We start from the raw sequence: 144179 nt of genomic DNA on the forward strand, positions 1-144179 counted from the left end.
ACAAACCTTTTGAAGTAGCTGCAGCTGGGACTCCCCCTTTCTCTTCCTGTTCTGGATCCTTTAACTTCCTGTACATCCCCAAGATTCCCCCTGAAACTGCCACTTCCTGTTCCGGTTCTTGTCTTCCAGGCGGCACGGCAGCCACTGGTTTCTTCCCCACCCCCTCATTTTGGGCACTCGAGCCGAAAAAGGTTTGCCTCCACTGGCTTAGAACTTGCGCTGCAACTCATGACAAAGCATTCAGTTAGCAGCACAATCCTATGCATATTTACTGAGAAATAAATCCCACTGAGTTCAAAGGGATTTACTCTCAAGTCTCAGATTCAAAGGTGTTCAGGTTCAAACAGGATCAAACCAAAAATGGGTCAGAAGAATTTTCAACTGAATTGCCTTAAAGAAAAACAAAGCAACTGTCTTTCCTGTTCACAGTTACATGGACTACAAATGTAAATTAAACACAGTGTGGAAGCCAAGGCACGTGTGGTGGACACAATGTGTGACTTTTGTGCTATATGTTATCTTGAATTAACAATCCCAAATGTCAAAAAGCTCAAGTTAAAAATTCAAATCATGAAGTTACTTTAGTAACTTGAGGGGTGAAAACAAGTGAGCTTCAGATCCTATGCACTCTAGTTTACTACCTAGTGAATTTTGTTGAACTCAAAAGATCTTACCTCTGAATAAACATGCATAAAATTACATTGCATATCTGGTGTCTGATAATAAGCCTCTGAGCTCCTGTTACTAAATGTTCAATCTTACCTAACAATAAGGGCTAGAATTACATTTCCCCCTGAAGTTAAACTGGGTGACATAAATGTTAACAAGGACTCAGTAAGCCACACACAAACTATTGTTTGGATCACTTTTTACCACACTTCTGCTGAAAATGCTCTCAGTGATACTACAGCTAGACGTAAACACATGCTTTTTTCAGGAATTTGTTCCTTTAGTTTCCATAGACAGCTCCACATTATGTTTTCTAAAACACTGATAAAAGATGCAATTATGTAAACAAGCCATTAATAGAAAAACAATTCCTATATGCACACACACACACAAACACACACATACACACATATTTGCATAGGATTTAGGTTTTGTTTACAATGCAGCAAATTCTTTTGAAAATCTTTGAGGTGAACTCTAAGCATGCAAACATCTATGTACGAACTTAACTTTATACATATTGCCCTACTGAATTCACAATAGGACCACTCAACCTTTTTTTTTGCAAGACCAGAGCAGATAAATTATGCTTCACAATTTACTATATTACCATTTAAGTGCATTGTTAAGAATCACATTTATGATTCCAAATACTTCATGACTGCAGGAAGAAATACCTTGTTGTAATAAAACACAGTGTTTAGATGTGAAGCACAGTGTTTGATAAAATATCCCTTTAGTCCTCCCAGTGCATGTGGTTCAGTCAGAACATACCCCGACATGAAAAGGGGCAAAATCTGAGAAGTATTGCATATAGATATGGAAATAAAGACAAGAAAACAAAATCTTGGTATTGCACAGTTGAATATGCAATAAAAGCTCGTTAATTCTTACTGAAATTGCTAAAGCAGGCTGCAAAGCATCTCCTAAAAGCACTCATTGCATTGTCCCAATACTTATGAAATGCAATTACAAGTGTACTAAACCATGCAGATGCTTTTTGTGGAATAGAATCCTCCAAATATTATGCTACAACTAGAAAGCAAATCGTCAAATCAATTACATATCACAACACTTATTTTTAAACCAATATAATAACAATAATACCAAATTCTCACTTAAGAGAAACTATTTTTTAAATCTAAAAACTAGTCATGAACATAGAAAATAAATATAAACATTTGTGAGTTTTTTTAAAAAAACTTTTACATGTGTTTCAAATAGTGACTGCTTGAGAAATAGCAAGCAAATCAATTTTTGAAGCTATTCAAAATCCCCAATATTCTTTCAAACAAGAAAAAAGAATATATCCAAAAGCTAGACAAGAAGAAATTATACTGTTCTTCATATCAGTTACCAAGCCCTTGCACTAGGTGAATTGTTGCATATATCTTATGCAAGTGCTTGTGCATCCATTCTACACACTGAATGTCTAGATATTTGGATGTGACTTTGTTATTCCTTATACAAGCTTCCTGCTCAAGAAAAAAAGCTTCTGCATCTGTGGAAGCAGATATTTTTCTTCCTTTCCAATATGTTTCAACCCTGGTAATCTTTCTAATGTATAGAAAATTCCAAAGAAAAGTGTAATTAAAGGCATGCACACAGGGCTCTAGTTGCTGGTAAATAACGACGTTCTGAAAGCTTATGCAGCTCACCATTCAAGGTAAAAAATCAATGGGACAAGAAGTGCAGGAAGGAGAACTTACTGGCTGAACAACCTTGGGGACTCTTGTGGGATGTAAAACAGCATTATTGCTTAGAGATGCTGCTTTTGAAATCAAAATAGCCACAACGATATCCAATCTCTAGGTAGGAAAGGATAAAAGAAGTTAGCTATGACAAATCCCAATTTCCACATGCAGAGTCTTCCACTGGAATACAGCATTTATGCAAGAATTTAAAGTAAGCGTTTGGGATAGCTTACCAGCAATGTACAAAAACTCTTCTAAAACACCCTCTTTTGAACTTTGATTCTGACTATGGGCACAGAAATATTTAACACCTACTGTTGTAGGAATGATATTGGAGTTATTTTTAAAAAGTGATACATGTTCGTGTTCAAAGGAACACACACCTTAGTAAGTTTACAGGCTGTCAAGTATGCGTTAGCAGAGTAAATCTCTCTGATTTCTCAGTCAGAGAACTGGAAGATGCTCTCAGGATTACTGCTGTCCATGGGATTTGCAGGCTGCTGGGTCTTTGTCGGGGTACTTTTACCATGAGAATGAGAGGAGGAAGAATGAGAACTTTCACTGGAACTGCTGCGAGTTTCTGTGCTTGTGCTTGTCTTTTTCATCTTCCTTCTTTTTGCAAGAGGTGCCTTGTCAACATTCTGCAGGCAAAATCCTTCTCTTTTGTACTTGTTAAAGGCCTATTTTAAAAGGCAAACATAATTTTGTGCATTCAAAACAGATTCAGTTCCTGCAGTTGTTTAGAAAAATAAAAGCACTGAAATACTTTCCATGAGTAATTTACATTACAAACAATTAAAAATGCTTTTAAAAGAGTAATGCATGGCTGCATTTCCAATAAAAAGCAATCATTTAACACTGCTGAAGAAGAGAACACAGGATTAACTGGAGGATATATTTATTTTCTTAGACTCTTTTCTTCTTGTGTCAAAATAGTGTAACCATAATTAACAGAATGGAGAGCAACAACTCCATGCCATATGCATCCAGCCCAGCCCATTACACTTTCGCCTCCAAAATGCTTCATCAGAATATAGCCTGGTTCAACGTTTAAATGGGTTCCCAGCGAAGAACACTCTGCAAATCCCAGTCCAGCAGCAGCATGATAATGGAGCTGCCATCCTAGAATGTTCCAGAATAAAGTTAAGTTGAGAACATTGTGAGAAATTAAAAAGATTTAAGTCCCTGACCAAGTTGCCAAGTACGGAAAATTGATTTTATGATGGAGAGGAATATCCAGAACAATCTTCAGTGGTGGGACCCTAGCAGTTGTGTCAGGATTTTGCCTGATACCAGCTGGAAAGTCCCAACCATCTGAAGACTAGACAAACTCAAACAGATATTAAGTTCCAGGTAAATTTTAACAATTTATCGCTTCTAAGAGGAGAATAAGATGGGGTACAGTAGCTACTTTCTTGGACATGAACTGACCATGGAAGGAATCTGGTATTTCTGTTTACTTCTTCGCATGCTCCCTTTAGCATATCTATGTCCTCTGCTTAATGTTGGCGCTAAACGCAGGAACAGAATGAGAGTAATTTCTCACATATTGGCCAGAATCCTGTTCATCCCAGCGTAACAAAGTTATGCTGACATAAATGTGCCAAGCATTATGCTTGGCAACAAGGAATTGCACAGTTTATCATACATCCCCAACATAGCTAACTGCACATTGTGCCAGTAAAAATGCTTCAGGGATAGCACCTCCACCTTGGGCATAGCACACCTATTACACAACCTTCAGTTATGCACATGAAGACTTTCGCCAGTGTTGTCTTTGATCTTTATAGGATTAAAATAATCTTATCATCCTACATAATGGACAGTCCCAGCTATGGTCAAAAGAGGAAGTGCAATTTTATAATTGGAAAACATTGTCCTAAAGACAGCCTTTTCTGGCAGAAAGCAGGGACATGGTAAACAAGATTTCTCTCCAATAACAGAGGCAGTAGCAGTGAAAATCCAGTGAAAATCTCCCATTTCTGTCCCCAACTGCTATTCCAATGCTTTAACAGAAAGTTTCATATTCAGCCCAGTGCAACTGTGAAGGAAGCCAGAGGTGCCTCACATAGGGTGCCAAGCTGAAATACACTAAACTTGAGATAACCTATTACGTACTTTTGAACAGATATGTACCTAAAATGCACATTAGGTAAAGGTAAAGGTTCCCCTTGACATTTCATCCAGTCATGTCCAACTCTAGGGTGCGGTGCTCATCCCCATTTCCAAGCCATAGATCCAACGTTTGTCCGTAGACAGTTTGCGTGGTCATGTGGCCAGCACAACTAGACACGGAATGCCATTACCTTCCCACTGTGGTGGTACCTATTTATCTACTTGAATTTGCATGCTCTCGAACTGTTATGTTGGCAGGAGCTGGGATAGCGACAGGAGCTCACTCCATCGTGTAGATTCGATCTTACGACTGCTGGTCTTCTGACCTTGCAGCACAGAAGCTTCTGCGGTTTAACCCGCAGCGCCACCATCTCACCCAAAATGCACATTACTTTATAATTAAAATGATAATTTGATGACTGCTGAGCTTACGTTAAATGTTGCTTTCACATAATTATGTACAGCAGCTCCTGAAGATCCTAAATTGTCTGGAGTCATTAATGGATTGGATGACAGTTGGCTACCATCTTGAAGCCATTCGTTGTATCTCAAACTGTTCATCTTTATTCTCTTATTTGGATCCACTGTAAGAAGTCCTAATAAGAATTCAACAGACATTTTTAAATCAATGAAACATTGTTTATCTTTATCAAAGTCCTTATTTAACATGTATTACAAGCAAAATTTTAAGTTTGTAATTTTATTTATGACTGTACAATGATACAGTTTATGAAGTTTTAAAGTTGTAGAAATGAACCTTAATAGAATGTTTGAATTACAGACTTTTATATGCTCAGAAGATCTACAATAAGGAACGGTTCACAGTTACTATTTATTTAGAAAAAATATACAGAATCATTTTATATTATCTAGAAAATGCTAGATTTATGACAACAACTATAATCCAGAACTGTGTGTACTTCAGAGGTTTCACAACTATTTCATCTTCAAAGTCTCTCTCACTGCCTTATTTAAGCTTTTTTTTAAAAAAAATCATTTTGAAACCCCAAGACTCAAATTAGTGACACCTACTGGAGTTACTGAGAAAGTAATAAAGAAGTTATTTATTAATACATACCTTGAATCAAATCTTTGGCTTCCTGAGAAACATTCTTCCAAGCATCTCCTTCAAAAGAAAACTCCCCTCTCTTTATATTCTTCATAATTTCCAGTGCATTTGTGCATGTTCTATTCTTATCTTGAGACTGGAACGGTACTTGTCCTGAGAGCATTGTATACTTTTCAAGGGGGGAAATATTAAATGAAAGTATTTTTATCTCTTCAAGTATGCTTTTCCTCAGCAATTGGCTGCTTAAAAGTTGGGCTGCTGGTTTTGTCTTGTTTTTCTCCTCCCCTACCCATTTTATATACTTTGTTTTTAACACTGTAAACTGCCTTGGGTCCTCTTGAGGAGAAGGGTGGTGTATAAATATTTTAAATAAATAAATAAATAAATAAATAATAAATAAATAAATAACATATAATAATATAATATTCACGCATACACTACATACACTTAACATGAAAAATGCTAGTAGCATTTTATATGCTTGGCTTATCAAATTACATAAAGAAAAGATGACAAGCGTTTATACATTTACATGATTGTTTCATCATCTCCATGCCAATTCACATGGGAGATAAACAAGAACATGAAAAATAAACAGCATGAATTTGAACTCTCAGCACAGAAAATCTAATATCATTTAACAAGCATTACTGAAGCCTTGTAGGATGAGACTCACAACTGGAATGTAATAACTGATGGGTATAACCTATTCAAAAGGGGAAAAAATTAAATAAGAAGGAAGAATTCCATTATTTTTAAAGATTGTGGATCCCTGGCAAGGAAATCCATGACTGGGAACATGGAAGAAGGTCTAGCATCATTTTATTTATTTATTTATTTATTTATTTATTTATTTATTTATTTATTTATTTATTTATTTATTTATTTATTTATTTATTTTAATTTATTTTAATTTATTTTAATTTATTTTAATTTAATTTAATTTAATTTATATGCCACCCACTCTACCCAAAGGTCTCTGGGCGGCTTACAACAATTAAAATTCAATACAATAAAATATAAAATGATTAAAATACAATTAAAATACAATTAAAATTGCCATCATAAAGACCCACAGTTAATGTCATTTCAATTAAAAGCCTCCTGGAACAGGAAGGTTTTGACCTGGCGCCGAAATATCATCAGTGTCGTCACCAGACGAATTTCAGTCGGGAGGGCGTTCCATAGTCTGGGGGCAGCTGCCGAGAAGGCCCTTTGTCTACAAGCCATCCCTCTTACCTCCTTGAGGGATGGCTCTTTCAAAAGTGCCTCCTGGCTAGATCTTAACAGCCGGGTAGGCTCATATGGAAGAGGCGGTCCTTCAAGTATCCAGGGCCCAAGCCGTTTAGGGCTTTATATGTCAAAACAAGCACTTTGAATTGGGCCCGGGCAGCAACTGGTAACCAATGTAAATTATACAGAATCGGCTTGATGTGCTCTCTAGCGGCCCCACTACTCACCAGCCACACAGCTCTATTCTGGACCAGTTGCAGTCGCCGGACCGTCTTCAAAGGCAGCCCAACGTAGGGTGCATTGCAATAATCAATACGAGTGTGTAACTGTCATGAGACTCCGCTCGTCCAGGTAGGGCCGTAGCTGGTATAATTTCCGCAGCTGAAGGAAGGCGCCTCTGACCACCGAGTCCACCTGGGCTTCCAGTGTTAGACTGGGGTCCAGGAGCACCCCCAAACTGCGGACCCTGTCCCTTAGGGGGAGTGTAACCCCATTCAGGGCAGGGAAATGGCCCTTCAACCTGTCCGGCGAAGCACCCACTAACAGCACTTCCGTCTTGCCTGGATTGAGTTTCAATTTATTAAATTTATTATCATGTGGGGAAAAAGTCTCCAGTGTCAGATGAACTATGTCCAAGGGTACTAAAGGAACCTATACTGTATATATAATCTCAGTTTTTGAGAGTTCTTAGAAAACAAGCAATTGGTGAACAGATGTTGTCTATATCTTCGAAAAGGATGAACCGGGTAGCTTGCAACTGATACTGGAAACGCATATTCCATTAGAGGCATAAGCAGCCAAAAAAAAAGAAAGAAAAGAAAAAGAAAATAAAACTGCCAGTAGCACCTTGCCTCAACATTAATCTGAACTGCAAAGAATACTATGGATAATTCTGTTCATCATACCTAAAAATAATTATTGTCAAGTTGGGAATGTTGTAAAAAAGGGAGAGCATGATGATTCAGGGACTGAAGCAAGTTCCCTGTGAGGAGAGGCTACAACACTGGCTTGTAAAAAAAGACAAGTGGAGGGATACATAATGAAGGTATATAAAATTATGTGTAAAAAGTGTGTGTGTGTGTGTGTGTGTGTGTGTGTGTGTGTGTGTGTGTGTGTGTGTGTGTGATGTGCCATCAAGTCAAAACCAATGTATTTCTGTTAAACTCTATATTTAATAGATGGTTTCCCAGTTCCACCACCATAACCCTCATTATTTTCTAGGGCTGATTAGAAACCTGAACCTGAGTCTCCTGAGTTCTAGTCTTGTCACTCCATCCAATACACCAGTGGTTCTAAACCTTGGTTCTCCAGACATTCTTGGACTGCAACTCTCCAAAGCCTTCACCACCAGCCGTACTGGCAAAGACTTCAGGAAGTTGCAGTCCAAAAACATTTGTGACCCGACATGGGAACTACTGCAATAAACTGTAGTAGAGTTCCAGATACCAGAGAAATTGAACAGCATGAAACTCTTCACCTTCTCTCACATCATCCACCGAAGGAGAATGATGGGAGACTCAGAACAAATAAAAGTATTTTGTCAAACAGGGTGTAGCTACCAAAAAGTATAGGGATGTTCACCAATCTGGCAATTTTAAAAGGGGATTTAGACAAATTAAGCTAGCAATGGCTGCAAATCAAGATGGATATACAACAATTCCTGGGGAGCCCAACTGGGAGGATGATCTTTCTCTCATGTCTTGCGTCTAGCCTTGTCCTAGGGAATTGGTTGATCAATACATGTAAACAGAATTTTGAACAATGCAGGCCATTGGTCTGATGCCAGCATGCCTAATTTGTTCAATTTTGCAGCACATCAGGACAACCTACAAGTCACTCATATTTTTTCACTGCTTCCTACATCTTTTTTCTTACCAGAACGATTCTGTTAAGGAAGGGACCACAGAATGGGTCAAATCCTGTTATGTATGTATGCCCATCCGTATAAGTCCATTAGTGTAAATCTCAGAGGTGAATTGCCACTAGTTAAGAAGCTGGAGTAGGCAATGCTGTTGCCCACCAGCCATGTGACCCAGTGCATGACCAAATGTCTATTTTGACTTTTTAACTTGCTTCAGTTTGCTAGTAAAATTTAAGCTGATGGCTTTACACTAGTTGAATTTTTCTGTTAGATCGTGCCTAACAGCTACATGTTAGTTTATGGCTGCCTGAGCTATGAAATCTCCATCTGGAACCATGCCAGATTTTTAAATTACCTATTATTTGAAATTGAATCCCAAAATCAAGGTAAACTGGATTATGATGAAAACTCCTACAATGCCAGGGCCCACTCACAATCTCCAAACTGTATTTAAGGCTGAGACAATACTATATCTGCAGTAGTCCAATATTGCACCTCTATTTTCTTCAAACTGTGCTTACGTTTTTAATTTATATGCACATAACTCTTTCATTTGATCAAGTTAACTGTAGAAAAATCAGCATTTAACTTACCAAAATGACTCCCAAACTCCACAGATCACAGGATTCATCATAACCATTATGATTTAAGAGCTCTGGAGCAGCATAATGAAGAGTAAAACATGGAGTCTTAAGAGGCTGATCGTCAGGTGGTTTTAACCGAGCAAATCCAAAATCTATTATTTTTATTTCTGAATTATCACTTTCATCTGTGAATAGTAAGTTCTGCAAAAAAAACTCTTAATGTTAGATTTAAAAACACTACTTTCAATTTAAAATTCCAGTTAGAACAACCAATAATACTGAAATGTGTGTGTGTGTGTGTATGTGTATATATATATATATATATATATATATATATATATATATATATATATACACACACACACACACACATATATACATGTATATGTATATATATACATATATATACATACATACATATATGTATATACATACATACATACATATATGTATATACATACATACATACATACATACATACATGCATGCATGCATGTATGTATGTATGTTGCTTATACAGTCATGCCCCGCTAGACGATTACCCTGCTCTACGACGAATCCACATTACGATGATGTTTTTGCGATCGCAAAAGCAATCGCAAAACGATGGTTTAAATGGGGGAATTTTGCTTAGCGATGATCGATTCCCTGCTTCGGGACCCGATTTTTCATTTTACGACGATCAGCAAACAGCTGATCGTCTGGTTTCAAAATGGCCGCCGGCTTTCAAAATGCCCCCCCTGCTGTTTTTCTAGGATGGATTCCTCATTTTACAGGCACAAAAAATGGCCGCCGCATGGAGGATCTTCACTGGACGGTGAGTTTTTCAGCCCATTGGAACACACTGAATGGGTTTTCAATGCGTTTCAATGGGATTTTTTCGTTTCGTTTGACGTTTTCACTCTGCAGCGATTTCGCTGGAACGAATTAACATCGCCAAGCGAGGCACCACTGTATTAGATTTTATGTCTGTTGTACACAGGAAAGATTTTTAAAAATACGCTATTGTCTTGTGTGTCCTATGAATTTAATTCTCATCAAGAAATTATGAGGGGGGGAAGCAAGCATAAACATAAAACACCTAAACTGTTAGACTTCGTAACATCCTCAAGTCACTTAGGTCATATATATATAGGAAAATCAAGATGTGAACATACAGTACTTGGTCATCAAACTAGAGCAAACACAATGCCTCACTGGAATTTATATAAATATTGACATTCAGCAACTAATTCCATGGATATACTCTAGATGGAATGTTCAACTGCATTAAGGCCTAAGTAGTCATCCTCCAGAAATCTCCAGATCCCAATCCTGTAAAAAGTACCGTATTTTTCGCACTATAAGACGCACTTTTTCCCACAAAACAGGGGGGTGGAAAGTCTGTGCGTCTTATGGAGCGAAGAAAACAGATTATTTTTTCCTGTTTTCTTCTCCTAAAAATTTGGTGCGTCTTATGGAGAGGTGCGTCTTATGGAGCGAAAAATACGGTAATCAGTGGTATAATAACACTTGAATCAATTGGGTTTTGATTAGGTTTAATGCAGGCACAGAAACACTCATATGTCTGATTCACAGAGTACATGAAGAGAAATTATGAGTATTAACAACAACAATCATATGGCTAAGGTGTTGTTTTTGTTTCCTTCCAATGTAACATGGATTACCACCTCATTGAAAGGTCTGCCTGTAAGATCTTCCCAGTGGGTAGAATCCAATGGTTGGAAGGGTGCCATTAGAGGGGCGTGCCTTCCAGTGATCTTCCTCCTTTTTGGCGGCTTCCATGTCCCCCACCCCCATTCCTCTAACTTAAAACTTATTATATACAGTCAACCCTCGACTTACGAACATCCCTAGATACGAACTTTTTGATTTACCGTTGGTAAAAATTGGCATTGACTTGCGAACGGAGCTCGACCTACGAATGAGGTCGAGGCTCCGTTCGCAAATCAATGCCAATTTTTGAGAACGGAGCCGTTCATAAATGGTTGCCTGCAAAAAGGCAGGGAGAAAGGGCTGGAAATTTGAATTTCCAGCCCTTTCTCTCTGCCTTTTTGCCTTTGGAGCTCTCAAAGGGCTTCCTCCGATGTTGGGGGGGGGGAACCCTTGGAGAGCTCCGAAGGCGCTGATCGCTGCGGCAGGGACCCCCAGGGAGGTCTCCCATGGTGGCGGGCAAGCCCTGGGAGACCTCCCTGGGGGTCCCCACCGCCGCGATCGGCACCTTTGGAAGTCTTAAAGGGCTTTCCCCCTGACATTGGAGGAAGCCACTTGAGACCTCCGAAGCCAAAAAGGCAGGGAGAAAGGATGGGAAATTGGAATTTCCAGCCCTTTCCCCCTGCCTTTTTGCCTTTTGAAATGCTGCAACGGATTAATTCTGTTCCCATGCATTTCAATGGGAAATGGTACTTTGACTTATGAACTTTTTGACTACGAACGTCGTTTCAAAATGGATTAAGTTCGTAAGTCTAGGTACCACTGTATTTGGAAAAGTTTCTAAAGTAAGCTGGGCTGCTAAAAGAACTGTAAGTAAAATTTAGCAGAAGAACCTAAACAAATCATGATAAACCCAAATATTCACACGGTCTGATGGCAATTTTAACTTTGTAGTGAAAACTCTAATTTTAATGAGACCACAAAGCAGTATTAGGGGGAGCCAGTGGCTAAAGTAATTATGCATGGAGAAGTAGTATAGAAAACTGTGTCTGAAATACCGTTACTCAGCTCCACATGTGCAAAAGGAATGATGCCACAAAATGGCTTTGAACCTGAAATCACCAAAGAAAACCTTTAGTCTGCAGCACTTTGCTGTTGCTGGTGACATCATTCCACTTCACATGTGGAGCTGTGAAAGATGATTTCAGCACACTGATTTTTCATTTCCATTAATGAATTACAATTTATAAACATCTTAATTAGAGGAATGCTGTGAAGGAGAGAAAGGGAGTGAGCCGTCCTCCTCTGTCAAAGGAGCAGAAGGAGGCACAGGATGTGGGGAGGGGATACTAGTAGAGGTGGAATCAGATGACCGGGAAGTGCATGAGCATAGAGAAGTGTGTTTGGCTGATGAGAGAGGGGAGGAACTTGATTTAACTGTATGGGAGGATATAAAAGGTGAAAAGGCGGTAAGTTTCAGAGTGGTGAAAAGTGAACCAGCCGATAAGAAAGATAGGTCAGCCCAGACGGAATAGAGCATGGGACATGAAAGCTTTCTGGAACTGCTCAAAGAGTTTCCAAATCTGCAGGTGGATGGAGGATTGTTGCCGGGACCTCCAGAGTTCGTCGTACGCAGTCAGGAGGTAGACCCCTTGGAATGGACTGTGGTGGTGTACCCACGCAATCAGTGTGGGGGGGAGGTGGGTGATCCGTCCCAGTCCCTCTTTGCTTCAGAGCCAGCACTGCTTTAACACATTAAAAACATTAATATTACAACTATTGGATTCTATCCATTGGGTGAATCTTAGAGAACTACCTCAGGAGTTTTTATTAATAATTCGTTTTATTCTTAGTATATATCAACACAACACATACAACTGGAACAAAGGGCCAAATTAAAGGGGTGACAAAGGAGAGAAGGGAGGGTGTGAGTTGGTGTCCACAGGTCTTGCTCATTTACTGAGACCTCACCTCTGGTTTTAAGTCTCTGTGGACTACGCCAACATCATGCATATGGCTCACCGCTGAAACAAGTCTGCGCATGATAGAACTAGCTTCGGTTTCACTGAAGTATTTCTTTTTCTGGATGCGTTCAAGTAATTCTCCCCCTTTCAGTAGTTCCATTACTAGAAATGTATGGAGCTAGAAACAACAAACTGGCATGAACATAATTATTTTAAGAAAATGTATTTCAAAATAAAGAGGATCAATAATTATTAACTGGACATAATATTCATCATTTTATGTACATATACTTCAAGATCTCCATAAAGTGGGAAACAGAAAAAAATACAACACATGACAAATACACCAGCGTATCTTCTAAATATGCTTCAATTATACACCTCAAGATATTTATTGCAAAAACTATTTGCCCTCAAAATCTCATTTTTTCCCTATTTTAAAAACAAGAGTCAGTCTTCTAGGTGCTCTTCTCTTCAGGGCAGGTTCTGCTTTATCTCTTATTATCCAAGCCACTCCAAATTACCCATACCCAGCAGAGGCACCTTGGAGGCAGGCAAAACCAGAGCAGGAAATAATTAAAATGTGCATTGTCAGAGATGGGGTGAGTAAATTCCTAGGAACCTTACATTTTAATTAAGTAATTTTTCACAGTACTGTACTTTTAACTGTCCCTCATATCCTACTCATGCCATTCAATGCACATTTTGGAAATTACTAGTTTAGGAACTTACTAGTTAATGGCCACAATCCTGCTGGTGATTTACTTGTGTAACATGCAATTGTGTGAGCTACCCACAGCAAATTGCCACTAAAAATGAGGTTGCACATGTTGCATTACTAGCATTCACCTTGTTGTGCAAAGGGAGATATGCTTTGTAACCTAACCTGTTCCTCACTCGTTAGCAGCAGTTTGCCCCAATCAATTATGTAATTTAACTTGTGCACGTGTAAATCACCAACAGAATTTATTTATTTATTTATTTATTTATTTATTTATTTATTTATTTATTTATTTATTTATTTATTGTCATTGTAAGTATACACGCAGTATACCGATACAATGAAATTCAGACACCCAGAGACCAGACACATGCACACACATAAAATTCCCCAAACACTCCCGACCCACTAAAAAATCCCCCAACACTCCCTACCCACTAAAAGTCCCCACTAAAAATACAAACATCTACACCGCAGGCCAAGTAACACAGTCCAACTAACTATTCACTATTGGTGGTCTTTAAGTTCTTTATTAAGTGCTATTATAGATCTGGGATAAAAACTATTCAGATAACGTGTGGTCCGAGTCTTAATTGTTCTATATCTTCTGCCAGACGGTAACAGTTCAAAAAAGTTATAAGCAGGATGGGAAGAGTCTCTCAGGATGCTGTGTAACTTCCTCAGACAGCGGGATGTGAAGATGTCATCCAGGGTTGGTAGATGGAGCCCGATGATATTCTGGGCAATTTTAATGGTTCTCTGTAGAGCTTTTTTGTCCACTACAGAGCTACTCCCAAACCATGCCAGAATGCCATAGGTTAGGACACTCTCAATGGTGCTACGATAGTATGACAGAAGTAAATGCTGAGATAAATTTAACTTGCCAAGCATTCTCAGGAAATACAGCCTCTTCTGTGCCTTCTTCACTAGCATGTTGCCATTTATATTCCATGAGAGGTCCTCTGAGATGTAAGTGCCCAGAAATTTAAAACTACCAACTCTATCAACTTCCTCGACATTTATGTACAGTGGTAAATGTACATTTCTCTTCCTCCTAAAATCAATTAGGAGGTTCTTTAGTTTTTTTGATGTTAAGTGTGAGATGATTTTCTTTACACCAAAATATCAACCCTTGTACTTCTTTTCTATAAGCAGACTCATTGTTCTTATTTATGAGCCCCACCACTGTCGTATCATCTGCAAATTTAATAATTGTGTTGGTGTTATACAGTGGGGTGCAATCATGTGTGTACAGGGAATAGAGGAAGGGACTTAGCACACAGCTCTGGGGAGCTCCTGTACTTAGTACCAGGGTAGAGGAATGGTGAGATCCCATCCTTACTGACTGTGGCCTATCTGTCAGAAAGTCCGTTATCCACACGCAGATCTTCTGAGGTAATCCCAGGTTGATCATTTTTTAAAACAACCTATTTGGTAGAATGGTATTAAAAGCAGAGCTATAATCCACAAACAACAGCCTTGCATAAGTTCCCTGATGTTCTAAGTCGCTCAATGCAGTATGGAGTACAATGGACACAGCATCATCAGTAGGTCTATTTTTCCTGTATGCAAATTGCCATGGGTCCAAAGAAGGTGGAAGTCTAGCTTTAATGTAATCCAGCACCAATCTCTCAAAACATTTTATAATAACAGATGTTAAAGCTAATGGTCTATAGTCATTGAGAGATACCACAGCTGACTGCTTGGGGACTGGCACTGTAATAGATGTCTTCAGGCAAGTGGGGACAGAACACTGCAACAAGGATAGATTGAAAATATCCGTAAAAACTCCAGCTAATTCTGCAGCACAGCCCCTAACAACTCGTCCCGTGATTCCATCTGGTCCAACTGCCTTTCGAACGTTAATATTCTGAAAAGCGCGTCTCACATCTGAAATCTGCAGCAGTAGTGGTTGTCTGTCGATGTTAGATTCTAGTGATGTATTATAGACAGTAGGTGCTGGAATAATGGTTGTTCCTGTTTCCACCTCAAAACGGCTGAAAAATTGATTTAACTGCTCAGCCAAAAAATCACTGCTGCTACACAGTTTTTGTTACTCTGCCCCATGATTTGTTGTAGGCCATGCCATACCCGACGAGTGTCAGAACTCTCAAGATATTGCTCAATTCTCTGGCTGTACATAGCTTCGGCATCCCTAATGCCCCTTTTCAGTTTATCTCTGGCCTCTCTATACTGTAGTTCATCACCAGAATGAAAAGCACCATTTCTGGCTTTTAGTAAAAGGCACACTTCTCTATTTAACCAAGGCTTGTTATTAGAAAACACTTGTACTTGTCTGGTGGTATTAACAACATCGATGCAGCTTTTGATATAAAACAGTACTGTTGAGGCATAAGTATCAACATTGTCCTCCTCAAACAGTGCCCAATCAGTGCTCCTAAAGCAATCTTGAAGTTGCTCAGATGCACCCACTGGCCACACTCGTATTTCTATAGTTGATGGTCTGATTCTGGCCAGTATGATGGAGAAAATGAACATAAGCTCTCATAGTCCAAAATTTTAGTAAGATTAGAATCATCTTATCCTCAGTTATCCAATCTGTTGGCACAACTCTTTCAATAAATTACTAAATTATTATTTTAAGAAATCTATTACAGTTGCTTAATAGAAAGGCTAAAATCTAGCAGTAAGTTGCAACTAGAGAAGGTCCAATGAATCAGTGGGAATTTGTTGAGTCAACACCTATGATTCAATTGCCGCATTCTAGTTGTGAATTACTAATGGAATTTAGACATCCTGCCATATTTGTGTGTGTGTGGGGGGGGGGTTGCTGTGTTTTTTTTTACACTTGTGGTATTTGACAAACATTAAAAGTAGTGCCAGTAGAAAGTATTTCTATGTTTCAAGTATATTCAATAGCATTACACATTAGGAATTAGTTTGTCTAACTCTTCAAATTAAAATTATTTCACAATGCCCCAAATCCTGTTGCTTTGTGTAGTAGAGTGCATTAAAACAGGTCAATTAAATAAATAATGATTTAAAATCAACTCCTCCAAAAGATCCAAATGGACCTACTCTTAAGTGCAACTTACTATGCTAAGTAAGAGGATTTTGGCCAACATATCTAAAATACACTTAATATGTAGGATATGTTTAGTCCTTCCATATGAAAAGCTGTTTTATAATATATAGTGTGTGTTATACCTGATCATGATGAACTTCATGCAGCTTCACAACATTGGGATGTCCTTCACAGAGTTTTAAAGCTGTTATTTCCCTCTGAGTATTGGCTTCCAGCCTAAAAATTAAAAAGACAGTGCTTAATAATTTAACAGAGATTTGCTGAACTGTAAGTGTTGTAATTCATTCTTACTGTTTTATTTGAGTTTTGAAATATTACTAACCAGCTTCCTTGGATACAGTATAAACAACTCTATATCTGTACCATTTAAGTACACCAATGGATATAAACAATTCTAACTCTGTACTGTTCATGTACACAGATGGTCAACTGCAGACCAATATATGGAATATTCTGAACAAGGTGAGAATTTCATTCAACCAAGCAGCATCTTTTAAAAAATATAATATAATATAATGTAATGTAATGTAATATACAATTCTACCATATTTATAATAATAATTATAATATATATTTTTCAGGATAAATGCTACAATACATTGCTATGCTTCTTTTAAGACAAACACTTCTGTGTTAAAATAATTATTAAATATAAAATATTTAGGAATCACAAACATTTCTATAGTCCCCTTATTTCAAGGTACCAAATATAACTGGATAAATTAACACAATCATAAATAAAATATTCATTTTCTTATAGTTTGTCAAGAATCCTTTCCAGGCAATGACTGCTTGAAGTCTGGAAATCATGGACATCACTAAAAGCTGGATTTTGTCCTTTGTGATGCTTTGCCAGGCCTTTACTGCAGCTATCTTTTGTTGTTTGTTCATGAGTCTTTCTGCCTTAAGTTTTGTCTATAGCAAGTGAAATGCATGCTTGATCAGGTTGAGATGAGGTGACTGACTTGGCCATTGCAAAACATTCCAATTCTTTGCCTTACAAACTCCTGGGTTGCTTTCGCAGTATGTTTTGGGTCACTGTCCATCTGTAAAGTGCCGTCCAATCAGCTTTGCTGAATTTGGCTGAATCTGAGCAGACAGTATATCCCTATACACTTCACAATTAATCCGGCTGCTTTTGTCTTGTCACATCATCAATTAACACTAGCAACCCAGTGTCACTGGAAGCCATGCATGCCCATACCATCACACTACCTCCAATGTGCTTTACATATGATGTATGTATGCTTTTAAGTATGCTTCGGACCATGAATTGTTTCAAGCCTTCTCCATCCTTTTTTCTTCCCATTATTCTGGTACAGGTTGATCTTGGGTTCATCTGTCCAAGGAATGCTGTTCCAAAACTGGGCTGGCTTTTTAAGACATTTTTTGGGAAATCTAATCTGGCCTTTCTATTCTTGAGGCTTATGAACGGTTTGGATCTTGTGGTGAACGTTCTGTATTTGCTCTCATGAAATATTTTCTTTATGGTAGATTTATGATAATGATATACCTTCTAGAGAGTGTTCTTCACTAGGCTGGGTGTTGTGAAGGGTTTTTTCTTTACTATGGATAGGATCCTATGATCATCCACCACTATCGTCTTTCACAGACATACAGGCCTTTTTGTGTTGCAGAGCTAAACCGTGCATTTTTTTTTCTCAGAATGTACCAAACTGTTGATTTCCCACTACAGTATCTCTCTGATGGGTTTCTCTTTTATTTGTAGCCTAAGGATGGCCTGTTTCACTTGCTTTGAGAGCTCCCTTTGAATGCATGTTATGTGATCACAACAATAGCTTCCAAATGTGAATGTCATACCTAGAATCAACTCCAGACCTTTTACCTGCTTAACTGATGATTAAAATAATGAAGGAATAGCCCATATCTGTCCATGAAACAGCTTTTGAGTCAACTGTCTAATTACTTTCTGTCCTTTGAAAAAGTGGGAGCTACATGTAAGAGTTGTAATGCCTAAACCTTTCCTTCAATTTGGATGTGAATACCCACAAAGTAACTTATATTTTGGTAAACAGCTGAAATAACAAAACTTGTGTCAGTGTCCAATTATTTCCGGACCTAACTGTAGGTGAAGACAAGAAAGGGGCCTTCTGAATTGTGGTTATCCACTTATGGAGATCCTCTTTTGCTATATTTTTAGCACCAGTAACTTTTGGTACACCTATACACTCTCATGTTTTTATGGTTAAATTCTGATGATTTTATTGCTTCCAATTTCTATCCACTGTTTAATCTTTAAGATTTTATAACTATATTGTATTTGTTATTGTTCTTTTATTTCTATAAGCCACCCTGGCAGTATTTCTAGTAAGAATTTTAAATTAATAAACTATATATTCATTATTCAATTTTTACAATAAAAAAAGAATGTATTTACTGTCTTTATGTTACGTTATGTTATCTTATGTTATGTGCCATCAAACTGAAACTGACTTATAGTGACCTTAACAGAGTTTCCAAGGTACGTGAGATATTTAAGGAGTGGTTTTACCAATTTGATACCCCAATGAGTTTCCATGGCTGAGTGGGAATTCAAACCCAGGCCTCCTGAGTCCTTTACACTACATCACACTAGGTATCTATCTTTATACCTTTTACTAATTATTTTTACTGCATATTCTTGGCTACTTTTTTTATGTGTGCATTTTCGACAGATGGAAAAACTTCCTTCTCCCAGTGGTTTCTCCTTCAGATCCAACTCATAGTGAAGATAAAATGCAGAATCCTGTGGAGGAAAAATGGCCATATTTAGCAGTGTTTATGAACTAAATCAGAAAAAAAATAACAATTGCCTGTAAGTTATGTTTTGGCCCTAAATCTTTATACTATACAGTAGGGCCCTCCCTATCCAAGGCATGACTATCTACTGATTCACTTATCCGCTGCCTGAAAACACTAAATAAAAACCCCTCAGAAATATGTATGTATACATATTTCCAGGATGTATTTACCAGAACTGGCCACTAGAGGGAGCTAGAGTGTTTGATACTTGTACAATGTATTGATACTTCCGCAGTTTTTTATATCCATGAAACTAAGCCCCTGTGGATACTGTGGTCCTACTGTAATTGCGTGATATTTTCTGGTGCACTTTTTTGCCTGAAAGAAATGAACACAAATTTGATTCACAAAGTACACAAACCTTTTAAAGTTTATCTGAAGTAACGGTTTTAGCTTAATGGGGTTCAGTCCTTGTTAAGCGTGTTGCATTACAGCCTAGTGTTCTTTCATTTACATAATTTATTTTAGAGTATCTTGAATGTAAATTGAAACCTATACCATCAGTTTAACAGTGTTGGTTATGATGCATATGAAAAGTTTAAAGGCTACACATTTTTAAGAAAATGAAGGGCAGGAAGAAGACCAATGATGAGAAGATAAATTATAAAGGTTTTGTCTGTTTGTTGTTTATTTTTGTTTTGATAAAAAGCTCTAAGACATTCCAAGATATGTTTTCTCAGTGGCAGCTAAAAGGGGTCTGGAGATTCCCTACAGGCTAGGAGGTGCACTGACAGTTCAGAGAGTAAAACCAAAGGATTTTTAGGCTCTGAAAAGTTCCGAGAGAGCTTTGTGCAGGCACAGAAAGAACCCACATAGGTGTCTCACAGAGACCACGAAGAAGAACCTCTGATCACATGTAGACAGTAGAGTAACCATGAGCAGGAAATTTCTGAATGACTGATACAGTATGCCGTCTACATAATTTGTACATAATTTCACTATAAGGTGAGCAGTTAAAAATACAGTCCTTGCATGCATGTCAGAAATTCTTCCAAGTCTCCCTCACAAACTCATGTTCTCAGATTGCACTCTAAAACAGGGAACACTGTATTCATTAGAACTTTTGATAGCCAGATAAGGTCTTAATACTACCTTCATCATAGCACTTCTAGCAATACTTGTAACACCAGGTCGGTCAACATCTGTCAAAAGCTGAACAGGATCCACAGTGGCTGCGTTGCGTTTGAATAAGATAGAAGGAGCAACAAAAGAATATCCCTAAAAAAGAACAACATCCATCATGTAAAGAGTTGACAGTTTTCAAATTTTGTCAGAATTTCATTGATTAAGGTACTTAAAATTCAGACAGAAAAAAAATCAATACATAAGGTAAACAAGAACCATTCCATTCAAGGAAATGATGGGACTCCAAATTATTTCAAAAGAATCAGCCTACCTGAAAGAATGATCTGGTCCAAAAATTATTAAAAATCAATAAAAATTAGATTGTAGAGAAAGGCTTTAAAAAACTGACTCACAGCTTTTTCACTGGTGACAAAGGTTCATACGTCAAACTGGCTAGCTTCTCAAGACACCTACAGTTAAGGTATCAAACAAGTTTATATTATGATTGGGCAAATGTCAAATATTTTTCACCTGGTTAAAAATGCTTCATAATCTGAAGTGTCAATGGAATTACCCTGAATTATCAGAGTCAAGGTAGTCGGATAACAGATTTTCCTGTTTTGGAGGAAACATTGATATAAACATTTTGCTAGCACATGAAAATATACACACACACTCAATTCAACAAAACTAGTTTGTGCATAGGAACACCTACCTATAAATATATATTATGTGGGGTTGGGCCTGAAATAGCATGTTAAAGATCAGCAACTAGTTATTTTTAAAGGTACTGGAACCAGGGAATGCAGTCAAGTGATGACAGCTCTCAAACCAGGTCCTTGTGGAAGGAAGATATCTCCTTGTACAGTAGTGGACAGATCCCATGCATAATGTTCATATTCATGTATTATAAAAGGACATATATTGTCAGGCATACATTGATGTATTTTCTTTAAACATCAATGTGTGCCTGATAAAAGTATTTTATCCAAATATGCATTTTATACATTTTTGACTAAAGAACTGCAGTGCTAAAGTCAGAGCACTGTGGAATCATAAAGATACTGATTTCTAAAGTAAGTATTAGACTAGGAGATATGAATCAAGTCAGTTTGTGCAGTTACTGTGAAAGAAAAATTCTTCAGACATCCCCAACTGAGGAGAATATGAAATATAACATCATGTACACAGGAGCTGCAAGCAAGGCGAGAGAATAGTGACAGAGATACCCAGGATGAGCAGGTGCCCTTCTATTCGCATAGGCTCTTCTGATTACTATATTATTCTGTTTAATGCTCACACATCGAAGACATCACTGCAAGATAAAATCTCTCTCTCAAAAACCAGCAAAGGAGATTCAAAACAGAATAGCACACAGATGTTTTATAAATAAGGAAAATCTATTCTCTGCCATATTTTAAAAAGCAAAAATCAAACCCACCTAAATTTTAACTACTTAATATAAGTACTTTGAAATATATTAAGAGAACTGCATTTTTACTTCAGAGATTTTCTGTCCTACATGGTCAATATCCTGTTGTTTAGTAGTAAACTGCAATAGAATAGATATATTCATAAACTGCAATAGAATAGATATATTCAATCAATTGGGATTTAGTGACTCAACTACATTGTAAAGACCATTTTTTTCGAATGTGCCCATTCTAACTATGACTTATTTTAGTAGTGGGCCTAGTCTTGTGCAATTTTCTATGCTAAGCAAGAGGATTTTGTACTATGAATATCAATCTTTTACAAAATTACAATCAAATGATTATCTAAATTTTTAGTAGGCATCCTTCAGTCTCCAGACTACGGTAACGTGCTCTGTATGGAGGTCTTGGAACAGTGTCTAGTGTGGCTGAGAAGGCCAATTCGAGAGCGACAATCCCTTCCACATTGAAGACAAATACAATCTGTTCCCTGTCCAGCTCCCTGGTTTTGCTGGTTTCGGGACTGCCTCTTTGCTTCAGCCTGCTGGACAAGTGTCTCTTCTAATTGGGAGAGGCCATGATGCACCGCCTGCCTCCAGGCTGAACGCTGAACTGAACCAGTTGAGCATTATCTAAATTATTAAATAGATGTGGCTGAAGCTTTTCCTGCTGGCCTATAATCCAGCAGTTTGTTAAACCAGTATTAAGTGAAACCACAACAACTGCAGCAGTAAATTGACACTACTTAACAAATAACTGCTTGTATCCTAATGGAATGCCATTCACATGAGTTGGTACATGACAAAAGATATAAGCAGCAATTCTTTAACTAATGGCAATATGCCACTGTAATTTATGCCATCATAACTAACCAACAGGATTTTGACTATGGTTTTATCCTGATGGGGACAAATCTCACTGTCTCCTGTCTTCACCTCTACTCTAAACTGTGGTTGTGAAGAAACTGGAAGATAGTGTTTATGTTTTAGATTAATCACAGATTAACATGTTGTTTGAACACTTCATTTTGTTTAAGCTCAACTGGTGTTTTCTGAAATAAGACAGCATCAACACTCAAGTTGGCACTTTAAACAAAACATAAATAATAATAACTGCTCTGAAGTCAATTATGACTTATGGTGACCCTCTCCAAGGGTTTTCTAGGTATGGCAGCATACTTAGAAGTGGTTTACCATTCCCTTCTTCTGAAGGGTGCCCTGGGACTGTGCAGCTTGCCCATGAGACACAATGAGGAATTGAACTCCCAACCTCTGGCTCCACAGCCAGATGTTTATCTAGCCAGCTAAACAAACCATAGTTACAATTATTATTATTCGTCATGTTCAGATAACACAATATAATTTGGCTAATCAAGATGTAAAGGAAATCCGTTCTGCAGGACAATGGTGGAGTACATAAGCCTAGGACAGTGGTGGGAACCTTTTTGGGCTTGCGTGCAATAGCGGCGGCAACGGACACGGAAGACCAGAACCGGAAGTGGCAGTTTAAGGGGGAATCATGGCAATGGACCCAGAGGACCCACAACCGGAAGTGACAGTTTAAGAGTGAATCATGCCGATGGACCCAGGGGACCCAGAAAGTGGTGACGGAAGGGGGAATCCTGGCTGCAGCTGCCTCATGAGGTTTGGCTGCGCACGGGGGTGGGGGAGTAGCGACCTATGGCTCGTGTGCCAGAAGAAAGAGTGTGTGCCATAGGTTCGCCATCACTGGCCTAGGAGATCGATGGGCAAGTGTGCCATAGGTTCGCCATCACTGGCGTAGGAGATGGGCAAGGCTTGTTCGCATCCTAATATACCATCGTTTATTGTAATATTTGAATACAGCCATTAAATTCTGTCTCTAAATTAAGTTACAATTTATAACTTGTTTGATCCAAAACAATATTGTAAAACATTAAAGCTATGATAGATTATTCTAATGTGCAACCTTAAGGCACAGAATGCTGGGCCGGGCAAACTTCCTGTCTCAAGCAGCATGGCTACTCTTACATCTGGATGTCTTAATCCCAAAAGAGCAAATTTAGGGCTGCAATTTGGGCAGCAAAACAGCCTAATAGTTGAGAAGAAAATCCTGCTAAAGTCAGAATATACCCCTGAGTAAACATGCATAGGACTGGTATGCATAAGTTCAGATAATTATATCTAGGAAAGTATTCAGTGGCAAAAGACTTCTGAATGCTATGTTTATCATATTGTATGTTCACCTACTTGCCTTTCCACTTATGCCTTCAATCAGACAACCAAAGGATTTAATTTCTGTTTTTCCCCACTATACCTTATATTTATACTTTTTCAACATACTAAAAATAGTTGGGGGGAACTGCATTAAGGAGTGGAACCCTCTTTGAATCACACATTGACATGAATTAAATCTTCCATGTGATTTGATAATAGGGCCACTTTGCATGATGAATTTTCAAATAGGCCAAAGCCTTTATTGTACCCCTGTCAATACTTAAACCATAGACTTTTAAAGAAGAACTAAAGCTATGTCTTGAACCTCTATACCACTTTAGAACAGTATCCAACTAGCTTTAGCAACATTTTCTTTTCCCTCACCTGTTAGCCCTCCTCCGTCTAAAAATACAGGGAAAGTAGCAAAAGCTCTTGTCTGTGGTAAAGTCCCTACCAAATGCAGTTCACAGATTCTTTTTTAACTGAACCAGGCTGTTCCAATTTTTCCCCAGATCCTGTAAACCTCTCTGAAGTAGCACCATGTTCTTCTTTTCATATACCTGTATGCCTTATCTGTCAAGACTACCTCTGACTTCCACCTCTTGCTGAGATATTTCAGTCTACTCTTCTCATAAAAGCACCAACACTGAAGAAGCCAATATTATTTCCCCTACCCCAAGAGGCTCTGCCTGGGAGACTGGATTTTTGAGTACTTGGTTTAACATCAAAATATTTCCTGTTTTCTATTTTTTCAACTTGTAAATTTGGAAGAAGGGGCAGAAGAAATAAAACATTCTTTTTTGTCAATTTCTTTTGAAAGGTACTCATTACAATATGTAGACTTTTTATTCAATACAGCTATAAAACATAATTTCCTAGGAAAACAGGGGTGGAAGAAGATGGAATATGGCCTTAATCACTGTGTTCAAGTACCTAATCTTTACTCACCTTTGTCCTTAAATACTTTGAAATCAGTATCATTTACCACAATTAGTTCACAGATCATGCTTGCGTAATCTTTTGACCAACCTGGTATCACCACTTGCCTTTTTGACATTATTTTGCAGATTTGTTGTTGTTGTTTAGTCATTCAGTCGTGTCTGACTCTTCATGACCCCATGGACCAGAGCACGCCAGGCCCTCCTATCCTCCACTGCCTCCCGGAGTTGGGCCAAATTCATGTTGGTCGTTCCGATGACACTGTCCAACCATCTCATCCTCTGTCGTCCCCTTCTCCTCCTACCTTCACACTTTCCTAACATCAGCGTCTGATGATGCAGACTAAGCATCATCAACTAAACAGAGTATGTCCCCCAAACATGTATTACTCTCCACTGATACCACAGAGGAAAATATTTTGAAGAATATTCAACCCATATTAAAATTTTCTGGTTGTTCTGGGTTTTTCGGGCTCTTAGAATTTTCTGTTTAAATATCTGCAAACTCTTATATCACTATAATCTACTTGTGAAATATCACAACAATTTACTTAATTTTTAAATAATCTCCCCACACTTTATTCATATAATATGGCAATTACCTGGAAAAGCTTGTCTGCAGCCTGTGGAGTAGTTGCAGGAGAATATGTTGGGTCCATCTCTGTAAACTCCTCCGCAAAGTTGCTAACATCCAATTCATCACGGATTACTGGTTTAAATGGAGCTGGCACTTTTTTGGCAGCCAAGTCATTCCAAATTATATTCTAAACCAACACATTAAATTATGTTAAAGACATAGTGAAATAAGAACTTGAGGGTACATGTTTCAACTGCCAATGTGAATTGTTCAAGAAAGCTTGAAAATTACTCATAGTGCAATTTTACTTAGAAATAATTTCCATTAAATCTAATGGGTCTTATTCTCAATCAAGTATTAAATGGAGAGAAAGCAAACAAGATTTTATGTCTGCACTGCAGAAACTATTACTATCTGTTCTTTAAATTTTAAACAATGTCAATTTTTAAATTACTGTATATCTCTGCTTTCTAAATTATACAGTATATTTGTGAGTACATCCACATATCCACATATAAACATGTTCCTTTTTAAAGTATCACTTTTTAAATTCGTTATGAATTATCATTCAAAAAAATGCTTAACATATGTCAAGAACAGGAACAACCTTACTGATTAGTATTACTCATGCACACTTCAAATTACTTTATTGTTGTGGGTTTTTCAGGCTCTTTGGCCGTGTTCTGAAGGTTGTTCTTCCTAACATTTTTCCAGTCTCTGTGGCTGTCATCTTCAGAGGACAGGAGTCAGAACTCTGTCTGTGCTCTGAAAGCCTTCAAGAATACATTATTTTATTGACCACATACTGGAGATAAAGTTTTCCAACCAAATGATTTTTCTAAGAGTTAGCAATGTTAATCTGTTTTAGCATATATGAAAAAAAAAGTTCTGTGGCACATTTAAAACTAATATGTATTTCTGTGTGTATATTTGTGGATGTGAACTGGCTTTCTCATACATTAAGGAAATACTATAATCTCATGAAGTTATACCAGTGTAAATGTGCTGGGCAACAAGTCCAGCAACAAGCTACTGCACTATGCAATTGTGTAATCAGCCACGGGTCCCTGGCATGGCTGATTGCACAATGTACTGGCAGAACTGCTTTACACATTGCACTTCCACCTTAGCGCTAGTGCAACTACAGTGGACCCTCGACTTACAGATGGCTCGACTTACAGACTTTTCGAGTTACAGACTTCTCTGGCCGCAAAATTTAGATTCGACTTGCAGCCGGAGAATCGACCTACAGACCAGAAAAAAACCAAAATGGAACAAAAATAGAACAAAAACGGCCGGTTATGGGATTAATCGGTTTTCAATGCATTGCAAGTCAATGGAGATTCGACTTACAGACTTTTCAGCTTGCACCCACTGTTCCAATACGGATTAATTCCGTAAGTAGAGGGTCCACTGTACCAGGAATGCAACCTCAAGTTGCATAACAGGATTTTGGCCAAGGTATTAAGAAAAAAAAACTATTACCAAAATCCTCTTGTATGGTTATGCTGGGGTAATGCAAAACAGCACAAGTTTTAGTACACTTATATACTCCAAAAGTTACACTGTTCAATACATCATAATTCTGGCAGCCATAAAATATTTTTATAGGCGAAGCAGTGTCATATAAGACCAATTAATTAAATTCCAATCACAGCATTTAAGAGTAATCAGAGTCTGTATAAATATAGGAAAAGAATGCCTTTCACATCTTTCCCCCAAGGCAGCATCCTGTCCTTTGAATACCACCACATAAAAAGCTCTACCTTTAACATTTATCAGATGTATTTATAAACAGAAATGTATAAGTGACCAAAAGCAATAGGAACAGAATTCATGTTTTCTTTCACCTGGAAGAAAGGATGTTGCTTGATTTCATCAGCACCACCTGGGCCACAACCCAGTCTTTTCTTTGGATCTTTCTTTAGAAGACACTGAATTATATTTTTTGCTAAAGTAGACATTTCCTGGGGATAAGGAGGTTCACTTTTTAATATTCTCCTGAAGAAAAGAGGAAATAGTAATATTTGCTTTAACACAATCTAGTGAAATAAGCAGCAAATAGTGTGACTGTATATAGAAATATGACCATAAAATGGTAAGAACAAAGTCAAACCACAAACTGCCAGACCAGAAGAAAAAAAAATGCAAATATGTGATAACAGTACATAAAATCTAACTGGCATCACTCTGAAGCTTGATTACTTGGGGTGGGATTGGGGAATAAAATTAAATAAATTATCTCCCTCAGTGATAAAAAGAGCAAAAGATAACATTGTCAGATAAATGTACTGCACAACTTGCTTAAAGTAAAATTTAAAATGTAGGAAAAAATCTATATATCTATATCCATCTATATATGGAAGAATGTACTTTGCTACAAGAAAATGTGAATAATACCAAATAACATTTTCAAGAAAAGTACAGTGAAGTTTTATTAAAGGGTATCAGTCAGTCTGAAGAGACTCTATAACTTACTTAGATATTTCAGCTTGTGAATTTCTCTCCCCATCAACTGTAAAAGGTGATGCTCCAGTTAATAATTCATACATGAGAACACCTAGACTCCACCAATCAACAGCCTATTAAATAATAACCAAACATGAACAAGATTAGAAAACGACTTGCAACTGATACACGTATGGGAAACTTAAAAAGTAGTAAATCAAGCAGCTGTTTGAAGAAGTGTAAACAACAACAGATTAATTTTAAAAACAGACATAAATTGTAATTAGATGCAAGTTTAATGTTAGATTGTGGCCTAGCCTACATTTCAATGTTTAAAACAGTTGTGAGACTGAAATTGCCTGCATTTTCTTATAACAATACAGTAGTGCCCCGCATGATGATGATAATCCGTTCTGTTAAAATCGCTGTACAGCAAAATTGTCGTCATGCGGAAAAAAATCCATTGGAATGCACTGAAAACCTGTAAATGCGTTCCAATGGGGGAAATACCAGATCGTCCTGCGAAGATCCTGCATAAGGCGGCCATTTTGCGATCGCTGTCTTGTGAAAATCGTTCCGGAAAACAGCATGGAGCCATTTTGCGAACTGCCGATCAGCTGTTTTAAATCGTTTTGCGAACAATCAGTTCATGAAGCACGGACCTAATCGTCGTTAAACAAAAATCCCCCATAGGAAACATCATTTTGCAATCGCTATAGTGATTGCAAAAAAGTCATCATCAAGCGATTTCGTTGTCGTGCAGGTAAGCGTCTAAGTGGGGCACCACTGTAGTCTGCCATGACAAGAATGACTCTGGACCAGCTTTAAGTTCAGATTCTCCAAGCTCTTCCATCAGTACATGCATGAGGAGATTAGAAGTATTTACTTACAATTTCAAAACAAACATGGTGCTAAATTCATTTAATGATAGTTAACCTTACCTATTACTTGAAACAAACCAGCTCCATACCATGCTCATGGGTGGCCTGATTCAATTAAATACAATAAATCCAACAACACCTTCCAATCCCAACCTTGTTGTTAGGCTGCTATGACATATGCCTGTTGAGCTGCTATGACAGCCTATGGCAATTTCCATCTACTCACTGCACGGCATCACAGTGTTAAATGATGGCTGCTGTCTTGACAAGGATTTGGAAGGCTGGTAAAGGATCCTAAAATGATATTACTGGATCCCATAGTACATGAGGACTATAAGGGACAGCGCCAGCATGCACCAATTACAACATAACAAGTCACTAATTGTGTTATTGCAGGCTAAGTTAATTAAAAGATTGGGCATTAAAAAAACACGGTCTGTAAGATTTCAAAATTTCTTTTAATTTGTAAATAAACCTATATTATCTTCCTTTAAATTTAACTTTAATTTTGGAAACTTCTAATCATTCTGCATACTTCAGAGCTGAGTTCATTTCCATGATAAATCTATCAGTTAAGTAAAAGCAAAATTGAAGACAAAACATACTTTATCATGTCCTGCCTCCCCTCCTTTGACAATATCTGGAGCCATATATTCTATAGTTCCACAGAAGGAATAAGCTCTCTCATTCTGAAAAATGAAGAGAAAGAACAAAAGTCAATTCACTTACAGGCATCAGTCAAGAGGGGCGGGGGAGAGAATAATATAAAAGCCAACTAACAGCGCCTTGCATTTAGATCATCAGTACCAAGTGACATCCTCTCAAAAAGGACCTTAAAAATGCTTGTTTTACATATGAAACATTTCATAAACTGTACCTGCATATGTTTATTGAAGAATTCTGTAGCAGCTAAACAAAACTCTTGCCAACACTTAAGGAAACAAATCAATCTCATTGAAATTAATGGGGCTTACTTCTGAGCAAGATGATTTTCAGCCTTACCACAGGAATGTCTTTGAACAAATGGACACAAAGAGACAAGCCACGGGTTGAGTGGGTGAGTTAAACAGAAAAAGAGGGGAGAAATGGAATGACGGAGAAACAGAAGCCATAGGAAGTGAGAGAGACCATAGAGAGTAAGAGTGGGGAGGGAAGGAGAGAAGCCACAGGGTGGGGTGGGGGAGACCCATTAAGAGAGAAGAAAGAGGAGGAGAGTCCACCTGGAGTGAAGAACTAGGAATACTCAACAAGAGTGAGGAGCTATGGAAAGAGCAGGAGAAGGGGAGTGGGAAGAGAGGAGTAGCCACAGATGAAGAGGAGAGAGAGGGAGAGATACCAACAACAGAGAAAAATACTCTGGAATATACTCCTCTGCCTTCATTTCATTCTTGCCTTCTCAGGTATTTAGACAGAGCAAGCCAGAATCCGAATACATTAAAGTAGGCCCTATGCAGCTGAATAGGGATATTCCCCCAAAATAATCTGGCTTGCAGTTGTGCACTTCCGAATTCAGTAGTAAATCTCTTTGAAATAAATGGGGCTTACTTCAGAACAAGAGGATTTATTAGGATTGCTACCTTACCATGGGAGTGTCATTGAACTTGGTCAGGCTTCCTTCCAAGTATACTGGCAGACATCACAAACAGACACCAACCAAGGGAACAAACCTGAAAAGGCCAGTTTATTATTGATCCATGATAGATAACCTGGGTGACTCAGCCACTGATTTAGTGATTACAAGCAGAGGTTTGATCACCCAGCATCTGACAATCGCTTGGATATCCATATGTCAGCACAGCATTTCTTTTAGGCATTCAGACCATTTTCTGCCCCAAGCAATAAATATCTAAAAAATTGTTGAAAAAATAGCTATGTCAATTGTTCTGTGTTTGGATGAGATGTAGTTAACTGATGAAAAAAGAGACCAGGTTCTTGGATTTTCCCTTGATTGGTATCCGTTTTTGAATTATGTTGGTGTTGTCAACATTCAGGTTGGCTTTTGTTATGTAAAAGTTTCCTTCTTTGTCAGGCTGGTATCACAGGACAATACAGCAAGGCAATGTTGGACTATGTCATCATCATCATCATCACCATAGAACTGCAGAGCTGGAAGGAATCCTATGGATCATCAAGTCCAGATCTTGTCAAGAAGGCTCAGTGGAGAATCAAACTCCCCACCTTTTCATCTGCAGCCAGATATTAGACCACTTGTGAAGAGGTCTGCTGCAATCGTTTTCCCAGCGATCACATGACACATGGGGGATTGCACTCCAGTCTGCTTCTGATCCATTTCTTGATGTTTTTCCCAAAGCCCCAATGAGTACAGGGACCACTAAAGTGTGTTTCATCCAAAAGTAAGATGTTTTGATGGCCAAGTCTCTGTTAGTTTTTCCAGTTCTTTATTTCCAAATCTGCAGTCCCCTGGAATTGCAATCTCAATGATCCAGACATTTCTTTGTTCAATTACTACTATGTCTGGTGTATTATGCTCAAGGTGTCTGTCGGTTTGTTGTTGTTGTTGTTGTTATTGTTGTTGTTGTTGTTGTTGTTGTTGTTGTTGTATTATTATTATTATTATTATTATTATTATTATTATTATTATTATTATTATTATTATTATTATTGTTATTGTTATTGTTATTGTTATTGTTATTATTGTTCTTCTTCTTCTGATGATGATGATGATGATGATGATGATGATGATGATGATGATGATGATGATGATGATGATGATGATGATGATGATGATGATGTAAAAAGGCTCAAATTCTGAAATGGCACAAAACACTCTTCCATATTGGGAACAGCTATAACTGGGGGAAGGGACTATTGTTATGTGGCAAGATAATGGCAATTTTTAGAGTATATATTTTTAACTGCATTTTAATTATTTTGCCCTTTTATTTTGCCTTTGATTGTATTTTAAATGTTGTAAGCCGCCCAGAGACCTCTGGGTAGTGTGGGCGGCATATAAGTTAAATAAATAAAGAAATAAATAAATATTCAGTAATTTTCCTGATGTTTAGAATTGTGGATACAGAAGCAATATCCCACACTCACAAACCAGAGGCTTTTGAAGGACTGCATTACAAGCGTACCTCGGTTTACGAATTTAATGTGTTCTCCGGGATGTTACGTAATGCGAAAAATTCATAAACCGAAACACAGACTGCCATAGGAACGGCACTATAACCCTCTAGGCAAAATGCTTTCTGGGGAAATTTGCTTCATACTGTGAAAAAAACGTATACCGGGGCATTATTTTCAATGGATTTTCCTTTGTAAATCAAAAATTACTGTACATTAACCGAGGCTTTCATAAACCAAGGTACCACTGTAGTTCTAAGACATTATGGATCGTTATTTTAATTGTCATTTGTACATTAATTAAAGGTGTGTAGTTTTTTGGTTTTGTTGTTGTTGTTGTTGTTGTTTTGGTAACAACTCTCAGAAGTCATTATCATGCTGCCCGGAGAATTCTAAGAGTTGTAGTTCTGAACATGAATCTGCACACCTCCAACAACAACAATAGAGTAGTAGACAATGGTAGCAAACTACTTTGGGAAAAATAATGAGAACGATAATTAGCAACTAATACGTTACTTTTTAAAATCCTTCCAAACTCTGAACACAACCTTCCACTTTATACTGAGGGTATTTATTGTAAAGCGTATTTTCCAGCAAAACTAGTTCAGAAGCAGAAATTGAGATGAAGCGAATTCTACACAAGCAAACTACTAATGGAGAGGGGGGTAAAGAGGATACCGTGAGAAGGCCGTAATTACTGAACAATCAGAAAACAGAAAACAATCTAAATGAACACAAGTATACAGCATTCTTCACAGGAAGAGTAAGGAACAAAAATGAGACAGAAAAAATTAGGAAGCTTATAGTCAGAAACAGACAAACTAGGACTTTATCTTTCTTCCTACATATGCACATCGTCCAGTTTCCCTCAAAACCTCCAAGATCATGTTCTGAAACATGATTTAAGCACATCTCTGGATACTTTTTATCACAGTTAACAGGAAAATATACGTAACAAGGGAAAGGTTGGGGCATGAGTGCGCATGTTTCAGTTAAGGACAACTAGGAAGCATACACTATGTTCACAATCTGTTTCTTTTGCCCCATGTTAAGATTGCATCTGCATCAGCACAGTGGGGCACCTTGTGGAAAGATTTCAATAACAAATACTTTAAATTGCATAAATTCTAGTCTCCTATATATGATAAGATATTTTTACAATATTTTTCAGGCAAAAGGAACCCTCTTCAAAGCATGTCCCAAAATCCAAACATAAACACTTTCAAAGTGAAACACACAAATAACATAATTAAAACCCACAACATAAATAAATATTGAGTTTAGTCCAGCAAGCCATACAACAAAAATATAATGTACAATACAAATTGTTAACATTTTGTGATAGAGTTGGAAAACACAACACCTGTCCCCCAGATGCTGCACTGCAATTTTTGTTACTCCTCAGCAGTGTTGATGCTGCCTAAGATTGGAAGGAATTGCTATGAAAATCTGGAGGGCCATACTTCTCAACTCCTGGTTTAAAATTACTGATCACTATTAGCAATTAAAGAAAACTGATGGGAAAAAGGTCTTAACAGTTTGTTTTTAAAGTTATGGAGAAGGACAAAATTATTTTTCATGGGAGTACGTTTCAGAGACAAAACCAACACTGAAAAAGTCTTGTTGACTGTGTCTGCCAATTGGTCTTAACAATGGGTATGGAAGTGAGGCCAATGTGGCTGATCTCAGCACAAGACCAGGTACATGCATGCACAGGCTTTCCCTTCAAATATCCTGGTCCCAAACCATACAGTCAATTGATATGCAGATACTCACCTCATCACTGACGAACTCCTTACTCAGGCCAAAGTCAGTCAAAACTACATGGCCATCAGAATCAAGAAGAATATTTTCAAGTTTTATATCACGATAGATGATTCCTAACTGGAAAAATAAATGTAAATCATGATATGCTAGTTAGCGCACTAAAATATCCTACTACATTTGCATGTAACATTTTCTTACAAATATTACTATATATTTCTGCAACAAAGTTAAAGTTCAAACTATTTGAAAGTAAAAATACATAGAGATTATTTTTCACATTAAAGAGCTAAAAGGGAAGAACTGTCCTACAGTGCAATCCAAAATGTTTCAACAGAAAAACAAATCGCAACACAGAAAGTCTCAATATATGCATATATTGGTTTCTGCAATTTACAAAGGAACTCTTTTACTCACACACATTACACTGAAAGTATTCTTCCCTTTTATGTCCTACTTAATAATACAACAGAATTGTTCAAGAAAATTGGAAAATAGGTTTACCTTGTGCAGGTGTTCCAGTGCCAACACAATCTCCCCAATGTATATTTTTACCTCATCTTCAGTAAATCGTTCTCTTTGTGAAAGATGGGTAAAAAGTTCTCCTCCACATATGTAATCTAGCATACAGGAAGTTAACACTAATAAGTATCATATGGCAATTTAAAAATTGTTAAAGTTATCCTAGAAAGAAATAACTTTCATGTTTATACTTTGGAAATAGTCACTGGAGTCCATTAATTATTGACTTGCACCAATGGTTTCAACTGTTCCAAGAAACACATTCCACAGCTCTCCACCCCCCTTCGTCAAATCTTATGTGACTCAAACACTTCCCCATTTGAATCCCTCCTTCTGTGAAGCAAAAAAACCTGCATGGGACAGCTTCCCAATTCTGAGGTGTGTTAATGGATATTTCATTCAGGGGTAAATAATGTATCAAGTCTGCATTTGATGGATTTCTACCAAAACATGGTAGTAATCTGGCAAGCAGGCACAGTGGAATAAAGGACGCTTCTGTTGAACTTAAGCACACTCCAGGCAACATTTGTTAAAGGTCCTGTAATGATTGCACCTTAACCTTCTCCAGTTAAGTTACAATAATCCATTCATTAATGCTATATGCTGAAGGAACTGTACTGAAACAAGTACTTATATGACATATACCAGAACTGCCCATTTATCTACCACTTCTGGATAGAGGGCTTCAACAAGACTGATCAAATTAAAGGTTTAAAAAAACTGAACTTTCCACCTTGCTGGGACTTTTGTCTCATTGTTAGTGTGAATTCAAATGTATTTATTCTTTTTTTATTATATGTATTACTTCATTTAACTTCCACCTTTTTTCCAATAAAAGGTGTATAATTCTTAAGGTCATCTACAAATATCTTCCTCCAACTGCCCCTTCAGTGAGAAGCTCCTTCTAGAGGGTTTTAGAAGAGGTAGCTGTATTAAGTCTGTGCTAGCTGTCCGGCAAAAGCAAAAGCAAAATAAAAAATAAAGACAAAAATGTGGCAGCTTAAAGACTAACTGCTATATTTTAATGTGAGTTTTGTGGACAAACCTGAGGAAGGTCTTAAGGAGTGGACTTGCCCACAAAAGCTCACATTAAAACATAGCAGTTAGTCTTTAAGGTACCACAATGTCCATGCCTGATCTAGACGATGACTACAAGAACCTTCTTGGTGATGATCCCCATTTATGGCGTGCTCTTCCAACTGTGAAATCTGAACTGGAGTATAGCAAAACTGAAGACAGAATGCTTACCTAATCTGCCATAGAATGCTGCTAACAGGCTGTTTGACAACTGAAGAAACATGTTTCACCTAACCACATTCTACTATATCTGCACTCTCTTACTACTCCTTAACACTTCACCCTTTATTGCCTCAGTGGTATGTAACATTATGAAACAGACATGCTCATGATAACTGCTATCTAAAATTCAAATAATTAATTACTGTTTTAGAAGAGGTAGTTGTATTAAGTCTGTGCTAGCTGTCAGGCAAAAGCAAAAGTAAAATAAAAAATAAAGACAAAAATGTGGCAGCTTAAAGACAAACTGCTATATTTTAATGTGAGCTAGCCTTCTCACAGCCTTCTCACAGCCATAAATACTCCACCCACTCTCAAGCCTACCCAGAGCACAGTTTGCTGTCCTCTGAAGATGCCAGCCACAGAGACTGGCGAAACGTTAGGAAGAACCACTTTCAGAACACAGCCAAGAAGCCTGAAAAACCCACAACAACCATTAGATCCCGGCCGTGAAAGCCTTCGCGAATACATTGAACGCCTCTACGGGGAGGAAACAGTCAGACAGACCCGGAGACTGGAAACACTCCGAAGGAAAAGAGCACACCTACTATGTTCCTTAACATTCCTACTACGCTGCAGAGACACAAAGACCATACCAGCGTTCCTCAGGACAAAAAGGACCATCCTTTCCCCACAGGCCAGCCGCATCTACGACCGTCTGGAACATGCCCTCCTACGGGAAAGAATCCACACAACCCGCAAAAAACTGGACTCCACAGACAAAGAACTACTAGGCCTACACATCACTATCAGCCAAAAAATGAGAAGTCAAGACTGGGACAAGATTGATGCCCTCTCTTACAATAAGATGGAAAAAGAAATGATGAACCACACAGACAGACAAAAACGGAAATTCAACAAATGGCAAACAAGCCAACAGAAACCTACACTAGATACCACGTACATCATCATCAACCTATCGGGACGCCAACTCTCCCCAGAAGAAACCTCAATCTTAAGCAAAGGAGGAAATTTTGCAATAACACCCAGCAAAATTCCTGTGGAAGATATAATTGCCAACGTGGAATCAGCATTATATCATCTTCCAGAAGAAAAAGCAGAGGAAATAAGAGGGGAAGTGACCAGGATCCTACGGAAAGCAAACCCCCCAAAAAGTAACATAACAAGAAAGGAGAGAAATGCCATCAAGTCCCTGAACTCAGACCCAAACATCATCATCCTACCAGCAGACAAAGGCAACGCTACAGTAATCATGGAAACAGAAGAATACAGGGACAAAATCAGAGAACTTCTAGACCCCATCACCTACAGAAAACTGAAACGGGACCCAACTAACAAAATCACAAAACAAACAAACATGCTGATCAGGAGTTCCTCCCTGCACCCCAACGTCCTCCAACGAATTTGCAAGACAGAAGCTCTCCCACCTAGACTATACGGACTCCCCAAAATCCACAAGGACTCTACCCCGCTCAGGCCCATTGTAAGTGCCATCGGCTCCCCAACATATGAATTAGCAAAACACCTAGCAACCCTTCTACAGACCCACATTGGACAAACCTCATCCTACATCAAGGACTCAGGGCATTTCATAAGCAAGATCAGCACCCTAAAACTCAACCCTGGGGACAGATTGGTCAGTTTTGATATAGTATCTCTGTTCACGAAGGTACCGGTAAAGGACACTCTGATACTCATCCAGCAGATATTCCCAGAAGACATCAAGGCCCTCTTCCAGCACTGCCTTAAAACCAGCTATTTCCAGTGGGATAATGAATTCTACGAACAGACAGATGGAGTGGCCATGGGCAGCCCTCTCAGCCCGGTTATAGCAAATTTCTACATGGAGTATTTTGAAAAACTTGCCCTGGCTTCAGCACCCCTCGCACCCACAGTCTGGTTCCGATATGTGGATGACACCCTTACAATCTGGAATCACGGTGATGAAAAATTGGAAGAATTTCTCAATCATCTCAACAGCATCCATCCAAATATACAATTCACCATGGAAAAAGAAACAGAGGGCCAACTCCCGTTCCTAGATGTCATGGTCCTACGCAAAACTGACCTCCGACTGGGACACAAGGTCTACAGAAAACTCACCCACACAGACAGGTACCTACACAAAAACTCCAACCACCACCCACGGCAAAAAAGAGGCACAATCCAAACACTGGTAGACCGTGCAAATCGGAACTGTGAAGCTCAGTTTCTCAACGCTGAACTCGGCCACCTAAATTGGGCCCTGCAGGCAAATGGCTACTCCAAAAAATGAAATCACAAGCGCCATCAAACCAAGAAAACAACACCGAACTGAAGAAGAAAAACAGCCACCCACAAACAAAGTATTCCTGCCATACATCAAAGGGGTCACAGACCGCATGGGGAAACTTCTGGAAAAACACAACTTACAAACAGTATTCAAGCCCACCACAAAAATACAACAAATGTTACGGTCAGCAAAGGACAGAAGGGACCCCCTCACCACTGCAGGAGTATACCGGATATCTTGCAGTTGTGGCCAGGTATACATTGGAACCACAAAACAAAGCATTCACACCAGAGTCAAAGAACATGAGAGACACTGCAGACTAAAACAACCAGAAAAATCTGCAGTAGCTGAACATGCCATAAAACAAACTGGACATGAAATTCTATTTCAAAATACTGAAATACTGGACAACACCAGCAATCATTACGTCAGACTGCACAGGGAAGCCATTGAAATCCACAAGCATCAACAAAACTTCAACCGGAAGGAGGAATGTCTGAAACTCAACAAAACCTTGCTCCCAGCTCTCAAAAACACTGAGTGCAAAAGGTCAAGGAACTCCTCCCAGCCACAAAGTCAAGGGATTACTGCACACAAAAAACCAGCTAATGACACCCATCAACCACAGGGATAGATAATCTCCCCTCCTTATCAAAACAATACAGCCACAACAAAACACACTAATCAACCATCTCCTGATCAGGACAATAGCCTATCTCACAAACTAGCCTTCTCACAGCCATAAATACTTCACCCACTCTCAAGCCTACCCAGAGCACAGTTTGCTGTCCTCTGAAGATGCCAGCCACAGAGACTGGCGAAACGTTAGGAAGAACCACTTTCAGAGCACGCCAAGAAGCCCGAAAAACCCACAACAACCAATTACTATTTTACTTTCCTTTAATGAAGAAACACTGTATTAAAAAAAAAACTTACCCAAAATGAGATGAAGCTTTGTTTCTGTTTGGAAAGCATAATGCAAAGTGACCAGAAAAGGAGACTGGCGAATGTGTTCTAGTACTTGTCGTTCAGTCTTTGTATGTTCAGCTGTTTTTGCTTTTTGAATTATTGTTGCTTTCTTCAGTACCTTCATGGCATACAATTTGCCAGCATCATGGCCACTTATTTTTCTCACCAGAAACACCTTTCCATAGGCTAAAACCAGATTTGAAATATAGTAATTTGTAAGATTAATTTGGGATCAGAGTACAGTATTAAATACCCAATATGACTTCCACCTCTACAAGAAAGTTAAGTATCTGCATAAAATTATTTCAAAGACATTGACAATTTTTGAAAACTATGGTTGACATCTTGTTGCTTACCATAGTAAGTAGCAATTAAAATCGGCTCACAGTATCAATAGAACCTATGGAGGAGCTGATTTACAAAAATCTCTACAGACTCAACGTTTATTCCAGTTGTGACCTACTACATTGAGCAACAGGATTTCAGCCAGTGAACCTCATCATATCCTCATCTTGTTGACCAAAATATATGTTTCAAAAACCTATTAGAAGCAGCACAATTCAGGGCTCTTCCAGATCACTCCTAACAACAAACTGAGGGAGAAAAAGTTGACAAAATTAGAGTCAAAATGTAAAACAAAGAAACAGGCAAATACAGTGGTGCCTCGCATAGCGAATGCCTCGCTTAGCGATGAATTCGCATAGCGATGGGGTTTTCCGGGGAAAATACTGCCTCGCATAGCGATGTTTCCTATGGAGGAAACTCGCATAGCGATGGTTGGGGCCATGCTTCGCATAGCGAATGCTGTCAATGGTCCCGTTTCGCTTAGCGATGTTTGCAAAAAGAGCGGGAAAACTGGCTGTGTTGCAATGCTAATTTCTTAGCGATGTTTGCAAAAAGAGCGGGAAAACTGGCTGTGTTGCAATGCTAATTTCTGATGTTTGCAAAAAGAGCGGGAAAACTGGCTGTGTTGCAATGCTAATTTCTTGTTTTCCTCAAATCCTAACTGCCAGTACCCAGGATGCATTGTGCCTGTGCGGGGAAGGTATAAAACCCCTTGCCCATGCATCCTTGGTTCACTCTCCCATGTGCGCTTCCAAGGTTGGCATTTGTCACTTTGGACTGTGTTTTGGGGGTGCATCCTGTGCTTGAGCAAGAGAAGGTAAGCTTGCATTTCTGAAATGCTACATGTTTTTTGCAAGGGGGATTTTGGGTCTGCATTTGTGTGGGATTTTTCTGTTTTAAATGTTTTCTTTCTGCCATGTGGGGATGTTGGGTCTGGCTGGCTCTGGCTTTGGTTATGGGGGGGGTTAATTGGGGGAATTGCAGGGGTTTTTTTGCTGGGGGTTTCTGTGCTGGGACTGCTGTTTCTGGTGGAGTTATGCTTGCCTGAGCCTGGCATTGGGGTCCTCAAATGAAAAGCCATTTTACAACTTTTTTTCTATGTGCCTGGCTGCCCATGGGGTGGGGGTGCTGGGGTCCAAGGGTGTTGGAGGCACACTGGGACTGCTGTTTCTGGTGGAGCTATGCTTGCCTGAGCCTGGCATTGGGGTCCTCATCTGAAAAGCCATTTTACAACTTTTTTTCTATGTGCCTGGCTGCCCATGGGGTGGGGGTGCTGGGGTCCAAGGGTGCTGGAGCCACACTGGGACTGCTGTTTCTGGTGGAGCTATGCTTGCCTGAGCCTGGCATTGGGGTCCTCAACTGAAAAGCCATTTTACAACTTTTTTTCTATGTGCTTGGCTGCCCATGGGGTGGGGGTGCTGGGGTCCAAGGGTGCTGGAGGCACACTGGGACTGCTCTTTCTGGTGGAGTTATGCTTGCCTGAGCCTGGCATTGGGGTCCTCAAATGAAAAGCCATTTTACAACTTTTTTTCTATGTGCCTGGCTGCCCATGGGGTGGGGGTGCTGGGGTCCAAGGGTGCTGGAGGCACACTGGGACTGCTGTTTCTGGTGGAGCTATGCTTGCCTGAGCCTGGCATTGGGGTCCTCAACTGAAAAGCCTTCTTATTCCAATTTTGAATGTTTTTCCTGTAGGTGTGGTGTGGTGTGGTGTGCTGTGGTGTGGTGTGTTGTTGTGAGTCCTTTGGTGGCTGTTTGATCCTGAGGTAGGTAACGTTTCTTTTCCTGTGGGTTTTTTCTCCTTTGTTTGTGGTGGAGGGTGTTGTAAGGGTCAGTTTAATTGTTCTGAATTTTTCTTTGCTTAGGCCTTGCCTTCAGGTGTGCTGTAGCCTTTCCAGGCTTTTCCAAACGATCTGTTTGATCCTCAGGTAGGTAACGTTTCTTTTCCTGTGGGTTTTTTCTCCTTTGTTTGTGGTGGAGGGTGTTGTAAGGGTCAGTCTAATTGTTCTGAATTTTTCTTTGCTTAGGCCTTGCCTTCAGGTGTGCTGTAGCCTTTCCAGGCTTTTCCAAATGATCTGTTTGATCCTGAGGTAGGTAACGTTTCTTTTCCTGTGGGTTTTTTCTCCTTTGTTTGTGGTGGAGGTGTTGTAAGGGTCAGTCTAATTGTTCTGAATTTTTCTTTGCTTAGGCCTTGCCTTCAGGTGTGCCTTCAGGCCTTGCCTTCCAGGCTTTTCCAAACGATCCGTTTGATCCTGAGGTAGGTAAGGGTTTATTTCTTCCCCCCCCCCAGGTTGTGGTGCATGTGTGTGTGCCAAAACTGCCACTTGCCTGTCCAGGGCAGTTTTGGCCAGGTGTGGGAAGGTGAGGCAGATGTACATCACTGACTGGTTTTTTTTTTCATTTAACGTAGCTACAGCGTTGGACATGGGTCCAAAGAAGACTGCTTCTGCCCAGGTTGGCAAGCCGACCAGGGAGAAGGTCACGCTTGAAATGAAGAAGGAGATCATTCGTAAATACGATGAGGGGAGACGCATTGCGGACCTCGCCCGGGAGTACGGGCGCAATGCATCGACCATCGGCACCATCGTGGCCAAGCGTGACAAGATCCTTTCAATGGATGCCGCCAAGGGTGTCACAAGGATCGCCAGGAACCGTCCAGCTGTCCTGGAGGAGGTGGAGAAGCTCCTGGTGATCTGGATGGAGGAGAAGCAGCGTGGAGGGGACACGGTCACTGAGGCTGTGATCTGTGAAAAGGCCAGGTCCTTGTACGCCGACCTCATGGCAGAGCAGCCCGGAACATCAGCTGAGCCTGAGGAGTTCAAGGCCAGCAGAGGCTGGTTTGAACGATTCAAGGCAAGATCTGGCATCCACAGTGTGGTTAGACACGGAGAGGCAGCGAGCTCAGACACCACTGCTGCAGAGGACTTTGCTGTGGAGTTCCTCGAGGTCGTAACCACAGAGGGCTACCTTCCAGAGAAGGTTTTCAACTGTGATGAGACCGGCCTGTTCTGGAAGCGGATGTCCAAAAGTACCTTCCTCACCCAAGAGGAGAGCAAGCTGCTTGGCCACAAGCCGATGAAGGACCGCCTGACCCTCCTCTTCTGTGCCAACGCCAGCGGGGACCCGAAGATCAAGCCGTTGCTTGTCTACCACTCTGAAAATCCACGTGCTTTTAAGAAGCACAAGGTAGACAAAGCACAGCTGAAGGTGATGTGGCGTTCAAACTCCAAGGCTTGGGTGACACGGGTACTCTTTGTGGACTGGGTCAATCACACTTTTGGCCCAGCTGTGAAGCGGTACCTGTTGGACCGTGACCTGCCTCTGAAGGCCCTGCTCCTAATGGACAACGCTCCTGCCCATCCTCCAGGCCTTGAGGATGACTTGTTGGAGGAGTTCTCCTTCATCCGGATCATGTTTCTCCCTCCAAACACCACCCCACTACTCCAGCCCATGGATCAGCAGGTGATCGCAAACTTCAAGAAGCGCTACACCATGGAGCTGTTCCGGCGCTGTTTTGAGGTGACTGATACCACCAGCCTCACCCTCCGTGACTTCTGGCGTGATGAGTTTGACATCGTCATCTGCCTGAAGATGATCGCCAGGGCCTGGGACAGTATCACCCAGCGGAACCTGAACTCTGCGTGGCGCCCGCTCTGGCCAGGCTGTGTGGCTCCTGGTCCTTCAGCACCTGCACCTGAGTCCACAGTGATGCAGGACATTGTGGACTTAGGGAGGGACATGGGCCTCGATGTCACTGAGGACAACATTGCAGAGCTGGTTGAGGGTCATGACCAGGAGCTGACCACACAGGAGCTGGTGGATCTTCAGGCGGAGGCGAGGGAGGAGCACGAGGAAGAAGAGCAAGAGCATGCAGAGCTGTCGACCAGGGACCTTAAGAAGTTTTTGACCAGCTGGAATTATGTGCAGACTATAGCACAGCGGTATCACGAGGACACGGATCTGGCACAGAACTTATCGAATTCCTATGACGAAAGGATCGTGTCCCCTTTCCGAGGAATTCTGAAAAGGCGGCAAAGGCAGCTGGCAATGGACAGGTTCCTCACAAAGAGACCAATGCAGGAGGAGGAACCTGCTCCTTCCACCAGTGCTGCTGAGTTTGCTTCAACGTGGAGCATTTCTTCTTCCTCCCCCTCATCAACCCCCTAAAAGAGTGCTGCATTGATTTGGGGTGGTTAGGGTGGTTTAGATGATTCCACCTCAATTGTTGATGTTAAAGTTGAAATGTTTACTGTAGTTTTTTGCTTCTTCACTGCAAGAAGGTTTTCTGTAGTGTACTGATGCACTTTCAAAAAAGTTTGTTGTGAAATGTTATGCTTCTTCACTGCAAGAAGGGTTCTGTACTGATGCACTTTCAAAAAAGTTTGTTGTGAAATGTTATGCTTCTTCACTGCAAGAAGAGTTTCTCTGCTGAAAGAGTTATGCAGATGTTCAATCACCTCGATTTCTGAGTCTAAAAAGTTGTCTTATGCTATAAAGTTTATGATGTTTAATGTGCACTTAATAAACCCTTTGTTATCCTGATTTGACTTTGTTCTGAGTCTTTTTTTAATTTGTTATAAGTTCTAAATGCTTGGGGTGGTCAGTGCAGGTTGTAAAACCTGTGCAGACTTAAACTTGGCTTGGTTGTGACTCTTAGTTAATTTTGGTTGAATTTTTCCCTCCCCCATAGAAATCCATGGAGCCCAAATTTTGACAGCTCCATTGTTTCCTATTGGGGAGAAAAAAAATCACCATAAATTAACGAAAAGTCACATCTAAGCCAAATTACATTTGCACCCGTTTTAGAAGGTGCAGAAACTATTCCAAGCATTTAAACCCATTTTTGCCCCTTGTATGACACATTTAAAATTGCAAAAATTGACTTCGCAAAGCCCTTGAAATGTATTGAGTCAGCTTCAATACATTCCAATGGAGGATACATTGTTTCGCTTAGCGATGTTTCCTATGGGTTTTTTCGCGTAACGATGGCAATCCGTTCCAATTGGAACAGATTAACCGGTTTCCAATGTATTCCTATGGGAAATGGTGTTTCGCATAGTGATGGTTTCACATAGCGATGTTTTTTTTTGAACGAATTAACATCGCTATGCGAGGCACCACTGTACCTTCTTTTATTTGGGTAAGCTGAGGTTTCCAAAAAGATAAATGTATTTTAAAAGGGAGGAACAAAACCCCCACTAAAATAGTCCCATCAGGATTAAGTGTAAACTAGAAAAGAAAAACACAAGGAGAAACAATGTAACATTGTCCTAGAAAATGGATGACTGGAACTTTGAACAGGCCCGCTTCTCTTAGTAGGTAAGAATATATTGTGACATCTAGTCACATTTATACATATTGCTGTTATTCTAGGAAGAAAATACATATATCTGTGGATAGTAACAAAAACAAAAAATATACATCTTTATTCAGGGTGTAAAACTTTTCAGACAATACTGTAATTCAGTAACCTCAGAATGCATTGTTTATTTGACAGATAGCTGGGGACACTGTACACATTTTATGTTTAGCCTTGCATTATCTAATACTTCGATAACGTTAAAAATGCTCTTACAAATTTTACTATTGTTCCTTTTCCAAACAATTGTGAATCACATTAAAATCTATAAATTTTAAAAAGATCCATTTCTAACTAATTCAATACCAAATATGTTGAGAAATGATATGTTGTGCCCCATGAAATATATACTGTGCAGATCCTAGAGCATGGAATGTACTTCTGAAATTTTTTTATTTCTATATTTTTATTTAAAATATTATCTTGCATATCTCCTTTAAAAGGACTCAAGCCCTTTTTAATCTGTTTCCACTCTGATTCAAGAAAGTAAAAACACATCTCTTTTTATTGGGATATAATATTTACCTGCACTATTGTGTTGTTTTAAATCTGTATCTATTGATAATCTTTTTTAAATGTATCTGTGTAATTTTAATAGTTTTAATGGTAGGGTGGGTTATTTGAATTTATTATTTTTAAACTAAATGTTATTTTATCTGTTTTTATTCCGTTAAAAGTCTGTAAGCCTCCTTTAACAATATATTTTAGTGGAAAGGCTGGGCGTAAATGTAAAGAATGAATGACAGAAATATGCTGAAAATTACACAAAGCATTTTTAAAAAAGAATTGACTTTGACCACTGCAGTTACCATGAATTAAATCTCAACAGATTTTTAAAAAATATATCTTTAAAATAATCAGCTGAAGAAATTTGAATAAGATGACCCAATAACTTTCGACTATGTGCAAAATTCAAACATCAGAAAGATGCTACCTCAATCCTTACATTTACACTACACGTCTACGTATGTCTATTTAGAAGTTTCATTAAATTCGACAGACCATTATCCTAGGTAAATATATGACAGCAGCCTTTATCATCAGAAATCTGAACTCTCTTGACAGAAAGGCAGTTGAAATGTAACATATACATGTTGTATACAGTCAGGTCACAACTGATTTACACGAACCCTAATAGGACTTTCGAGATAAGTAAGATATTTAAGGAGTGGTTTTAAATAGCTTCCCCCCACCCGAAGTGAGTTTCCATGGTTAAACTAGATTTCCTGAATCCTAGTCCATCAGCCTATCCACGGGATACAGCCATCACCTTTTACCAAGACTAAAACAGTAATTATAGTTAGTGAGTAGTCCATCTAGCCCCTTCATGGATTGCTGCCTTGTCGTGGAGAAGCGGCTTGAGTAATTCAGAGAAACTATTGACTATGTCATGCAAGGACACCCAAGACGGACAGCTCATAGTGCAGAGTTCTAACTAAACGTGATCCACCTGGAGCAGGAACTGGCAAGCCACTCCAGTATCTTTGCCAAGAAAACTCCATGGACAGAAACAAAAGGCTAAAAGATATGATGCAGGAAGATGAGACCCTCAGGTCGGAAGGCGTCCAACGTGTTACTGAGGAAGAGCAGAGGACAAATACAAGTACAGTAGCTCTAAAGCTAATTAAGTGGTTGGGCCAAAGCCAAAAAGATGCTCAGCTGTGGACGCGTACCCCATGCCCAGGGTGGAGGATTTGCTAGACCGCCTAGGGGGCGCGATTTATCTAAGTTCTATTGATCTGACCAAAGTTTACTGGCAGATCCCGTGAAATCCCAAGACCGCGAGAAAACAGCTTTCTGCACCCCAAAGGGCCTCTATCAATTTGTGAAAATGCCGTTTGGGTTACACGGGGCAGCAGCAACATTTCAGCCCCTTATGGATAGGATATTAGCACCCCTACAAGATTGTGCAGCTCCATACATTGATGACATCATAGTTTACAGTCAGATGTGGGAAGACCACCTGTACCACTTGAGAAAGGTGTTGGGGGAATTAAAACAAGCTGGACTCACCATGAACCCAAAAGAAGTATAGAATTGGCTTACCTAAGGTGGAGTACTTAGGATTTAAGGTAGGGCAAAGAGAGGTACAACCCCAGCAAGAGAAAGTTACTAAGATTTCACAATGGTATAGGCCCAGAACAAAAAGAGAAGTGCAACAATTCTTGGGGTTGGTAGGTTATTACAGAAAATTCATTCTGCAATTTGCAACCATAGCAGCTCCCTTAACTGACCTAACCAAAAAACCGGCCAGCCTACAGGTTGAATGGGGTGAACGGCAGGAAGAGGAGTATAATACCTTGAAAGCTATTATTTGCGAGTTACCGGTTAGGTTCACCCCCGACTTTAATTTCCCCTTCACGTTGTTTACTGATGCCTTTGACAGGGGTCTGGGAGCTGTATTGTTGCAGGTTCGCGAGAGAGTAGAATACCTCGTATTGCACCTCAGCAGAAAACTCACCCCTAGGGAATGAAAGTATGCGATAATTGAAAAAGAGGCTCTAGCATTAAATGGGCAACCCACAGTCTGAGATATTATCTTCAAGAGGCTCCGTTTACCCTGGTGACAGATCATGCCCCTTTGCAATGGTTGTTAAGAATAAAAGAGACTAATCCCCGACTTATTCGCTGGTATCTGGCTCTGCAGCCTTTTGTTTTCACGGTCCAATATAGGAAAGGTGCTGAGCATGCTACTGTTGACTATTTTTCTCGGCAGGGACCGTGGGCATGAAGCGAGGAAGAGAGCACGACACTCTCAGATGGGGGGTATGTGGTAAAAGAGACAAGAGCGCAGAGGCTCTAGTCAGAGTGCTGTCTCTCCCTAAATTGGCCAAAGGAATACAGACCACTCCGCCTCCAACCCCGCCCCGGATGATACACCAGATCATAGATACCTGGGAACTGGTATTGAATCTACGAGGGTTAAATGTATCTACCCAGACAGAGCAAGATTTGGCGAGAAAAGACGAGCAGGGGCGGTCCGTGATCGAGGCGGGAATGAGGGATATAAATGTGGGCTGGGACAACATACCAGGCAGTTGGGAACTGATCTGGGTGGAGGACCCCTGGACGGGGAAATGGGAACAGGTCAAGGTTCCCAGGGAGGCTGACTATTGTCGCTGGTAAGGGCTTCCCCAACGTCCATCATACTGGGGGGAGTCAGAAGCCCGAGAGTGGAGGAGGCGATTGAGAGAAGAATGGGAAGCTGTAGCAAGAGAAGCAGAGGAATGTCGGGCATGGCGTGCCAAGGAGGTGTGGAGAAGATACCTCCAGGACCCTGGGGAACCTTTGAAGAAGAGGGATCCCCACTTTGGGGAATCGAGGGGGAAGATGAGACCTTGCTGTTACTGAATGATGAAAAAGCGGAAGGTGAAATCACAAAGTATGACCCACTTGTTCCTAGACCAAGGGAAGTTAAGTCTTTGAACCCTTTTGAAACAGAATTATGGGTGAGCTTGCGAGACCCATTGGTCCCACAAGAGAAGTTAGCTAAGAATGCAGTTAAAGAGTTGTTGCCTTTGCCAAAAGAAATAAATAAGACTTCAGACTCTGATTTAAAAACGACTCCTGGTTTATTGAACAAGTCCGGGGAGACCGACAACGAACCCTAACAGGACGTCACCAGACGGGAAATACCTAAATCAGATTGATTACGTTCTCTGCAGCCAAAGATGGAGAAGCTCTTTATAGTCAGCAAAAACAAGACCTGGAGCTGATTGAGGCTCTGATCATCAGCTTCTCATAGCAAAATTCAAGCTTAGACTGAAGAGAGTAGGAAAAACCACTGGGCCACTCAGGTATACTCTAAACCAAATCCCTTATGAATACACAGTGAAAGTAAAGAACAGATTTAAGGAACTAGATTTGGTGTACAGAGTGCCTGAAGAACTTTGGACAGAGGCTCGTAACATTGTCCAGGAGGCAGCAACAAAAACCATCCCAAAGAAAAGGAAATGCAAGAAAACAAAGTGGCTGTCCAACGAGGCCTTACAAATAGCAGAGAAGAGAAGGGAAACAAAATGCAAGGGAGATAGGGAAAGTTACAGAAAACTGAACGCAGACTTCCAAAGAATAGCAAGGAGAAACAAGAGGGACTTCTTAAATGAACAGTGCAAAGAAATAGAGGAAAAGAATAGAAAGAGTAAAACCAGAGATCTGTTCAAGAAAATTGGAGCTATTAAAGGAATATTTTGTACAAAGGTGGACATGATAAAGGACAAAAATAGGAGGGACCTAACAGAAGTAGAAGACATCAAGAAGAGATGGCAAAAATACACAGAGGAATTATACCAGAAAGATCTGGATGACCTGGACAACCCAGATAGCATGGTTGCTGACCTTGAGCCAGATATCTTGGAGAGTGAAGTCAAATGGGCCTTAGGAAGCATGGCTAACAAGGCCAGTGGAAGTGATGGCATTCCAGTCGAACTATTTAAAATCTTAAAAGATGACTCTGTTAAGATGCTACACTCAATATGCCAGCAAGTTTGGAAAACTCAGCAGTGGCCAGAGGATTGGAAAAGATCAGTCTACATCCCAATCCCAAAGAAAGGCAGTGCCAAAGAATGCTCCAACTACCGTACAATTGCACTCATTTCACATGCTAGCAAGGTTATGCTCAAAATCCTACAAGGTAGGCTTCAGCAGTATGTGGACCGAGAACTCCCAGAAGTACAAGCTGGGTTTCAACGGGGCAGATGAACTAGAGACCAAATTGCTAATATGTGCTGGATTATGGAGAAAGCCAGAGAGTTCCAGAAAAACTTTCTGCTTCATTGACTACGCAAAAGCCTTTGACTGTGTGGACCATAGCAAACTATGGCAAGTCCTTAAAGAAATGGGAGTGCCTGACCACCTTATCTATCTCCTGAAAAATCTATATGCGGGTCAGGAAGCAACAGTTAGAACTGGCTATGGAACAACTGATTGGTTCAAAATTGGGAAAGGAGTACGACAAGGCTGTGTATCCCTGCTTATTTAACTTAGATGCAGAATACATCATGCGAAAGGCTGGACTGGAGGAATCCCAAGCTGGAATAAAGATTGCCGGAAGAAATATCAACAACCTCAGATATGCAGATGATATTCCTCTGATGGCAGAAAGTGAGATGGAATTAAGGAACCTTGTAATGAGGGTGAAAGAGGAGAGTGCAAAAAACGTTCTGAAGCTCAACATCAAAAAAACTAAGTTCATGGCCATTGGTCCCATCACCTCATGGCAAATAGAAAGGGAAGTTATGGAGACAGTGAAAGATTTTACCTTCTTGGGCTCCATAATCACTGCAGATGGTGACAGCAGCCCCGAAATTAAAAGACACTTGCTTCTTGGGAGGAAAACGATGACAAACCTAGACAGCATCTTAAAAAGCAGAGACATCACCTTGCCAACAAAGGTCAGCATAGTCAAAGCTATGGTTTTTCCAGTAGCCATGTATGGAAGTGAGAGCTGGACCATAAAGGCGGCTGACCGCTGAAGAATTGATGCTTTTGAATTCTGGTGCTGGAGGAGACTCTGGAGAGTCCCCTGAACTGCAAGAACAAACCTATCCATTCTGAAGGAAATGAACCCTGAGTGCTCACTGGAAGGACAGATCCTGCAGCTGAGGCTCCAGTACTTTGGCCGTCTCATGAGAACAGAAGACTCTCTGGAAAAGATCCTGATGTTGGGAAAGTGTGAAGGCAAGAGGAGAAGGAGACAACAGAGGACAAGATGGTTTGACAGTGTAATTGAAGCTACCAACATGAATTTGACCCAACTCCAAGAGGCAGTGGAAGACAGGAGGGCCTGGCGTGCTCTGGTCCACGGGGTCACGAAGAGTCGGACACGACTTAACAACTAACCAACAACAACAGTCCATCTAAACAAGAACAATGTGTGCCTGTTCGCGAGGCAAATTGCACAACTTTGATGTGGCTTCACTCTTTTCCAGTAGCACCTAGTCAAGGAGTTGCAATTAGCTGAAACAAATTACACAAATAAATTATGGCTAGCAGTGGGTTTCTGGCCACTAGTGAATAGCATGAAATGGTATAGAATGGGGCGGGAAAAGTGATGTCCTCCAGATGTTGAAATACAGCATTCTTCAGCACTTTTTACTAAGCTAGCTAGGGCTTATGTGAACTGCAATGTAACAAAATTTGAAGGGTTCCACTTTTCACACTCCTGTTATGGGCATATATTCAAAGGGCCAGAATCATGCTTTCTGCAGAGCAGTGAGGATGGTTCTTCCCCATTAACTATGGCTTGTAAAATAAGTTGGCATTGTGCTTTTTATAGATGATCCTAAGAGTATAAGCATTTGCAAGAAGAAACTAAAATGTTTAATGTAGCCAGCGCACCAGCTAACAAATCCCTTCCATAAAATAGAATTCTGTTTGGTGACTGAATTCTATTGCAACACTAGCTGCACATTTTATTAGTGAAAGTAGCCAATTCTTACCTCCTGTTCCAAGAACTTTCAGGAGTTCAAAGTTCTCAATGCCCACCTTTTCTACATGGCCTGTCAAATTTGCTAGAAAAACAAAACATATTTTTGCAGATTGACCTCAAGTTAATTGATGTTTCAGTGCATAATTCACTTCATTTGAAAATATTAATTAAAGAAAAAATACAGCTATAACTTTGATTGCATTTTAAACCATTTTTTAGATTATACAAATTCATATTTCCAAGTACTTCACAAGTTAAACAGGTACAATAAGGCAACTGACACAAAACACTAAAAGACAGTGTAAACAACACATGTCTATGTGCCAACATTCCTGCATCTGTGAGCCTTATTTAATATCACATATTGAAAACATTAGAGGAACCATACGAGATCAGACCAAAGGTCTAGTCCAGCATTCTGTTCCCACAGTCACCAAATACTGTAGATGTCTATGGGAATTCTTCTCCATTATCTACATTGATTAGCAATAATACATATTGCAATCCAACATCTGGCAGTCCCTTGGATTTCCAGATGTTCTTAGACTTCTGGGAGTTTTAGTCTAAGAACATCTGGGGATGTTCCACTACTCTAGTTTTGGGGATTGTGCATCAGCTCAGTGAAGAGATGCCTCCTTGGGTTGATCTTACCTTATCCACCCACCACCACCCACCCTCAGACTGGAAGCAGCAGCAAGAGCTCCTGTAGGCTGCTTGGTGGCCGGGCTTCTCCCTTCCCCACTTTTAACACAACAACAGCAGGGGCAAACAAATGATTAATGCAGACAGAGTCATTCACATAAGGGGGATCAATTTAAATGAGTTGATTCCACATCCATGCTAAAATAATGGACCTATGGCACAGGAACAACAAAATTTGCTGCCACTCTCAAAAAAAATATTCCATCAAATTAATCTGCCCTTACATATATAGTGTGTGTTCAGCCATATTTACAGCAACTCAAAACAAACAAAACCTGATTAAACAGGGCTTTCGCTAGCAATGTAGCCACTTTTAGGCTCCCTAACTTGCTCACATTTACTGTCTACTTTAAATTACTAATGATTTCAGCTATTATTAAGGCATTATACCTGTGTGCTAATATATTAATTCATACTTTCATTCTAGGTATTTTTCCATAGCCCTGCAGCAATCATGCAAGGTTAAAGGACACTGTAATCAAGAGATTAATGCAAATTATATTCAACATTATTTCCTAACACTTTTCAGATATCCCAGCAGTAATACTACATATAGTTGTAATTTGCATTTGTTGCTAGGCAACATCAACATGAATTGATCTTCTCTTTAATTTGGTCAAAGTGCCACATATAAAGCATCTTCACACAGTTCTTTCTTTACCAGACAAAGTAATTTGTGAACCATCCTCTCTTAATACACTAACCATTGCACAATTTCAGAAATAGTCTCCTTACATTAATAATTATTCCATGACTTTATTTCCTGCGCATTCACTATCACAGTTATGTCTTGGTGCAGAAATATATTATGAGCTATACAAAAGTTCCTTCAACAAGTTGAGAAAGTACTGTAACTGACTGTTACCCTATTCAGGTTGGCTAAGAATATGCCCAATGAAGCAAGGGCAGCTAGTGCCCACTGGTGTTAGTAGGGTTGATAAAGGGAATCTAATGGAAGGAAGAACTAGGAAGTTGTAGTAGAGCGAGCCAGATACATAATCAGTTCAAAGCAGAGGATTGAATCCCTTACCCATACTTGTACTGAGGATTCCAGTACAGAGGAAAGAAAGAGGAACTGAGGCAAACAGTGGTGACTAGAGATGGTTGTTTTGTATTTGTATTAGAAACGAAGTTCAGTATCACAGGTGGTACTGATTCATGGCCCCCACCCAAGCCCAGAACTGGCCAGCCTACTTACCTCTGCTTTTGGTTTTGCAGTTACACATGCAGAAAATACAACAAGATATTGGCAAGGGATAGCAGTGATCCATCTCCTGGATGGCTATCTGTTATAAATATTTTAGCTGAGAATTCTCTGCTCTATGAGGGGATTAGACTCCATGGCCCATGGGATCCCTGGGGTCCCTTGCATCTTTACAATTTTATGATACTAAAAAAGTGCAACTCACTTCGTCTGGATTGACCCAGTGACTGAAACCCAATAGCTGAACTTGCACCAGAGAAAGCTGATGATATCTATATTCCTTAGTGGAATCTGGAAATGTACATACTTTTAGAAATAATATGACTGAAATCCAGCACCAGAAGTGACAGCAATTAAGGCTAATTACACCATCAACTGTGGCATTTTAAAATTTTCTGATCTGCCACCCAACATAAAGGTCACAATGCTCCCTTGAGATCTCTTTCATCAACAGAAAACCATTGGGGGGCAAGGGAGGGGGGAGTTTTAATTTCAAAAAAAATCACTACTGCTGGTAATATCTTCCACTGACAGCAATTTTTAGAAATAAAAGATCTATCCCAGTTCCACAGTTTTATGCAGCATAAGCTCCAATTCTGGATTTCAGCCATAGTCTTGTTCAAAGTATGTACATTTCCAAATTCCACAGAGGAATAAAAACAATCAACAATTAAACAGAAGTTCATCAGTGCGTAATACTATTCCTTACAATTCAACAGAGACAATATATGTATTTATTTCTGAATACATCAAGTTCTCACATGTTATTTTCACATATGAAATAGTTATTGTAAAACATACAGTACACCAAGTGAAAAACTGAAGATTTTATTCTGAAGACAGAATAAAGAATCACCACATCTGAGAAAGCACTACAAGGGAAAGATCTGAAATTCATTTGACTTTCATGATAAAACAATGTTGGTATCCTAATCAATCATAAAAATTACAGAAATGATTGCTGAAAATGCTCCTTGGAAAATAAATCAGACTCCCAAATCTGCAGGATCCATATACATTCATTTAACTTTTATAAATGAAAAACAAAAAAAAATGTTTTAAGGATCTCTTCTCTGATCTTAAGACACTATTTGAGTTAGCACAGCTACTGCTAACCTTCACACTGGAACATCTCCATGAATGTTGGTCAGAACCCCACAGGTGTTCATGTAAGGTCTATGTGACCTGGCACAACTAACTGCAGGTATATGAGATGCTGAGGCATATCTCAGTCACATTTCTAGTCACATATCCAACTCTCTTAACTAAGATGCAACTGGGCAACTTAACAATTAGCTATGAAAGCTATACAACCCTTACTGCAAAGAATTCCAGCCACCATTTATTTCTTCATTCCTAAAACAGGACCTGCATAGTAGCTGTGTTGCTGGGTTGAAGGGTTTCAGCTTTGGGATGACTTAGATATTCCTTTGCCACCTCTTCTGCACCCTTTTTTTGGCTTAGCTAGCACAACAGTTGTCTCAGTAAGTCCTGCTACCTGATATCTGAGATCAGCCCCAACAAAAGTAATTTTTCTGGCACAAGGGTATTTATGCCAACACAGGAGGTTTCTATCAATTCCAAGTTCACTATAACTAATGAGTCTTTGAGTTAGGATTGCACTGTAATTCATTCCCACAAATTACTTGAAATGAAGACTTCAGTCACAGGCATATTCTTTGTATGTCATTACAGTATATATCTTATCCTGATTCCTATAGCCAAGTACAGTCACTCCCTGCTTTAATACAACTGCCATGCTTAAAGGGAAATGACTATTTCCTCACCTTCTCAATCATTACTTTCTACAGATGGAAGACAACAGTTTTTCGGGAAGATGTTCCTGCTTGCAGACCTATCACTTTCCAGATGTAGAAACAAAGACTGAGGAGAGTATTCACTCTCATCTAAGTATGGTGATGTTATCCTGAGAGAGAATGACTGAGGAGAGTTTATTACAGACTAGCAAGCATTGTGGAAACTAATTCAAGACATCCCATAATGGTGGAAAACATAACTCAGCCCAGAGTAATCTATGAAAGCAGATGTTACGATAACTTCAGTGATGTACTATTAAAGGTACTGTTACCTAAAATTTGAAGTAGCACAGGGTCTGAATATTGTGAATTATCTTTACACTACAGTCAGCCAGAGACTATAAACATCCTAATTCATTTTGTTTTGATAGTGTGCACATGGCTTTGATCTCAGTACTTTTTTGTACCAAAAATGCTGATTGGTTAAACTGAAAAGTTGCCCTTAAGATATAGATTTAATATGCTGTACTCTCTGGTAAGGAGGTGCCATTGATGAAGTGCTTATGTAAAACTACTCAGCATTCAAGCCTCTATTATTTTTTAAAAAGTCTTTTCTGTGTCTGACAGAATATTTTATCTTTCTATGGGAATGGATGTTAGTTATTATAACTCTTAACTAGGTATTTTACTATTATGTTTCATTAAAGACAAGGCAAGAAATCAACCTATGTTTCCAAAATATGGTAGAACCCTCTGCATACTTATGCTCACAGGAGAAACATCTACTTTTTTAGAAGCTGGGACTTCTTCAAATTACTGAAACAACATATGTACATGAAATCTGTTCAAAAGCATTCTTACCCCTGTGACAGGTGAAACAGATTTTAAAATCAGAATTTCATTTACTTCACATGCAGTTAGAATTGATAAAAGTAAATGATTATTAAAAATTAAATTGATTTAAATCACAATTTATATTAAATCATTTTATTTAAATTGTCAACATATCAGATTTTTAAAATTAATATTGTGATTTAAAATCAAATCCATGCTGCATGCAATATCACTTGTATACAACATACTGCAATGCACTTGCTAGGTTTTTAATAGCTTAACACAGATGATGAAAACGTTCTATGGCTGACCAGGTTTATAAAGGCTTGTGACATCTTGACTCATATCTGTGTTTTCTGTAACATATCTGTACAGAATTCTTCATCAAAGGTTTTTTATATATTAACATTGTTTGGAAAATGACAAATTAAGAATTAGAAAATCTGTATTTTCTCTCCCCCTGCTCCGCATCTGGCATACATAAACTAAATTGGTAGGAGTATTACCATTTCACAGTAGCTGGCTAAATGTGACTTAAGTATAGGAATATAGGAGTTCAATTTCTCAATGTGCCTCCTGCAGAGCAAGCCAGTATAGCCTTGGGCATGCTGCACAGTCCAGGATGCCCCAAGAAGAAGGGAAAACCACTTCTGAATACTCTCTACCTAAAAAACCTTGAAAAGGGGAGGCATGAGTCAGAATTGACTTGATGGCATGCAATTATTATTAATAAATAATTCAATATTGCCCATTAATTAAAAATGAAATATCACTCTGCAACTCTTACCCATATCAGATGTCAAAAATCAACTTTACATCACTCTGTAACACAAGTAACACCAGTCTAAGTTTCCGTATATCATCAGTGTAATATTCAGACCAAGATACAGTACTGAATGCACTCAAATATCCTCAACCTACATTTTTCTTCACTAATGTACTTTGTTTTAAAAAAAACTCATTCACCACATAGCCATACCTATTTGGGGGTACAATGCATTTAACTATAAAAAACTTCATCCTACACAATATAGGATTTCACACATATATCTTGGAGTCCTGTTTTTTGCAAGGTAGTCATGTCATGTGCTTTCAATGAGTGCTTTGCTTGGCATAGATCAATGGCACTACTCCCATCATAACAAGCTACACTTACAGGCTATCACAAACGTAAAACAATCCAAGCCAAAATACTTTAGGTAAAAACCAGACATGAGCTTACTCAGCAGAATTTTTCTCCTTTTATTCTTTACCACAACAAAATTTGTTCTGACTGGAAACCTCCAGGGCATTTGAAGGCTGTAGAAGGAGAAGAATGCTCTTCGGCTGCTACTACATGGTCAAATGTAGTAGGAATTTACTCTGCTTATAAAATGGGTGAATTCAAAGTAATTTTTTACTGATCACATGATGCAAAGGCTGGTTTGAATAAGTCCAGCCCTTTTTGCTTCCAAAAGGGCTTTTTTCCTCTGCCACTGAGGAGCTTCTGCTTTTTCAAGCTGGAACAATTCAAACAAGCTTTTTCTTGCATGTTTAATTGTGATACATTCTTGTAAAGATGGGGAGGGTATGCTCCTGCAATCTTTCCTGTCCTCCAAGTTCTTAAAATGTTCTTACATATATGAGATCAGCATTCGATCACCCTATTATCTTACCGCTGGACCACTGTTATTATTGTTTCTTATGTTTCTGCCCCATAAAAGGATTAGTAGAGCCAGAAATCCTTCAGTATCATCTTAACCTTTTCCTTCCAAAAAATACCAGAAACATAACTTGGCAGTACCCAATCGGGTAAGATTTGTTCTATGACACACAATTTCAACCACAGTTCAAATGCAAGTACTCCAGCTTCCACCATTAACATCCTCAATTTGAACATTTTATCTTTGAATATCTCAATAGAACATTACAAACAATTTTAAATTAATGTATTCACGAAGGCTTTCACAGCCGGGATCTAATGGTTGTTGTGGGTTTTTCAGGCTCTTTGGCACTCCCAAGCCAACTACACCAGAGCACAGAGAGCTGTACTCTGAAGATGCCGGCCACAGAGGCTGGCAAAACATTAGGAAGAACAACCTTCAGAACACGGCCAAAGAGCCTGAAAAACCCACAACAACCAAATTTTAAATTACATGGAAACTTAAAACAACAATAATAAATGGTCTCATAAGTTAATGAAACAAAGTATAAAATATTAAGCTCCTTTTGCTAGGGTCTTGCTTTACTGTTTGTTATTCTGAAATATACTATGTTAAGTATAACATAAATATCTGCTTGGACATATGTAACCAGTGCAATCCAATCTCAAAGGTACACATATTTTAGTGGGTTTGGAATGGGCAGAATTTGTTTATGCTGGCATGCACCCCTTGGGAGGGCTGATCTTAGATCTGCTGGTACAACTGTTGTGCTGGCTGAGGTCAGCTGACAGATGAGCCAAAAAAAAAAGGGGGGGAGGCAGAGAAACAGAGATGAATTACATGAGATCTAAAACTCTCTCCACCCAGACTCTACTATAATAGCATAAAGTTAATTAAAGACAAGGTTGTTTTATTTAATTTCCAACACTGCTGGACTGGAAGGTGATTGGATTCAGCACAGCCTCAGCTGGCTTTATATCAGCGACCTCGGGCATCTCAGCTAGTTAGGACTGCACTCTAACTCTTGTTACAACTTTATGTCTCAATTTTAGGTCTTTAGAAAATGTAAATAATATTAATAACACAGGCTGATTTATCTTTTCAATATCCAAAATTAAATAATGCAAATCAGGCCAAAACAAATGCTGACTGCAGGTGAATAAAGGCTTTATCAACACATAATAAAAACACATGAAGTAATTCTGAGCTTCTCATGCAGTGGATAAATTTAATGCTTTCTAAGAATCATAAGATAGATTATGTTATTGTTGTTATATACTCTCAAGTCGCCTCCAACTTAGGATGACCCTATCAAAGAGTGATCTCCAAAATGACAGCCCTACTCAGGTCTTGTAATCTCAAGTATGTGCCTTCCTTTAAGAACGTCCGTTATATGTTTGGTCTTCGTCTTTTCCTGCTGCCTTCAACTTTTCCTTGCATTATTCTCTATTCCAGAAAATCCTGCCTTCTGATGATATTTCCAAAGGAGAACAGTTTCAGTTTTGTCACTTTTGCCTCCAGAGATAGTTTGGGTAAGATCTGTTCTGACCCACTTGTTCATCTTCCCTGCAGCCCAGGGTAATAGCAAAGCTCTCCTCCAGCATATTTCACATGAATCTTTTTTTTTCCTATCAGCCTTCTTTACTATCCAGCTGTAATACCTGTATACAGCAATCTGGAATACAGTACTTTGGATGATCTTATGTTTTTATGTTGTAAGCCGCCTAGAGTGGTCGAAACGACCAGATAGGCAGGGTATAAATAAAATAAATAAATAAAATAAATAAATCTTGGCATTGGGCTACAGTAGCACATTCTTAAACTTGATTATCTTTTCTAGTTCATTCATCGCTGCCCCTCTAATTCTCAGTTTTCTTCTGATTTCTTGGCTGTAATCTCCATTTGGATAGATGGTACAGTATACAAAAAAAATTTAAAATTCCGATTCTTTGTCAATGTTAAAGTTGTGTAGCTCTTCTGCAGTCACAATTTTTGCCTTCCTAATGTTCAACTGCAATTCTGCTTTGGCACTTTCTTCTTTTACTTTCAGCAAAAGCTATTTAAAGTCATTGCTGATTTCCGCCAGGCAGAAACAAAAGAAAAATAAAGACGACCAAAAAAATTGGCACCTTAAAGCTGAACTGCTGTATTTTAATGTGAGCTTTCATGGACGTCAACTTTCTCAGACCTAAAATCTAAATTATTCATGTTTTCTCCACCAATTTTAAATCCTCCTTCATCTTAATTTAGCCCAGATTTCCATATATGTTTTGCATAAAGACTGAATAGACTGAGAGATAAAATGCACCCTTGTCTGACACTTTGCCTATAGGAAACTATTCTGCCTCTCTATATTCTGTCGTAACCTTTCTTGTTCATAATATGGGTTACACATCAGGACAATGAAGTGGGAGGCACATTCATTTGTTTAAGAATAACCTATAGCTTCCCATGATTCACACAAAGGCTTTACTGTATTTATTTATTTATTTATTTAACTTATATGCTACCCACTCTACCCAAAGGTCTCTGGGCGGCTCACAACAATTAAAATACAATTAAAATACAACAAAAGATAAAATGATTAAAATACAATTAAAATACATACTCTAAAAATTGCCATCAGGACCCACAGTTGATGTTATTTCAATTAAAAGCCTTCTGGAACAGGAAGGTTTTGGCCTGGCGCCAAAATGTCATCAGCGTCAGTGCCAGACGAATCTCAGTTGGAGAGCATTCCATAGTCTGGGGGCAGCTGCTGAAAAGGCCCTTTGTCTACAAGCCGTCCCTCTTACTTCCTTCAGGGATGGCTCTTTCAAAAGGGCCCCCTGGCTAGATCTTAACTGCCAGGTAGGCTCATATGGAAGGAGCAGTCCTTCAGGTATCCAAGACCCAAGCCTAATCTAATCTATACCGCATAGACTGCTCTTCTAAAATTCTTTGGTGAGCTCCAGGAACCAGTAGATAGCCACAATATGATCTTTGCTTGCATTGGAAATTAGAGCAAATGTCCTAAATGTACTGCAATCCTTGGCATCTCCTTTATTAGGGACTGGAATGTATATTGAACATTTACTGTTTGTTGGCCACTGTTTTGTTTTCCATATTCGTTGTTGCATTCTTGTTTTAATTTTGACAGATGTTGGTCTCTATGGCTTGAAATAGTTCTACTGGTCTCCCATCTACCCTTGGTGATTTATTTCTTCCCTGTGCTTTCAAAGCACCTTCAGCTTCACTTTCTAGAACTGCATATTCTTCCTAATAGGACTCTTCTTCAAATGAATCTTTCATTCTTTTATCTCTTCCATATGGATCTTTAGCATAGTTTCCACCTGTTCTTTGTTTTCTACTGGTCAGATAGTGTGGTCCCCTGTTGATCATTCTGCATTCCTAACCTAGTCTTAAATTTCCCTTCAGCATTGGTAGTAAGAGCATAAACTTGAATGATTATGTTGGTGGATTTTTCCAGGAGTCTGGTGGATATTACTTGGTCATTATAGCCCCTAGTTGCCAGTGCTACATTTTGCCTATAGCTAACCTACTGAAAATTCATACAACTTCTCTGATTTTGCTATCAATACTATCTTCCCAACTCGCCATACTTCAAATAATACTTCTGGTGAAATAATGTCAATGGTTCTTTCAGATGTTCACAAATGTTGTGTAGCCTGTATAATTAAATTGTAAACTGCCCGGAGAGTGCTTGTAGCGCTATGGGGCGGTATATAAGTCCAATAAATAAATAAATAAATGATTTACAATATTCAGCTATAAAGAAATCTAGTGGAGGGTTTTTTTTTTAAAGAGACAGCGACTTTATAGCACTGTCACACTTCTGCAATGCCTAGTATCTGTAAGCATCAGTTCGCGTAACTGCAAAGTTTAGTGGATCCTTATTTGAAGCAAAAAAGCCATCACAAACAGTAAGACCATAAAGATAGAGGCCAAAACAATTAAGCAGTCTTTTAATATAATCATAATTGTCTTTAACAACAGTACAGTATATGGAATAAGCAACAAGAGGCTAAAAAACCAAATACTGTACAGCCTTTTAAACAAGATAAGAAAAAAATAGCAGAAAAATATCATGATCTGAGCCAGTTTCATCTGCATAAACATACTCTTTTTATGCGTGTCAGCTTCATAAAGGCAGTTAGTTACAAAGCTTCACAGGAGCCTCCAAGCAACCCTCTCCGATCTCAAGCAAAAAGTCACCAAGTCGCCACGCGATTCGTCTCTCCTTCCACTGACGGGTCTCTAGTGTTCATCTCGCCACCCCTCCCCAGATGCCAACATTTCCCCCTTATTCCCCTCCCTCTCACAGTCGATTCACCCCATCCCGGGGGAGGGGGGCTTTTCCTCTTTCTCTCCTCCCCGTCCCCCCTCCCACCGCCTTCTCTCCTGGGCCTCAGTCGTTTCTCCCCTCAGTCCGTCGACGCCAACGTCCTCACTGCGAGTGGCCTCGCGGCGCCCCCAGTCCGTCTGCCCCCCCCCCAAGAAAAAATCCCCTTCTGTGCTTTCCTCGGGTTTTTAAGGACCCGTCACCCTGTTCTCCCCCTTCGGCCGGATCCTTCCCTTTCCCACGCTTCGCCCTCGCTGACCCTGCAAGGGGGGCGCCCGCCGCCCCCCCCCGTTTAACCTCCTTGTCCCTTTTCCACAGCATTTCTCGCGCCCTTCCCGCTCGGGACTCAAACGCACCCCCCCCCCCGGTTTCCAGCCACGCCATCCTTCCTCCTCGTCCCCCCCCTTTTCCTCGCTCCTCCGGCGCCAACCCGCCCGACCTTACCGTTCTTCAGCTCGTGCTTGACGGTGAGAAGCGACGCGTCCCCTTCTTCCGCGGAGCACCCCGGGGGTCCCTCCATTTCCTCACAGACTAATTTTTCTTTTCCCCCCCCTCACTTATCTGCCCCAACCTCGCCCGGGACTGGGAGGTAGAGGGGGGGCTGAGTTTTGCTGCCACTGCCGCCGGCCCCCCCTCCACAAACAAGAATGACTTTATTTCTTAAGGAGCCTCTTCTATGGTTTGAAGAGTTCGCTTTGTAAAATATGCTTTTTTGAGGGGACCAAATTCTTTAAAATAAAATAAAAACAAGGCGCCTACATTGACAAGAGCGGGTTTAATAATCCCTCCCCCCTTGGAAACTCCGGCTTCTCTCATTTACCCGCCGTCCCCCATTCCGAACCGAGGGGGGGAGGCGGTGGGGGGAAAATGCTCCAAAGGGGGGGGGCAGGAAAGCCAAGCAAAACGTGCGGAGGGGAGGCTAGAAAAAAGCTCCTCTAAACATTCTATCTACTCTTCTTTCCCCCCCGCCCCGCCTCACCGAAGTAAATGAGGGGAAAAGAGGCAACCGAGCTCTCATTGGCCCGCGAGACTACACACCAGGCCTACGATTGGCCGGCGGCCGTTGCCTGTTCCACCCCTCCTTCTCTCTTCGCCAAAGGCGCGCTCTCCCATTGGTTTAGTTTCGGCACCAATGGCTCGCGCTATTTCTTCTCCTCCTTCCCCCCTCCCGACCCGTTTTGCTTGTCAGTCTCTGAGGCGCTTCTGCTTCTCCTCACCTTTCTTTCCCGGGCAATTTTTACCTTCTTCCCACTTGCGAGTAAATATTGTGCTCCCGCCCCCTCGGGTGAGCCGAGTCGAAGAGAAGAAGAGAGCCCGGTTGCTTAGACACCCAGGGGTGTGTGTGGAAAAAATGGACGGTGGGTGGCTTGAAGTCCTTGACACGGGCACCCACTGGACAGTCTGGGAGAGCGGTCGTTATAATTAAGGTCATTAAACCCCAAGTTGGTACGGTGCAGAGTGCCCATTGGGCTGATACAAACACACTTCTTGGGTTGTAGCGCGGAAAAGGTGAAGTAAATGCAGCCAAGGTGTGACTACTTTGAGGGGCCATTTCAAACATATCACTCTTTGGGATAACCAGAGAGGGCAGAATTTGGTATTAAGGGCACACGGATGAAATACTGTATACTACAGTATAGACATTTCTGCTCCTGGGGAAATCACAACTGACTTTCTTACCGTCGCCGCAGTGAAGCTTGATAGAGTAGGCTCCTTTCGAAATATATTCCCTGTTCTGTATTTAATACCCACTCTTTCGAGGGAACATAAAGAATACAGTACTGTATTGTATAGGAAAACGTGGAACCAGAAAATTTGGTAGGGTGATGTTGTCGAAGAGTGAGCTGCGAAGCGTTTCAGGATGTAATACCTGAGGGTCGCGGGGCTGCTAACCCCCCCACACACACATGTTGGATTTCACGTCTCACCAAAACTTACCAGTAAAAAAAAGCTAATCAAGGATGAGGAGTTTTACTGGGACAGCATCTGAAGGACTGGATCCCTGCTCAAGGAAGATGAATACAGGAGATATTGTGAGGATTTCTATAGAAAATGAAGTCAGAAACTTATTTCTGAAACATTTTTATTACATGGATTAGTAGAAGATTGTGGGGTGTATTAATTTTTGTGCATGGATATTGATGGAGTATATTTTATTTTTTTAACAAGGGAAAGTTCCTCTAATTGCTGTTATTAAACATGTACCTGATGTTGCTCTGCATGGAGCCTTATCTTGTCCTGAAGCCATCAAAGGAACTTTAGAAGTAATCTTTCAAAGAAATCTGCATTTCACTTTATCTTGTTGATTGAAAATTCAGATTTCTGCTGAATGTTGTGATGCAGTCACAGGCTGTTATTGTAGATGCTTTGCTGTATTCCATGTATGGCAAGTGGGCATGAGTAACTCCACCCCCTCTTGACTATAAGCATAAGACAACATCCTCCTTTTACTGTTTGTTGTCTGTAAAAGGAAGAATGTTTTATAATTGAGCAATAGATATTTCTGACTATAATTATTTTTTTCTGTGCTTCTGTATCCCCTAACAGTAAATAGCATTTTGAGCAACATAAACCTTCACAAAAAAACAACAGAAAACCTTGTGGCCCTTGAAAGACTACCAAATTTTATTTGGCCTATGCCTTTGTGGACTGCAGCCATCGTTAAAGTTGCAACAAGAGCTGTTTTTCCTGCTGCAACATGATGAAATGGTTTCCTTGCTAGCAACTTCTAAAAAATGTTTATCTTCTTCAAAGGAGGAAGCACTGATGTACCAATTCTTAATGGGGCTGCAGTGTTCAGCAGAGTCACTTGTAATTAGAGCTGTGGGGTTCCTCCCTGAAATTTGAGGGTGCTTCATGCTGCATCTCAACATCAAGCAGATGGGGACAGCAGCCACAAAATTAAAAGATGCCTGCTTCTTGGGAGGAAAAGCAAAGACAAACCTAGACAGCATCTTAAAAAGCAGAGACCTCACCTTGCCAACAAAGGTCCACATAGTCAAAGCCAGTGGTTCTTAACCTTTGTTACTGGGATGTTTTTGAACTGCAACTCCCAGAAACCCCAGCCAGCACAATTGGTGGTGAAGGCTTCTGGGAGTTGCAGTCCAAAACTCCTGAGTAACCCAAGGTTAAGAACCAGTGGTCAAAGCTATGGTTTTTCCAATAACAATGTATGTAAGTGGGAGCTGGACCATAAAGAAGGCTGACCACCGAAGAATTGATGCTTTTGAATTGTGGTGCTGGAAGAGACTCTGGAGAGCCCCCTGGGCTGTAAGGAGAACACAAACCTATCCATTCTGAAGGAAATCAACCCTGAGTGCTCACTGGAAGGACAGATCCTGAAGCTCAGGCTCCAATACTTTGGCCATCTCATGAGAAGAGACGACTCCCTGGAAAAGACCCTGATGTTGGGAAAGTGTGAAGACAAGAGGAGAAGGGAACGACAGAGGACCAGATAGATGGACAATGTCATCGAAGCTACCAACATGAATTTAACCAGACTCTGGGAGGCAGTGGAAGACAGGAGGGCCTGGCATGCTCTGGTCCATGGGGTCATGAAGTGTCGGACACCACTTAACAACTAAACAAAACATGTTTCATCTTACATGTAATTGTCTCAGGGCAGCTGAAGGTTCCAGTATGCATTATAGAGTATTTTATTAGGGTTTTGGAGATTAACTCATCAAGAAAAAAAATATTTAAAAGCAACATAGCAAAACGTCATTAAAATAAGAGAAACATCAAGAATTGATAAAAACAAAGAACTAATAATGGAGCAGAGGGCAGTAATTTCAGTGTATAATTGCTTTCCAGAAGTGTAGCTCAGGGAGTGACCAGATGGTTGTTTGTTCCACTCTTTGTTCCATGTTCCTCACTGTTTCTTTCAGTATTTATTCCATTGACTACATGATATTAATATTAATTGCAAGTAATTCAGATCTTTTGGCAGGAGTATGCAGTATATTTTGTTTGGTCATCAGGGATTGTGGTTTGTTTTGTAGCATTTCCAGTTGCATTGTTTTGTCTTACTTTTAGCTTGCATGATTGTCTATATTGGTTATTTGGGGCCATTGCTAGGTGTGTCCTGATTACATCACTGGTAATGAAGAATGGGGCATGGTGTGGGAGTGAACTCTACTCTTCCCTGGTATTTGCTCACACAGATACTACAGCTTTGATGCAATTTGTAAATTGTATAGTATTTTTAAAAGCATTTTCTCCTAGTTTATAATGATAAGCTGATGGTGCTAATTCAAATGCTTACCATGTTTTGTCAGTTCAGTGCTATTTTACTTGCCAAACATTCATTGCCATTTTACTTGTTAAACATTAAAAAAGGTTTTTAATTGTTAAACATTAAAAATGCTGACAAAAGGAGTGAGTAAGAAATAGTTACAATGGTAGAGAAGAATAAGGAGAAGAGAAGTAGGTGATGTGTAGACATTTGAAATGGCCTTCCTTGGATCAAATGTTTCTGTCTGACCCTTGGTAGTGATTGAAATGTTAAGGTGCAGTATAGAGAAATTCACATCTGTGTTATCAAACCCTGCAAATACAACCATCTAGCAACAAATTTATCCACATTGATATGAGATGCTGTGTAGTGTAAAATAGCCTTTGGTTTATTAAGATTCCATGTCAGCTTGAAAGCTGAGTGTGTCAAATTTCAAGTAAAACCATCCTCCAAATCCAGTGGTACTGTTGTCCAGTTGAATTGGCCACATCTTTTTGCAATGTAACACAGAATTGTAAGAAAAGCAGTACAGTACTAGGTTAATTCAAGGACATATCTAGCCCAGTGTCCTATTTCTTACAGGTGTCCACCAGATGCCTCTGGGTATAGAAATTTCTAATACAGTAGTTATGTTTGTAGATACAGCACACTAGTATGCTGGCCTTATGGTTATGAATTAGGAGTAATGACTCAGAAGGTAAGGTAAAAAGAAAAACTTTTATTTATTGTTCCAAAAAAAGTCATTTGAGATTAAAACCTGAAAATCAGAATGGAAGCAGTTTTATAGCCAACCTTCCATTGGAGAAAAAGGGTGGGGGGAACTAACTCTCTTTCCATCTCAGGAAAGAGATGATCAATTAGTAGTTACCCAGTCTATTGAATCCTTCCCCAATTCATTTTAATGCAGCATTACTACAAGTATTAATAACAACAAGGAGCTTGTAAGCAAGACATTTATTCAGTAGTTGATAACTTAGAGACACACAGCTTCTGATGGCATTGAATAACCATTATAACTAATAATCATTGATAGCTTATACTCCAAGAATTTGCTCAATCCCTTTTTAGAGTTGGTGGATACTTGATCTATGTTTCCTTTAAAGTATATGCCAGAACTCAAATCTCTTGGTTAGTTGCCAAATTCAGATCCCATCAGTGTGTTTGTCACGGTAGGATTTTTGCTCCAGTGTACATCACTTTATATGGACCGACAGTGAATTACAGTTGCTATTTTAATACCCATTTCCCTCAGTATAAATCTCCTTTTGTTCTTTGCTTGTATAAATCTTCTTTTGTTCATTGCTTGTTCAGAAATTACTTTATATTTTTATCACTATGCCTAACTTGGTGTCATCCAGAAACCTGGCCACTTCTTTACTCACTCCTAACTTCAGCACATTAAAATACCACACCTACCACAGATCCTCTAAGAATCTCATCAGTTAAATCACTTCCATCTGAACACTCAACATCACAAAAATAATTAAACCTTTGTGGAAAAGGAATATATTGTTATTGTCCAAATGCAATACTAAAACAATATTTAGGAATGCATTTAATGTTGTTAGAAAAGATAGCAGTGTGTGCTAGCATATCAGGGCAAAAAGAAAAGAAAAATAAAGACAGAAATTTTGTGGCACCTTAAAGACTAACTGCTATAATTTAATGTGAGTTTTCATGGACAAACTCACTTTCTCAGACACTTCCTCTGAGGAAATGGTCTTATCCACAAAAGCTCATGTTAAAATATTGCAGTTAGTCTTTAAAGTGCCACAACATTTTTGTTTAGTAACCTGTTTCTCAATTTTACACACTTCACACAAAACTGCCTCATTGCACTGAGAGAAGTCCATTGCATGTGGACATACAGTACATTCCATGGTCTTTGCATTTTGCCATGTTTCTATGCATATGTGATGAAGTCTTAGTGGTGTCAGATATCACCTATACATTATTTCTAGAAGGATGGCTTTATAACAATTTAAATTAAAATTGATTTTTATGGTGATTTAAAGTATGGTTTAAATAAATTTTATTTAAAAAAAATGATTTTTATCTACCCTGATTCTAGTGAAGTTTCAGATTTGAGTTGAGAGAGAGAGAGAAAGTAAGATTAGTTGAATCTTTGGTTGCTGGACACTATTTGCAAAAATTAACTAGGCTGATTTGTTGCAGCTTTTCTTGATTATTTCAGCTACTTTACTATTTTTATTCACAGATTATTTCCTTGAATCTTTAGCTGTTCAATATGCATTTAAGTATTCTCTTAACTACTGAAATGGTGGTTCTGTATGTATATTTCATTTCCTTGCTGCAGGTGACAGAGCCTGATGATGGGACAATTCATTTACTTACTGAGCAGTGAACATTCAGTGTGACAGAGCTTGAGGACAGAACAATTTGTATACTTCCTGAGCAGTGAACATTCATTGCTTCAGTCTCCCCATCCACCATTACAATGTATGTTCCACAATCCTATGCACGTTTTCCATGTAGCTTTCAGAGAGAATTAATTCAGGAAAACACATGTATGGTTGACTTCCATTCCTAACATAACAAGGGTATGAGTGAAAGATGTTTAAATTGCTTCTACATAAAAGGCTCAATAAGAATCAGAACATGAAAAATATATGTAAAGAAAATACTAAACAAAGGAAGTGATGCAGAATTGTTAGTAGTAGTACAATATTAAAATAGCCGAAACATAAAAATGATTTGCAGTAGATTACTGACCAGTATCCTATTGAACCTCCACTGCATAGAAAGTCCTGTTAACCCTAGGAACTCCCCAAAATAATATGGGATTATGCTGCTTGTCCAAAAGTTGCTGCTGCACTCTAGAAGAGCAGGTTTTCTTCATGGAGATGATCACCATGGGCCATGGCCCCACATTATTATACACTGCCAGAGCTTTCAATTTAATAGATGCTCAAAAAGATATCTACAATTAATATAAATCTAGAAATGGAAAGTAACATACAGTACACTTCAATAAAGTTTTTAAAAAATACAACAATGGTTGGCAGCAGTTCTTCATGCAAATCTATATAATTTCTTACATAGATTTTTGTTATTGGGTGCCTGAGAGGGTACCAATATATTGTGTATTAGCAGTATTCAACATTCCGTAAGGCAAATCATAAAACAGAAGTTCCCTAAACAAAAAAATGTAACTATGAAACTGGACCTCAGATCAGCACCAAATCTGGCATAGATGTAGCAAAAAGTCTGCTCTTGCTCTGTACTAGATTTTTGATGTTTGAGCAAAGGGTTTTGGGGTTGTGATTTTAAAATAAATAATACTTTTACACACACACACACACACACAGAGTGCAGAAACTTCTGAGAATTCCAGTATTTGCATAGCATAGCATTCTGACCAATGTGTCCAGCCAACACACAGAGAGCAGCTATCTGTCACTTTTAATCATTGCCTTCAGTGTGAAAAAAGTGTGGTCTAGTGAAGGAGAGTCTCCCATTATGGGCAGGGATTGGGGGACATTGCTTCTTTGACCTAAAACTCCCAGAATTCCCCCTCCACCATAGTTAATAGGCTTTTACTCAGAAACATGTCATCTTTGGCGTGTGGTGTAGTGGACCGAATAGCCATGGAAACTCTCTGGAGACATGGAACTGGTAAGACCACTTCTTAAATACTTACATTGAAAGCCTAATTAGGGTCACTTTTAAGTTGATTCCAATTTAAGACTTTTTAAAGGTTTGGCTGATCTATTCAGAACTCGATTCAGTGGATCTACTATAGTAGAGGTAGCAGTTAAATATAGAACCATGTCCCCAGATTTGCTACACTATTAATCCCTCTACTGCCTCCCCCAGATTATGGAAGTCTTTCCCACAGGAGGCTAGACTGGCCCCATCTTTCTATGGTGAAGTTGGGCTGGGTGACCACATAGTGGGGTCTGAGAGGCTTGAGAGAAGGGCCTCCTGGAAGATCTGAAAAAGCAGATGGTGTTATCAGCACCCTGGTGGTGGTGGTTGTTTAATCATTAAGTGGTGTCTGACTCTTCATGACCCCATGGATCAGAGCACTCCAGGTCCTCCTGTCTTCCACTTCCTCCTGGAGTTGGGTCAAATTCATGTTAGTAGCTTCAATGACACTGTCCACCCATCTCATCCTCTGTCGCCCCCTTCTCTTGTCTTCACACTTTCCCAACATCAGGTCTTTTCCAGGGAGTCTTCTCATGAGATGTCCAAAGTATTGGAGCCTGAGCTTCAGGATCTGTCCTTCCAGTGAGTACTTAGGGTTGATTTCCTTCAGAACGGATAGGTTTGTTCTCCTTGCAGTCCAGGGGACTCTCAAGAGCCTCCTCCAGCACCAAAATTCAAAAGCATAAATTCTTCGGTGGTCAGCCTTCTTTATGGTCCAGCTCTTACTTCCATACATTGCTACTGGAAAAACCATAGCTTTGACTATGCAGACCTTTGTCAGCAAGGTGAGGTCTCTGCTTTTTAAGATGCTGTCTAGGTGGTACCAGACCACAAAATTCTGGACAGTCTCTTTCAGATTTTCTGTGTATATGTGAAATAGTATGAGGAATCATGGAACTCTGAGACACTACACAGGCTAATGGTCAAGGTGTTGGACAGGAATCCCCCGGCGCCACTATCATTCAAAAAGTGACACCATGCAAGGGGAAATCCCAGAAATGGACTCCTCTTTTCACCAGTTCACCATTTCTTACAGAATCACAAAGCAATAATCAGGAAAAATTTTCAAAACGTGTGAATGGCAGTGAGCAGAAGAGGGTAACCTGTAGGCCATCCTGACTGCTGCGAGCAAACACGGAGTTCGAAAACATCCGCGTAAGCCTGGACAGAGAGCAATCAGGAGTTTGCACATGCTAAAATGGGCTGAGTGAGTCCAAGCTCAGCTAGCCATGCTACAACACTCCATCTTACAAGTCTGCCCACATAACACCCTTGTACCCTCAGATATTACTGTGAAAAGATCAAGTGGGCTTTGTAGTCCTTAGACTTAACTTGCACCACTGGCTGGACTCCTTAAGTATGCTAGGTCGAGGCAGCACTCTCAGATGACCCTAAGACAAGTGTACTGTTCAGGAAACCAATTGAGTTTTATAATCTTTAATTTATTAAAGAATAAGCATGTTACTAGGTATCAAAACCAAACTAAGCCAAAGCAAGAAAATAAGCATTGTCTTAGTTATTTACAACTCTGTAGTGAGGCAAAGAAAACATGAAAAATAGAAAAGTGTTCAAAAACCTTACAAAAACACAAAAAGCCATTAAAAAGAATAAAAACAGTTCCAGTCCAGTAATCCATTAGTAAAAACAAAATAATCCAATTAGGTTATAAAAAGGCTATAGTCCTCAGTGATCCTGTAGAACAAAAATCCTGTACTAAAAAGAAAAATTCAGTAAAAGTCCCATTGTCCTTAGAAAAGTCCAAGAGTATAGTCCATATGAAGCATTTCAAGAAAAGAGGTTCATAAAGGGTATTCCCTAGGTAACAGTCCATAGGAAATAGTCCATGCATAGTCCTTAGGAAAAAGCCCATAAGTCCAAGGGTAATCCAGTATAGTAAAGGTTAGTCCCATGTGTCACGAATGAATGAAGAGTCGGTCTTGAATGACAATGTCCATAGGCAAAAAGTTCCTTTTTCAAGAGTAACTGGCAAGGGCTTATCGCACCTTCCCACGATGTCATCCAATAAGAGTTCGTTACTAGGCAAACAGTCCTGTTGCACCACATGACTTCTTTCCCATACACACCAGATGTTATTTGGGTTACTGTGGCTTCGCAAAAAGTCACAACAATTCCCATCTAATCACACCGAGTCCTTTTCTCAGGCTATCAGAATAACATTCTCTCCGCTCGCCTAGAAGACCTGTCAGCATAGCAAAGATACTTTATACAAAGAAACAAGATGGAACCTCTCTTGCTCATTTCTTAATTACAAACCCCATATTCCTTACAAGATTTTAACTGAAAAACCTATCTCATCACAACTGCTACCATTGATGTCAACATTCAGATTGTCCTTTGCTATGTAAAGCTTGGCACCTATTTTCCTGCTGGCACCATGGACACAATATTGTGCAGCAATATTGGGCCATTTCCTGGCTTCTTGAATGTTCGGTACAGAAGTAAAATATACCACATTCATAAACCACAGATTTTTGGAAGAATTGAAGAATGCTTCTTTTTCATTTGTTCCTCACTGGACAAAATCACAAGTAGAAGAAACCTGTCTTAAACGTCTGTTTAATATTATTATTTGCTTAGAAGGTTTATATGCTGCATTTCAAAATACAGTATACAGTATAAAATATTGTTATGAGTTCCAAATTGGCAGAATCAGAAGATAAATGCTGAAATGAATAAGAACAAACTGTCTGTGTGTTCAGTCGTTTAGTCGTGTCCGACTCTTCGTGACCCCATGGACCAGAGCACGCCAGGCCCTCCTATCTTCCACCGCCTCCCGGAGTTGTGTCAAATTCATGTTGGTTGCTTCGATGACACTGTCCAACCATCTCATCCTCGGTCGTCCCCTTCTCCTCTTGCCTTCACACTTTCCCAACATCAAAGTCTTTTCCAAGGAGTCTTCTCTTCTCATGAGATGGCCAAAGTACTGGAGCCTCAGCTTCAGGATCTGTCCTTCCAATGAGCACTCGGGGTTGATTTCCTCTAGAATTGATAGGTTTGTTCTCTTTGCAGTCCAGGGAACTCTCAAGAGTCTCCTCCAGCACCACAATTCAAAGGCATCAATTCTTCGGCGGTCAGCTTTCTTTATGGTCCAGCTCTCACTTCCATACAACACTACAGGAAAAACCATAGCTTTGACTATTCGGACTTTTGTTGGCAAGGTGATGTCTCTGCTTTTTAAGATGCTGTCAAGGTTTGTCATTGCTTTCCTCCCAAGAAGCAGGCGTCTTTTAATTTCGGGGCTGCTGTCTCCATCTGCAGTGATCATGGAGCCCAAGAAAGTAAAATCTGTCACTGCCTCCATATCTTCCCCATCTATTTCCCAGGAGGTGATGGGACCAGAGGCCATGATCTTAGTTTTTTTGATGTTGAGTTTCAGACCGTTTTTTGCACTCTCGTCTTTCACCCTCACTACAAGGTTCTTTAATTCCTCCTCACTTTCCGCCATCAGAGTGGTATCATCTGCATATCGGAGGTTGTTGATATTTCTTCCTGCAATCTTAATTCCAGCTTGGGATTCCTCCAGTCCAGCCTTCCGCATGATGTACTCTGCATATAAGTTAAATAAGCAGGGGGACAATATACAGCCTTGTCGTACTCCTTTCCCAATTTTGAACCAATCCGTTGTTCCATATCCAGTTCTAACTGTTGCTTCCTGTCCCACATATAGGTTTCTCAGGAGATGGATAAGGTGGTCAGGCACGCCCATTTCTTTAAGGACTTGCCATAGTTTGCTGTGGTCCACACAGTCAAAGGCTTTTGCATAATCAATGAAGCAGAAGTAGATGTTTTTCTGGAACTCTCTGGCTTTCTCCATAATCCAGCGCATGTTAGCAATTTGGTCTCGAGTTCCTCTGCCCCTTCGGAATCCTGCTTGTACATCTGGAAGTTCTCGGTCCACATACTGCTGAAGCCTACCTTGTAGGATTTTGAGCATAACCTTGCTATCGTGTGAAATGAGTGTAATTGTGCGGTAGTTGGAGCATTCTTTGGCACTTCCCTTCTTTGGTATTGGGATGTAGACTGATCTTTTCCAGTCCTCTGGCCACTGTTGAGTTTTCCAAACTTGCTGGCATATTGAATGTAGCACCTTAACAGCATCATCTTTTAAGATTTTAAATAGTTCAGCTGGAATGCCATCACCTCCACTGGCCTTGTTGTTAGCCAGGCTTTCTAAGGCCCACTTGACTTCACTCTCCAAGATGTCTGGCTCTAGGTCAGCAACTACATTGCCTGGGTTGTCCGGGGTATCCAAATCTTTCTGATATAATTCCTCTGTGTATTCTTGCCACCTCTTCTTGATGTCTTCTGCTTCTGTGAGGTCCCTTCCATTTTCGTCCTTTATGATGTCCATCCTTGCACCAAAGGTTCCTCTGATATCTCCAATTTTCCTGAACAGATCTCTGGTTTTTCCTTTTCTGTTATTTTCCTCTATTTCTTTGCATTGTTCATTTACGAAGGCTCTCTTGTCTCTCCTTGCTATTCTTTGGAAGTCTGCATTCAATTTTCTGTAACTTTCCCTATCTCCCCTGCATTTTGTTTCCCTTCTCCTCTCTGCTATTTGTAAGGCTTCCTTGGACAGCCACTTTGCTTTCTTGCTTTTCCTTTTCTTTGGGATGGTTTTTGTTGCTGCCTCCTGTACAATGTTACGAGCCTCTATCCAAAGTTCTTCAGGCACTCTGTCCACCAAATCGAGTTCCTTAAATCTGTTCTTCACTTCCACTGTGTATTCATGAGGGATTTGATTTAGATTATACCTGAGTAGCCCAGTGGTTTTTCCTACTCTCTTCAGTTTAAGCTTGAATTTTGCTATGAGAAGCTGATGATCAGAGCCACAATCAGCTCCAGGTCTTGTTTTTGCTGACTGTATAGAGCTTCTCCATCTTTGGCTGCAGAGAATATAATCAATCTGATTTCGATATTGCCCATCTGGTGATTTCCATGTGTAGAGTCGCCTCTTGTGTTGTTGGAAAAGAGTGTTTGTGATGACTAGCTTGTTCTCTTGGCAAAACTCTATTAGCCTTTGCCCTGCTTTGTTTTGAACTCCAAGGCCAAACTTCCCTGTTGTTCCTGTCTACCTGCTACATATCTTCAGATAAGAAAATGGTTTGATTTATTTAGAAGAATGTGAACAGTCCTGCTTTGTATAGAGTTTATTTTTGATGCTCCCTTGCTTGAGGTGATAGGACTATAAAAGAAATCCATAGTTGGCAGAATTTTCCTTCCTGCACACCTGAAAAAAGGAAGTACAAAATCAGGATTGAGTTGAACATTAAGAAGATAAAAATAATGGTTACAGAGGAATTATGTAACTCTCGCAATGAAGAAACAAAAATATTTTTGCCTTCTTAATGTTCAATGGTAGACCTGTTTTGGCACTTTCTTTCACTTTCACTAAAAGTCGTTTCACATCATTGCTGCTTTCTGCCAGTAAGATGGCAATATTTGCATATCTTAAATTATTGATGTTTCTTCCACCAGTGTTCACTCCTCTTTCATCTAAAACTAATCTGGCTTTCCATATGATATGTTCTGCATATATATTGAACAAATAAAGGGATAAAATGCACCCTTGTCTGACTCTATTCTAATGGTACCTTCTTGTCCACAATACGGGTTATGCATCAGGAGAATGAAGTGCTGAGCATGCCCAATATTTTTCAGAACTTATATCATTTCATGATCTCCACAGTCAAAGTCTTTTCTGTAGTCTATAAATCATAGACTGATCATCTTCTGAAATTATTTGGTGTAATCTGCTGGCCAGCAGATATCTGCAGTATGATCTCAAGTACTTTTCCTTTTCAGAATCCAGCTTGAATATGAGGCATTTTCACACCATTTAAGGTGATAGCATTTGTTCTGACATTGAGCATTATTTTGCTTGCATGAAAAATTAAAGGAATAGTCATATTGCTACTGCACTCCTTGGCATCTCCTTTTTGAGAAATTGGAATGTACAGTATATTGAACATTTCCAACCTGTGGTCCATTGCTCTTTTTTCCATATTCGTTGGCATATTCTTAGCATTTTGACAGATTCAGTCTCAGTGGCTTGAATAGTTTCTATTGGTATCCAATCTACAGCTGATGATTTATTTCTTCATAATGCTTTCAGAGCAGCTTTAACTTCACTTTCTAGAACTGTTGATTTTTCCTCATAGGATTCCTCTTTAAAGGAGTCTGTCATCCTTTTTATCTCTTCTGTATATCTCTTCAGTGTACTGTTTCCACCTTCTCTTTATTTTGCTCTAGTTAGATAATGTCCTTACTTGTTGATCATTCAGCATTCCTAATTGAGTCTTAAATTTCTCTTTGATTTCTTAGATTGTACAATGCACATTTTCAGACAATTTAAACTTTTTTGTTGCATATTACATTATGCTTTTAAAGAAATTGCTTCGGGTAATCTCTATTATTTTATTGTGTTACTAGGATTCCACTATTCAATCAAACAAGTCATCTGATCTTCAGCTTTCACTTCAAATATTGTCAGTACAGATTACCAGTTATACAAACATCTTCTGCACCCAGACTTTTTGAAAAATTATTTTATTGTCTGTACTCTCTTTAATTTTGATTTGGTATAGTTATTTTGTTTATTGTTCTTAAATTGTCCTGTTTTATGCCAGAGTGGCTTTGACAGCCAGATAGGTCATTTAAAAGTCAAAGAACTAACTAACCAACCAACCCTGTTCTTTCAGAAATAGGGCATAATATAAATATTCTAAATGACAGGTAAATAATATTTGAGTCTGTGTTTAATTTTTAATCATCATCTCTGCACACTTCTGGAAAATTTAAAGTTCCTAGAAAATCATTAACACATTTCTAAATGGTAGAAAACAAGGCACTTCAAATGTCAATCCCTTACATTTTGTTTCTTACAATCTTATCTGTGACTCTTCTCTCATGATTCAAAGATGAGCTTTTTTTAAAAAAATGGGATCTCATATGGCTTTCAAAACTTTGCATTTTACATACTATCTGAAGATAATAATCTAAAGTACTAGAGAGAGAAATTGTATTACGAGACTTTCTTTCATTTTCCGTGGACCTTAGGTGGTGGGAAAAGTCCTTAGTTCACTTTGTAAAATACTTACGAGGTATAGAGTATATAAACAGACCAGTATTCAGAATACTATTTAGGTATTCTGTAGATATTTTTTAAACATTATGGGTATTTAACAACATATCATATATGTTTTTATGGAAACCTTTTTTATATATCTAGAATCCATACATATCTAATGCATTTTGAAGGCACAATTCTATTCAACTTCTGACAAATTCAACTCAAAATGATATTTGAAGTACATTCATTCAGAAAGAACAAAAAGGACAGCTATGTGTAATAAAGCAGAAGTAATTGGTAGTTTAACATAGTAACGGCTTAAATGTCAAAACTGGTCAAAAATATAAGAGAAATCCCTCGTACAGAATTGCCTGTTGGAACTGCTAAGTGCAGGAGAGATTGATGCTATGCAGTTATATATTGGAACTGATGTGTTGAGGGCCCTCGAGGAAAACCACTTATCTAAAAATATAACAGTATACTCACTCGCCTGATAGTGAGCCACACTGAATCCCTCCAGTGCAAGAACAAATGCTTGAAAGGGAGCTTGCCAAGGCAGTTCACGTATACAATTGCCCTTATGTGATCACATAAATGAATGGGATTCTTACCTTTGTGTCTGATGTCACTAGAATTAAATAATTAGGCTTGTGGATTATAACTCAAAATTCTTATTATGTTACCTATGTGTATAAAGGAAATAATCCCATGATTTTTATTATGTGTATATAACTTTATTAAATAACCTGTTCTTTCATATGTTAGACAAATTATACATTTACCTTCTGATATGAGTGTGATATGTTTAAGGTTTAATAGTTCCATTGGGGATTAATGCAGTTTCCTGTATAAACATGCATAGATTACAAGACTATGAATTCTTTGTGCATAATAAAACCTGAATATTTTATGTGACACTTTTTAATAGAGCAGAATAGCAGTTGTGACGGATCTTGGTTATACTGTATAGTGGGAGGGGGGGAAATCAGTACTGTTCATCCATAATAGTGCAGCTAGGGAAAAATACTGAAATAGAGTAGGACCAAGGGGGATCAATTCCAATCCCACCCCCATGGAAGCCGAAAAACATGGACATATTGAACATTATACATTGCATTGCATATAGGGGGAAAATCTGGTTTAGTGATCTCCATAATCAGTTTTCATTTGTTTAGAGGAGCAACATAAAGCCATCCATTGTAGATTTGTTCAGGATTTTTAACCTACAAGGGAAAATTTGGGAGTATCAACTTGAAAACATTTTGGATTGAGAAGCCATTATTGGTAATTACAATGAGCACTTCAGTTCAGCTAGAGCTGATCCACAAATCACCTAGGGTCCTGAGGCTCCTGGTGCCGTCAGTCATAACTGCCAGCTTAATGTTATAGTTGGGCAGGCCATCTAAGTAGGTCTCAGCATCAACAGTACCAGCACCAGCATAGGCAAAGTCACTGAGACAACTAGAAAGAAGGAAAAGGTTGAACGTGCCACTTCAACAGGACTAGACATTCAGGAGTGGAAGAAATCTTCTCCCTGTCACTCAAATAAATTCTGCAGGCGTGCACAGCCCAACCTTCTACAGGTGCCACCAACACCCCTCACACAGTGTGCCAACTCAAAGCCTTCTCTCTCTCTCTCTCTCTCTCTCTTTCTCTCTGATCCTGCCGTCCTTGCAAAAGGAAAAACAGCCCTCTTCTCGCGAGAAGAGAGTTTGAGCAGCACATAGATACATAGCTCTGCAGGAGAAAATAGAGTAGTTCCATGGAGATTCCCTGCTTCCAATTTCAACCGAACAACCTTTAAGAGGTGGGGCGCTTTTGCTTTCAGTTTTATTTTTGCTGGAGCCATTCAAGAGAAAGGCGTTCAGAACACAAGCTTCATGACCCCACAGGCACGCAGGTAATAAAGCAACTCAATTCAATTTATTTTGGGTTTTTACACATTGTTATGTAGAAAGTGCCTAGTTTAAATTTAAATTTAAGCTTAAACATAGATGGCAAGGCTATAGTCCGGTCATGCTGACTGGTGCAATTTTTGCCTGACTGGTGAGACATTCTAAAACTTTTCAAGAAATGTGGTGGTAGCTTGGTCCCCAGCAACACTTTTTGCAAGACATGCTGGTAAAAACATTTCTCCTCAAGCAGTGACACTGTCATAATTTTGTTCTTCTGCAGAGTCTGTGAAAAGAGAATACTGTGCACGTGATAGCCCCCAGTATCTCATCTCCCAGTACTATTCATTGTACTGTCATTGATGGTGTCATTTACCTTCTGTTCCAGGTTGCAGTTAACCCTTCCCATTAAAAATACCTGTGATTTGCAATAGGGGAGGCATTCTATCAGTACTGGGTTCTTTCTTTTGATATTTCCAAAGTACAAAGGATTTTCCACTACTCACCATTATGTGAGTAGTGGAGGTTTACATGGGAAAACAAGATATTGCCATTTTTGCTGCGTCAGGAAGTACCAGTTTGCTTACACTGAGTCCCATCTTCTGTACAATCTCAGCGTTATCTTCACTTGCTAAGGAACTTTGAATTGTTTGTGAATTTGGACAAGTTCTGTTTGACTCCAACAAAAGTCAACAAGGCATTGAAGTCACATTGCTCTCCACAGGAACTGTAGCTTTGGTTCATGGAATCAGGACTCACTACATCATGGCAATTTTTCAAGGAATTACTGACCATCCTATGGCACTATCCTGTGTATTCTGAAGTTGCTTGATGTTTTTGGTCCCTACTGTTTCTGTTCTCTATTTCACCAGACTCTGTGGTCTTGGCTTCTGCTCCCTACAGTCATGCCTTCAGTACCAAATGAAGGCAGCTCTTGATGCCTTCCAAAGTTTTGCTTTAATTTCAACAGTGAATCAAGTCAAAAAGCCTGTTCCAGCACATCACTTTTATTCCACTTCAGCTGTGCATCAAGGTGACAGGGGATATCTGCGTCATGGGAGGGGAGCTGAGGGTCATTGCCTCGAACAGTACATACAAAGCAGTTGGACAGCCTGTACCAAATACTCCTAAAAGCTATTCCACTAGTTTGTAACCACCTGTACAGGGATTTTAAGAAGGGGTCCTTTACCTGATTTGTGCAGACTTGAAACCTGATCTCTGCCATCTGCTTTAATTTGTTACTAGTATTTGGATACCAGGTCAAAGAGGGATGCTTCCTTTGGAAAGGCAGTTATGTCCATCACTGTCACTGTAGGCATCCTTCAGTCTTGAGAGACTATGGTAACATGGTATGAACAGAGGTCTTGGAACAGTGTCTAGTGTGGCTGACAATCCCTTCCACACTGAAGACAAATACAATCTGTCCCCTGTCCAGCTCCCTGATTTTGCTGGTTTCTGGACTCCCTCTTTGCTTCGGCCTGCTGAACAAGTGCCTCTTCAAATTGGGAGAGGCCATGCTGCACCGCCTGCCTCCAAGCTAAACGCTCAGATGTCAAGTTTTCCCATCTGCCTTCAGATCCCACTTGCAAATATCCTTGTATCGCAGCTGTAGTCTCCCTCTGGGCACTTTCCCTGCACTAATTCTCCATACAGGAGATCTTTCGGAATACGACCATCAGCCAGTCTCACAACATGCCCAAGCCAACATAGACGTTTCTGTTTCAGTAATGTATACATGCAAAAACTTCCAGCTCCATAGTGCACCATAGTTATATCCATAGTGCACCAATAACTGCAGGTGTCTACCTACATGCCTTTTTGAAGGTCAGATCACCAATTAGCATGAATACATAGAGATTACAAAGAAAAGAAGTTGCTTCTAGTAGCATTGTTTTTAAGTAGTTATCTGCATTCATCAATCCAGCCTCCTCCTCTCTTCAGCACCTCTGCTTAACTGATCTATGCCATTGTGTTGTCTGAATTTGTAAACTAATTGAAAATCGTATTAGAGTATGTGCTGTAAACGAGGAGGCAGGGCTACAGTGGAAGCTTTTGATCTACAGTACAAGGTTCTGATACTGATAGCTCTGCACAGGTGTAGATCCATTAGATTGAATACATACATGACTACTCAAAGAACAAATGTCATATGAAGCAATCTGTTTTTCCATAATGTGATCAACACAAAAGAGAGTCTTAATGGCATATTAAATGCTGACTAGGCTTCACCATTTACAATGGGACTAAGAAACTTTAAAAGGTTTTTATTAAAAAAGCTATGTTATTTTAATTGACTACCAGGGGGAGTTATAATGCTGTATATAGGTAAAGGTGTTAGGTAGTTTACAGGTTGTTTGAGACAACCTGCAATTAGACTCAGCCTCCTGATTTTAGGGGAAAAAAAGATAAACTGAAAATGGGAAGGCTGGAAGCTGTCTTGTCCAACCTGAGCTGGAAAAATATCTTTATTGTGAGATTTTGGCTTCTTGAACACTGGTCATGTAGCATAGCAAGCTAATTAGCAAATAACATCATGACTGTTCATACAGTGATTGCAGAATACCTTACCCCAGAATTTGGAAGAAGCGCCTGCCTAGTCTTGAGTTGCCTCATGACTTTCAACACAGAAATGCATCTTTGTGGAAAAGATTAGAATTTTGTACCTGGTTAGTCTCTTCCCATAGATCAGAACCATGGGTACAGTGGCCTCTTCAAACAATCACATTTATTTGGTTAATGAGATGATTGAGGGGGCGAGGCTAGTGTACTTCCCTCAACATTTGTTGATGCCACACACATTGAAACATGACAGAGCAAGGCTAATGAAGGGGGAGAAACAACAGAGTTGGATAACAGCGTCAGAAAAAATCTTCTACTTTTACTTTTCCAAATGTTTAGTAAAATCTTTTTTGTTATTCTTGATTTAACTTTTGTCTGATACCTTGCTTTTTACCTTGCGCCTTACTGCCTTGTCCCACCAACCACAGTGACTTAACCTGGTTCCACAGTGAAGTTACAGAAGTTAATTTTGATTGTTATATTGGAAGGAGGCAGGAAATTAAAGCATTCGCTTTGTGGCTGACAAAAAATGAAGGATAAATATTATCTTGTTTTTTCCCCCTCCTCCTTCTTATGATGTAGAGTTACAGCATTGTCCAGTCACACAGACTCACACCATTGGCTCTCTAAAATATGCCACAAAAAGATTACTAAAATGTGGTTATTCACAATAATATCTGTCCTACATCATAAAGAGATGAACATACTGTACATCTGTTGGAGTCTTCATTTGGCAAATGCCATGTATAGTTAAGAAAGGATTAATATTTACTAGAAATATATAACAATTACATGTTGAATATTAACTCAATAAATTTAAAAGAACACCGCCAGGGGATCTTTCATTGCTTAAAACCGCTGTTACTTCTTTGGGAGTTGAATTCTTTCATGGAAATGGCTTCAAAAGACTCTAAATTCAACTTGGCGGTAAAGCAATTGGATATCATTTGATTTTCTTACCAGAATTGGGGATTGGAGCTGTTGTTCATAAAGTGTTGGAAAAGCTACTAGAATTGCTCTTCCATTAAACAGCAAAAGTAGGAAAACATTAATGTAGTTTAGCAAAGTAATGTAATTTAAGGAAATATGTTTACAATTCTGGTGAAGTTATGAAAGAAGTATGAACTGAATAGTTAAAGTTTATATGCTACTTTATATATTTTGTACTGCAAAAGATAAACATACATTGCATTGTTTTGGGTTGATAAACCATATCTCCTTTCCTGATAAATCATAAAATATTGCAGACTTGATGGGATGGGTTAACATACCATTTGAAGGAAAAGGAAGTAGAAAAGTAGATACTCCTAAGTTATAAAATCATTTAATGTTTTTCAGAATTTCTATAACTGCATTTTCCTCTTTTGTTAGGATGAAGAGATAATTTTTACAGGAAGACTGAAAACTGTTCTACCAAGAACAATCAGGAATCTAATTCGGACAAATAAACTCAGCATTACCAATACCTCTGGAATGGCAGAAGGTAAGTTTTCATGTTAAATATAAAAGGATATGTTAATGCAAATGGTCACCAGTGATACTCTGGTAGAACTTCAGCAGGTGTTAAGATTATGTTGATGATATGTCTTTGCCTCCAATACAAGGTCAGGGCAGGTTGTATGGTGGTGGGACCACATGCACTGTTACTCAGAGTTGACGTGCAAAGTCTGCTGGCATGGCTCCCAACCTACACAGTGTGATCAAGCCAGGCATTGGGCTCCTCTCTGCAATGGCATGGTGAAGCAATTATAACAACATGTGCAGCCCTGACAGCTTGATGGACAGTGTCACAGATACCATGACCATTTGTAGAAATTCAAAATGGAAGAGAGAGAAGCATTGGGGAAAGGAGAATATGTCAAACCTTACTTGGGGGCACCCTATATTTTATCCCTTACAAGCCAATCTAAAGGCAGACTTATGGGAAAATCACAGAAGCCTATACTTTGTTTATAGCTGACAAAAGTTTTCTTGGTTGGTCATAACTGACATTATCCCAGTAAAGGTTTTATTTATTTATTTATTTCCTTGCTGAGGAAAGAAACATTGGCGACAGGCCTATAATTACCAATATCGTCCATCGCCAAGCTCGGTTTGTTCCTAATGGGCCTAATGACTGACTCCTGGAGAGACACATTAATTATTGCCGTAGTGGCCCATTCAGATGTTACAGGCCTGGCTGCTTTGATTATGCTGGCCGGGCAAGGGTCAAGGGAGGAGGAGGTAGCACGACAGCAGTCAAGTACTCTGTCTACCATTCTGGTTAATACCAGAATGAAATCAGTCATTTTATTTATCTATATTGCCTCTATGTTTCATCAGCATAATGAAAACTTGTAACTTCTGAGAAGATACATTACTTAAAATTACAAGAGCATCTTTCTTTAAGAGTAAAGACTCTTAAAAAAACACAAGGTGAATATTTCAAATGCAGTCTGAGGAAAGGGCTATGTCTTTTAAAATATTACAGTCATCAAGAATAAAAAACAAAGCATTATTTAGCTCTAAGCATATAGGGACAGACAGAAAATCATTTCTAAACGAGCTCACCCATTTTGTCAGGTTATAGATAAAACTCTAAGTGAAATCTATTTTTTTGTTGTCTGGAGCCGCTTCCTCTTATCTCTTGGATAAGGCGTCTCTTTCAGCTGTTTCTTCTTCTTTTCTGATTCTTTTCATCTTGTGATGGGAGTATGAGAAACCACCATTTATTTAAAGAAAGAAAACAAAACAGAACAAAGAAAAAAACATGTCCAAAACTTAAATTAAAATATAATAGTTAGTCTTTAATATTTATTAGATTTATATACCACCCATCTAGAATGGGTCTATACTGGGCGGTTTACATGTAATATAAAGAAAAACTAAGATAAAATCCAGATTAATCCAAGATGGGAAAGGAAAAAGAAAAAGGGGGGAAAAGAAGAGGAAGAAGAAGGAGAGAAAAGAAAAAGAAGAAAAGGAAGATAGGCTAGGTAATGGCTGTAGGGAATGCCTGCTTGTATAGCCATGTCTTCAAGTTAGTCTTGAAGGCTGTCAGTGAGAGAGCCAGACAGATGTCAGCAGGTAAGTTGTTCCAAAGCCGAGGGGCCACTGCCGAGAAGGCCCGATTTCTGTTTTTTTTCCCACCGGGCCTCTCTTGGTGTTAGGCCGCCCAGCCTGACTGGAATGGGTGATATGGGTAGAACTGGGCGGAAGAAGGCACTCTGCCAGGTATCAAGGTCTTAAATTAAGGATTGTATATGTAATGGTTAACACCTTGAAATCAGTGCGGAATCGAATAGGTAGCCAGTGTAAGGTGGCCAGAGTGGGGGAAATATGGTGAAATCTTTTCACCCCTGTTAATAGCTTGGCCACCGTGTTCTGGACCATCTGAATCTTGTGCATCAGTCTCAAAGGAAGCCCCACGTAGAAAGCATTACAGTAGTCTATTCTTGAGACTATGAGTGCATGGGCCAGTGTGGTGAGCACCCCTGTGTCTAGATAGGGACGCAGCTGGGCAATCTGCCGATGATGTAAGTGGGCAGACCGAACCATGGACGCTACCTGGGTCTCCATGGTAAGCGTCGGGTCAAGATGGACCCCAAGACTGCAAACCAAACTCTTTGTGGTGAGAGTCACCCCCCAAAAAAGAGAGGGAGTTCCCCAAACCACTGACATTGGGGGGGAGGGGCCACCTGCAGGACCTCCGTCTTGTCCGGGTTCATTTGACTGCATCCATTGCAGAACAGCCTCTAGGCATCACCCAAGGGACAGAACGGCATCCACTGCAGATGGAAAAAAGGAGATGTAGAGCTGGGTGTCATCGGCATATTGGTGACATCCCCAGGTGACCCCCCCATGGCCTCATATAGATGTTAAACAGCATTGAGGAGATGATTGAACCCTGAGGAACCCCATAACTGAGGGACCACGGGGCCGATACATTCTCCCCGGGCTGAACTCTTTGGGGATGGCTCTCCAAGAAGAACCGGAGCCAAGCGAGAGCAAGGCCACCAATCTCCAACTTGGAGAGCCTCTCCAGGAGGATACCATGGTTGACGATATCAAAGGCGGCTGAAATATCAAGGAGGACAAGCAAGGACATTTTGCCCCATCGGCCTCCCTAAGTAGGTCATCCAGCAGGGCAACCAGTGCCGTTTCCATCCCGTTGCGCGGGCCGAAGCCCAACTAAAACGGATCCAGGGCATCAATTTCATCCAAGAGAGCCTGAAGCTGATCGGCCACCACCCTCTCAATTACATAGCTGAGAAAAGAAACATTGGCGATGGGCCTATAATTGCCAATGCTGTCCACCGCCAAGCTCAGTTTCTTTCTAATGGGTCTAATGAGCGTTTCCTTAAGGGCAAGAGGAACCTTGCCCTCAAGAAGAGACCCATTTATTATTTCAGTGCCCCATTCAGTTATCACTGGCCTGGCAGCTTTGATTAGCTTTGATTTAAGGTTCCAATGTTTTTGTCTGTTTAGTTTAGTTTAGTTTTGTTTCTTTGGATTTTGCCTGATATGCCTGCACAGACTAACACAGCTAGCTCTTCTAAAACTACAACTGTTTATTTATATTCCAAATTTTGTTTACGTCAATGCTAGGAAGCAGCTATCTATTGTTTCAGTGACCTTGTTTACTTAATTCTGCCTACTAGCAGCAGGCACCCTCATGGGTAAGTGGGGTTGTTTATCTGCTTGCTATGGCTTCTATAAGCAGAGAGAAAACAATGCTGACATCACACACATCAGCTAATAAGCAAGTAATATGTTTGCGAGTTTGTACCAATTGTTCATTAGTTGTCTGTATTTACTGTTCCCATAACTCTCATGTATGTATTAGGAAGCAAAATGGAATAGGAGACTGCCAACAATGGTTTTATTTCAATGAATATACTGGCACTGCAGCCAATTTATTTTCTTGAGAACACTTGCAGTAAACAATATCTCAATGCCGTATGTTTAAATGTACTTTATATTTAGGGCAATTTTATGGTGATTTCTATACTCCTGTCATTGTTTTAACACTCTTTTACACACTTAAATAGAGGAAGTATCAAACCCTAACAGGTTTATCAAGCAGTCATAAGTGGAGAAGAGAGGCAATGAGGGGGAAGGGACAGATAGAGGAAACTGAGGAGAGAGGGCACTTCAGGTAGAGTTCAACCTCAGCAAGTACAAATTGCACATTAAATTCTCAGACCCAAGAATCATCTGATCCTATTTGCTACTTTGTCGGGATCTTTTTGGTACCTAGTGTACATTGGATTGAGCTCATCAGATGAAGCTCTTCTGAAAGTCCCATCTGTGAGAGAGAGGTGCATTATCCACCCATGGAGGAAAGGCCTTTTTCAGGGATACTCAAGATGTAGATATAGCAGCAAAAGTGACTTGCAGACTTATTACCGGAGTATGAAGCCAACTCCCATAGATAATGCATACTATCTGTCAAGTATTGCTCCAGATGAAGTATGACTGGAGGTAACAGCAAATAATGTAAGAAGTAAGGTACTGTAGCACGAAATGCTGCTCATCCTTTATATGAACAGCAGCCTCCATGTAGAAGAACTCTTCAAAGAGATTCTTAAATTCTCAAATCTTTAAAGAGATTGGTTGTTGTGGGTTTTTCAGGCTCTTTGGCCGTGTTCTGAAGGTTCTTTCTAATGTTTCGCCAGTCTCTGTGGCCGGCATCTTCAGAGGACAGCACAGAGCACAGAGTGCTGTCCTCTGAAGATGTCAGCCACAGAGACTGGCGAAACGTTAGGAAGAACAACCTTCAGAACACAGCCAAAGAGCTCGAAAAACCCACAACAACCATTAGATCCCGGCTGTGAAAGCCTTCACTTTAAAGAGATTCTTAAATACTGCTAGATTACTAGCAGTTCGACTAAACTAATTCTATGGAGACTTACCACTACACATCTAGCAGAATGGATGGAACTAGTTGACCAGATAATGCCAGAGTATAAATGCTGGCTGGGATGTGTGGAAATCTCTGAATAGATTACATAGTGGTGTTTAATGATCTAAGGACAATTTAGAGAAATGAGGGATATTTGCTGATGTAACGTGAATGTTGAGAAAAACGAAACCACACACCATCTGTGTCAATGTCCATTACGTCCTGCAAAATGCATAGAAAAAGATCTTGTAATGGGCAGAGAAAATGTGATTGACACAGTATAGAGGGGGGCCCATTTCAGCACAGTTAACCAGCCTAACAGGTATATAGCACCCGCAGGCACGCACTCAGAGGCAATGCCCAGAGGAGGCTGCAGCTTCCCTCTCCAGAACATCCTTGGATGTAGGTTCTCGCAGTCGTCTGCTTGGCTTGGTGCGGCTCCTGGTTCGAATTTGGACACCTCCGCGATGGTGAAATCTCTCTGGCACTTGGGACCTCTCCGGACACAGTTTGCCACCGGCGCGATCTTCTATCTCTCTTTCAGCTTTGTTATTTTAGCTGCTCTGCAGTGTTTCACTTCTTCCTGGAGCAGCTGTTGTGATGCTATTGGGTAAACCCATTTGGTAATGCCCATCAATTTCAAGCCAAACTCTCAATCTTTTTGCTGTTTGCACCACTAACCGAATAAGGCTAAGTTCGAAACTATTTCGCTTTTGATAGGGTACACCCCTGCCTTCCCAATATGGCCATTCATGTTTTCTTTTGGGCTTTTCTCTTTTCTTATATAGGAAAAACTTTTCTTTCTTGCCCCAAAGTTTGATCGGACCAGAATGGACCAATTTTCTACCTTCCCCTCTGTCTCTTTTATTTTGTTGGAATTTATTAGAGCAATTTCAGAATGTAAGGTTATATTCCAAACATTTTTCCACCTTATTGTTTGTATTATTTAAACAAACTGGCATTATTTATTTCAGAAGTTTCACTTACAGACGTCACTGTTTATGGTTTGTGGTTGTTTCAAAGTGCATAAGCTAAAAATTGCCTCAGTGGTTTAATATAGCAAACCTACTAGTTGGTGCTATTTAAAGTTGTTTACCTTTGTAATTTGTTCTACCTTTTTGTCCTCACTTTGAAAATATTCAAATAGGCTGGAAAACCAATTACATGCCAAAAATGTGCAGCATCTGTAAAAAGATTCTGCCAAAATATTGCATATCAAGACTAGGTTTTTTTAAAAATGACTCTATAGTATATATATTTTCCCATCTTAAAATAACAGAAAGCTTGTATTATAGTGGTAATGTCAATCCTAAACCACAGCCCTGGATTCTTGGTTTAACCTTATACAGTACAGTATATATTTTCAATGGAATAATTTGATACTAAAGATGGGTATTGTTGAAAACATGCAACTGAAAGTATAGTATGTGCTTATTTTAGCATGTGAAGGCATGTAGTGTAATCCTTTGTGTGTTTACTTAGAAGTAAGTCCTATTGGATTAATAAAATTTCCTCCTTAGTAAATGTTTCCTGGATTGTTACTGAAAATTCATACTAAATACAGTTCTTGGTATCTACGTCCCTGAGCTGCTAACCAGTAGCTTACTGTATTGGCTTACAATCCATTTCTAGCCCAGTCCAAAGTCTGATTGTCAATTTTCCCTTGTAATGAGGTGAACTGAGCCATTTGAGTGGTGTCACCATTTCCTTGAGAGGGTCATTTAATGCCAATGTAGTGCTTTTTTTTCAGAACCATGGAATATATTTTTATTTTCTCAAGGCTTTTAGTTAGACATAAACTCAAATGCTATAACTTTTATTATACACAAGCAAAAAACGGTGTACGGTAGCAAATACCTATGCTGATTTCTTATGGCATGTCAACAGCTGAGATTTACACCAACTGCATTTCAGTGGTGTAAAAAAGTAACAGGATTTTGGCAGCTGTCTTTTTGACCAAGTAAACAAAAATCACATACAAAGTTGTCAAGATTATTTGTAATGGAGCAGGTCACTATATTGTAAATTAAAGTCTTGAACATATGAAATCTACTCATGTTCGTAAAATATGTAAGAAAGACTGTATGTCTAGTATACACCTGTTGCTGGTTAACAAGCAGAGTCAGAGGCTTGAGTTGCCTCGGGCAGGTGTTGCTACTTACAGAGGCTTTTTCCCTGTGTAAAGGTAGCTCTGTGAGAGCCTTTACTGCTCTGGTTCAGGAGCAGTCAGGTTGCTCTGATATAGGGGCAGTCATGTTGTTATATTGTACTGGGTTGCGAATAACCAGTTACTATATGCTGTTATGTTATCATGTTAAGCTGTTTAAGTTACATATGTAAATACAAAGCATTTTTCTAAACTAAATTTGGCCTGTCTTAAGTTTTGCATCCAGAATTAAAGGAGGAGCACTGAATTCTGTTAAGTTTCCACCAGTTCTCTCCGGGGAACCACATTCTTTCTTGAATCAGCTTAAAATGTTTGTGCTAGTACATGTTTATGTATGCACATTCAAAGTATAGTAGATATACTCCTGACCAAAAAAAATGTATACAAAGGTAAACCCAGCTGCTCTAAATTAAAACAGTGAAATACAACATATATAATAAATAAATTTTATTTATTTATATAATGCGTATCTAGAGGACTGGGATTATGAATGGTATAAAACATGGTAATATTGCCAGCATGACTATATTTACTTTAGTGATTACATATACGTGATCTATGCCACTGCTTACCTGAGGCAAAGCTGAATCTTCTCAAAGCACAACATGAAATATTGGCCTGATAGATCCAGATCTAGCTGTTGTAAAATAGTATAAAGGAGTAAAGTGGAGCTTATTTAAATGGGCTTGCTGTGATCTGATTTACTACACCAAGAGAAGCAGACATTCCAAGATGTCTTTGAGCAAACAATGGCTGAAATCCAGTTGCTTAGTGTAATAAATCACACTAGATTAGCCCTGTTGTATCAGTGGAAATTTGGTAAATCAGCTTCTCTGTAAGTTCATTTGATTCAAATTGGCCTACTCTAGTGCAACATACTACACTAAACAGGATTTCAGCCATTATCAGACAAAATACCTGGTTTAAAATATGATGTTGCTAGACAAGGACAAAATGTATCGGACTATGTATTGTGGATAAGGTAGCCATGGTAATCTGCTCCTGCAAAATCAAAAAAGGGTTTTCTGGCACCTTAAATGCTAAAAGGATTTATTTGGCACACACTTTTGTGGACTGCATTATCACATGCAACTCATAAATAAGAAATATTTGACTTCACTTAGATATTTCAGTTTATTGCTTAATTATTAAGTTTTAAAATTTGAGGATATGTATATAAAATTCAATTTGTGTTTTTAAAATAAAAACAGGTTTTAAGCAAGCAAATATCATCATTCTGCATAAATCTCTTGCGGATGACTTTGAAAAATTCTGCCAAGCAAACGATGGACCACTTCCACTACTGTATAGAAGTGATCCAGGTGAATGGAAATGCCCACCGTTGAGCAACAATTCTGATATTAGGTATGCTTTGATATATAGCATCTAAAGTATACGGGAAAGGAATATTGACACTTATCAGAAAATATTCTCTTTGTACAATTGGTATTCTGCACGTTCCATTTATTTTGATAGATAAATAATTCTGTTTATAGGAGTTCATTTTAGACTTTTTTTGCTTTTAATTTTCAGTTTCAGATCTAGATGTTGAAAGTCTCTAATGATCTCTCTCATTCAAAAGAAGACAAATGTAACAGACTGTAAAATTGCTGACCCCACCGCCCTCCACTCCAACGCTGGCCAGCACCGGTGTTGTTTTCCACAAAATGAACCCAGCCCCTGACAGCCTCAATGGGAGCCTCGGTCCAGGCAACACTGGTAGAGGAACCCGAGCCACCACCGCGGCACCTCCCGGCAGCAGAGGAGGAGGCAGCGGCGGAGACCCCCCTGGGGGAAGTGGCACCAGGGACATTTAAAGAAGTGGAAGGAGAACAGGAAGGGAGGGCTTGAGAAAGGGTTAAAAAGAAGCCGAACATCCAGGGAATTGGAATGATGGGAGGCGTGGAGGGGCAGAGGTCAGGAAAGGCAAGGCTAGGAGCTCCCACACTCGATCTCGTGCACGTTCCCACGGATAGAAAAGAGGATTTGGCCAAGCAGGGAGAGAGAAAGAGAAAGGGAGTGTGTGGCTCTGATAAGTGGAGCTTGTGAGGTCTGCCGCTGATTGGGTGCCCCTCCCAACTAGGAAGAAGAGGCCCCGCCAGTTTCCTCTTCCAGGCGAGCAGCCGTAGCTGTGTTGGCACCTTATGCGGTGCCCACCGGATGACTGACCCACAGTGGATGCCCTTTCCACCTCTCTTCCTCACCTCCCTCCCCCACCCCGTGCCACGCCATCACTCCCTTCCCGCTGTTTTCCTTCCTGGGTTGCTTCTTGCCACCAGCTTGCCTCCTCCTCCTCCATCATCATCATCTTTTTCTTCTTTGTGTCCCCTTGGCCAAACTGCCCTCCAGCATCGTGTTGTAGCAGACATACTTAATGCATTCTTATTTAGATTGTTGTACATGAAAAAAAAATCCCCTGAAAATAAGCCCTAATGCGTTTTTGGAGCAGAAATTAATATAAGACCCTGTCTTATTTTGGGAGAAACACTGTGTGTGTGTGTGTGTGTGTGTGCGCGCACGCGTGTGTGTGTGTATGTATGTATGTACCGCATTTCCCTGAAAATAAGACAGGGTCTTATATTAATTTTTGCTCCTAATACGCATTAGGGCTTATTTTCAGGGGATGTTTTATCTTTTTTTCCCATGTACAATAATCTACTTTTATTCAAATACAGTCATGTCATCTTCTGGTTGCTGCACAGTGGTGGAGGGCGGGGTTTCATTTCACTGGGGCTTCTTTTTGGGGTAGGGCTATATTACCAGCATCCTGAAAAATCATACTATGGCTTATTTTCAGGGAAACCAGGTAAGTATAAATCTGCCAACCTGAAAATAACACTGCACATATCCAGTGAGACAGTGTCTCCAAAAAGAATGACATAATAAATGTGTTGGATTTCAGGATCCCACAGGACTTTTCATTGATTTAAAGTCTTAGACAGGATGTCTTGCTTTTCCTTCCATAACAGTGCAGTCAATTTGCATTTGCTTTTTGTCTACTCCATGTTGTTCTCAGACAAACATTGAACACACTTGGCAGGTCACTACCACAAAAATGTCTCTTTCCCCAATAATCCATATTAGCTTTTCACTCTTCTTCCATTTGTACATGAATGTCCTGTGCTTTGTCTTGTCTGCCTTGAAGAATAGTTGAAAAATCTACTAATATCTAACTGGATATAGGAATTGGCTATCAGTGAAGGACCTTGGAATGAAGCATCCCTAATAAATCCATAGTGGATATGGATCTGTTGCCTTGCAGCATTCTCCTTGTTCCTAGTTATCCCCTTTTTGCTTCTTCAGCAAATATTATATGCAAGTACATTAAAGCACCAGATAGTGGTATTGCTTCTCTTGGACCTCTCAGCTCTTAGGGAAGTACTTAATACTTGCAAACGTTAAGAGTTATGGGGAGTGCTCTTGTGTTTATGGATCTCTGGTTTAGGTGAAGGAGATTCTCATCCTTACCTACATACAGATATAGACTACAGGGCTTTTTGCAATTAAAGTGAATAATTGGAAACCTTAATCAAAGTGATTGACACTACAGTCTTATACATGTCAACTCATAAATTCCAGATTAGTGAGTATAATATTTTAATCTGAATCTGGTTGGCCAATTCAGACAGTTACTTTCAGAGAAATCTCACAGTGATAATGTTCATTTATTTTGACAGAACTGACTGTTTGCAGTACAGAAAGTATGAGAATGGAGAATGTACAGGTCTTCTGAAAAATCTGAAAGAATATTCTGAACAGCTTAAAGACATGGTGACTTTCTATCTGGGCTGTAGTTTCACCTTTGAAAAGTTGCTCCAGAAAGCTGGTGTTCCTGTAAGAAATGTGGAACAGAAATGTAATGTGAGCATGTACAAGGTAAGAAAAACGGCATTCAAGTACAGAGCAGTAAGATTATGTCAGAAAGTGCCAGCACCAAAATCTATGTAACTAGCCATAAATAGACAGCTAACATTTGGAGATCTTCATAGTACAGTGGGGTCTTGACTTGAGAACTTAATCCGTATTGGAAGGCAGTTCTCAAGTCAAAAAGTTTGCAGGTCAAATCTGCATTTCCCATAGGAATGCATTGAAAACCATTTGATCCGTAGCTGCTCTTTTCCGTCCATAGAAACTAATGGGAAGCTGCTATTCCGCCTTTGACCACTAGAGGGGTATATTTTGTTTCTTTTTTTCTTAGGTCAAGAAAGGTTCAGGGAAGGCAGGGAAAATACAGTCCAGGCAGTACCAGGCAGTCTGAAGACTGTCTCCCAATCCACTCTCTAAACGCTGGGAGGAGTGAGGAAGCAGACAGGCACCCTTTTCACTGGCCAACAGTTAACTGAAAGTTCAATTTTTGCACTTTCCCTGCCTCCCACGTGGGTTTTTTCAGTTCTTAACTCAAATCTATGTAAGTCAAGTCAATAAAAGAGCCTCGTGACGCAGTGGTTAAAACGCTGTACTGCAGCCAAAACTGTGCTCACGACCTGGGGTTCAAATCCCAGGTAGCCGGCTCAAGGTTGACTCAGCCTTCCATCCTTCCGAGGTCGGTAAAATGAGTACCCAGCTTGCTGGGGGGGGGCAATGTGTAGCCTGTATAATTTTAAAAAATTGTAAACCACCCGGAGAGTGCTTGTAGCGCTATGGGGCGGTATATAAGTCCAATAAATAAAATAAATAAATAAATAAATATTTTCCTATGAGAGCGGTTCTTAAGTCAAAATGTTCTTAACTCGGGCCGTTCTTAAGTCAAGACCCCACTGTACAGTGCATCTCCAGTTCTTACTGGAATGCTCCTGTTCATGACTAGCCAGCTGGGAATGGGATCTTATCTGGGAATTAGGAAAAGTATCTTTCATTTTATCATGCTCTAGGCTGTTCTGTACAACAGGGGTTTCAGGAGGAGGTGGGCTACTGAAGATCATAACTTCATTAACTGAGGGCCGACCATAAAACTTCAAAGGGACTGACCATTTCGCAGTTATTTTTAAAAGCACGTCATTGTGGGAAGATTTCAAAGAAGAACGGTAGAAATTTGGCTTAAATTAACAGAACAAAGTACTGTATATGAATTAGTTCAGAGATAGATTATCACAGCTTCTCAAGGTTTTCTGCTTATTTGCATGACAGCCTCCTTTGTTTCCTATAAAATATCTGTAGGTATCTTTATCTACAGATCAGCCTGGAATGAGAAATGTATCAGCTGTTTGCATCCTGTGTACTGTGATTTCACTTTTACCTTAAAAGTAATTAGGAGGATTTGTTCTTAATACATTGTACTATAGTTTTATACATTTCTGAAGGGCAGGTAAATGAAATGGAGATATATTTGAATAACTCTTGATATCTTTTGAAACCATTGCCAGACTGCTGTGCCTTGCTATGGTACTGAAAAATTTAACTGTAATCTAGTAGTAAGCATGAGACCTATTCCGAAAGACAAACTGGACATTGCTGTGCAAACAACGTATCCACTGAAAAAATCCCATGGAGCACCAGTTCACATTGGTAGTCCTGGTCAGTGATGTTTATATATATGTATTGTATTGCAAATTTATAACAAGATGTCTGTGTGTGTCCTTGAGGGAAGCAGGGGTCACAGGGCACATGTTGTTTGGGTGAAAAGTATTTCCCACTCAGGACTAGCCTTGGAATAACTGATAGCTCAGTGAGTTGGGTACCTGCCTGCAGGGTCAGAGGTTGTGAGTTCAGTTCTCCGCTGTGCCCTCTGAGCCAGCCTGTGTAGCAAGCTGTAGAGGTCCAGATCACACCCCCATCCCAGAGAATGGAATCTTAACCCAGTACCATTGATTTTTAATTACTATGCCTGCAAGACTAATTCCGTTTTATACACTTTGAATTACAGATTTTTTAGGAATCAGAGATCTGTCCAGTCCCAGTTATGGAGATACAGTACAGGCTCAACCTGGAGATGTTCCAGTCTTTTGGGCTTGCGGGGTAACAGGCGCAGAAGCTGTCTGCAATTGCAGTACGTATATTGTTAGTTTATTAGAGTTGCTGTTTTATCATAGGAGTTAAGTAAAATTGAAATACAACCTTACAAAGCACTGTCAGATACGTTGTTCTTTCAGAATCAATTTGCAGAAAGCATTTTTAAAAAGCTCTAGTCTCCCACACTATGTCAAGCTTAGAAGAATCCTTACTTTCTGGTGCAATAAATCTCTGACACCATCTCCAGTCCAGTTTTTTTTTTTAAAAAAAGAACACACCCATCTCCAGAGTGAGAAAAGAGCATACAGTGGTGCCTCACTTAACAGTGATAATCCGTTCCAGGAAAATCGCCGTGAAGCGAAAACATCGTAAAGCGAAAATAAAAAAGTCCATTGAAACGCATTAAAAACTTTTCAATGCGTTCCAATGGGCTTAAAACTCACAGTCCAGCGAAGATCCTCCATACGGCGGCCATTTTCGCTGCCTGTATAGCGAGGAATCCGTTAAACACAGCGGGGAGCCATTTTATTTACCCAGCAGCCATTTTGAAACCGCCAATCAGCTGTTGAAAAATCATTGTTTTGCGAAGAATCGGTTCCCGAAGCAGGGAACTGATGATTGCAAAGCGAAATTCCCCCATTTAGACCATTGTTTTGCGATCACAATTGCGATCGCAAAAAGATCGTCGTAAACCGGATTCGTCATAATACGGGGCAATCGTAAAGTGAGTCAGCACTGTATTTTTTTTTAAACCCAAAGTAACATGTTTTGTCAGGCTGCTGCAACCCAGTGAGACCTGACAAAGATAGCAAATGGCTCCCAGACTGCTCCTCATCCCAACCGAGACACATTTTAACTCTGCTATAAGCCTGGATATATGGACTGGGATCTTTGGGTCACCCTGATCCATTATTGATACAAGGAACTAGACTGAGGGAAAATGTCATTGCTTGATTTGAAGGACTTCTTGATCATAATCCTTATCAGCTGTAATCCTCTTTCTTGATTACCTGGCTGGAATGGTCTTTGGAGGTACTCTTTTCTTTTAAATAGCTCCAATCTTTGTTTTCATTTCCAGAAATTGACATTGGTGGAGCCATTATTCTAGATGGCCCTCAGGCTTCTATTCTGTTCTACTATGTCCCCTGTTCAGGTTGCGATTACACCATCAAATGCTTTGAGATTGTTTATGAAACAAGTAAAATCGAAGTAATTTTTCCTGCCCACATGGTACAAAGGCTAAATCAAGGGCGTGATCACAAATATTCTCTAGTTATATCCTTGTTATATCATCTCATTGTAGAAATTTCCATTCACACAACACACGGCCATTATTGAATCATTACCCAGCCTGCAGTTTAATTCCCCCTTGCCAGGGGGCTTCTGTTATTTTTTTCTGATGGTGCTTCAATACATTCCTTAGTGGTGTGACAAGTGTGCAAAACTCTATCAATCATTTTCTGAAGCCAAGTCACCGAGGGCCCTGGATGTGGGTGCTGGGTCCATTGAGTGCAATGCAGTTCTTCCAGAGATGCTGATGCAACAGAGGGAATTTTACCAAACGGGAACCCCTACCCGATATATCTATGTATGGTTAAAAATAATTTAAAAATTTAAGTAAGGGGCTACAAGAGAGAAAATAAATTGACACCACAGTGTAGCCAGCCATTACAATTCAAATACAGTGGTGCCTCGCTTAACGACGATAATCTGTTCCAGGAAAGTCTCTGTTAAGCGAAAACGTCATAAAGCGAAATTAAAAAACCCATTGAAACGCATTGAAAACCGTTCAATGTGTTCCAATGGGCTAAAAACTCACCGTCCAGCAAAGATCCTCCATACAACGGCCATTTTCGGTGCCTGTTTAGCAAGGAATCCGTCCCTAAGCACAGCGGGAAGCCATTTTATATATACACACACACACCACATGACCACAATTCAGTACAAGAGAGGTAGGAAAGTATCGTTATAACAGGGGAACGTTTTCCTGGTATGACTGCATCCTCAGCCTAGCCCTTTTGGCTTACAAACTGGCTTTTTTTATTCCTGGGTAAAGGCTATAACTTTTTCTGTGCCGTAAAGATTGGAAAGGGCTTTTTCCATTTGTCTGATGGGGGGAGTAGTGGAGTGGTGTGTGCATCTTTGTGTGTGTAAGGGGGAAAGGGGGAAGAGATGGCACTGGCACACACACACACACACACACACACACGTTTTAGTTGTGTTTATCTGCTTTACCTGTGTCTTATTTTTTATTGGTTAACTTGTTATTTTATTTGACCACCCTGAACAACTGGTAAATGCAGTGAAAGAGCAGGATATAAATTATCTGATATATGCTAGAAATAAAAATTCAGATTTAGACTGGCCGTGAGTCCCATGCACACTTACTTAGAAGTAATTCCCATTTAGATTTGCTTCTGAGCATACAAAATGCACAGGACTGAGTTTTAATAATACTGTATTAACAATACTTTCAATAGTAAAATCCAACCCAATTTCCAGATTTCCTGACTTCAGAAATGAGGCAGATGTTGGCTGGAGATATGGTTTTTAATTTGTCATGGCCTGTCTTGAAAATCCCTGGCCAAGTAGACTTGTGAGGTGCTGAATCCTATTTTTTTTTTTCAGTGAAGACCTTTTAATTTTCCCAGCCTTATCAAAACTTTATTTTTTAAAAAATACTAGATTGTTATATGCTATGCTGGTGGTATATCGAGTTGTTTTTTTAATACATTTATCATATTATTCTGTCTGCTAAAATGGATGAAATATGTTAAATAAAATGTAAAATTTGAGATAAGTGTAGTCCTATCTCACTGAGTGTCAATTACATTTGGTCAGCTCACATTTCCCCTAGAGTTAATGATCATTCTGCAGTCATTTATACTAAAGGAAATGAAGTATAGAGCAGAAAGGAAAACCACAGTGAACTGAAAATATTGTACAATGCACTTTTAATTTTTACAAATGATTGCAAAGGACAAGCTATATGGGTTGTATCTGAAGCTTAGCAGTCTGCATTGCTGAGATGCAAATCTAATCTCTGGAGACAGATCACTGGAAAACATATACTCACCAAAGCCCAGTTACTGTAATTTTCCTAGATCATAAATACAAAAAATAATGAATTTGAGATTGAATTAAAAACAACTTTAATATGGAGGGTAGTGAAACCTGTAAGTCAGTTAGCTTTCCCGTAAATATTAAGGCTGCTCAGATTACTGCTCCTTAATACAAGTATCATTAACCAGCATTACTATTTAAAAGACTATCTCTGAAGATTATCACAGTAATTCTTCCTGTCCTCTCCATGTATAATCAGTCATCCAGTCCATATGCCTGCTAATTCCAGTGTTCAAAAGTACAGTAATAGCCAAATGGCAGAAGAAAGTCAGATGTGCTTACTTTGAATAAAGCATCCATTCTGCTTGGAGTAAAGCATGAACAGTCTTTCCTCATGTATTTTGTATCTGTTCTAATTCTGCATCTAAACTGTCCATCGTTGGGTGACAGTTGGGAGACTGCCCCATCTCCCCCAGATAATGTACTAAAACATACATAGGAAATGCTGTTGAAGCTTCTTGGGAGTGTTTAAATGTCCCTGATTTAACCAATAGAGACGTCTGTGTCTTCAATTCTATGCCTTTTATTGATAATTTCTCTCTTTCAGAATCTCCACTGGCTTTTACCCATTCTCCTGGCTGCATGTTTATCAGTGATTTGAAAGATATTGATGATGATAATGCACCTGCTTGTGGTAGAGATCCTCCTGAAGTTTGTTGCATTGGATGGAATCCTTTGCATTATAGCATTGCATCAGCAACAGCAGTACAAAAAATCAGATGTCTAGAAGACATGATAGGAATAGATCCAGGTAAAAGCAAAAGCAGAAAATTCTCCTGTTTTGAGTCAGAAACCCATACTTAAAAGATTGCACCATTTTACTTTAATGGTTTTATCCAAAGGAGAATCAAGACACTGGAAGCTGCCTGTGTGTCCTTTTCCAAACTAGTGCTTAGAACTGCTGAAAAATCCAAGAATGCTTGGTTGCCATTCATTTCAGTGTTTATTACAAAGTCAATAGAAATAAATTAGTCAGATTCACTAGAATTATAAATTGATGGCTAATGGATAACTTGTATCCTTCTTTTGCATAATCCAAGGTACAGGTGTTGAAGGAATTCCCATTGTTCATTTACAAGGGGGTAGAAAAGCAGGGAAAAATCTAATAACCTCTAAAAGAACAACAAAATAATGTTGAGATTTTCTTTCATGTTACCTTGTAATATCAGAATTTCTTGATATGAAAATTCTTACATTTCAACAGTGAGTATGGGTAGTCCTTACAGTCATGGCCAAAAATATTGGCACCCTGTCAAATTGTAAGAAATAATTGCTTTTCAAGCATGTGATGCTCCTTTAATTTGTATTCAGACACATCTGTCGCAAGTAAGAAGTGTGGACAATATAGTATTCATACTTTTAACCAGTTAAGATGGAGAAAAGTTGACTCAACCTTTGTGTTGTGTGTGACACAGAGCATGGAGAAAAGAATGAAGTGTAAAGAGTTGTGTGTGGATTTGAGAGAAAAAATTGTGGAAAAACATCGACAATCTCAAGGCTACAAGTCCATTTCCAGAGATCTTAATGTTCCTGTGTCCACTGTGCGAAATATCATCAAGAGGTTTACAGCCCATGGCACTGTAGCTAACATCCCCGAACGTGAACGGAAGAGCAAAATTACTGAAAAATTAAAATGAAGGATTGTTCGAATTGTGGATACAGAACCCAGATTAACTTCCCTTCAAGTTGATCTGCAGATACAGTGTACAATAGTGTCAGCTTGCACTCTCCGTCACCATTTGAATGAAAAGGGATGCTATGGTAGGTGACCCAGGAGGATACCACTGCTGACACAAAGGCATAAAAAGCAAGACTGGAGTATGCCAAAACATATGTGACAAAACCACAGTCCTTCTGGGAGAACGTACTATGTGCAGATGAGACAAAAGTCGAGCTTTTTGGTCAAGGGCATCGTGGAACTGTTTACAGAAAAAGAAATGAGGCATTCCAAGAAAAGAACAGTCCCTACAATCAAACATGGTGGAGGTTCAAAGATGTTTAGGGTTTGCTTTGCTGTTTCTGGCACTGGATATCTTGACTGTGTGAATGGTATAATGAAATCTGATGATTACCAAAGAATTTTGGGGTGCAACGTAGTGGCCAGTATCAGAAAGCTGCATCTCCACCAGAGGTCATGGGTCTTCCAGCAAGACAATGACCCAAAACAAACTTCAAAAAGCACTCAGAATGGTTACAAATAAAGTGCTGGAGAGTTCTGAAATGGCTAGCAAGGAGTCCAGATCTGAATCCCATAGAACACCTGTGGAGAGATCTCAAAATAGCAGTTCGGAGAAGGCATGCTTCAAATCTGAAGGCCTTGGAGCAGTTTGCAAAAGAAGAGTGGTCCAAAATTCCAGTAGAGAGGTGTAAGAAACTCATTCAGGAAGTGATTGATTTCAGTTACAGTGGTGCCCCGCACAGCGAGGTTAATCCGTTCCGGATTAACCTTCGCTGTGGGAAACATCGCACTACGGAACACCAAAAGGCATTGGAACGCATTAAACTGCGTTTAATGCGTTCCAATGCCATAGAATACTCACTGTAGTGCGATGTTTCCCAGGGGCCGGCAGCCATTTTCACGCCCTCCCCTCGCACGAGGGCACCAAAATGGCTGCCATCAGCTGTCCGGCAGGTCCAAAATGGCCGCCGGAACAGCCGAAAGGGGCAGGGGCGCAGCGTTTTCGCGCCCTTGGTAAGCAAGGGGAGCGCGCGAAAACGCTGCCGGAAGCCCCGAAATGGTTGCACGCAGCCATTTTGGGACTTCCGCAGCATTTTCGCGCGCTCCCCTTGCTTACCAAGGGCGTGAAAACGCTGTGCCCCGGCCCCTTTCGGCTGTTCCGGTGGCCATTTTGGACCTGCTGGACAGCTGATCGGCGGGTCACAAAGCGAAGGTCGGTAAGCGAGCAGCTTACCGACCTTCGCTCTGTGAATCACAGCCTATACGGGCATTGTTTTGCGATCGCATTTGCGATCGCAAAAACGGCCTCGTAGAGCGAATTCATCGCTCTACGAGGCGCCCGTTGTGCGAGGCACCACTGTATTTTTTTCCAAAGGGGGTCCTACCAAATATTAAGTTAAGAGTGCCAATAATTTTGGCCAGTGTATTTTTGGGTTTCTGTGTAGGATTATATCAGATTTGACTTTTCTTCTCTGTTTTTTTGTGTTGTTCCAACGCAAACCAAATAAATGAACATGTGAGTACCAAAACATTTGCAACTGCAACAGTTTTCTGAGAAAGGTTGCATTTTCTGACAAAATTGCAAGGATGCCAATATTTTGGCCAGGACTGTATTTGGAGGGTACAATTGAATTTACTCATAAACAAAAAACATTAATTGTTAAAACGTATGCTCTTGGATAATTTAATCTTCAAAGGAAATTGTTCTCTTTTTGCTTAGGAAACAGAGGTGTGAAACATTTGTGCTCTCAGAATGAACTTCTGAAAGCATGTCTATCCATTTCTCATGCACAATCAGTGTTAATTACGACTGGATTTCCTACCCACTTCAAATATGAGCCGCCTGAAGAGAACGATGGTCCTCCTGGAGCCATTGCAATGGCAGCCATGTTGAAGGCCTTGGGGAAAAATGTTTCTATAGTAACAGATCAAAGGGCTCTCAGTTTGAATAAAAAGATAATCAAGGAGGCAGTCGAACAAGGTATGACACGGTTCTTATTTATCTTGCAACTGGATTATGTTAAAATGCATTTAGATTTCTGTGAAATACAAGAAAGGTACTTCAGATTTCTTGAGATTACATTCATTCATTTATCTGAACTGGTCCAGATGTACTCAGTAGGAGGTGCTGTTAAAAATGGCATCCACGTTGTGAATTTTTTTCTCCTTGCTGTAGGTCTTGGACATTAATTCTCAAAATTGGCTTGGGGGGCATGCTTGTGTGTTTTTGCAAGGTTATTGTAGCAAATTATACAGGTTGCAAATTATATAAGATTGTTGTAGCAAGTTATAAAGTTACATGCTTTTGTGAACACCCACAGGGTCTCCCAGTTGTGTTTCTGTACTAGCCTTCTTACAGTCAGTTTCCATTTGAAGTAAAGCAAAGCAAAAGCAAAGCGTGCTGCTTATATACGGCCCCATAGCGCTTCAAGCACTCTCTGGGCGGTTTACAATTTTAATTATGCAGGCTACACATTGCCCCCCCCCCCCCAGTGAGCTGGGTACTCATTTTACCGACCTCGGAAGGATAGAAGGCTGAATCAACCTTGAGCCGGCTACCTGGGATTTGAACCCCAGGTCGTGAGCACAGTTTTAGCTGCAGTACAGCGGTTTAACCACTGTAGGAAGGGGCCTATAAGGCCAGTGAGTCCAACCCCCTCTGCTCAATGTAGCAATCCAAATCAGAGCAAATCTGACAGATGGTTGTCCAATTTTCTCTTGAATGCCTCCAGCATTCTGATTGATCTGCTTTATCTCTACCTCAGGTGTGACTGGATTATTCTAATTCTTTAAATGGAACCAAGATGCCTGTTCTTATCAGGCATTACCTCATGCATAAGTTATTGTTCTTGGTCTGGCTCTTTCAGGAGGCATGAAAAGATAAATGGTTCATGCACAAAGGAGTTGGTTTCTCCAGTTTTTAATCTGAAACTGTGGTTAGCAGAACCTTTGGGAAAAACTAGAGAGATTGATGAATTTTAGAACCAAAAAACTGGAAGCAAAATGTCCTAAATTCAGAATTTTCCAGGCCAATTATCCCCAGTAAGAAATGTCTTTGGAAAGGAGAAATTAACCAATAGCAGGAAGTGCTGCCTGGTGATGGGAAAGGTTTGTAGGCATTTAAATGCCTAAGCATACTCTGTACTATCCATTACTACTGCTGTGTATGAGTGCTGTTGTTTTTTCTAAAGCTCCCCAGCCCCATTCCTTCATTTTGGGACTTTAGAAACTAAAATCCCCATACATCCTAGTGGCAGGACTTTTATGATAATTCAAAGCAATGGGTATTGTCCCAGCTGTGAGACCTATAGGTCTTCCCCTTTTGCCAGCCAGCCCTTTCTGCCCCCTCACTTGTTCCAGATTTATATTAAAAGGGGAAATTTGTGGAAAGGGATAGAGAAAACTCTTGGAAAGACCCTAAATTTCTTGAGTTTTCTCTCAAAAGACTTGGAAAAAACTGATGTAATTTAGAAGCTGGGGGTGGGAACTTGCCCATTATTTTGCTCTCTGCATGATCTGGCATCATCAACACATTGTGAATTCTTCCAAGTAGATGAATGTTAGGGGGATGAAGAATATAAACAGGAATTATATGGTGATTCATAAGAATGCCATGAGAATACCACTTGCAGTGGCATCCCCAGATATCAAATGCAGGTGTAATGTGTAGCCCAGTTCCCTACTATTGCTGTATATAACAGTTAACAGTTTCATCTACATTCTGATCCAGGTAAAGTTAATAATTGATTTTAGGAGAAGTATGTGTATCGTAAGCTGTCTGCCATTGAAATCAGTAGGCCTTACAATATTTTGTTTTGGCTCAATCCAAATGGATATACAGTACAGTGGTGCCTCGCAAGACGGGCGGTCCATTTAACGACAAAACTGCTTGACGTCGATTTTTTTGCGATCGCAAAAGCGATCTCAAAATGATATTCCCTATGGGGGACTTTTGCTTTGCGATGATCGGTTCCCTGCTTCGGGAACCGATTCTCACAAAGCGATGGTTTTTAAAACGAAATGGCTGCCCAGTGTTTTCTGGGACGGATTCCTCGCTGCACAGGCAGCAAAAATGGCCGCACTATGGGGGATCTTCGGTGGATAGTGAGTTTCCAGCCCATAGGAACGCATTAACCAGGTTCTAATGCATTTCTATGGGCTTTTTAAAATCGCTTTACAACGTTTTCGTTCTACAGCGATTTCGCTGGAATGAATTAATGTCGTAATGCAAGGCACCACTGTATAGTTAAGAATTTGCCAGGCCAATTATGAGCAGAGCTAAAAACCACACTGACATTTGATTCCAAGTTATATGATTCCTACATAGTTAAAACTGTACATTGATCTTTATATTTTATAGCAAAAGACACCTGAAATTTCAAGTACCTAAGTTACAGCAACTAACTTGTGACAATCCCATATGCTGTTTAGTCATTTAAGTCATGTCTGACTCTTCGTGACCCTGTGGACCAGAGCACGCCAGGCCCTCCTGTCTTCCACTGCCTCCCGGAGTTTGGTCAAAGACAATCCCATATAAGCAGTTAATAAAAGTGTTAAATTCTACTATTATTGCATGATCCTGGATGGTTTGCTTTTCTTTAAATATAGTCTGTTTCCACATGCCCTAGGAATACTGGAGACACCAATCCCCATAATTAGCTACTGTAGTCATTCTACAGATTCAGCTTTGAAGTTTTTATGTGAAGATGGAGATACAAACAAGCCCAAGTAAGTGAAAAGAAAAGCAAAATCTGTTTAAACTGAGTACAGCAGGAGTTAATTTCTCTAGAATAATCTTATTTAGTGCCAACTACTGAGAATAAAGGGATGTGGTGGTGCTGCGGGTTAAACCGCAGAAGCCTCTGTGCTGCAAGGTCAGAAGACCAGCCATCATAAGATCGAATCCACGCAATGGAGTGAGCTCCGGTCACTTGTCCCAGCTCCTGCCAACCTAGCAGTTTGAAAGCATGCAAATGCAAGTAGATAAATAGGTACCACCACGGTGGGAAGGTAATGGCACTCCGTGTCTAGTCGCGCTGGCCATGTGACCATGGAAACTGTCTTTGGACAAATGCTGGCTCTACGGCTTGGAAACGGGGATGAGCACCGCCCCCTAGAGTCAGACATGACTGGACATTTGTCAATGGGAACCTTTACCTTACTCAGAATAATGTACAGTGGTGCCCCGTATAGCGAGGTTAATCCGTTCCAGATTAACCTTCGTTATACGAAAACATCGCTGTGCGGGTAAGGAAAGCCTATTGGAACGCATTAAACTTAGTTTAATGCGTTCCAATAAGCGTCCAAACTTACCCCTCCAGCGATGTTTTCGCGTCCAGCGGCCATTTTGGAGCCGCCGATCAGCTGATCAGCGGCTCCAAAATGGCCGCCGATGGCCCGAAATGCCCCCCCGCAGCGTTTTCGCGACCTCCGTAAGCAAGGGGAGGGCGCGAAAACACTGATAGGGGCCATTTCGGGTCATGCGGCGTCCATTTTGGAGCCGCCGATCAGCTGTTCGCCGGCTCCAAAATGGCCGTCGGACGCCCCAATCGTCGCAAAGCGAGTGCGGCGATTGGGGCAGATCCGTATAGCGATCCCCAAAAAGGGATCGCTATACGGATTCTTCGTTAAACGGTGCGCTCGTTAAGCGAGGCACCACTGTATACTGTTACAGGCAGTATAGGCTACAAGTCTGGGAACCAATGTGACCTGAAGAATGTCACTCAAGTTGAAGAGTAGGTCGGTATTTGTCCAATGAAGAACATTCTTCACAGTGTGCAACATGAACACAAGAAATTTGTACACTGATTTTTAAATCCAGTTTTATCCAACTTGCCAACCAGACTTTCACGTTTAACATGCTATCTATTAGGAGCATCTGATTTGAATTTTGGAGCTGCCACTTTCTTTTTCTCTTATTCTTGAACTAGATTTAATCACCTGATAGCAATAGAGCGTGCTGGGATGGCTGCAGATGGCAATTATTATAACGCAAGAAAAATTAACATTAAACATCTAGTAGATCCCATTGATGAACTCTTTCTGGCTGCAAAAATGATCCCAGGAATTACTACAACAGGCAAGTGTGACTTCTTTTCAACTGTGACTTGAAGAATCTACTGTCACTATCACATACTAGCTGAAACCATTAAGATCGGTGTTGACTGGCAAAGTTAGTAGTAGCATGCATCCTTACATAAGTAGTACTTGAACTTATTTAAGGTTGCCAGAAGACAGATCAATATTTTATATTGGATAAATCAGAAAGCACAAGTCTCTGGACTTACCCAGGGGCCCTATTTGCAGCCTGGCAATGACATGGCAAGCATGAAGAGTGGCACTAGCTGTTATGGTGGCAGCCACATGGCAGTGGATATCTTCCAAAATTCCCTGTGGCTCTCAGAAGACAGCAAGAGCTGGATGCAAGCAGCCAGACAGTGGGAAGGCTGAGGCTGGCCAAGGAAGCACAGTTTCCAGGCATAGACCTGACAGCTTCAAGCTTCAGTCATTTTCACACTTAGGTCATAATAAGAATGCACTTCAGATAAACCTGATGGAAATCCATGGATTGGATCTTAGGATCAAAGTAGATAAGATTTGCCTGGCTCAGGGACAGGTCATGGTTGTCTTCATCTAAGATGACACGTGGATCATCTAGCGATCACGTGCCCAGGTAACAACAAAGGTCCTGCCATCCTCATTTATCTCCCAGCAGTCATGTTGCAAGGGTCCATGGGTTGGCAGGGGCGTCAACTTCAGTTCTTCAGGCAAATTGAGTTCATCATGCAAATAAATCCTTATACTAGACCAAAATGTCTCATACCAGCCACTTACTTACCAAAAATTAATAACATATCATACATAACGTATTTGCTGGCGTACAAGATGACTTTTTGGCCCTGAAAAACATGCCTCCAAGTGGGGGGGTCGTCTTGTACGCCGAGTGCACGTCCAGCAAACCTTCCCTCTCTCCCAGCGAAGTCACTTACCTGGTAGTAAGACCGAGTAGAGCCCCGCTCCTAGCCTGGGAACAGCCTGACTCTAGCGCCAAACAGCTGACTGTCGGGAACAGCAGTCTGCCCTGCCTGCCGTTTGTCATCTCTCCCGACGGTGTTAAAACTTACCGGGGAGAATCGCGGAGCGCGTGGCTGCGCCTGACCGGACCCTGGGATGCGACGAGGCTGCCGCTCGAAACGTGGAGCGCCTGCAAGCTTAAGAAGTGGAGGTGCGGAGTCGCAGAGGAACGCAGCCGGTCTGTTGTTGCGGGGTCCAGGGAGTCGGGAAGCCTGTTGTTTCGCTGGCTTTTCCTTCTTTCCCCTCCCTTCTCTTCACCCTCGTCATTACCTCCCTGCCGGAGAAATCCAGGGCAGCGCTGCCGGAGCGGGAGCCCAGAAGCCGGGGCCGGAGCTGGAGCAGGAGATCGGGAGAGCGCTCCTCCGGCTTCTGGTTGGGCTCGGGACCCGGTAGCTCTTTTTTGACTACCCGGAGGAGGCTAGATTGGAGCTCGGAACGCGCGGGTTGCTGCAAGCTCGCCCGGCGGAGCCTGGAGATCTTTTACCTGCTCCCCGCCTATCCTGGGAGACATTTCAACAGAGGCTCGGCGGCGAGACCCCGCGGCGGAGAGTTCGGTCGGAGGGCTCCCGGACAGAGACTAGATCCCGGAGGAGGTGTGGACTGAACCGGAGCGCTGAGCCCAGAGGCAGCCACAAGGTGCAGGGTCGACGTGGGATTTGGAGGGAGCCTGTGGGGTCGCTGGAGCGACAGAGCGGCCAAATGCCAGTCGCCATGCTGGAAGATCCCCCCCCAGGTTTCCCTCTCTCCGCTTGCCTCCTTCCATCTGCTAACGATGTCTCCCTAACCCAAGGGTGGGAAATGACTGTGTTTGAGCCCTCCTCAGCTCGGTTCCTGCTGTTTTTGACTTTGACTTTGTTGACTCTTAACATCACAGACCTTGGGCCCTTTGTCAAAAACTGCGACTACTGGCCCTTTAAAGAACTCTGCTCTCTAGCGCTGCCATTAATATCCAGGCCAGCGACATCAGAAAGAACAAGGCCACGCGGGGGAGAGGGAAGGACTACTCTGGGCATTGGGTGGGGGGGTAACTAGTGAGCCTTTATTTTATTTACTTATCTATTTTTATTTTCCTTTTTATTTTGATATTTGATTTAATTATATTTAATTTGCTTGTCTACTTTATGTTCACTATTTATATGCATTGGTATATTGTTTATGGTTAATTTTTATTTTTATTGTTACGATTATTTTTCTCTTCGTTTATTGATTTATTTGTACTAAGTTAATTTTGTCTATTATCTTCCCCTTTCCTTTTCTTTTCCTCCCCTTTTCCCCCTTTCCTCCCTCCCTCCCTCCCTCCTCCCTCTGATGGAATGGAAGGCCTGCCCTCCCAGCGAGGGCCCCCAAAATATTTCTGTGGTCACGGGTAGAGGTAGATATGGCATGGTCCCAGTCCCTACTCGTGTAAGAAGAACGATGGACAGATGTCTGAAGGCTGTCCACTGTTCTGAGCCTGGGGCCACCCCTCAATATCGAGGCAGCCAAATCAGTCATCCTTCCACTCTACGCCTGGTGTTGTTGAATGCCAGGTCTGTCGCCAATAAGGCCCAGGTGATTTATGACCTTATCCTGGAAGAGGACGCAGACCTGGCCTGCATAACCGAAACATGGATAGGCGAAGAGGGGGGTCCTCCCCTAGCACTCATCTGTCCGCCTGGTTATGCCATCCAACACCAGGGTAGACTGGAAGGTCGGGGAGGGTGAGTCGCCATTGTCTATAAATCCATCTTGGAGGTTACTAGGCGCTCCTTGGTGGTAAAGCCGGGTCTGGAGGCCCTCCACGTGTCGATTGGGGCCAGGGATGGTATTGGGATCTTGCTGGGTTACCGTGCTCCCCGCGACCCAGCCATTTCCCTACCGGAGCTGGTGGACTTTGTCTCCGCGGCACTGTTGGGTTCCCCGAAGCTGCTGGTTTTGGGGGACTTCAACGTCCATGCGGGGACAGAGATTTCCGGACCAGCTCTTGAGTTCTTAGAGACCATGGCCTTCTTGAACATGTCCCAACATGTCATCGGCCCCACCCACGTGGGCGGTCACACACTCGACCTGTTTTTTTCCTCCAGTGGGAGCGGGAGTGGTCCGATGGTGACTGACCTTGAGTCGGTCGCCCTGTCATGCTCGGATCATCACCTAATAAAATGTAACCTCAACATGGCCCTCCCCCCTCGCAGGGAGCAGGGACCTATTGTTATGGTCCGCCCTCGAAGGCTACTGGATCCGATTGGATTCCAGGATGCCATGAGAGGTGCTATGGCTGACCTGGCTGGCGCTCCTGTCGAGGCTCTGGCTGACAGCTGGTTCGCCGCTGCGGTCAGGGCTGTAGACATGATCGCACCTAAACGTCCTCTCCGACACAGAGCCCGCCTGGCACCCTGGTTTAACCAGGACCTCCGGGCGCTGAAGCGGGTCAGGAGACGGCTAGAGCGCAAATGGAGAAAGGACCTGATGGATTATAATTGGATAACTGTTAAGGTCGCCACTAACCTTTACCTGGCTAAGGTAAAGGCTGCCAGTCGAGCATACTTCGCTAACCGGATAAGCGAAGCGTCCAACCAGCAGGCGGAATTATTCCGTATAGTGCGCGACCTATCCGGAATTGGCCCGGGTGATGGGCCTCCCCCTAGTTTTTCACCGGACCAATTTGCAGCATTTTTAAAATCTAAAGTGGAGGCCCTCCGCCGGGACCTGTCTCCTTTTTTGAATACAGTTAGTCGAGCTGAGATGTCCAGCGCTCCGTCTTGCCCGGCAATTTTTGACTCCTTTCAGCCTGTCACGCCTGACACTGTCTCCAGGGCGCTTGATCGCTGTCGTGCCACCACCTCCTCCCTGGACCCCTGTCCGGCCTGGCTAATCAAAGCAGCCAGGCCTACAACAACGGAATGGGCCACTGTAATAATTAATGGGTCTTTCCTTGAGGGCAGATTTCCATCTTCCCTCAAGGAGACACTCATTAGGCCCATCAGGAAGAAACCAAGTTTGGCGGCGGACGAGAGTGGCAATTATAGGCCCGTCGCCATTGTTTCTTTCCTAAGTAAGGTGGTGGAGAGGGTGGTGGCCGATCAGCTTCAAGCGCACCTGGATGAAACAGATGCCCTGGATCCATTTCAGTCGGGCTTCAGGCCGTGCCATGGCACAGAAACGGCATTGGTCGCCCTGTGTGATGACCTACTGAGGGAGGCTGACAGGGGCAAAGTGTCCTTGCTGGTCCTCCTCGACATCTCAGCGGCCTATGATACCATTGACCACGGTATCCTCCTGGGGAGGCTCTCCGAGTTGGGAATTGGTGGCCTCGCATTGGCCTGGCTCCGTTCCTTCTTGGAGGACCGCCCCCAGAGAGTGCAGCTTGGGGAGAGCGTCTCGGCCCCGTGGAATCTCAATTGTGGGGTCCCACAGGGGTCGATCATCTCCCCAATGCTGTTTAACATCTATATGAGGCCGCTGGGTGGGGTCATCAGGGGGTGTGGAGCCCGGTGTCATCAGTATGCCGATGATACTCAGCTCTACATCTCCTTTCCACCTACCGCAGGAGAAGCCGTTCTGTCCCTTCAGCGCTGCCTGGGGACCGTACTGCAATGGATGCAGGAGAACGGGCTGAGGCTGAACCCGGACAAGACGGAGGTACTAAGGGTGGGTGCCCCCACAGTCGGGAACTTGGGAAACTCCCTCTCTTTTGGGGGGGTGACCCTTCCCGCTAAGGATGGGGTCCGCAGCTTGGGAATCCATCTTGACTCACTATGGAATCCCAGGTGACGTCGGTGGTCCGAACCGCCTTTTACCATCTCAGGCGGGTGGCCCAGCTGCGGCCCTATCTTGATGTTGGGGCGCTCACCACTTTGGTGCACGCGCTCGTAATCTCAAGATTAGGCTACTGTAATGCGCTCTGTGACGAACACGGGTTCGAAAACACACGTGTACGCTTGGACAGAGAGCAATCAGGAGTTTGCACATGCTAAAATGAGCTGAAAGAGTCCAATCCAGCCAGCCATGCTACAACACTCCTTCTCACAAGTCTGCCCACATAAGAACACCCTGGTACTCTCAGATATTATTGTGAAAAGGTCAAGTGGGCTTTGTAGTCCTTAGACTTAACTTGCACCACTGACAGGACTCTAAGTAAGCTAGGCCGAGGCAGCACTCTCAGATGACCCTATGACAAGTGTACTGTTCAGGAAACCAAATGAGTTTTATAATCTTTATTTTATTAAAGAAAAAGCATGTTACTAGATATTCAAAACCAAATTAAACCAAAACAAATAAACTAGCATTGTGCTGTTTAGTTACACAGATGTAGTGAGGCAAAGAAAACATGAAAAATAGAAAAGTATTCAAAAACCCAAAAAAGCCATTAAAATGAATAAAAACAGTTCCAGTCCAGGAAATCATTAGTAAAATAAAATAATCCAAGTTGGTTATAACAAGGCTATAGTCCTCAGTGATACTATAGAATAAAAATCCCTAAACAAAAGTAAAAATCCATTATATGTCCCATAGTCCTTAGAAAAGTAAAATCCAGTAAATATACCATAGTCCTTACTAAATTACAAGAGCATAGTCCATATGGAGTATTCCAAGAAAAGAAGTCCATAAAGAATATTCCATAGGTAACAGTCCATAGCAAATAGTCCATGCATAGTCCTTAGGAAAAATCCCATAAGTCTATAAGTAATCCAGCAAAGCATAGAAACCAGTCCATGTAGGTAGGCCACCAAATGGCTGAAGAATAGGTCACGAATCACTGAAAGGTCGGTCTTGGAAAGACAAAGTCCATAGGTAAAAAGTTCCTTTTTCAAGAGTAACTGGCAAGGGCCTAATGCACCTTCCCACGATGTCATCCAATCAGAGTTCGTTACTAGGCAAACAGTCCTGTTACATCACATGAATTCTTTCTCATACACACCAGATGTTATTTGGGTTACGGTGGTGTCTCAAAGAGTCACAACAAATTCCATCTATCTTATCACACAGAGTCCTTCTCAGGCCTTCAGAATAACATGCTCTCTGCTCGCCTAGAAAACAACTGGTCAGCATAGCACAGATATTATATACAAAGAAACAAAATGGAACCTCTCTGGCTTATTTCTTAATTACAAAACCCATATGCCTTTAAAAGATTTTAACTCAAAAACCCATCTCATCACACGCTCTACGTGGGGCTACCTTTGAGGCTGCTGCGGAAACTTCAGGTGGTGCAGAATGCGGCTGCCAGACTCCTTAGTGGGGTGAGAAAATTCCAACATATCTCGCCCACTCTGGCCGCATTGGACTGGCTGCCCATCTGATTCCGCATCGACTTCAAGGTGTTGATGCTCACGTACAAAGCCCTAAACGGTTTAGGGCCTCGATATTTGGCGGAACGCCTTCTACCACCAAGTTCTACCCATCTCACTCGCGCGAGCCAGGAGGTGAGGTTGAGGAGCCTAACGCCGAGGGAGGCCCGGAAGGAAAAGACAAGAAGTCGGGCCTTCTCGGCAGTGGCTCCTCGCCTCTGGAACAATCTTCCCCCGGACATTCGCGTGGCCCCCTCGCTGGGTATTTTTAAAAAGCAATTAAAGACAATGATGTTTCGGCAGGCTTTCCCCCCCACCCCCCTTAGCTAATCCTGATTTTCCTTTTTTCTTTTTCTTGGTGTATAATTTCATGGTTGAAAGTTTTCTTCTTTGTAAATTTGTTTTTAGTTATTGTTGTACCCCTGTTGTGAGCCGCCTAGAGTGGTCTATTGACTAGATAGGCGGGATATAAATAAATAAATAAATAAATAAATAAATAAATAAATAAATAAATAAATAAATAAATAAATAAATAAATAAATAAATAAATAAATAAGAGGAGACAGCCATTTTGAGATGCTACCACATGGCTTCTGCCTCTCAAAATGGCTGCCGTCTCTCCAAAATGTCTGCCACCTCTCTGCTGCTTCCCGACAGTCTGCTGTTCGGAGGTGATGCTGTCCTTCCAGGAAACCCTCGCTCTCTCCCAGCAAAAGGAACCAGAATCACGCATGCGAAAGAGGGGGTAGTCTTATACAGCAAGTATATAACAAACTCTACATTTTGAGTGGATATGTTGGGGGGTCGTTTTATACGTCTAGTTGCCTTATACACCGGCAAATACGGTAAATTCTTTTGGAAGTGCTTGTTCAGAATATGGTTGCAGTCTGATTAATGATGGTACGTTGCATTTACTGAGTTCAGACAGCTTAAGCACTAGGCATAGTAATCTGGTATTAGAAAATTATACTATTTTAAAAATGTATATTCATTTTGGTGTCCACTTTGTCTATGGCTTATCCAGTCCACATACATCTTGTTAATTGCCATCAAATCATTTCTGACTAATGGCAAACCTAACATGGTTTTTGAGGTATCTAAGATGTTCAAGGAATGGTTTACCATTGCCACCTTTCCGTCAAATTGAAAAGAGATGTGTGGTCCTTAAACGGTACGATGCAAAAGTAGGTGTTGCCTTTATAGACCACTAAGAAAACCATACTGACTGTTAGTTTTCATGGATTAATGCCCAGTTCCCCAGGCATGCACTAGTGTCTTGTAATTAGTACAGAGAATGCAGACTCCCAAAAGTTCATGGGAGATGGATTTGCTAGGCTTGTTTCTTAGATGTTAAGTTAGGAAAGCTGCAGACTGTATTGGATGTTTGAATTTAGAGTTACAACTAAGGAAGATGTTGACTGGAAATCACATCCCAGTGTTCAAACAAAGAAGCTCAGGCATATATCCTCCTACATGGCCTTCCTTTGAAACTACAAGTTTCTGTTTGGCTTGGGGAACAGGGTGACACAGAAACCCCTCCATCTAGGACTTGGAAATTTTTTAAACCCACTAAGTAGAGCCAACTGAAGTCAAATTAAAGTCAAAATAGTATTACCTTGTGCTTAGAAATAGTTTCTTCAGTTCGGAGTCTTTCACGACTGTCTTCCTGTTGGTATAGGTTGGTGGGTGGCTATTCCTGTTATCTTCATAGTTCTGTTGAAATCAAGGAGAGCCTAACCCTACACAGTACAATACAGGAGTAGGCAATACCTTTATAGATCACTAAAAACTCATGTTCCAGTGAGTTTTGACAGCCAAGGAGACATTTGAACCCAGGTCACTTAGTCCTAGCTTACAACTGTATGCATGACTATACCACGCTAGCTCTGATTTGCATCTTGTGGTTGTTAAATATTTGGAGCAGATGCTGTTTTTTCCCCCTAGACACTTATGTCTAACTAAGCATAGCTGAAATCTCTTTCAAATACTCTTCATGCTACAGCCTGACATTTCTAATATTATTGTTAATTCTTGTTTGATTTACTAGTTATAATCTACCAATTTCTTTTTACAGGCCAGTTCTCTTAACTAGTCTGTCTACAAATGTGTGCCAGCACCCTGCAGAGAAAAGTTCACCACATCTTTCTGCGCTTATTTTATTTGGATATTTTGAGTGTTGGTGAGATTAGCATAAGAGGCTTACCCCTCAATATTGGCAAAAGTGCCATAACCATTTTTATTCATCTTGGGGAAAGTCCAGTGGCACAGCACAATGAATGGAGCTCACTAAACTCAGATGATGACAAAAAGGCAGAATCCTTGGAGATTAAGACTGCCTGTAGCCCTCATTTTACTTAAGTAAAATGTGGGCCTATATTAACTTTGGAAGCTTTAACAGGGGTGCCTGGAAAAGTTGTCTCACATTAGCATGAACATTTTTAAAAGAAATAGGAAAGGTATATATATAAATTGTGACATCTTAAATATTGTGCTTTCATGTCTAAAAGGAGAGCTGTTGGCAGATGGAATGCATGGAGGAGTGTTGAAGTGTCCTTTAACAACAGAATTAGTACAACCAAATTAGGCATTGGTGAAAAAGAATGCCTGTATCACTCCTGTATTGTCATGAACTTGACCATAATTCTAAACAACTGGGTAATGAGAAGGAAAATGTAATAAGAGCAGAAGTAGAATGTTTAAACTATAGGCTGAGAGGAATTGCCTACTTATTTTCCTTAATTTATGCTAAATTTAAGTTTCACATTAAGAATCGGATCTGTCCAATTCTGAAAATATGTGCATCATGATTTTTCATAGAGGCCATTTTCTGAAATTCCCTATAACAAATGTAATTTCATAATAAGTCACTTGGCTTAATAGGGTTATGAACTAAAATATACAAGGATTAAAACAACACTGAATAAAGCAAAGAATCACATGTTTTATTAACTTTACACTTATGAACTAATGTGTTATTTCATGCTAACTTATCCACTTTAATTTAGGTATCGGGGATGGAGGAAATGAACTGGGTATGGGAAAAGTAAAAGAAGCTGTAAAGAAATACATTGCAAATGGAGATGTCATCGCTTGTGATGTGGAAGCTGATTTTGCAGTAGTTGCAGGTAAGAACAAGAAAAACAACCGTATAAAAATGAAACACTTCTGCTGGATATTAACTTTTCTTGGTGAACATTGTGACATAGTCAGTATTCTTTTTCTTCCAAGAACAAAACAAAACTCACCTGGATGTAATTTGGCTGTATATAGTATGGGTTGTACTTTGATCCACTGAATCATAGGCCGCGCATTTCATGTCACAGTCATTCTACTATAATAACCACGGGCTTAGAATGTGCTTGACAATTGAAGCAGAGATTCGTTAATTGCCATTAGGAAGCTGCTGTGAGTTACATTGTTTGCCTTCTGTGGGCATAACTAAGCAACAGGACTTTGGACAATCTTATCCTACAACTATATGGCTATCCTTTACAAACTTAAAAATAGAGGCATTGGGAGAGCCATCACTGCATACATTCAAACAATTCTGCATCCCTCAAAATGTTTTGGCTTACAGCTATCTTCATTAATGGCTATTATCTGTGCTGTCTAGATAAATGGATATGATATGTGGAGGGAATGGTGATCAGGAGGAACCAAACTCTTAACCGTGGCCAAAATCTGTTCAGTTTTTATGTGAACATAAGGGCAGTTATCCCTTCCCCCTCCAGCATGCTGCTCTTTGCATAACCATTCAGGTGAATGGTAGCATGACAGACATCACAAACAGTACTTGCCTGTTCGGGCAAAGGAGATCCTGTCAGAAGAAGAGAAAGATTTACAAATTTGGCCTTACACAAATGAGGAAGAGAAGAGGATTTTGCCCATGTTTTGGAAGTCTGGGGACAAACTACAAGCTTGCATTACATCTTCACTTCATTGAATCCATTGCTAAATATGTTATTTTCTGGACTAATTGAACCATAGTGAATTGCTATGTTCAGATTGTTTACTGTAGAGGAAACCCTCCAAATCAGGATTGCAAACTACATTTTTATCGTGGAAATTATGTTGAAGAGGTGATAAGGAATCTACACATTCTAGATTTTCCTTTGTCATACAGGAATCTGCGACACTGGATTCTTGCTAGAAAAAAACTGTCAATCCTTTGGCTGGTGTACATTTTAAAATTACCGTATTTTTTGCACCATAAGACGCACTTTTTCCCCACAAAACAGGGGGGTGGAAAGTCTGTGCGTCTTATGGACCGAAGAAAACAGATTATATTTTCCTGTTTTCTTCTCCTAAAAATTGGTGCGTCTTATGGAAAGGTGCGTCTTATGGAGCGAAAAATACGGGTATATATGTTTATTATTTATTTGCATCATTTATATATCTCTCAGTGATAAACCAATAATAAGCCAAAAATGCAATGTTATATTAAAACACAGTCAATTAAATTATCAAGGATAGGCATAGAATTAAAGCATAGGGGACATGGTGGCGCTGAGGGCTAAACCACAGAAGCCTCTGTGCTGCAGGGTCAGAAGACCAGCAGTCGTAAGATCAAATCCACATGACGGAGTGAGCTCCCGTCACTTTGTCCCAGCTCCTCACAAATCTAGCAGTTCGAAAGCACGCAAATGCAAGTAGTTAAATAGGTACCACTTCAGTGGGAAGGTAAAATGGCGTTCCCTAGTCACACTGGCCACATGACAATGGAAATTGTCTTTGGACAAGTGCTGGCTCTACGGCTTGAAAACAGGATGAGCACCACCCCCTAGAGTCGACACGACTAAAAATGTGAAGGGGAACCTTTACCTTTAAAGCATATTTAGAATTAACAATTAAAAAAATATACACACATTCTGCATCCACTAAAAGAGCCTTCCTCAATAGCCGGCTAATAGCTAAAGAATAAAGATATTTCCTTGCCAGTGGCAGGAGAGCAGGTAAGGAACCAGCCTAGCTAGCCTCAGAAGGAAGTTTCACAGAAGTTTACCATAGGCGTTTGAACTTAAATTCTGTTTTTATGGCACTTTTATCTTACAGGAGTTTCTAACTGGGGAGGTTATGCTGTGGCTTGTGCACTATATGTTCTCAATACATGTGAAATACATGATCGTTATCTGAGAAAAGCTGTTGGATTTTCCAGATTGTCCAGAAAAGTGGACTGGACATCAGCATTACCCTCTGTGGCTAAGGTATTTTTCTGGAATACAATTCAAAACATTGATGTGGTATATGGAACCTCTCCATTGTAGGCACTTGTTCTACTTTAATCCAAAGTCATAGGTAGACATTATAACAGTTACAGAGAATATGTGAGTACCGTGTTTCCCCAAAAATAAGACAGGGTCTTATATTAATTTTTCCTCCAAAATAAAAACACAATAGGGTTTATTTTCAGGGGAAGTTTTATTTTTTTCATGTACAACCATCTACATTTATTCAAATACAGTCATGTCATCTTCTTCTGATTGCTGCACAATGGTGGAGGGTGGGGTTTCACTTAACTGGGGCTTATTTTGGGGGTAGGGTTTATATTACGAGCATCCTGAAAAATCATACTATGGCTTATTTTCAGGTTAGGTCTTATTTTTGGGGAAGCAGGTGTGTATCTTTCTCTGCTAAAGCTTCAGAGCTGTGAACCTTAGACGCCTGAAGTTTAGCATAGTTATCAAGGGGAACTGGGATGTGCATCTCTGGATTATTCATTTTTAACGTATTAATTAATTTAGTTCATTAAATATATCTGTAGTCACCTTGAATTGGCAGATGCCAGGCCAATAGAAATGAAACTTTGAAGGCAGGAGTCAGACCTCAAGTTTGAAACCTCAAGCTCACCAATGTCCAGAGTTTTCATGAAGCTTTAGAACAGGTGGAGATGAAAAATCTTCTGTCTCGTTAGCCATTAGTAACACTACCTAGTTTATTATGGAACCTTTTAGAGCTCACTGATTTAGATGGTTGCCATAGGTCAAAGCAACTTGACAACGCATATCACAACAGGAGCATTACGTAAGTTGAAAAAGACAGAAATAATGTGGTACCTGAAAGACTAATGGCTATATTTTAATGTGAGCTTTCATGGACAAGTCCACTTCCTCAGACCTAAGATGAATGAATCCTAGCATAAGTATTCTATGGGGATCAGCCTGGATTGCATTTTCATCTAGAATTCTCCCTTTTAAATTGCTTGATACCATCCCTTCTCCACTATCATGTCTGCAAATTCTTCCATCATCCTGATCTGACTGAAGCTTCCTTTGTTCCTTTGTACATTGTCTCTGTAGTGAGACGATGTACAGTGGTACCTCGCAAGATGACAACCCTGCTAAACAATGAATCTGCATAACGATGACTTTTTGTGATCGCTATAGCGATTCGCAAAACAGTCATTCCAATGGGGGATTTTCGCTGGACGTTGATTAGGTCAGTGCTCCGCAAACTGTTTGTTCGCAAGACAATGATTTTTTCCACTGATCATCAGCTTCGCAAAATGGCTGCCCTGTGTTTTCTGGACCCATGCTTCACAAGGCAGCCATTTTTACAGCTGACCGGCACTCGCAAAATGGCTTCCCTATGGGCAATCTTCGCTGGACGATGAGGTATTTTCCCCATAGAAACGCATTAAACCGGGTTTCAATGTATTCCAATGGGGACAGGGTTTTCGCATGATGATGATTTTGCTAAACAGAGATTTCAGTGGGACGGATTATCTTCGTCATACAGGGCACCACTGTACTTCAGATTAACTCTGCAATCTATGGCATCACATATTCCCATCAGTTCACTCTGGGGTGTCCCAAAGTTGCTTTGATGTTATCTCATGTACTTGAAGTGGGCCCTAGCTTGTTTGTTCATATCTCCTTCTTTTCATATTCTACCCTCTCTTCATTGTTACTATATTGCTATGAAATCAGAATCGTGCAAGAAAGTGCCTCAGTAAATAAGGGTAGCTTCTGAACACTTGACACTGAAATTATGGTGTCATGTTTCAAAACTGTAAACAACATTACTGTGAAATCTGTTGTAGCTTAATGTTAATTTCAGAATGTACTGAAAGCAGTTTCACACAGAATGATTCCCAAGATAAGACATAAGACATAAGACATAAGAAATTTATTTGTCATTGCGCTCACAAGTGGGTGCAACGAAATGAGGTGCTCTTCCCCAAGGTAAAACTGGACAACACTACAAAAAAAAGTTAAAATATACACAACTTTCATCATCCAAATATAGATACCCCGTTTTCTCTCAGCAATTAAAATCCACCAAAAACCTATGGCCCCACATTTAAACTCAATACTGCACTTGGGTAAAAACTGTTCTTGAATCTGCTTGTCCTTGCTTTCAATACCCTGAATCTCCTTCCTGATGGTAATAGTTTAAAGAGCTGATATCCCGGATGAGAGGAGTCTTTCAGTATGTTAGATATCTTCCTCTTACATCTGTTCTTATACAATTCTTCCAAAGAGGGGAGTGGATACTGCTTGTTTCCCAGTAACAGTAATTAGATAGTAAAAAGACATTTTGAAGTTTTAGTGGAAAAATCTTTGTAGTTAATGTGAGCAGCTCTGCACAAAATTTTCCTGAAAAGATGGCTCTTATTCTGAACTCTAAATATGAATAGTGAATTCGTATTCCCGATTAGAAAAAAGTAGACTTTGTTATTTGGAAAGGAAACAGAAATTCCATGCAACTTGTATGAGGGGCCAAATATTTTCTCAAAATATATGTATCTTTGCTATGTTGGCGAAATGCCCATTTGAAATAATTTTACAGTTATCAATTATCATCCTTATTCTTTATGTGAATACTCCCCTTGGAATTCAATGGCAAAACTGTTCCATACCTGTACTAGTTAAATTAGGTGGCCTGCTAAATTAGTGGCAATTGATTTTCATTACTCTAAAGTTTAATCCTGCACCAAATTACATACATGCAGTTACGTACAGTATATGCCACTTGGAGAGAGCCACTTCCTTGTCACTCCAAACTCTTTTGCATTTCTTCTGATGGAAACAAGATTAGGCAAAATTAATTTTGTACTACCAACAATTGATTTTTTTTAATATCCAAGTCAAAAATTACTCTTTGAAGTCCCACCCATTCTTTTTATCTTCTCCAGTACACTGTGCTTTACTGGTTTTGCTATGATTAAGATACAAATTTATTTTGCTCTTTTGTGTCACAGTGTTCTACTCCACAATCCATCTATACCCCGATTCTTTGCTGGAAAATGTGTCATTGTATAACTGCATAAATTGTAATTCTATAAGCATGTTTTTGACAAAAAGAATTTACAGTTCTTTCTTTTAAGGCTCTCTTGAGGCACATGTGACACTCCACAATGCTCAATTGTAATTTTTTCAACGTTTATTGACACATCTTGGGGGAAAAACTATTAAAGATCTCTACAATCCTAGCAATTTCAATTCTTGCCACTCCTACAAGGATCGTCACCAACTCTTATTAGATAAATTCTCATTCTCTCTAGCAAATAATGAGAACAATATCAAATTATATTAGGGACTATCCTTTGCTGTGTTAACCTATTCATGCTAGAATGATTTGACTTTTGGACAAGAGACCACATACATTCCAGTTATTCTTTCAAGACATAATTTATCCAACACAAATCTGATATCTTCTTATTAATTTTATGACATTTTGTGGGCACAATTTTCATCTGTGAACTGTTTTCAATACCATTTCCTTGGACTTGGCCAATACTGATTATGTAATCCATGTAATCTATGGCTATGTAATCCATACAAGAGTCTTCTGATATATTAATATTTAAGTTTCCCCCAAACTGTGTTAACTCCCATATAATTGCCATATTAATCATTTACAATATTCTTATAAATTACTGAAATTAATCCTCTTTTTAAATTAAATCATCTTGCATACCATAGTTATCATAGAGTATTGCAAGAGCTCTCATAGGTCGGGATAGTATACAATTGACTTGGACAAGTTTTTATTTGAATTAATTGGAGCCAATTAGTTTTTATTTGAATAGGGTTTTTTTTTCTTTTAACAGTCCAATTTAATGAGTTTTCCCTCTTAAAAATACTCCATCACCATGGGTGTCAACAGAAATTACATGATGTTAGGAGAGCACACAGGTTGCAGAGACTGCGTTGAGCTATCTCTGCTGCTGTTTTAGTAATGTTCACAATGACTAGAACCTTAAGAGAAATGACTGGAACCTTAAGAGAATAGCATGCTTTCCTTTAATAGTCTCTAAATCTTGTATTTAATCAAACATTGTTTAATTTACTGTTTAGGAAGAAAAGTTGCTGAACATACTGCAACAGAACCAAGTCCGTAGTGGAGTAACCGCCAGTTTAGAAATGGAAGTGGACGGTCTGCCATTCTACACTGTCCACTCATGTTTACTGGAGAAGCTGCTGGAGGAAACCCTGAAATAGCCCTCCTTGAACAAGTCATGAAATATTGGTCATTCCTAAAGACATGTGTAACACCTATAAATGTGTATAGCATTGCATAATACTGCTAGACCCCCAATTATATAGCATCACTGTAAGTGACGCACTGTGATCTTATTAGATTCTGTTGATTTCAGAGTTTGTAATTGTATTCAAGTGGAGAACAATGTACTTTCAGAACTGGGCGTTTCTAAATGATCTTCCTAAAACCCACTTGTACTGATGCGTCCTTTATCATGAACAATAAATTCATTCAGAATATGGTTTACTCAGTAAAGACATGATTCATCTGGGTCTTTATCTGCCAAATCTCATGTAGGGGAAAATTCAGCTGTAGCTTCTCACACCTGTTAGAGAAATTCAGCTGTTTATTTTCCCTCTTAATTGAGACAGATAAATACATTGGCTTCATATGGCTGATGTAAATTATGGTTCAAAGTTACATACAGTGGTGCCCCACTTGACGCTTACCCTGCCTGACGGCGAAAACACTTTCCGATGAGTTTTTTGCAATCGCTATTGCGATCGCAAAACATTGGTTCCAATGGGTTTTTTTCGCTTGACATCGATCAGGAGCCTGCTTCATGAACCGTTTGTTCGCTAAACAACAATTTTTTCGGCTCCGCAAAATGGCTTCCCTTCATAAAATGGCTCCCCTCCTTTCGCAAAATGGCTGTTTTCCGGACCCCTGCTTCGGAAGACAGAGATTTTAAACAGCTGATCTGCGGTTCTCTATGGGCAATCTTTGCTGGATGATATGGTATTTCCCCATTGGAATGCATTGAGTGGTTTTCAGTGCATTCCAATTTTTTTTTTTTGCTTGACGACGATTTCGCTTAACGGCGATTTTCCTGGAACGGATTATCATTGTCAAGCGGGGCACCACTGTATATGGAAGCCCTGACGGTTGCCCCACATCACCCCTGTCACTCACAGTCTGGTTCTCATTTGCATGAGCCTATGAGAGGAATGGAGGGGTGGAGTCAGCAGATATAAGAGAGTGAAGCAGAAAGAAGCAAGAGGAAGGAGAGAGAGATAGATAGTCAAGGAGATAGTGAGAAGAAATAATAGAGATAAGCTAGCCAAGATATATAGATTGAGCAATTGGTGAAGGTGGCAAGATAGATGATATTTGAATGATTTGATTGCATGCATTAAATAAAGAACATTGGTGATTCTGATTAAAGTTATTCTGTTGGCAGCAACCTGACAAGTGTCTGACTTAAGTTCTTTATATATATTGTGGATAAAGGAAATCCACTGGTGGCAGTGAGAAAAAGGGGGAATGTCCCAATTGTTATCTGCTGGTGGGAAGACATAGCGTGAGCCCTTTGAGGAAACAAGCAGGGGTTATGTGGTACACATCACACCCAGTTTTACGTAGGCAAAGTTAGGAGCAGAAATGAAATGTATTGTGTCCCCAAGCTAAGGTCTGCTTGGGTTAGGACCAACAGTAGGGTACTGGTCTGTTTTTAGTTATCTTTAAAAGAAAAGTACCCATAAGAGAAAATTGTACATGTTGAAATAGAATTGTGGAAGACAGGTATGGAGTTCTGTTGTGCAAAGTAGCTACATACATGAACCATTCATTTAAAGTAGCTCACTTCAGGGCAAATGGACATCTCTGGATGCCATCTCCTTCTCACAGCCTGGCATCTGCAGAAATGGAATATCCTAGAAAACTATTGAGGATTAAATTCTTTTTTCAAAAAACCCTCTGGTTTTGAATGGGAGATACTGTGCTTCTGTGTTCATAATGTAAAATATGAGGAAATGGCCTGGGATTGCTGCACAATATTGTGCCTGCATTGCCAGCAGGGAAGAGGATGCTAATCTTTACATAACAAAGGGCAGCCTGAATGTTGACAGCACCAGTGGTAGCAGTCGAAATGGTAGTTAACTGATGAGAAAAAGGAGTCGGCCTCTGGGATTTTTTTCTGTATTGTGTCACTTCGTGAATGGTGTATAGAAGAGGGGATCCTATAGACCCGGGGTCCCCAACCCCTGGTCTGTGGCTTGGTACCAGGCTGCAGAGACAGATGTCATGCTCCCTGCATGCACACACACCCCTTGCACACACAGATCACCCACCCACCCACCCACATCTGGGTGCCCAGATCACTCCCCCATGCATGCCACCTCCCTGCTCACGTGCTAAACCAGTCCATGGTTCAGGAAAGGTTGGGGACCACTGCTATAGACTATCCTGACTGATGCCATTGGTGTTGTCAACATTCAGGCTGCCCATTGGTATATAAAAATTGACATTTGTTTTCCTCGTGGCAAAGCAGACACAATATTGTGGAGCAATATCGTATCATTTCCTGGCTTTTTGAATCATGGGTATAGAAGCACCATATCCCATGTTCATAAACAAGAAGTTTGTTGAAAAAATAATTTTTTTTTAGTTTGGGCTGCCCCCATTTTTAGAATTGCCTTGTTGAATGTAGATTTGCTCTGCTGTGAAATAACACCATAGCCCCACCATAATAACAACGTATCAGTTTTTTCCTTAGTGATTTTTCATTTGTTTTTGATGTGTTACTGTGCCTCTTTCTCTTCTTGGTATGCTGCAGAAACTTCTTACTAGACTCTGAGGATTTCCTTCCCTTCTCCCACCAAAAACAATAAGAAGGAAAATTACATTTCATTCTGCTGGTTTTGGCATTCTCTTCCTAGTCCATGAAAATAAGAACACAAGAAAAGCCCACCTGGATCAGGCCAAGAACCCATCTAGTACAGCTTTCTGTATCTGGTTCCACTAGATGCCTCTGGGAGCACATGAGATAACTAGATACCTGTCTCCTGATACCCCTCCCCTGCATCTGGCATTTTGAAGTACCTTCCTTTTAAGCCTGGAGATTATACATCCCCATCATGGCTTGTGACCTGCGATGGACTTTTCCTCCAGAAATCTGTCCAATCCCCTTTTCAGTGGCAAGACGTTCCACAAACTAACAACACGCTGGGTAAAGAAATATTTTCTCTGTTCTTATTCTCACAGCACTCAATCTGAGTGCATGTGCCCTGGTTTTGGTATTGCGTGAGAACGCTACCTTTAAGGTTGTGGCTTTGAAATTCCTCCCTAACAACTTAAATTTGGCCTCCAGGACCTTGCATCTACATTTCCCCATGTCGTTGGTGCCAACATATACCACCACTGCTACCTCATCCCCAGCACTCTCTACCAGCCTATCCAGACGAGATGTGATATCCACAACCTTTGCACCAGCCAGGTGAGTCACCTTGCGGTCCTCACAACCATCACAGACCCCTTGCTCTATATTCCTGACAATCGAATTTCCCACTTCCAGAAGCCCCATTCTCTCCTCTCCACAATGGGTATCCTGGGTGCAACTGGATACGGGGCTGTCACCTGTATAATGGGTCCCCTCTAGGGGATGGTTTCCCTCTTATCCAGATTGACATCCTCCAGCCTGGAGATTTCCAATCCCAGTAGCTGAGGGGCTGCTTATCTGTGGAAGTCTCACTGTGGTCCCTCTCTCCCTGTCTCTGCTTCTCCCAGTCTACAACCAAGACCTCAAAGGAGCGAACCCGTTCCCTCAGTTCTTGGAACTCCTTGCAATGAAGACAAACCCATGACTTTTGCCCAAAAGGCAAAATATATATGACACTTGGTGCCCCCAACCCACTGCTGTCTGTCTGACTGCATTCTGATATTTGTTTAGAGCTTGCCAAACCTCTTTTCAAGGGAAGTGCCAGGCAGTACCTGGGGTCCTGGCTTTCTTGCATTCCTGCTGAATTTGCGCAGCTGCTAAACTTGCTGTGCTCTTACCCTGCACTTTGTTGCAGGAGGCACTCACGCTTGAGCCAGTAATGAAGGTAGTAGCCATGGGACTTTGAAGGGTACCCGTGAAGGAACTAGAAAATGTCCTCAAGTGCAAGGGTGTGTCAGTGCTATAATATTCCTGCTTACTACATATAGATGCGAGAGGTGAACAGTGAGAAAGATGACAGGAAATCAGTTCATTTAAATCGTAGTGTTGGAGGAGAGCTTTGCGGATGCAATGAACCGGAAAGACAATTAGTGGGTTCTAGATCTTATTTATTTGTTTGTTTGTTTATTGAATTTATATGCCGCCCACTCTACCCAGAGGTCTCTGGGCGGCTTACAATAATTAATAAATAATTATCAAGCCAGAACTTTCCTGGAAGCATAAATGTATGAACTGAAGTTATTGTACTTTGGACACATTGTGAGAAGACCAGGATTTGTTGGAAAAAAACAGTGCTGGTGTGAGAAATTGAAAGCAACAGGAAAAGAAGAGGACCAAATATGGGACAGCTGGACTCAATAAAGGAAACCACAGACTTGGGTTAGGAAAAGCTGATCTGGGCTATTGCCAACTGGACTTTTAGGAGGGCAGTAAGATTCACCGTAAGTTGGAATTTTATGACACATAATAACAACAGCAGCTATTAGATACCCTTCTTCTTACCAGCCAAGGCAAAACAGAGGACAGTACCACTTGTCTGATCAAGGTTTTCATTCCTCTCCGGAACAAAACAGTACAAACGGGTAAACTGCTGAATCTGAGTACATTTTAACACATTTGGACATCACCAAGTTAATGAGCATTTAAATAATGTTTACTGTCATTTGGGCAAAGATTATTGGGCTGTGGGAATATAGTAATGGTTAATCAATGGCTGCATCCTGTGCATGTTGAACTAAATCCCATTTGGTGCACACTTCTGAGCAATCACACATAAGAATCATAATCCTGCAGTGTTAAATACTGATGTAAATTCTTAGAGTGGGCTGAAGTCCAAAAGGTCATTGGAACAGAAATCATATTTAGGTGAAACATAGTGCAGGCAGTCTTTCAAACCAGCCAGGCAAAAACTAATAATAGTAACAAATAAAAAGGACAAAAACATTGTGGCACTTAAACTGTTATATTTTAATGTGAACTTTCATGGACAAGTCCACAAAAGTTCTGCTTGCAGAGACCAACCTGGCTACCTCTTCTAAAACTGCAACTATTTCAAGTCAGACTTGATAAGCAATCTAATTGGTAACAAGGATTTAAAAGTCCTTGTTTTAACAGTTAGAGATTCCTCTTGTACATGACAGGTTACCTGTGACACTTGACTAGGCCTTGAGAGCCATCCCAGACGAGTTTTTAAACTATACTACCATGCTTCCTTATTTACCAGGTTTTAGAAGGGTTTCACAAATCCTCCTCCTTAATTAGTTACATCCTGAATTATTTACATCTGGAGAATCTCAGGAGATAAATGTGTCTAATTGTTACAATGGGAACATCTCTTGTTTTACCATGCCTTTTTCTGGATTCCTTTCCCCCCCCTCCCTTACTAGGAAAAAGTCATTAAGGAGAAAAAGAGAAAAGCTGCAGAGCCCCATCAAATCAAGTAGTATGACGAGCTCTCTGTCTTGAACAAAGTTTTCAATGTGGAAGAAGCAACATGGTGATGCATGCAATTATGAAGACTGGAATGCATAATCATTGTAATTATTATAAATCAAAATAATGGATCATCACCAGTACCAGTACCTAATTTTGAAATAATGTTGTCCATAGCAGTATACTTTAGGTAATGGCATTTTCACTGCTGGGCAGCAGCTGAATGCAATCAAGTCCACAAATGGCTTCCATAATGTTAAATGCTTGGGTGTTCCTGATAACATGGTCATTTCCAAATCAGCAACTGTGGCAACTGTGCTAAACATGTGTTGTAACATCAGCTCTTACTCAGTTACTTTGCATGCCAAGAAAATCATCCTGTGACCTAAGACACATATTAAGGCCAGAGCAGAATGCAGGAAGAACTGCAAGGATAAACTGCCAAATAAAACAGATTTGTTACTGAGACCCAAAGTTTAACTTTGCAGCATAAAACTGCTAAATAAATAGAATATTACACTAAACAAAACTAATCCTCTTACAGAGTATGATAGACTTTGTTTTTGTCACATCTCCCTAAATGTTGTGTCTGCTTCTCGAGTGGTAGATACTTCATTTTTGGGATGCATATTTTTGTACATTTCATCAAATTCACCTTTTCTTCCACCAAGCTTAATTTCTATATTTGAACTTATATTTTTTGTGTCATCGCAGTAACAAAATATGAAACTTATTCCTTCTATCTCTTTTTAAACTGTCAGCTAAGTGCACTGTTTACCCCTTTAGCTATTTAAATCCACATTAAATCCCATATAAGCACGACTTAAATTGAATTCCATATCCCAAAATCCAGGTCTATAGAGCCTGTGTCCTGAGTACACTCCTGTACTGCAGTGAGTCCTGGACCCTTTATGCACGGCAGGAGAGGACGCTGAACACGTTCCATATGTGTTGTCTCCGATGCATTTTTGGTATCACCTGGCAGGACAAAATTCCAAATAGAGTAGTCCTAGAACAAGCTGGAATATTTAACATTACTGAAACAGTGATATCTACATTGGCTTGGGCATGTTGTGAGAATGGCTGATGGTCAGATTCCAAAAGATCTCCTGTATGGAGAATTAGTGCAGGAAAAGTGCCCCAGAGGGAGGCCACAGCTGCAATACAAGGATATCTGCAAGTGGGATCTGAAGGCCTTAGGAATGAACCTCAACAAATGGGAAGTATTGAAAACTGAGCGCTCAGCCTGGAGGCAGGCGGTGCAGCATGGCCTCTCCCAATTTGAAGAGGCACTTGTTCAGGAGGCCGAGGCAAAGAGGCAGTCCTGAAACCAGCAAAATCAGGGAGCTGGGCAGGGGATAGGTTGTATTTGTTTTCAGTGTGGAAGGGATTGTCACTCTCGAACTGGCCTTCTCGGCCACACTAGACGCTGTTTGAAGACCTCTATTCAGAGCAAGTTACCATAGTCTCCCAGGACTGAAGGATGCCATTGCCAGGTTGAATTCACAGTTGTAACATTTCAATGAAATTAAAAATAAATAAGCAGTACTATAGCTTGTTTGCCTTGTGTGTTGTGTGTTTAGTCGTTTAGTCGTGTCCGACTCTTCGTGACCCCATGGACCAGAGCACGCCAGGTCCTCCTGTCTTCTACTGCCTCCCGGAGTTGTGTCAGGTTCATGCTTGTTTGCCACATGCATTTAATAGCCCACAGATAATTAATAAACACAAAAGGCATTGACATGCTTTGCAGAGTGCCATTTTGTTATGAACTCTTCCATGTATGCTTTTATAATTAATAGGTGGTAATGATAAATGGTACTAAATAAAAAAATGTCAGTTTCAGAAGTATAAAATACACAGATTGATATACATGATACGCCATAGACAAATGTGTGTTTTTAAGTGTGTACTGTGTTTCACTTTTTGAAATACAAGCAGTTAACTCTCAAGTTATGCTTTGTCACTTGCAGAACATAAAACCAATGCAGAATTGTAATTCCTTTATTTCCACAAGTTCTATAAGAAAACAGAACAGTAGGTGCTCCATGACTGGAGCTAATATGCATAGTGATAATCAACTGCAAAAGATAACTAGCCAGTTTTATTTGTAATTACTGAATTATTTTACAGGAAGCAAGGAATTCCCCATGAGGAAAAAATGTCAGTATAGCACAGTTGGGGGTATTTTTAACTGTAGAATGCCTTAATTCCTATACATTTATACCCTAAAAAAGGGAAGTGAGCAAAGGCATTGATGGAGACTTTACATCATTTACATCATTCTTCCTTTAGGAAAAGTGTCAGGTGATTGTTCCTCTATTACTTGAACAACATGTAGTTTATTTAACAACCTTGGATCTAGATCAGTTTGGTCTCTGATTTTCTTGACAGTTTCTGGAGTACTCATTGGATAGGATTCCTTGGTTTCCATCTGTCCACATCTCAGACACTTTAAGCAGGTGTTTCCTATTTTAGCAAAATCTTGGTAGGTGTTCTCACTAGAAAAGCAATACAATACTGGGTCTGCAACACAGTTAAAAGTGGTCAGCAAAAGTGAAATGTGGTAAATATTAAAGATTCCGACAGCAAATTCACAACTTCTCTCAAAGAGGCTGCGTATCAGCAATAGAACATGATAAGGTCCAAAACAAATCAGGAAAATGGAGATTGTGCTTGAAACCAGACGTTTAATCTGAATCTTCTTCTTTGTCTGGGTGCCATGACTCTTGTGGACAACTCGCAGAATGCCATAATATGAAAAAAGGAGCAAAGAAAATGGAAATAAGAAACCAGCAGTGAAACGGTAAAAATTTATGTTGTGTTCCCAGTTTTTTATGGGATAATGCTCAAAGCAGACGACATGACTCTCTGCATCTTTACTGACTTCACCGTGTCTAAAAATTATCCAAGAAGTCAGGATTTCTTTCGTCCAGATGGCAATGCTCACTATAATAGCAGCTTTCATTGTCCGACACTGATGGAAGCGAAAAGGGTACACTACGGCCAGGTAACGGTCAATTGAGATGCAGCAGAGGAAGGCCACACTGATGTAGATATTTTCGTACAAAAGGATGCCACAGATCTTGCACAACAGTTCATCATAGGTCCAGTTGTCATGCTGCAAAACATATTGGAGCCAAAAAGGCAGGGAGAAAAGATAAAGCAAGTCTGCTACAGTTAAATTGAAAAGGTAGATGCCCAGTTCATTCTTGACCTTGACTTGCAAGTAGGCATAGTACAAGGAGAGACAGTTGGCTGGGAGCCCTACTATAAAGACAAGTATATATATTACTGGTGATAGTGTCTGATGTATGTTGTGATTAATAGAGCAATTCAAAGTATTATTGTCCATGTCTCCTGAAAGGTTCTCCATGTCGTGCAGTCAATGACCATACAAGATCTGGTCGAGCAGACATAATTTTAATCTACCATTTCATGATTTCTCTGTTTTCTTCAAACCAGTGCTGTCACTTTTAAAAACCTGCAGGAAAGAAAATGATGAAGACAATTCTAGTGAAATCCAACAACAAAGTCCATAGTGTTTTTTCATAACCATCTATAAGATGAAAGCTATAACCTATACACACTTACCTGGGAGTTAATCCCATTGAATTCAACAGGTATTCTTAGTAGAGATTTACATCATGCTGTAGAGCAACTTGTAGCTTGCTAAAAATTTTAAGCATGGAAACATAAACAAGGAGTGCATAATTGTCACAGATTTGACGTCCTTGCACTATAATTAAATACGAATTACAATTAATTGTCAGATAATTGGTAATTGCTGTTTGTTGATATATGGATGAAACAGATGCCCTGGATCTGTTTCAGTCGGGCTTCAGGCCGCGCCACAGTACAGAGACGGCATTGGTCGCCCTGTACGATGACCTGTTAAGGGAGGCTGATAGGGGCAAAATATTTCTGCTGGTCTTCCTCGACATCTCGGTGGTCTTCGATACCGTCGACCACAGTATCCTCCTGGGGAGGCTCTCTGAGTTGGGAATCAGTGGCTTGGCACTAGCCTAGCTCCGTTCCTTCTTGGAGGATCGCCCCCAGAGAGTTCAGCTTGGGGAGAGTGTCTCGGGCCTGTGGAATCTCAATTGTGGCGTCCCACAGGGGTCGATTATCTCCCCAATGCTGTTTAACATCTATATGTAGCCGCTGGGAGGGGTCATCAGGTGATGTGGGGCATTGTGTCATCAATATGCCGATGACACCCAGTTCTACATCTCCTTTTCACCAACTGCAGGTGATGCCGTCCTGTCCCTTCAGTGCTGCCTGGGGGCCGTACTGGAATGGATGGAGGAGAATAGGCTGAGGCTGAACTTGGACAAGACGGAAGTTCTGAGGGTGGGTGGCCTCGTGGCTGGTGGCTTGGGTGACTCTCTCACATTTGGGGGGGTGACCCTGGCCGCGAAGAGTGGGGTCTGCAGCTTGGGCCGACGCTCACCATGGAAATTCAGGTGGCATCGGTAGTCCGCACCACCTTTTTCCACCTTTGGGGGATAGCCCGGCTGCGGCCCTATCTAGACATGGGGGCACTCACTACCTTGGTGCTTGCACTCGTAATCTCAAGATTAGACCACTGTAACACGCTCTACTTTGGGCTGCCTTTGAGGCTGATGCGGAAACTTCAGGTGGTGCAGAATGCGGTGGCCAGACTGGAGTGAGAAAATACCAACACATTTCTCCAACTCTGGCCACACTGCATTGGCTGCCCATTCATTTCTGCGTCAACTTCAAAGTTTTAATGCTTACTTATAAGGCCCTAAACGGTTTAGGACCTCGATATATGGCAGAACGCCTGCTCCCACCAAGGTCTACTTGGATCACCCGTGCGAGTCAGGAGGTGAGGCTGAGGAGCCTGATGCTGAGAGAGGCCCGGAAGGAGAAAACACGAAACCGGGCCTTCTCGGCGGTGGCTCCTTGCCTATGGAACAACCGCCCTCCGGAGATTCGCGCAGCCCCTATGCTGGGAATCTTTAAAACCCAATTAAAAACATGGTTATACATCCAGGCCTTACCTCCAGTCAATACCTGATCTCTTTTCTTATTTTCCCCTATTTTATTATCCCTCTATTTTATTACAATTGTTATCCAACGATTATGTACTTTTCTGCATTTTACTGTTTTATCCTATATTGTAAGCCACCTAGAGTGGACAAGTCGCCCAGATAGGCGGGGAATGAATGAATGAATGAATGAATGAATGAATGAATGAATGAATGAATGAATGAATAAATAAATAAATGTAAAATTCAGATCAAGGGATTTTTTTAATTACTATTGTTAAAAGATGATGCTGTTAAGGCGCTACATTCAATATGCCAGCAAGTTTGGAAAACGCAACAGTGGCCAGAGGATTGGAAAAGATCAGTCTACATCCCAATCCCAAAGAAAGGTAGTGCCAAAGAATGCTCTAACTACCGTACAATTGCACTCATTTCACACGCTAGCAAGGTTATGCTCAAAATCCTACAAGGTAGGCTTCAGCAGTATGTGGACCGAGAACTCCCAGAAGTACAAGCTGGATTCCGAAGGGGCAGAGGAACTCGAGACCAAATTGCTAACCTGCGATGGATTATGGAGAAAGCCAGAAAGTTCCAGAAAAATATCTACTTCTGCTTCATTGACTATGCAAAAGCCTTTGACTGTGTGGACCATAGCAAACTATGGCAAGTCCTTAAAGAAATGGGCGTGCCTGACCACCTTGTCTATCTCCTGAGAAACCTATATGTAGAACAGGAAGCAACAGTTAGAACTGGATATGGAACAACTGACTGGTTCAAAATTGGGAAAGGAGTACGACAAGGCTGTATATTGTCTCCCTGCTTATTTAACTTATATGCAGAATACATCATGCGGAAGGCTGGACTGGAGGAATCCCAAGCCGGAATTAAGATTGCCAGAAGAAATATCAACAATCTCAGATATGCAAATGATACCACTCTGCTGGCAGAAAGTGAGGAGGAATTAAAGAACCTTGTAATGAGGTTGAAAGAGGAGAGTGCAAAAAACGGCCTGAAACTCAACATAAAAAAAACTAAGATAATGGCCACTGGTCCCATCACCTCCTGGCAAATAGAAGGGGAAGATATGGAGGCAGTGACAGATTTTACTTTCTTGGGCTCCATGATCACTGCAGATGGAGACAGCAGCCATGAAATTAAAAGACGCCTGCTTCTGGGGAGGAAAGCGATGACAAACCTTGACAGCATTTTGAAAAGCAGAGACATCACCTTGCCAACAAAAGTCCGAATAGTCAAAGCTATGGTTTTTCCTGTTGTGATGTATGGATGTGAGAGCTGGACCATAAAGAAAGCAGACCGCCGAAGAATTGATGCCTTTGAATTACGGTGCTGGAGGAGGCTCTTGAGAGTCCCCTGGACTGCAAGGAGAACAAACCTATCAATTCTAAAGGAAATCAACCCTGAGTGCTCACTGGAAGGACAGATCCTAAAGCTGAGGCTCCAGTACTTTGGCTATCTGATGAGAAGAGAAGATTCCTTGGAAAAGACCTTGATATTGGGAAAGAGTGACGGCAAGAGGAGAAGGGGACGACTGAGGACGAGATGGCTGGACAGTGTCTGCGAAGCAACCAACATGAAATTGACAGACCTCCGGGAGGCAGTGGAAGATAGGAAGGCCTGGCGTGCTCTGGTCCATGGGGTCACAAAGAGTCGGACATGACTAAACAACAACAACAACAACAACATTGTTTGGATTCAAGATCAATGTTTAGATTACTGAGATCACTCTTAGTATATCAACATTACTTCTAGCTTGGGTAACGGTGCTAATCAACTGATGCTGAAAAATGTTGACTTCCGAAAGCCACACAACTGTTCCTATTCCTAAAAAGGTACTTGGAAAAGTTGACCAAATCTTGCTATCCTGGAATCCATACACAAAGAAATAACTATGTAGAAAGCAGTCTCGTGTATGAGTTTTAGCTGAGTGTGATCCACAAGATCCATCAGTGCCAAACAGTAACACAGTCAATGGTTCCTGTATTGCAAAAGTAAAACTGACCAAGTCCTATCAAAGATAATTGTCCTTAAACTGGAACTGGGAATTGCACTTAAATTGGACACATGTTTATTTTAAATCGTGCTCAAGGTAGCCAAATATTAAAACATATTAAAAACAAACTAGATTGTAAAACCATGATCAGTACAAAAATTAACATGGTAATAAAAGGCCAGTTTGCATGTTTACAGCCTTCCTAAAAGAGGAGCATACCCAACACAGGAGCGCCCCCTTCCTATGTGCCCATCAAGTGGGCCTGCAGAGGGGCTGATATTCTGAAGGCAACATATTGTATGTGCAGCTCTTCATGCCTAGGCAGGTTCATGATGAGATCAGTAGTCCTTTAGTTAGCTACCCTGTTTCCCCAAAAATAAGACCTAACCTGTATATAAGCCCTAGTTTGATTTTTCAGGATGCTTATAATATAAGCCCTACCCTCAAAATATGCCCCAGTTAAGTGACACCCCGCCCTCCACCGTTGTGCAGCAACTAGAAGAAGATTATATGACTTATTTGAATACATGTAGATTGTTGTACATGAAAAAAGAAAAAAATTCCCTGAAAATAAGCCCTAATGTGTTTTTGGAGCAAAAATTAATATACGACCCTTTCTTATTTTCAGGGAAACACGGTAGGTACCAAGCTGTGGTCAGTTATGATGAAATATTGCTGGATTAGATCAAAGCAGGGCATGACTGTGTGAAGGAACACAAGAAACTACTTTTACCTTGTGTGTTCCAGTCTTGAGATCCCAACTGCAGTCTCTCTCAGACTGGGCAAGATTTATGATAGTCTTTCTTGTCCAGCAACAGCTGTGCATTTGGCACTGAAATCTACTACAGCCGCATTGTAAAATAAAACAATGTGTATTTCCTTAAACTATCAATTTAAACACACTGCAACATTTAATTGAAACATAAACAATCAGATAATATGTCTTACTTAATAATGACTAATTGTTACTCATTACTTCAGCCAGAAGTCTGAATGTATTTGCACTTGGAATTTCCCTTGTCTGTTTGGCTTCCTTGTCTCAGACCCTCTGTTCTTAATGTGACCATTCTAGCTATAAATCGTAGGGCAATGCTTTTGTCTACAATTTCTGGGAATTTCTAAAACTTAAACAGGGTAATTGCTGGCTGAATAACTCAGTGGTTTAGGTACAGGCTGTGGAGCCAGAAGTTGGGAGTTTGATTCCCCACTGTGCCTTCTGTGAGTACAGCCAGCTTGTGGGGCCTTGGGCAAGCTGCACAGTCCCAGTGTGCCTTCAGAAGAAGGTAAGGGTAAACAACTTCTGAGTATTCTCTGCTGAAGAGTTTTTAAGTTTTTGCTTAAATTCCTTTAACTATGTAGCAGGAGTGCAGGGATTCACAGAGCAAAATAGTATCAAGCTCCCCAAAGTAGTCCACCCCTTTTCTCATTAATTGGCACTTAAGGTCTCAGTAACTCACTCTGAGACATTTTGTAAGGAGAAAGAATAAAATATGGCTGCTTTTAGCAACATACTTCATCAGACTAAAGAGAGAGAGAGAAAGGAACCACAGAGCAGAGAGATGGAGCTCTTTATGAATTCAGAGGTAGGGAAGGAACCATAGATTAGTGCTGGATAGATTAACAGTCACCCCAGCCCAGAAAGGGCCCTCTCACCAAACCTACTAAAGGCAGCATGCGAAGTTGCAAGGACTCCAACACTCTCTACCTGGATAACTGTGAAGTGTCACAAATTGACGACACACTGTTATTATTATTATACAGGGTAATACGGCTCTATCAATCATGTTCCCTCACTAGTTTTTCTTCTGCTAATTATGAACTGTGCTGAATTGATAATCCTTGAGTGTAGACAAAACAACCCACATCCAAATTCATTTAGTGCAATCTGCTGGCTTTAACAGATGGATTGCAATCTATAACCAAACCGATGATAATTTTTCAAAAGTTCTCTGACATTTTTTAGATCATAAAACCTCCATTCTGCTCAAATTATACTTTAGACAATGAAAGAAAGGAAAAAGAAAGCAAAAGGCACCGAAAGACAGCTGCCTCATCATTATCTTTGCAAGAGCATTAGAGTATTTTTTTTTAACAAAAGCTTTACAAACATGTTTATTCAGTTCATTTGCAATAAAAACAGAAAGGGAAACAACTCATATTTTAGAGCTAATGTGGTGTTGTCAGTGCCATATTTTGACTAGGAAGGTCAACATTCAAGCTGGCCATTCATCTCAGTGGGTGACCACAGGCCAGGTTGCTGCTGCCCACTATGGCCTGCTTCACAGAATTGTTGTAAGGATAAAAGAGGTGTTAGATGAATAAGATTCAATAATATCAAATATTATATATGCTGTTGTCTTTTTCTCTGCTTCGTGTTGCTTTCCATCCCCCAAAATCTATATTGAAATATAAAAACAGGTTTATGCTGTTGGAAAATAAGTTATTCTGAATCACACAAACCAACAATCCCCAGAACTTAGTAGGCACCAGTTCATAGGCTGAACTCCCAACATGCAATTAAATAACCAATGTTAAACAGGAAACCAGCTAAAAAGAGAACTGGCCACAAGCCAACAACAGCTGAACCACCTCAGCAAACAAAATACAGACAAGCCACCTCACAACAAACCCTATTACTATTTTAGTAAACGCAACTTGAACAATGGATTTGAAGAAAGTTGCAAATGTTTAGAAACTACTATGTTTTTGAGAATAGGATGTGTCTTTCACATACAATGATTTAAGGTACAAAAAGCATCTCAGTGAATTTACTGCAGAATTGTTTAAAAGTACAAACTATAAATTTTGTAGATCTTCAAATATATGAAGAGCTTTTTAGCATTAATGATGCAAACATCATCAGTTCAATTCTATCTAAGTACATTCACATATTTGTTTAGCCCAGATTTGTCAGTTACTTCTGAAGGTCTCAGGCAGCAAAGAAAAGTTAGTACTGTATTGATTAATTGTCAGAATTATTCATATGTTATAACTGTTATTGGTCCTGTAAGTGTATTCTTCCCCCTAAGGATCTTCATTAGCAGTTGCAGCTCTGACCACAAATGCAATAACAAAACGTTATGTGGTTTTGCTATAGAAAATGTATATTTTGGGCAATAACATGTTTACCCACAAATCACTTGATATTTAGCAAGGAGAATTTGACCTATACTATTCATCATCCAAATTACCTGTGTCTTATTTTTCCTTCTCTTATTTTATTGCTTTCATGCTTTCTCCAGGGGGTTCTTGGCAGCACACATGGAGTTATCATGGCTTATCTTCACAACTAAACCTGAGGTTCTGAAACACAGTGAAGGAACATGCGGCCTTCTAGATGTTCTTGAACTCCAAATCCAATGGCTGCCTTGGCCAATATCATGGTGTGAAGGAGTAACATTTCAGCAACATCTGGAGGGAAAAATATTATTCTAAAGGAGTGGTGAGTTTCAGAGCTTGTAACGTGTGCCACACCACATAGTGAGCTTCATAAATGGGTGGAGGCTTTGACTTTCTTCTGTACTGCTTATCGTGAGATATCTTTTTTGTTATGATCCTCTTGTGCTGTGTATTTGATAATTTAAACTGCTATAATAAATAAAAACTTTGAAAGCCTTCCATGTTTTTTTTTTAACATTATCTTCAAAAGAAGCTTCACAAAATAGAATAAAAGTCTTTCCTTATCTGCCAAGCAAGTATGTCCTGATGGCTGAAACTGTTTATTGATATTTAGTCTTGATATTTAGCAAGGAGAATTTGACCTATACTATCCCAGGTAGCCAGCTCAAGGTTGACTCAGCCTTCTATCCTCCTGAGGTTAGTAAAATGAGTACCCAGCTTGCTGGGGCGGGGGCAGTATGTAGCTTACATAATTAACTTGTAAACCGCCCAGAGAGTGCTTGAAGCACTATGGGGCGGTATATAAGCAGCACACTTTGCCTTCTTTAAAAATTATTTATTTAATTTTTAGGGTTATCTTACCTTCAGCACTTGTGACTAACAAACTTTGACTGGCTAGCTACGTATGAACATCATCCTAGGGGGCGGGGGAAGCAAACCAAACAAGTATCTCAGTAGCACCAAGATTCCAAGTCTCAAATGACCTCCAAGAAATCATAAAACTCCAGTTGGAGGGGATCTTTGGGGCTATTAAGCCCAACTATCTGCCAGTGCAGGAACCCACAACTAAAGCATCCTGATAAATGACAAGTCTAATCACTAAAAGAGAGGCCACACCTTCAAGGCATGATATTCTACCCCTGAGTGGCTCATATTAATTACCAGGAAATTCTTCCTAGTAGTTTGTGAGACTTACCTGTCTTGTAATTTGAATCTATTGGTTCAGATCCTACCCTTTGGAGTAACAAAACGAAACAAATAACACACCCCAAAACCAAGCTTGCTTCATCTTTCATGTGACAGCCCTTGAAATATTTCAATATAGCTATTTGATAGCTCTTTGTTTTCTCCAGGTTAAATATGCTCAACTCTCTCAACTATTTCACATTAGTCTTGATTTCAAGACCCTTTCCCAGCTTGGTTGCTCTCAGATCATGCCCAGAGTTGTTGATATAAATTGTTTTTAGTGTGAGTTTTCCACGGTGAACACAGCTCTCCAGAAGAGGTCTTAATGAAATTAGAATACAGTGGTACAATTGCTATCAATACTATTGAGTGATGTGGACCTTACATATCCATTACTGCAGCCTGTGATTGCATTTTTTAATGCAGGGTCACACCGTTGACTCTTGTTTGGCTTGCAGGTTACTAAGACCTCTAGATCCTTTTTACAAGGTACTGCTGTCAATCCAGGTGTCATCCATCCTGTGGCTGTACATCTGATTTCTCCTCCCTAATTGTCAAACTTTACACCTATCTCTACCGAAATTCATTTTGTTTTTTTCTGTCTGGTTCTCAGAGGATAATCTTAAACCCTGATTCTGTCTTCTGAAGTATACGCTATCATATCCCCTGGTTTGTGTCATTTGCAAATATAAGCATCCCCATTAATCCCTTTCCAAATCCTACATAAAGATGTTGAACAACACGTGGGCATGAACACAATGTACTTACTATGCTAAGGAGGTAGTATGCCACTAAAGAGAGCCTGTTGAACTTTAGAATTTGTACATGTGGCCTCCATCTAGGTGAGTCCCAGTACATGAACGAGTTTTTAATGTGCCTTTTACAGTATTTAAAAATTCTCACACTTTGTAGAAATTAACTTTTTTTCTTTAAAAAAGAGGTAAAAAACCTGATTGGTGCCAATTGAGCTTTTCTTTTAAAGCAGATGAAAGATAGGTTTAAACTTTCTCCCTCATGTACTGGCCTCATGTACTGGTCCCAGTCCAGATCAGGGTTGCACCTGCTTATTTTAGGATAAAAAGTGGCCCTTATGTGCGCACTACATCTTCACAATTTCATTGTAAGATAGAGTAGGCTGAAAGGACACCAAGGTTATCACAGAGGTTTCATGAGTCTTCCCAATCCTACAATCCAGCACTCTAACTACTACCCCATACTGATGTACTCCAATACTGACATTCTGGTAGGCAAACTGTTTCTGTGTACTGAATAAGGAGGAGTAGAAAACCTATGGCACAATCAATCTGTTCATCTCTAAGATACCACAGGACTTTGTTGTTTTTGTCAAAATAAACCAACATGGCTACCCCTCTTAAAAATCTCCAGACTCAAGAGGCTTGCCTACATAAACAAACATAATTATAAAACCAGATCCAATGTTTATTATGTTCTTTAGTGAATATTGATACCTATAAGACAACAAGAGTTAGTGATAGCTTGTTAGATTCACTGAAATAACACAAACATAAGCTAACGTTCTACTCCACCGGCATTTTCATCAGACCAGGTATTAAGGGATATAGTAGGAAAAAAACCCTCCGATATGCAGATGATACCACTCTGATGGCAGAAAGTGAGGAGGAACTAAAGAACCTTGTAATGAGGGTGAAAGAGGAGAGTGCAAAAAATGGTCTGAAACTCAACATAAAAAAAACTAAGATCATGGCCACTGGCCCCATCACGACTAAACGACTAAACGAACGAACGAAAACGAGGAAAAAAAGACATATAAAAGTTTAGAAAATCATGGCTAGAAGCACATGCCAGGTTATTTTGTTTAAAGCAAGCTCCAAAATGGGGATAGCAATCACTTAACAGGAAGCAGTTTTCAAATTTCATCTCTAGAGTATAGATTATAACATCATCTTAATATTGTTAAGACAAAGAGTGAGCAGTCACTTAGCATAAACCCATGGTCCTATATTGAAACATGTTCCTCTTTAGTGGGAACAGAGGGACGTGGCAAGCCCATATCAGAAAGGTTTGGATAGAAGTTGGTCAGACAGGGCTGTGAAGGACTCCTCAAGAGTTGGAAGCTTAGCTTATGTTTGTGATATTTTAGTAGTCTAATATTATTTATTTGATTTATATCCCGCTCATCTGGTAAATCTATACCACTCTGAGGTGTCACTCTTTGTAGCGTGGATGAGGACTATACAGCTTGTCCCTACCCTTTTCTCTCTTTTTTTTTTTGTTGGATTATGGAAGATACCATGAATAGCCCACCAGGGCAGTATCTACAACCAAGCAAAAAAAATTAATATTATCCCGAGGTGGGGGAGGCGAGTGAGGGCTGAGGACAACACTTTCCTCCAACTATGAGATAATATTTTTAATTTGGACTTGCCTAGTGTGCAGTCTAAATTTTTTCCTGCTTCTCTGATAGTTTGCCACATTTCAGTAATGCCCAACCTTATGAAGACTCCTGAAGACCTTATGTTTATTTCAGTTTAAGGATCTAATAAATGTATCACTCACCCACATCTTCAGAATGTATACAAAGACTGTACAGCTTCTTTCTTTTCCCCTGATATCTGTCGTTTCTTCGACTGTTTTAATTAGCAGTGTTTGGTTCCTCACACCAGGCTAGCTATGCTGCCATTTTTGTGTCACTTTTGTTATAAGGAATAAAAAAAGATTTACCTCAAGAAGCAAGTCAAAGTAAAGCTAACATGGCACTAGAATTCTTTCCTCATTTTCAGAAGATAAAAGCAGCTTGTGAAAAAGGAAAGCAGGTTCTACTACCCTCACACGTATGATGAACCCACAGAGTTTGAAAATTGGCCAATTACTTATTGAAATGCCAGATGCAAGGTAGAAAATATGACTCATGTTAAAGACATCAATGTCCAATGTTTACAACAGAGAAAAATGGAAATATTTCCAATTAAACTGCCATCTGAAAATGAAGTGATCAATGTGGTTCTCTTCAACCTATTTATTTCAGACTCTGTGGCTATTATGTTCAAACAAATAATTTCCTCTCAGTTCAGTTCTGGACCAGACATAAGGCTGTTTGCAATTTGTAACATGAGCCATGAATTAAGTCCAAATACAGCTAGAAAAAGTAAAAGGAAAAAAGCAGCTTATTAATTCTACACAATGTTTGTCAATTCTGCCTAAACAAGCTGGGGTCAAGACTGCAGCTGCTGAAAAGGCATGGTACTTTAGTTTCCATACACGAAAGAATTGAGACTGAACCAAGGACTTTTTCCAGTGTCACTAACTAAATCATTAGCATGTTTACCTTTTGATGCCTTTCCACTATTGGTGGTATGAAATACAAGGAATGGAAAATGTCAAATGAGGCACGCAAGTTCAGGTGAGGCTTTGGAAAAGGAAAGCTTTGATCAAAAGATAGTAGATCCAATCAGGTTGAGTAAAAATCAAATGGTAGTGGTGAAAGTATATAATCCAGTAAAAGAAGGGGTAGCCATAGAGCAAGATGTAGCTAAATCAGGAGAGAATCACACAGGCATAAAACGGGCAGAACTCTATCAGATCGTACATAGTAATCCACCAGGCATGTCAGGGAAGATCTCAAGACTCCAACTGGTCCCACCAGTGGTGGAGTCATTCCTGGAGACAGCCTACCACATGGCTGGGTGTAAAGCACTACTTAAATTTCCCAGAATGCCCTGGACACTGTGAGCAATTTAAATGCAAGCTTTCAGCTACACTTTTGTTGCCACTGGCCTGTGTGCCAGAGGGGTGGGAGGGTGGGCGTAACTGTAAGAAGGAGACCATGAGAAAGTGTCACCAAATCTTGCAGTAGCAAATCGCACAGATCAGTTCCATGCTATGTGAAAATAATCTGAGGGCAGATGCATTGAATGGAGAATGTTAATGTGGGAAACAACCACACTGTCTACTGCACTGATTTGAACAGGTTGTGGAACAAGGCCTTCAGGAGGCAGCAAACAGCTCCATGAATATCAAACTGGACAATCCACGAAAGAACACTAACAATGCAACTGCAGATGTTTAATTTCAAAGAACTGCCATCCAATGTCACTAAGGAAGCATACATTGGATTGTACTGGGTGGAGAGAGAGGTTACTTGCCTGTAACCATGGATCTTCAAGTGGTACTCTGTAAATTCACACAAATGGGTATTTTCCGAGGTTTCCGTGCGCAGGTGCAACTACCCATTTGTATGCATTCACAGAGTCCACGATGAAGAATTACACAACTCTGCAATATGAGGGGAACAATAAAGGGGAACAATAACAACAAATATTTATACCCCCTATTTTCACCTGAAGAGGAGCCAAGGTGGCATACAATATGAAAAACAAACAATGTAAAAATTAAATAACACAACAAAACAAAATAATAATGATAATGATAAGGAAACAGCAGCACAACTCTCAGGCAGGCAGTAAGTGAGAAATGTATGGCATAACACTCTTTGCAAAGCACACATGGACCCCGCCCCCGGTACACGGTTGGGAAAAGGTTGGGGACCACTGATTTAGGTAAAGCAAAGATTTATATGATGGGCTTCCTGGTACTGTCAGTGGAGGAAGACGATAAATTTTTATTAGTTTTCTCAACTGAATCTGCCTGTGATATTACTCCTTCCCCCCCCTCAAATCTCCAAATTCTTTGCTCTTTGAAGAGCTGAATATTTTTGAATCAAATCTGCTGATGAAACAATATACTTTAAAGAGTTGTTGGAGTTTATCTCTGTTGATACCACCACAAAAATCCATCTGAATCTTGTATTCCTATTGCCTTCTACATTTCCTAGAATTGTTGTCTTTTCCTGTGACTCTTCCATTCTTGTGAGATCTTGAAAGCATAATAGTGCCAGTTAGGCATTTTAACATCTTGTCAGTATTCAGTCTTGATTGGATTTATATGTGTTATGTACTGTCAAATCAAAACCTATTTATAACAAGCCTAGCAGGGTTTTCAGGGTGAGTGAAAGGTTTTTATCAGTTCCACCCTATTCAGTGAATTTGCATGGCCAGGGGCAGATTTGAACCCAGGTCTCCTAAGACCTAGTCCTTCCCTCTGTCCACTACATCTCTCTGGATGTCAACAGCATCAAGCCAATTTATGCCAGGGTCTCCTAGTCCTTTGAAAGGCTCCTTCTTTTGGGCATGCTATAGGACTGTGCAGCTTGCCCAGCACCATGCAGGCTGATTCTCCTCCAGAATGGGGGAAAGAACTTCCAACTTCCAGCTTCTGGCTCTGCAGACAGTTACCCAACTCAATGAGGTACAGTATGATCAAATTTAGAACCCTGTTATTTATCTTTCGGTGGTCTAAAGCTCTACCACAACACTGCACTTTGAATTTTTAAAAAAAGACTACCACCTTTTCCACAGCCCAGCTTTTATATCTACCTGTATACACTTATTTGGAGTACTATAGTATGGATTATTTTTGCTTTCTCGAGTCACATTTTTTAGACTCCTGGATCTTTTCCTAGATCCTTGATATCTGCTCTTCCAAATCTTACTCTATTGATTTTTAGCCGTAGACTCCATTTGAATTGATGACTGAACCAAAAAATAGAAATGTTTAACATGATCCATTTAATGGTTGTTGTGGGTTTTTCGGGCTCTTTGGCCGTGTTCCGAAGGTTGTTCTTCCTAACGTTTCGCCAGTCTCTGTGGCCGGCATCTTCAGAGGACAGCACTCTGTGCTCTGGTATAGTTGGCCAACTACACTCCTCAGCAATCAAGTCATTACTCTTTTCTTCCAGTAGTGTTGTATTATCAGTCATAAACCATACATTTTTCAACAAGTTTTCCATTCCTTCATCTGACTCTAATCCCCATTTCCATACATTTTCTGTATATGGATATAAAAGACAGGAAATACACCTTTCTCTGACAGCTCTGCCAATGGAAAACCATAGGTTCCCACCATATTCTTTCCTACCTATAGCTTCTTATTCAGAGTATA

The 144179-nt window shown here is 40.3% G+C and overlaps 3 protein-coding genes across 7 annotated transcripts; 1 reads left to right on the forward strand and 2 right to left on the reverse strand.

Annotated features, from left to right (window-relative positions):
• Positions 1–851: 851 nt before the first annotated feature.
• RPS6KA5 (ribosomal protein S6 kinase A5) lies at positions 852–62387 on the reverse strand. Of its 4 annotated transcripts, none has more exons than XM_072986558.2 (17): positions 61877–62387; positions 50961–51032; positions 38787–39005; positions 34304–34419; positions 33812–33919; positions 29554–29637; positions 28098–28201; positions 27470–27620; positions 25645–25806; positions 20504–20629; positions 19222–19355; positions 16732–16825; positions 12850–13020; positions 9235–9426; positions 5557–5716; positions 4911–5074; positions 852–3043 (listed from the first exon to the last, which is right to left on the reverse strand). In XM_072986558.2, the coding sequence occupies exons 1-17, from the start codon at positions 61950–61952 to the stop codon at positions 2804–2806; spliced, it is 2373 nt and encodes a 790-aa protein (XP_072842659.2). In that variant the 5' UTR covers positions 61953–62387; the 3' UTR covers positions 852–2803. The 4 variants fall into 4 exon arrangements, with proteins under 4 accessions (XP_072842659.2, XP_072842660.2, XP_072842662.2 ...); XM_072986560.2 differs by lacking the exon at positions 852–3043 and adding an exon at positions 3261–3485; XM_072986559.2 differs by lacking the exon at positions 50961–51032 and having other exon boundaries at positions 61877–62363.
• A 15811-nt stretch (positions 62388–78198) lies between these two features.
• DGLUCY (D-glutamate cyclase) lies at positions 78199–122692 on the forward strand. Of its 2 annotated transcripts, none has more exons than XM_072986573.2 (13): positions 78199–78328; positions 82251–82362; positions 90142–90295; positions 92608–92806; positions 94294–94444; positions 94794–94916; positions 98550–98753; positions 101401–101661; positions 104309–104408; positions 105611–105759; positions 115027–115146; positions 117074–117225; positions 121321–122692. In XM_072986573.2, the coding sequence occupies exons 2-13, from the start codon at positions 82353–82355 to the stop codon at positions 121462–121464; spliced, it is 1767 nt and encodes a 588-aa protein (XP_072842674.2). In that variant the 5' UTR covers positions 78199–78328; positions 82251–82352; the 3' UTR covers positions 121465–122692. The 2 variants fall into 2 exon arrangements, with proteins under 2 accessions (XP_072842674.2, XP_072842672.2); XM_072986571.2 differs by lacking the exon at positions 78199–78328 and adding an exon at positions 80627–81806.
• A 5860-nt stretch (positions 122693–128552) lies between these two features.
• On the reverse strand, positions 128553–131360 carry GPR68 (G protein-coupled receptor 68). Its single transcript, XM_020807597.3, has one exon. The coding sequence runs from the start codon at positions 130243–130245 to the stop codon at positions 129145–129147; it is 1101 nt and encodes a 366-aa protein (XP_020663256.2). The 5' UTR covers positions 130246–131360; the 3' UTR covers positions 128553–129144.
• Positions 131361–144179: the final 12819 nt, after the last annotated feature.

Source organism: Pogona vitticeps, chromosome 1 (genome assembly GCF_051106095.1).
Source record: "Pogona vitticeps strain Pit_001003342236 chromosome 1, PviZW2.1, whole genome shotgun sequence".
In the NCBI taxonomy this organism is placed as follows: domain Eukaryota; kingdom Metazoa; phylum Chordata; class Lepidosauria; order Squamata; family Agamidae; genus Pogona; species Pogona vitticeps.

Excerpts from the sequence above, each read along its gene's own strand:
- GPR68 (XM_020807597.3), bottom strand. The coding sequence starts at position 130,245 with ATGGAGAACCTTTCAGGAGACATGGACAATAATACTTTGAATTGCTCT.
- RPS6KA5 (XM_072986558.2), bottom strand. The coding sequence starts at position 61,952 with ATGGAGGGACCCCCGGGGTGCTCCGCGGAAGAAGGGGACGCGTCGCTT. Across the intron at positions 34,420-38,786 it reads AAAGCTTCATCTCATTTTGG|ATTACATATGTGGAGGAGAA; the intron begins GTAAGTTTTTTT and ends CCTGTATGCTAG. Across the intron at positions 16,826-19,221 it reads GTAAAAATAATTAGTAAAAG|GCTGGAAGCCAATACTCAGA; the intron begins GTATAAAGATAG and ends TTTAATTTTTAG.
- DGLUCY (XM_072986571.2), top strand. The coding sequence starts at position 81,672 with ATGTTGAATATTAACTCAATAAATTTAAAAGAACACCGCCAGGGGATC. Across the intron at positions 90,296-92,607 it reads AGCAACAATTCTGATATTAG|AACTGACTGTTTGCAGTACA; the intron begins GTATGCTTTGAT and ends TTATTTTGACAG. Across the intron at positions 94,445-94,793 it reads AGTTCACATTGGTAGTCCTG|ATTTTTTAGGAATCAGAGAT; the intron begins GTCAGTGATGTT and ends TTTGAATTACAG.